This window comes from Parasteatoda tepidariorum, unplaced genomic scaffold (genome assembly GCF_982258835.1).
Source record: "Parasteatoda tepidariorum strain Cologne lab strain unplaced genomic scaffold, Ptep-v5.0 scaffold_18, whole genome shotgun sequence".
Classification (NCBI taxonomy): Eukaryota; Metazoa; Arthropoda; class Arachnida; order Araneae; family Theridiidae; genus Parasteatoda; species Parasteatoda tepidariorum.
In genome coordinates this window covers 774,984-919,162 of record NW_028257377.1, presented here as the reverse complement: position 1 = coordinate 919,162, position 144,179 = coordinate 774,984, and positions in this window count along the sequence as shown.

Here is a 144,179-nt window from a genome sequence, read left to right as displayed (position 1 = left end):
CAATATTAAGGTCAGATATTGCGCCTTGCGTTAGTTAACCATTGAAAGATGTCTTTGAATTTTTAAAGCATTTTAGAACGCTTATTTCTTCATTTTAAGCATCTCAGAACACTCTATTTCGCATAGGCATACATAGTAAAATTTAGGGTCACGCTGTGTACCCCCTAAATGACCTATAATTATTTCCTGTGGTAGGGTACACTATTACCCTGTAATATAATACGTGGTCCAATTTAAAAATTATAGGTCAATATTAAGGTCCGATACCGTGCCGTTAGTTAACATAGAAAAATGTCTTTGAATTTTTAAAGCATTTTAGAACGCTTATTTCCTCATTTTAAGCTTCTCAGAACACTTTATTTCGCATAGGCATACATAGTAAACTTTAGGGTCACTCTGTGTACCCCCTAATTGACCTATAATTATTTCCTGTGGTAGGGTACATTATTATCATGTAATATAATACGTGGTCCAATTTAAAAATTATAGGTCAATATTAAGGTCCGATACCGGGCCATTAGTTAACATAGAAAAGTGTCTTCGTATTTCCTTGTTTTAATGCACTATTTAAAATATACATAGTGTACCCCCTAATTGACCTATAATTATTTCCTGTGGTAGGGTACACTATTACCCCGTAATATAATACCTGGTCCAATTCAAATATTATGGGTCAATATTAAGGTCTGATATTGCGCCTTGCGTTAGTTAACCATTGAAAGATGTCTTTGAATTTTTAAAGCATTTTAGAACGCTAATTTCTTCATTTTAAGCTTCTCAGAACACTCTATTTCGCATAGGCATACATAGTAGACTTTAGGGTCACGCTGTGTACCCTCTAATTTACCTATAATTATTTCCTGTGGTAGGGTACACTATTACCCTATAATATAATACGTGGTCCAATTTAAAAATTATAGGTCAATATTAAGGTCCGATACCGTGCCGTTAGTTAACATAGAAAAGTGTCTTCGTATTTCCTTGTTTTAATGCACTATTTAAAATATACATAGTGTACCCCCTAATTGACCTATAATTATTTCCTGTGGTAGGGTACACTATTACCCTGTAATATAATACCTGGTCCAATTTAAATATTATGGGTCAATATTAAGGTCTGATATTGCGCCTTGCGCTAGTTAACAATTGAAAGATGTCTTTGAATTTTTAAAGCATTTTAGAGCGCTTATTTCTTCATTTTAAGCTTCTCAGAACACTCTATTTCGCATAAGCATACATAGTAAAATTTAGGGTCACGCTGTGTACCCCCCAAATGACCTATAATTATTTCCTGTGGTAGGGTACACTATTACCCTGTAATATAATACGTGGTCCAATTTAATAATTATAGGTCAATATTAAGGTCCGATACCGTGCCGTTAGTTAACATTGAAAAATGTAATTGAATTTTTAAAGCATTTTAGAACGCTTATTTCCTCATTTTAAGCTTCTCAGAACACTTTATTTCGCATAGGCATACATAGTAAACTTTAGGGTCACGCTGTGTACCCCCTAATTGACCTATAATTATTTCCTGTGGTAGGGTACACTATAACCCTGTAATATAATACGTGGTCCAGTTTAAAAATTATAGGTCAATATTAAGGTCCGATACCGTGCCGTTAGTTAACATAGAAAAGTGTCTTCGTATTTCCTTGTTTTAATGCACTATTTAAAATATACATAGTGTACCCCCTAATTGACCTATAATTATTTCCTGTGGTAGGGTACACTATTACCCTGTAATATAATACCTGGTCCAATTTAAATATTATGGGTCAATATTAAGGTCTGATATTGCGCCTTGCGTTAGTTAACCATTGAAAGATGTCTTTGAAATTTTAAAGTATTTTAGAACGCTTATTTCTTTATTTTAAGCATCTCAGAACACTCTATTTCGCATAGGCATACATAGTAAAATTTAGGGTCACGCTGTGTACCCCCTAAATGACCTATAATTATTTCCGGTGGTAGGGTACACTATTACCCTGTAATATAATACGTGGTCCAATTTAAAAATTATAGGTCAATATTAAGTTCCGATACCGTGCCGTTAGTTAACATTGAAAAATGTCTTCGTATTTCCTTGTTTTAATGCACTATTTAAAATATACATAGTGTACCCCCTAATTGACCTATAATTATTTCCTGTGGTAGGGTACACTATTACCCTGTAATATAATACCTGGTCCAATTTAAATATTATGGGTCAATATTAAGGTCAGATATTGCGCCTTGCGTTAGTTAACCATTGAAAGATGTCTTTGAATTTTTAAAGCATTTTAGAACGCTTATTTCTTCATTTTAAGCATCTCAGAACACTCTATTTCGCATAGGCATACATAGTAAAATTTAGGGTCACGCTGTGTACCCCCTAAATGACCTATAATTATTTCCTGTGGTAGGGTACACTATTACCCTGTAATATAATACGTGGTCCAATTTAAAAATTATAGGTCAATATTAAGGTCCGATACCGTGCCGTTAGTTAACATAGAAAAATGTCTTTGAATTTTTAAAGCATTTTAGAACGCTTATTTCCTCATTTTAAGCTTCTCAGAACACTTTATTTCGCATAGGCATACATAGTAAACTTTAGGGTCACTCTGTGTACCCCCTAATTGACCTATAATTATTTCCTGTGGTAGGGTACATTATTATCATGTAATATAATACGTGGTCCAATTTAAAAATTATAGGTCAATATTAAGGTCCGATACCGGGCCGTTAGTTAACATAGAAAAGTGTCTTCGTATTTCCTTGTTTTAATGCACTATTTAAAATATACATAGTGTACCCCCTAATTGACCTATAATTATTTCCTGTGGTAGGGTACACTATTACCCCGTAATATAATACCTGGTCCAATTCAAATATTATGGGTCAATATTAAGGTCTGATATTGCGCCTTGCGTTAGTTAACCATTGAAAGATGTCTTTGAATTTTTAAAGCATTTTAGAACGCTAATTTCTTCATTTTAAGCTTCTCAGAACACTCTATTTCGCATAGGCATACATAGTAGACTTTAGGGTCACGCTGTGTACCCTCTAATTTACCTATAATTATTTCCTGTGGTAGGGTACACTATTACCCTATAATATAATACGTGGTCCAATTTAAAAATTATAGGTCAATATTAAGGTCCGATACCGTGCCGTTAGTTAACATAGAAAAGTGTCTTCGTATTTCCTTGTTTTAATGCACTATTTAAAATATACATAGTGTACCCCCTAATTGACCTATAATTATTTCCTGTGGTAGGGTACACTATTACCCTGTAATATAATACCTGGTCCAATTTAAATATTATGGGTCAATATTAAGGTCTGATATTGCGCCTTGCGCTAGTTAACAATTGAAAGATGTCTTTGAATTTTTAAAGCATTTTAGAACGCTTATTTCTTCATTTTAAGCTTCTCAGAACACTCTATTTCGCATAAGCATACATAGTAAAATTTAGGGTCACGCTGTGTACCCCCCAAATGACCTATAATTATTTCCTGTGGTAGGGTACACTATTACCCTGTAATATAATACGTGGTCCAATTTAATAATTATAGGTCAATATTAAGGTCCGATACCGTGCCGTTAGTTAACATTGAAAAATGTAATTGAATTTTTAAAGCATTTTAGAACGCTTATTTCCTCATTTTAAGCTTCTCAGAACACTTTATTTCGCATAGGCATACATAGTAAACTTTAGGGTCACGCTGTGTACCCCCCAATTGACCTATAATTATTTCCTGTGGTAGGGTACACTATAACCCTGTAATATAATACGTGGTCCAGTTTAAAAATTATAGGTCAATATTAAGGTCCGATACCGTGCCGTTAGTTAACATAGAAAAGTGTCTTCGTATTTCCTTGTTTTAATGCACTATTTAAAATATACATAGTGTACCCCCTAATTGACCTATAATTATTTCCTGTGGTAGGGTACACTATTACCCTGTAATATAATACCTGGTCCAATTTAAATATTATGGGTCAATATTAAGGTCTGATATTGCGCCTTGCGTTAGTTAACCATTGAAAGATGTCTTTGAAATTTTAAAGTATTTTAGAACGCTTATTTCTTTATTTTAAGCATCTCAGAACACTCTATTTCGCATAGGCATACATAGTAAAATTTAGGGTCACGCTGTGAACCCCCTAAATGACCTATAATTATATCCTGTGGTAGGGTACACTATTACCCTGTAATATAATACGTGGTCCAATTTAAAAATTATAGGTCAATATTAAGTTCCGATACCGTGGCGTTAGTTAACATTGAAAAATGTCTTCGTATTTCCTTGTTTTAATGCACTATTTAAAATATACATAGTGTACCCCCTAATTGACCTATAATTATTTCCTGTGGTAGGGTACACTATTACCCTGTAATATAATACCTGGTCCAATTTAAATATTATGGGTCAATATTAAGGTCAGATATTGCGCCTTGCGTTAGTTAACCATTGAAAGATGTCTTTGAATTTTTAAAGCATTTTAGAACGCTTATTTCTTCATTTTAAGCATCTCAGAACACTCTATTTCGCATAGGCATACATAGTAAAATTTAGGGTCACGCTGTGTACCCCCTAAATGACCTATAATTATTTCCTGTGGTAGGGTACACTATTACCCTGTAATATAATACGTGGTCCAATTTAAAAATTATAGGTCAATATTAAGGTCCGATACCGTGCCGTTAGTTAACATAGAAAAATGTCTTCGTATTTCCTTGTTTTAATGCACTATTTAAAATATACATAGTGTACCCCCTAATTGACCTATAATTATTTCCTGTGCTAGGGTACACTATTACCCTGTAATATAATACCTGGTCCAATTTAAATATTATGGGTCAATATTAAGGTCTGATATTGCGCCTAGCGTTAGTTAACCATTGAAAGATGTCTTTGAATTTTTAAAGCATTTTAGAACGCTTATTTCTTCATTTTAAGCTTCTCAGAACACTTTATTTTGCATAGGCATACACAGTAAACTTTAGGGTCACACTGTGTACCCCCTAATTGACCTATAATTATTTCCTGTGGTAGGGTACATTATTATCATGTAATATAATACGTGGTCCAATTTAAAAAGTATAGGTCAATATTAAGGTCCGATACCGGGCCGTTAGTTAACATAGAAAAGTGTCTTCGTATTTCCTTGTTTTAATGCACTATTTAAAATATACATAGTGTACCCCCTAATTGACCTATAATTATTTCCCGTGGTAGGGTACACTATTACCCCGTAATATAATACCTGGTCCAATTCAAATATTATGGGTCAATATTAAGGTCTGATATTGCGCCTTGCGTTAGTTAACCATTGAAAGATGTCTTTGAATTTTTAAAGCATTTTAGAACGCTAATTTCTTCATTTTAAGCTTCTCAGAACACTCTATTTCGCATAGGCATACATAGTAGACTTTAGGGTCACGCTGTGTACCCTCTAATTTACCTATAATTATTTCCTGTGGTAGGGTACACTATTACCCTATAATATAATACGTGGTCCAATTTAAAAATTATAGGTCAATATTAAGGTCCGATACCGTGCCGTTAGTTAACATAGAAAAGTGTCTTCGTATTTCCTTGTTTTAATGCACTATTTAAAATATACATAGTGTACCCCCTAATTGACCTATAATTATTTCCTGTGGTAGGGTGCACTATTACCCTGTAATATAATACCTGGTCCAATTTAAATATTATGGGTCAATATTAAGGTCTGATATTGCGCCTTGCGCTAGTTAACAATTGAAAGATGTCTTTGAATTTTTAAAGCATTTTAGAACGCTTATTTCTTCATTTTAAGCTTCTCAGAACACTCTATTTCGCATAAGCATACATAGTAAAATTTAGGGTCACGCTGTGTACCCCCCAAATGACCTATAATTATTTCCTGTGGTAGGGTACACTATTACCCTGTAATATAATACGTGGTCCAATTTAATAATTATAGGTCAATATTAAGGTCCGATACCGTGCCGTTAGTTAACATTGAAAAATGTAATTGAATTTTTAAAGCATTTTAGAACGCTTATTTCCTCATTTTAAGCTTCTCAGAACACTTTATTTCGCATAGGCATACATAGTAAACTTTAGGGTCACGCTGTGTACCCCCTAATTGACCTATAATTATTTCCTGTGGTAGGGTACACTATAACCCTGTAATATAATACGTGGTCCAGTTTAAAAATTATAGGTCAATATTAAGGTCCGATACCGTGCCGTTAGTTAACATAGAAAAGTGTCTTCGTATTTCCTTGTTTTAATGCACTATTTAAAATATACATAGTGTACCCCCTAATTGACCTATAATTATTTCCTGTGGTAGGGTACACTATTACCCTGTAATATAATACCTGGTCCAATTTAAATATTATGGGTCAATATTAAGGTCTGATATTGCGCCTTGCGTTAGTTAACCATTGAAAGATGTCTTTGAAATTTTAAAGTATTTTAGAACGCTTATTTCTTTATTTTAAGCATCTCAGAACACTCTATTTCGCATAGGCATACATAGTAAAATTTAGGGTCACGCTGTGAACCCCCTAAATGACCTATAATTATATCCTGTGGTAGGGTACACTATTACCCTGTAATATAATACGTGGTCCAATTTAAAAATTATAGGTCAATATTAAGTTCCGATACCGTGGCGTTAGTTAACATTGAAAAATGTCTTCGTATTTCCTTGTTTTAATGCACTATTTAAAATATACATAGTGTACCCCCTAATTGACCTATAATTATTTCCTGTGGTAGGGTACACTATTACCCTGTAATACAATACCTGGTTCAATTTAAATATTATGGGTCAATATTAAGGTTTGATATTGCGCCTTGCGTTAGTTAACCATTGAAAGATGTCTTTGAATTTTTAAAGCATTTTAGAACGCTTATTTCTTCATTTTAAGCTTCTCAGAACACTTTATTTCGCATAGGCATACATAGTAAACTTTAGGGTCACGCTGTGTACCCCCTAATTGACCTATAATTATTTCCTGCGGTAGGGTACACTATTACCCTGTAATATAATAGGTGGTCCAATTTAAAAATTATAGGTCAATATTAAGGTCCGATACCGTGCCGTTAGTTAGCATAGAAAAATGTCTTTGAATTTTTAAAGCATTTTAGAACGCTTATTTCCTCATTTTAAGCTTCTCAGAACACTTTATTTCGCATAGGCATACATAGTAAACTTTAGGGTCACTCTGCGTACCCCCTAATTGACCTATAATTATTTCCTGTGGTAGGGTACACTATTACCCTGTAATATAATACATGGTCCAATTTAAAAATTATAGGTCAATATTAAGGTCCGATACCGTGCCGTTAGTTAACATAGAAGAGTGTCTTCGTATTTCCTTGTTTTAATGCACTATTTAAAATATACATAGTGTACCCCCTAACTGACCTATAATTATTTCCTGTGGTAGGGTACACTATTACCCTGTAATATAATACCTGGTCCAATTTAAATATTAAGGGTCAATATTAAGGTCTGATATTGCGCCTTGCGTTAGTTAACCATTGAAAGATGTCTTTGAATTTTTAAAGCATTTTTGAACGCTTATTTTTTCATTTTAAGCATCTCAGAACACTCTATTTCGCACAGGCATACATAGTAAAATTTAGGGTCACGCTGTGTACCCCCTAAATGACCTATAATTATTTCCTGTGGTAGGGTACACTATTACCCTGTAATATAATACGTGGTCCAATTTAAAAATTATAGGTCAATATTAAGGTCCGATACCGTGCCGTTAGTTAACATAGAAAAATGTCTTTGAATTTTTAAAGCATTTTAGAACGCTTATTTCCTCATTTTAAGCTTCTCAGAACACTTTATTTCGCATAGGCATACATAGTAAAATTTAGGGTCACGCTGTGTACCCCCTAAATGACCTATAATTATTTCCGGTGGTAGGGTACACTATTACCCTGTAATATAATACGTGGTCCAATTTAAAAATTATAGGTCAATATTAAGTTCCGATACCGTGCCGTTAGTTAACATTGAAAAATGTCTTCGTATTTCCTTGTTTTAATGCACTATTTAAAATATACATAGTGTACCCCCTAATTGACCTATAATTATTTCCTGTGGTAGGGTACACTATTACCCTGTAATATAATACCTGGTCCAATTTAAATATTATGGGTCAATATTAAGGTCAGATATTGCGCCTTGCGTTAGTTAACCATTGAAAGATGTCTTTGAATTTTTAAAGCATTTTAGAACGCTTATTTCCTCATTTTAAGCTTCTCAGAACACTTTATTTCGCATAGGCATACATAGTAAAATTTAGGGTCACGCTGTGTACCCCCTAAATGACCTATAATTATTTCCGGTGGTAGGGTACACTATTACCCTGTAATATAATACGTGGTCCAATTTAAAAATTATAGGTCAATATTAAGTTCCGATACCGTGCCGTTAGTTAACATTGAAAAATGTCTTCGTATTTCCTTGTTTTAATGCACTATTTAAAATATACATAGTGTACCCCCTAATTGACCTATAATTATTTCCTGTGGTAGGGTACACTATTACCCTGTAATATAATACCTGGTCCAATTTAAATATTATGGGTCAATATTAAGGTCAGATATTGCGCCTTGCGTTAGTTAACCATTGAAAGATGTCTTTGAATTTTTAAAGCATTTTAGAACGCTTATTTCTTCATTTTAAGCATCTCAGAACACTCTATTTCGCATAGGCATACATAGTAAAATTTAGGGTCACGCTGTGTACCCCCTAAATGACCTATAATTATTTCCTGTGGTAGGGTACACTATTACCCTGTAATATAATACGTGGTCCAATTTAAAAATTATAGGTCAATATTAAGGTCCGATACCGTGCCGTTAGTTAACATAGAAAAATGTCTTTGAATTTTTAAAGCATTTTAGAACGCTTATTTCCTCATTTTAAGCTTCTCAGAACACTTTATTTCGCATAGGCATACATAGTAAACTTTAGGGTCACTCTGTGTACCCCCTAATTGACCTATAATTATTTCCTGTGGTAGGGTACACTATTACCCTGTAATATAATAGGTGGTCCAATTTAAAAATTATAGGTCAATATTAAGGTCCGATACCGTGCCGTTAGTTAGCATAGAACAATGTCTTAGAATTTTTAAAGCATTTTAGAACGCTTATTTCCTCATTTTAAGCTTCTCAGAACACTTTAATTCGCATAGGCATACATAGTAAACTTTAGGGTCACTCTGCGTACCCCCTAATTGACCTATAATTATTTCCTGTGGTAGGGTACACTATAACCCTGTAATATAATACGTGGTCCAATTTACAAATTATAGGTCAATATTAAGGTCCGATACCGTGCCGTTAGTTAACATAGAAAAGTGTCTTCGTATTTCCTTGTTTTAATGCACTATTTAAAATATACATAGTGTACCCCCAAATTGACCTATAATTATTTCCTGTGGTAGGGTACACTATTACCCTGTAATATAATACCTGGTCCAATTTAAATATTAAGGGTCAATATTAAGGTCTGATATTGCGTCTTGCGTTAGTTAACCATTGAAAGATGTCTTTGAATTTTTAAAGCATTTTTGAACGCTTATTTCTTCATTTTAAGCATCTCAGAACACTCTATTTCGCACAGGCATACATAGTAAAATTTAGGGTCACGCTGTGTACCCCCTAAATGACCTATAATTATTTCCTGTGGTAGGGTACACTATTACCCTGTAATATAATACGTGGTCCAATTTAAAAATTATAGGTCAATATTAAGGTCCGATACCGTGCCGTTAGTTAACATAGAAAAATGTCTTTGAATTTTTAAAGCATTTTAGAACGCTTATTTCCTCATTTTAAGCTTCTCAGAACACTTTATTTCGCATAGGCATACATAGTAAAATTTAGGGTTACGCTGTGTGCCCCCTAAATGACCTATAATTATTTCCGATGGTAGGGTACACTATTACCCTATAATATAATACGTGGTCCAATTTAAAAATTATAGGTCAATATTAAGTTCCGATACCGTGCCGTTAGTTAACATTGAAAAATGTCTTCGTATTTCCTTGTTTTAATGCACTATTTAAAATATACATAGTGTACCCCCTAATTGACCTATAATTATTTCCTGTGGTAGGGTACACTATTACCCTGTAATATAATACCTGGTCCAATTTAAATATTATGGGTCAATATTAAGGTCAGATATTGCGCCTTGCGTTAGTTAACCATTGAAAGATGTCTTTGAATTTTTAAAGCATTTTAGAACGCTTATTTCTTCATTTTAAGCATCTCAGAACACTCTATTTCGCATAGGCATACATAGTAAAATTTAGGGTCACGCTGTGTACCCCCTAAATGACCTATAATTATTTCCTGTGGTAGGGTACACTATTACCCTGTAATATAATACGTGGTCCAATTTAAAAATTATAGGTCAATATTAAGGTCCGATACCGTGCCGTTAGTTAACATAGAAAAATGTCTTTGAATTTTTAAAGCATTTTAGAACGCATATTTCCTCATTTTAAGCTTCTCAGAACACTTTATTTCGCATAGGCATACATAGTAAACTTTAGGGTCACTCTGTGTACCCCCTAATTGACCTATAATTATTTCCTGTGGTAGGGTACACTATAACCCTGTAATATATTACGTGGTCCAATTTAAAAATTATAGGTCAATATTAAGGTCCGATACCGTGCCGTTAGTTAACATAGAAAAGTGTCTTCGTATTTTCTTGTTTTAATGCACTATTTAAAACATACATAGTGTACCCCCTAATTGACCTATAATTATTTCCTGTTGTAGGGTACACTATTACCCTGTAATATAATACCTGGTCCAATTGAAATATTATGGTTCCATATTAAGGTCTGATATCGCGCCTTGCGTTAGCTAACCATTGAAAGATGTCTTTGAATTTTTAAAGCATTTTAGAACGCTTATTTCTTCATTTTAAGCTTCTCAGAACACTCTATTTCGCATAGGCATACATAGTAAATTTTAGGGTCACGCTGTGTACCACCTAATTTACCTATAATTATTTCCTGTGGTGAGGTACACTAATACCCTGTAATATAATACGTGGTACAATTTAAAAATTATAGGTCAATATTAATGTCCGATACCGTGCCGTTAGTTAACATAGAAAAGTGTCTTCGTATTTCCTTGTTTTAATGCACTATTTAAAATATACATAGTGTACCCCCTAATTGACCTATAATTATTTCCTGTGGAAGGGTACACTATTACCCTGTAATATAATACCTGGTCCAATTTAAATATTATGGGTCAATATTAAGGTCTTATATTGCGCCTTGCGCTAGTTAATCATTGAAAGATGTCTTTGAATTTTTAAAGCATTTTAGAACGCTTATTTCCTCATTTTAAGCTTCTCAGAACACTTTATTTCGCATAGGCATACATAGTAAACTTTAGGGTCACGCTGTGTACCCCCTAATTGACCTATAAATATTTCCTGTGGTAGGATACACTATAACCCTGTAATATAATACGTGGTCCAATTTAAAAATTATAGGTCAACATTAAGGTCCGATACCGTGCCGTTAGTTAACATAGAAAAGTGTCTTCGAATTTCCTTGCTTTAATGCACTATTTAAAATATACATAGTGTACCCCCTAATTGACCTATAATTATTTCCTGTGGTAGGGTACACTGTTACCCTCTGATATAATACCTGGTTCAAGTTAAATATTATGGGTCAGTATTTAGGTCTGATATTGCGCCTTGCGTTAGTTAACCATTGAAAGATGTCTTTGAATTTTTAAAGCATTTTAGAACGCTTATTTCTTCATTTTAAGCATCTCAGAACACTCTATTTCGCATAGGCATACATAGTAAACTTTAGGGTCACTCTGCGTACCCCCTAATTGACCTATAATTATTTCCTGTGGTTGGGTACACTATAACCCTGTAATATAATACATGGTCCAATTTAAAAATTATAGGTCAATATTAAGGTCCGATACCGTGCCGTTAGTTAACATAGAAGAGTGTCTTCGTATTTCCTTGTTTTAATGCACTATTTAAAATATACATAGTGTACCCCCTAATTGACCTATAATTATTTCCTGTGGTAGGGTACACTATTACCCTGTAATATAATACCTGGTCCAATTTAAATATTATGGGTCAATATTAAGGTCTGATATTGCGCCTTGCGTTAGTTAACCATTGAAAGATGTCTTTGAATTTTTAAAGCATTTTAGAACGCTTATTTCTTCATTTTAAGCATCTCAGAACACTCTATTTCGCTTAGGCATACATAGTAAAATTTAGGGTCACGCTGTGTACCCCCTAAATGACCTATAATTATTTCCTGTGGTAGGGTACACTATTACCCTGTAATATAATACGTGGTCCAATTTAAAAATTATAGGTCAATATTAAGGTCCGATACCGTGCCGTTAGTTAACATAGAAAAATGTCTTTGAATTTTTAAAGCATTTTAGAACGCATATTTCCTCATTTTAAGCTTCTCAGAACACTTTATTTCGCATAGGCATACATAGTAAACTTTAGGGTCACTCTGTGTACCCCCTAATTGACCTATAATTATTTCCTGTGGTAGGGTACACTATAACCCTGTAATATATTACGTGGTCCAATTTAAAAATTATAGGTCAATATTAAGGTCCGATACCGTGCCGTTAGTTAACATAGAAAAGTGTCTTCGTATTTTCTTGTTTTAATGCACTATTTAAAACATACATAGTGTACCCCCTAATTGACCTATAATTATTTCCTGTTGTAGGGTACACTATTACCCTGTAATATAATACCTGATCCAATTGAAATATTATGGTTCCATATTAAGGTCTGATATCGCGCCTTGCGTTAGCTAACCATTGAAAGATGTCTTTGAATTTTTAAAGCATTTTAGAACGCTTATTTCTTCATTTTAAGCTTCTCAGAACACTCTATTTCGCATAGGCATACATAGTAAATTTTAGGGTCACGCTGTGTACCACCTAATTGACCTATAATTATTTCCTGTGGTAAGGTACACTAATACCCTGTAATATAATACGTGGTACAATTTAAAAATTATAGGTCAATATTAAGGTCCGATACCGTGCCGTTAGTTAACATAGAAAAGTGTCTTCGTATTTCCTTGTTTTAATGCACTATTTAAAATATACATAGTGTACCCCCTAATTGACCTATAATTATTTCCTGTGGAAGGGTACACTATTACCCTGTAATATAATACCTGGTCCAATTTAAATATTATGGGTCAATATTAAGGTCTGATATTGCGCCTTGCGCTAGTTAACCATTGAAAGATGTCTTTGAATTTTTAAAGCATTTTAGAACGCTTATTTCTTCATTTTAAGCTTCTCAGAACACTCTATTTCGCATAAGCATACATAGTAAAATTTAGGGTCACGCTGTGTACCCCCTAAATGACCTATAATTATTTCCTGTGGTAGGGTACACTATTACCCTGTAATATAATACGTGGTCCAATTTAAAAATTATAGGTCAATATTAAGGTCCGATACCGTGCCGTTAGTTAACATTGAAAAATGTCTTTGAATTTTTAAAGCATTTTAGAACGCTTATTTCCTCATTTTAAGCTTCTCAGAACACTTTATTTCGCATAGGCATACATAGTAAACTTTAGGGTCACGCTGTGTACCCCCTAATTGACCTATAAATATTTCCTGTGGTAGGATACACTATAACCCTGTAATATAATACGTGGTCCAATTTAAAAATTATAGGTCAACATTAAGGTCCGATACCGTGCCGTTAGTTAACATAGAAAAGTGTCTTTGAATTTCCTTGCTTTAATGCACTATTTAAAATATACATAGTGTACCCCCTAATTGACCTATAATTATTTCCTGTGGTAGGGTACACTGTTACCCTCTGATATAATACCTGGTTCAAGTTAAATATTATGGGTCAGTATTTAGGTCTGATATTGCGCCTTGCGTTAGTTAACCATTGAAAGATGTCTTTGAATTTTTAAAGCATTTTAGAACGCTTATTTCTTCATTTTAAGCATCTCAGAACACTCTATTTCGCTTAGGCATACATAGTAAAATTTAGGGTCACGCTGTGTACCCCCTAAATGACCTATAATTATTTCCTGTGGTAGGGTACACTATTACCCTGTAATATAATACGTGGTCCAATTTAAAAATTATAGGTCAATATTAAGGTCCGATACCGTGCCGTTAGTTAACATAGAAAAATGTCTTTGAATTTTTAAAGCATTTTAGAACGCATATTTCCTCATTTTAAGCTTCTCAGAACACTTTATTTCGCATAGGCATACATAGTAAACTTTAGGGTCACTCTGTGTACCCCCTAATTGACCTATAATTATTTCCTGTGGTAGGGTACACTATAACCCTGTAATATATTACGTGGTCCAATTTAAAAATTATAGGTCAATATTAAGGTCCGATACCGTGCCGTTAGTTAACATAGAAAAGTGTCTTCGTATTTTCTTGTTTTAATGCACTATTTAAAACATACATAGTGTACCCCCTAATTGACCTATAATTATTTCCTGTTGTAGGGTACACTATTACCCTGTAATATAATACCTGATCCAATTGAAATATTATGGTTCCATATTAAGGTCTGATATCGCGCCTTGCGTTAGCTAACCATTGAAAGATGTCTTTGAATTTTTAAAGCATTTTAGAACGCTTATTTCTTCATTTTAAGCTTCTCAGAACACTCTATTTCGCATAGGCATACATAGTAAATTTTAGGGTCACGCTGTGTACCACCTAATTGACCTATAATTATTTCCTGTGGTAAGGTACACTAATACCCTGTAATATAATACGTGGTACAATTTAAAAATTATAGGTCAATATTAAGGTCCGATACCGTGCCGTTAGTTAACATAGAAAAGTGTCTTCGTATTTCCTTGTTTTAATGCACTATTTAAAATATACATAGTGTACCCCCTAATTGACCTATAATTATTTCCTGTGGAAGGGTACACTATTACCCTGTAATATAATACCTGGTCCAATTTAAATATTATGGGTCAATATTAAGGTCTGATATTGCGCCTTGCGCTAGTTAACCATTGAAAGATGTCTTTGAATTTTTAAAGCATTTTAGAACGCTTATTTCTTCATTTTAAGCTTCTCAGAACACTCTATTTCGCATAAGCATACATAGTAAAATTTAGGGTCACGCTGTGTACCCCCTAAATGACCTATAATTATTTCCTGTGGTAGGGTACACTATTACCCTGTAATATAATACGTGGTCCAATTTAAAAATTATAGGTCAATATTAAGGTCCGATACCGTGCCGTTAGTTAACATTGAAAAATGTCTTTGAATTTTTAAAGCATTTTAGAACGCTTATTTCCTCATTTTAAGCTTCTCAGAACACTTTATTTCGCATAGGCATACATAGTAAACTTTAGGGTCACGCTGTGTACCCCCTAATTGACCTATAAATATTTCCTGTGGTAGGATACACTATAACCCTGTAATATAATACGTGGTCCAATTTAAAAATTATAGGTCAACATTAAGGTCCGATACCGTGCCGTTAGTTAACATAGAAAAGTGTCTTTGAATTTCCTTGCTTTAATGCACTATTTAAAATATACATAGTGTACCCCCTAATTGACCTATAATTATTTCCTGTGGTAGGGTACACTGTTACCCTCTGATATAATACCTGGTTCAAGTTAAATATTATGGGTCAGTATTTAGGTCTGATATTGCGCCTTGCGTTAGTTAACCATTGAAAGATGTCTTTGAATTTTTAAAGCATTTTAGAACGCTTATTTCTTCATTTTAAGCATCTCAGAACACTCTATTTCGCATAGGCATACATAGTAAAATTTAGGGTCACGCTGTGTACCCCCTAAATGACCTATAATTATTTCCTGTGGTAGGGTACACTATTACCCTGTAATATAATACGTGGTCCAATTTAAAAATTATAGGTCAATATTAAGGTCCGATACCGTGCCGTTAGTTAACATAGAAAAATGTCTTTGAATTTTTAAAGCATTTTAGAACGCTTATTTCCTCATTTTAAGCTTCTCAGAACACTTTATTTCGCATAGGCATACATAGTAAACTTTAGGGTCTCTCTGTGTACCCCCTAATTGACCTATAATTATTTCCTGTGGTAGGGTACACTATAACCCTGTAATATAATACGTGGTCCAATTTAAAAATTATAGGTCAATATTAAGGTCCGATACCGTGCCGTTAGTTAACATAGAAAAGTGTCTTCGTATCTCCTTGTTTTAATGCACTATTTAAAATATACATAGTGTACCCCCTAATTGACCTATAATTATTTCCTGTGGTAGGGTACACTATTACCCTGTAATATAATACCTATTCCAATTTAAATATTATGGTTCAATATTAAGGTCTGATATTGCGCCTTGCGTTAGTTAACCATTGAAAGATGTCTTTGAAATTTTAAAGCATTTTAGAACGCTTATTTCTTCATTTTAAGCATCTCAGAACACTCTATATCGCATAGGCATACATAGTAAAATTTAGGGTCACGCTGTGTACCCCCTAAATGACCTATAATTATTTCCTGTGGTAGGGTACACTATTACCCTGTAATATAATACGTGGTACAATTTAAAAATTATAGGTCAATATTAAGGTCCGATACCGTGCCGTTAGTTAACATAGAAAAGTGTCTTCGTATTTCCTTGTTTTAATGCACTATTTAAAATATACATAGTGTACCCCCTAAATGACCTATAATTATTTCCTGTGGTAGGGTACACTATTACCCTGTAATATAATAGGTGGTCCAATTTAAAAATTATAGGTCAATATTAAGGTCCGATACCGTGCCGTTAGTTAACATAGAAAAATGTCTTTGAATTTTTAAAGCATTTTAGAACGCTTATTTCCTCATTTTAAGCTTCTCAGAACACTTTATTTCGCATAGGCATACATAGTAAACTTTAGGGTCACTCTGTGTACCCCCTAATTGACCTATAATTATTTCCTGCGGTAGGGTACACTATAACCCTGTAATATAATACGTGGTCCAGTTTAAAAATTATAGGTCAATATTAAGGTCCGATACCGTGCCGTTAGTTAACATAGAAAAGTGTCTTCGTATTTCCTTGTTTTAATGCACTATTTAAAATATACATAGTGTACCCCCTAATTGACCTATAATTATTTCCTGTGGTAGGGTACACTATTACCCTGTAATATAATACCTGGTCCAATTTAAATATTATGGGTCAATATTAAGGTCTCATATTGCGCCTAGCGTTAGTTAACCATTGAAAGATGTCTTTGAATTTTTAAAGCATTTTAGAACGCTTATTTCTTCATTTAAAGCTTCTCAGAACACTTTATTTCGCATAGGCATACACAGTAAACTTTAGGGTCACACTGTGTACCCCCTAATTGACCTATAATTATTTCCTGTGGTAGGGTACATTATTATCATGTAATATAATACGTGGTCCAATTTAAAAATTATAGGTCAATATTAAGGTCCGATACCGGGCCGTTAGTTAACATAGAAAAGTGTCTTCGTATTTCCTTGTTTTAATGCACTATTTAAAATATACATAGTGTACCCCCTAATTGACCTATAATTATTTCCTGTGGTAGGGTACACTATTACCCCGTAATATAATACCTGGTCCAATTCAAATATTATGGGTCAATATTAAGGTCTGATATTGCGCCTTGCGTTAGTTAACCATTGAAAGATGTCTTTGAATTTTTAAAGCATTTTAGAACGCTAATTTCTTCATTTTAAGCTTCTCAGAACACTCTATTTCGCATAGGCATACATAGTAAACTTTAGGGTCACGCTGTGTACCCTCTAATTGACCTATAATTATTTCCTGTGGTAGGGTACACTATTACCCTATAATATAATACGTGGTCCAATTTAAAAATTATAGGTCAATATTAAGGTCCGATACCGTGCCGTTAGTTAACATAGAAAAGTGTCTTCGTATTTCCTTGTTTTAATGCACTATTTAAAATATACATAGTGTACCCCCTAATTGACCTATAATTATTTCCTGTGGTAGGGTACACTATTACCCTGTAATATAATACCTGGTCCAATTTAAATATTATGGGTCAATATTAAGGTCTGATATTGCGCCTTGCGCTAGTTAACAATTGAAAGATGTCTTTGAATTTTTAAAGCATTTTAGAACGCTTATTTCTTCATTTTAAGCATCTCAGAACACTCTATTTCGCATAGGCATACATAGTAAAATTTAGGGTCACGCTGTGTACCCCCTAAATGACCTATAATTATTTCCTGTGGTAGGGTACACTATTACCCTGTAATATAATACGTGGTCCAATTTAAAAATTATAGGTCAATATTAAGGTCCGATACCGTGCCGTTAGTTAACATAGAAAAATGTCTTTGAATTTTTAAAGCATTTTAGAACGCATATTTCCTCATTTTAAGCTTCTCAGAACACTTTATTTCGCATAGGCATACATAGTAAACTTTAGGGTCACTCTGTGTACCCCCTAATTGACCTATAATTATTTCCTGTGGTAGGGTACACTATAACCCTGTAATATATTACGTGGTCCAATTTAAAAATTATAGGTCAATATTAAGGTCCGAAACCGTGCCGTTAGTTAACATAGAAAAGTGTCTTCGTATTTTCTTGTTTTAATGCACTATTTAAAACATACATAGTGTACCCCCTAATTGACCTATAATTATTTCCTGTTGTAGGGTACACTATTACCCTGTAATATAATACCTGGTCCAATTGAAATATTATGGTTCCATATTAAGGTCTGATATCGCGCCTTGCGTTAGCTAACCATTGAAAGATGTCTTTGAATTTTTAAAGCATTTTAGAACGCTTATTTCTTCATTTTAAGCTTCTCAGAACACTCTATTTCGCATAGGCATACATAGTAAATTTTTAGGGTCACGCTGTGTACCACCTAATTGACCTATAATTATTTCCTGTGGTAAGGTACACTAATACCCTGTAATATAATACGTGGTACAATTTAAAAATTATAGGTCAATATTAAGGTCCGATATCGTGCCGTTAGTTAACATAGAAAAGTGTCTTCGTATTTCCTTGTTTTAATGCACTATTTAAAATATACATAGTGTACCCCCTAATTGACCTATAATTATTTCCTGTGGAAGGGTACACTATTACCCTGTAATATAATACCTGGTCCAATTTAAATATTATGGGTCAATATTAAGGTCTGATATTGCGCATTGCGCTAGTTAACCATTGAAAGATGTCTTTGAATTTTTAAAGCATTTTAGAACGCTTATTTCTTCATTTTAAGCTTCTCAGAACACTCTATTTCGCATAAGCATACATAGTAAAATTTAGGGTCACGCTGTGTACCCCCTAAATGACCTATAATTATTTCCTGTGGTAGGGTACACTATTACCCTGTAATATAATACGTGGTCCAATTTAAAAATTATAGGTCAATATTAAGGTCCGATACCGTGCCGTTAGTTAACATTGAAAAATGTCTTTGAATTTTTAAAGCATTTTAGAACGCTTATTTCCTCATTTTAAACTTCTCAGAACACTTTATTTCGCATAGGCATACATACTAAACTTTAGGGTCACGCTGTGTACCCCCTAATTGACCTATAAATATTTCCTGTGGTAGGATACACTATAACCCTGTAATATAATACGTGGTCCAATTTAAAAATTATAGGTCAACATTAAGGTCCGATACCGTGCCGTTAGTTAACATAGAAAAGTGTCTTCGAATTTCCTTGCTTTAATGCACTATTTAAAATATACATAGTGTACCCCCTAATTGACCTATAATTATTTCCTGTGGTAGGGTACACTGTTACCCTCTGATATAATACCTGGTTCAAGTTAAATATTATGGGTCAGTATTTAGGTCTGATATTGCGCCTTGCGTTAGTTAACCATTGAAAGATGTCTTTGAATTTTTAAAGCATTTTAGAACGCTTATTTCTTCATTTTAAGCATCTCAGAACACTCTATTTCGCATAGGCATACATAGTAAAATTTAGGGTCACGCTGTGTACCCCCTAAATGACCTATAATTATTTCCTGTGGTAGGGTACACTATTACCCTGTAATATAATACGTGGTCCAATTTAAAAATTATAGGTCAATATTAAGGTCCGATACCGTGCCGTTAGTTAACATAGAAAAATGTCTTTGAATTTTTAAAGCATTTTAGAACGCTTATTTCCTCATTTTAAGCTTCTCAGAACACTTTATTTCGCATAGGCATACATAGTAAACTTTAGGGTCTCTCTGTGTACCCCCTAATTGACCTATAATTATTTCCTGTGGTAGGGTACACTATAACCCTGTAATATAATACGTGGTCCAATTTAAAAATTATAGGTCAATATTAAGGTCCGATACCGTGCCGTTAGTTAACATAGAAAAGTGTCTTCGTATCTCCTTGTTTTAATGCACTATTTAAAATATACATAGTGTACCCCCTAATTGACCTATAATTATTTCCTGTGGTAGGGTACACTATTACCCTGTAATATAATACCTATTCCAATTTAAATATTATGGTTCAATATTAAGGTCTGATATTGCGCCTTGCGTTAGTTAACCATTGAAAGATGTCTTTGAATTTTTAAAGCATTTTAGAACGCTTATTTCTTCATTTTCAGCATCTCAGAACACTCTATATCGCATAGGCATACATAGTAAAATTTAGGGTCACGCTATGTACCCCCTAAATGACCTATAATTATTTCCTGTGGTAGGGTACACTATTACCCTGTAATATAATACGTGGTACAATTTAAAAATTATAGGTCAATATTAAGGTCCGATACCGTGCCGTTAGTTAACATAGAAAAGTGTCTTCGTATTTCCTTGTTTTAATGCACTATTTAAAATATACATAGTGTACCCCCTAAATGACCTATAATTATTTCCTGTGGTAGGGTACACTATTACCCTGTAATATAATAGGTGGTCCAATTTAAAAATTATAGGTCAATATTAAGGTCCGATACCGTGCCGTTAGTTAACATAGAAAAATGTCTTTGAATTTTTAAAGCATTTTAAAACGCTTATTTCCTCATTTTAAGCTTCTCAGAACACTTTATTTCGCATAGGCATACATAGTAAACTTTAGGGTCACTCTGTGTACCCCCTAATTGGCCTATAATTATTTCCTGTGGTAGGGTACACTATAACCCTGTAATATAATACGTGGTCCAGTTTAAAAATTATAGGTCAATATTAAGGTCCGATACCGTGCCGTTAGTTAACATAGAAAAGTGTCTTCGTATTTCCTTGTTTTAATGCACTATTTAAAATATACATAGTGTACCCCCTAATTGACCTATAATTATTTCCTGTGGTAGGGTACACTATTACCCTGTAATATAATACCTGGTCCAATTTAAATATTATGGGTCAATATTAAGGTCTGATATTGCGCCTAGCGTTAGTTAACCATTGAAAGATGTCTTTGAATTTTTAAAGCATTTTAGAACGCTTATTTCTTCATTTTAAGCTTCTCAGAACACTCTATTTCGCATAAGCATACATAGTAAAATTTAGGGTCACGCTGTGTACTCCCTAAATGACCTATAATTATTTCCTGTGGTAGGGTACACTATTACCCTGTAATATAATACGTGGTCCAATTTAAAAATTATAGGTCAATATTAAGGTCCGATACCGTGCCGTTAGTTAACATTGAAAAATGTCTTTGAATTTTTAAAGCATTTTAGAACGCTTATTTCCTCATTTTAAGCTTCTCAGAACACTTTATTTCGCATAGGCATACATACTAAACTTTAGGGTCACGCTGTGTACCCCCTAATTGACCTATAAATATTTCCTGTGGTAGGATACACTATAACCCTGTAATATAATACGTGGTCCAATTTAAAAATTATAGGTCAACATTAAGGTCCGATACCGTGCCGTTAGTTAACATAGAAAAGTGTCTTCGAATTTCCTTGCTTTAATGCACTATTTAAAATATACATAGTGTACCCCCTAATTGACCTATAATTATTTCCTGTGGTAGGGTACACTGTTACCCTCTGATATAATACCTGGTTCAAGTTAAATATTATGGGTCAGTATTTAGGTCTGATATTGCGCCTTGCGTTAGTTAACCATTGAAAGATGTCTTTGAATTTTTAAAGCATTTTAGAACGCTTATTTCTTCATTTTAAGCATCTCAGAACACTCTATTTCGCATAGGCATACATAGTAAAATTTAGGGTCACGCTGTGTACCCCCTAAATGACCTATAATTATTTCCTGTGGTAGGGTACACTATTACCCTGTAATATAATACGTGGTCCAATTTAAAAATTATAGGTCAATATTAAGGTCCGATACCGTGCCGTTAGTTAACATAGAAAAATGTCTTTGAATTTTTAAAGCATTTTTGAACGCTTATTTCCTCATTTTAAGCTTCTCAGAACACTTTATTTCGCATAGGCATACATAGTAAACTTTAGGGTCTCTCTGTGTACCCCCTAATTGACCTATAATTATTTCCTGTGGTAGGGTACACTATAACCCTGTAATATAATACGTGGTCCAATTTAAAAATTATAGGTCAATATTAAGGTCCGATACCGTGCCGTTAGTTAACATAGAAAAGTGTCTTCGTATCTCCTTGTTTTAATGCACTATTTAAAATATACATAGTGTACCCCCTAATTGACCTATAATTATTTCCTGTGGTAGGGTACACTATTACCCTGTAATATAATACCTATTCCAATTTAAATATTATGGTTCAATATTAAGGTCTGATATTGCGCCTTGCGTTAGTTAACCATTGAAAGATGTCTTTGAATTTTTAAAGCATTTTAGAACGCTTATTTCTTCATTTTAAGCATCTCAGAACACTCTATATCGCATAGGCATACATAGTAAAATTTAGGGTCACGCTGTGTACCCCCTAAATGACCTATAATTATTTCCTGTGGTAGGGTACACTATTACCCTGTAATATAATACGTGGTACAATTTAAAAATTATAGGTCAATATTAAGGTCCGATACCGTGCCGTTAGTTAACATAGAAAAGTGTCTTCGTATTTCCTTGTTTTAATGCACTATTTAAAATATACATAGTGTACCCCCTAAATGACCTATAATTATTTCCTGTGGTAGGGTACACTATTACCCTGTAATATAATAGGTGGTCCAATTTAAAAATTATAGGTCAATATTAAGGTCCGATACCGTGCCGTTAGTTAACATAGAAAAATGTCTTTGAATTTTTAAAGCATTTTAAAACGCTTATTTCCTCATTTTAAGCTTCTCAGAACACTTTATTTCGCATAGGCATACATAGTAAACTTTAGGGTCACTCTGTGTACCCCCTAATTGGCCTATAATTATTTCCTGTGGTAGGGTACACTATAACCCTGTAATATAATACGTGGTCCAGTTTAAAAATTATAGGTCAATATTAAGGTCCGATACCGTGCCGTTAGTTAACATAGAAAAGTGTCTTCGTATTTCCTTGTTTTAATACACTATTTAAAATATACATAGTGTACCCCCTAATTGACCTATAATTAGTTCCTGTGGTAGGGTACACTATTAACCTGTAATATAATACCTGGTCCAATTTAAATATTATGGGTCAATATTAAGGTCTGATATTGCGCCTAGCGTTAGTTAACCATTGAAAGATGTCTTTGAATTTTTAAAGCATTTTAGAACGCTTATTTCTTCATTTTAAGCTTCTCAGAACACTTTATTTCGCATAGGCATACACAGTAAACTTTAGGGTCACACTGTGTACCCCCTAATTGACCTATAATTATTTCCTGTGGTAGGGTACATTATTATCATGTAATATAATACGTGATCCAATTTAAACATTATAGGTCAATATTAAGGTCCGATACCGGGCCGTTAGTTAACATAGAAAAGTGTCTTCGTATTTCCTTGTTTTAATGCACTATTTAAAATATACATAGTGTACCCCCTAATTGACCTATAATTATTTCCTGTGGTAGGGTACACTATTACCCCGTAATATAATACCTGGTCCAATTCAAATATTATGGGTCAATATTAAGGTCTGATATTGCGCCTTGCGTTAGTTAACCATTGAAAGATGTCTTTGAATTTTTAAAGCATTTTAGAACGCTAATTTCTTCATTTTAAGCTTCTCAGAACACTCTATTTCGCATAGGCATACATAGTAAACTTTAGGGTCACGCTGTGTACCCTCTAATTGACCTATAATTATTTCCTGTGGTAGGGTACACTATTACCCTGTAATATAATACGTGATACAATTTAAAAATTATAGGTCAATATTAAGGTCCGATACCGTGCCGTTAGTTAACATAGAAAAGTGTCTTCGTATTTCCTTGTTTTAATGCACTATTTAAAATATACATAGTGTACCCCCTAAATGACCTATAATTATTTCCTGTGGTAGGGTACACTATTACCCTGTAATATAATAGGTGGTCCAATTTAAAAATTATAGGTCAATATTAAGGTCCGATACCGTGCCGTTAGTTAACATAGAAAAATGTCTTTGAATTTTTAAAGCATTTTAAAACGCTTATTTCCTCATTTTAAGCTTCTCAGAACACTTTATTTCGCATAGGCATACATAGTAAACTTTAGGGTCACTCTGTGTACCCCCTAATTGGCCTATAATTATTTCCTGTGGTAGGGTACACTATAACCCTGTAATATAATACGTGGTCCAGTTTAAAAATTATAGGTCAATATTAAGGTCCGATACCGTGCCGTTAGTTAACATAGAAAAGTGTCTTCGTATTTCCTTGTTTTAATGCACTATTTAAAATATACATAGTGTACCCCCTAATTGACCTATAATTATTTCCTGTGGTAGGGTACACTATTACCCTGTAATATAATACCTGGTCCAATTTAAATATTATGGGTCAATATTAAGGTCTGATATTGCGCCTAGCGTTAGTTAACCATTGAAAGATGTCTTTGAATTTTTAAAGCATTTTAGAACGCTTATTTCTTCATTTTAAGCTTCTCAGAACACTCTATTTCGCATAAGCATACATAGTAAAATTTAGGGTCACGCTGTGTACCCCCTAAATGACCTATAATTATTTCCTGTGGTAGGGTACACTATTACCCTGTAATATAATACGTGGTCCAATTTAAAAATTATAGGTCAATATTAAGGTCCGATACCGTGCCGTTAGTTAACATAGAAAAATGTCTTTGAATTTTTAAAGCATTTTTGAACGCTTATTTCCTCATTTTAAGCTTCTCAGAACACTTTATTTCGCATAGGCATACATAGTAAACTTTAGGGTCTCTCTGTGTACCCCCTAATTGACCTATAATTATTTCCTGTGGTAGGGTACACTATAACCCTGTAATATAATACGTGGTCCAATTTAAAAATTATAGGTCAATATTAAGGTCCGATACCGTGCCGTTAGTTAACATAGAAAAGTGTCTTCGTATCTCCTTGTTTTAATGCACTATTTAAAATATACATAGTGTACCCCCTAATTGACCTATAATTATTTCCTGTGGTAGGGTACACTATTACCCTGTAATATAATACCTATTCCAATTTAAATATTATGGTTCAATATTAAGGTCTGATATTGCGCCTTGCGTTAGTTAACCATTGAAAGATGTCTTTGAATTTTTAAAGCATTTTAGAACGCTTATTTCTTCATTTTAAGCATCTCAGAACACTCTATATCGCATAGGCATACATAGTAAAATTTAGGGTCACGCTGTGTACCCCCTAAATGACCTATAATTATTTCCTGTGGTAGGGTACACTATTACCCTGTAATATAATACGTGGTACAATTTAAAAATTATAGGTCAATATTAAGGTCCGATACCGTGCCGTTAGTTAACATAGAAAAGTGTCTTCGTATTTCCTTGTTTTAATGCACTATTTAAAATATACATAGTGTACCCCCTAAATGACCTATAATTAATTCCTGTGGTAGGGTACACTATTACCCTGTAATATAATAGGTGGTCCAATTTAAAAATTATAGGTCAATATTAAGGTCCGATACCGTGCCGTTAGTTAACATAGAAAAATGTCTTTGAATTTTTAAAGCATTTTAAAACGCTTATTTCCTCATTTTAAGCTTCTCAGAACACTTTATTTCACATAGGCATACATAGTAAACTTTAGGGTCACTCTGTGTATCCCCTAATTGGCCTATAATTATTTCCTGTGGTAGGGTACACTATAACCCTGTAATATAATACGTGGTCCAGTTTAAAAATTATAGGTCAATATTAAGGTCCGATACCGTGCCGTTAGTTAACATAGAAAAGTGTCTTCGTATTTCCTTATTTTAATGCACTATTTAAAATATACATAGTGTACCCCCTAATTGACCTATAATTATTTCCTGTGGTAGGGTACACTATTACCCTGTAATATAATACCTGGTCCAATTTAAATATTATGGGTCAATATTAAGGTCTGATATTGCGCCTTGCGCTAGTTAACAATTGAAAGATGTCTTTGAATTTTTAAAGCATTTTAGAACGCTTATTTCTTCATTTTAAGCTTCTCAGAACACTCTATTTCGCATAAGCATACATAGTAAAATTTAGGGTCACGCTGTGTACCCCCCAAATGACCTATAATTATTTCCTGTGGTAGGGTACACTATTACCCTGTAATATAATACGTGGTCCAATTTAATAATTATAGGTCAATATTAAGGTCCGATACCGTGCCGTTAGTTAACATTGAAAAATGTAATTGAATTTTTAAAGCATTTTAGAACGCTTATTTCCTCATTTTCCTCATTTTAAGCTTCTCAGAACACTTTATTTCGCATAGGCATACATAGTAAACTTTAGGGTCACGCTGTGTACCCCCTAATTGACCTATAATTATTTCCTGTGGTAGGGTACACTATAACCCTGTAATATAATACGTGGTCCAGTTTAAAAATTATAGGTCAATATTAAGGTCCGATACCGTGCCGTTAGTTAACATAGAAAAGTGTCTTCGTATTTCCTTGTTTTAATGCACTATTTAAAATATACATAGCGTACCCCCTAATTGACCTATAATTATTTCCTGTGGTAGGGTACACTATTACCCTGTAATATAATACCTGGTCCAATTTAAATATTATGGGTCAATATTAAGGTCTGATATTGCGCCTTGCGTTAGTTAACCATTGAAAGATGTCTTTGAAATTTTAAAGTATTTTAGAACGCTTATTTCTTCATTTTAAGCATCTCAGAACACTCTATTTCGCATAGGCATACATAGTAAAATTTAGGGTCACGCTGTGAACCCCCTAAATGACCTATAATTATATCCTGTGGTAGGGTACACTATTACCCTGTAATATAATACGTGGTCCAATTTAAAAATTATAGGTCAATATTAAGTTCCGATACCGTGCCGTTAGTTAACATTGAAAAATGTCTTCGTATTTCCTTGTTTTAATGCACTATTTAAAATATACATAGTGTACCCCCTAATTGACCTATAATTATTTCCTGTGGTAGGGTACACTATTACCCTGTAATACAATACCTGGTTCAATTTAAATATTATGGGTCAATATTAAGGTTTGATATTGCGCCTTGCGTTAGTTAACCATTGAAAGATGTCTTTGAATTTTTAAAGCATTTTAGAACGCTTATTTCTTCATTTTAAGCTTCTCAGAACACTTTATTTCGCATAGGCATACATAGTAAACTTTAGGGTCACGCTGTGTACCCCCTAATTGACCTATAATTATTTCCTGCGGTAGGGTACACTATTACCCTGTAATATAATAGGTGGTCCAATTTAAAAATTATAGGTCAATATTAAGGTCCGATACCGTGCCGTTAGTTAGCATAGAAAAATGTCTTTGAATTTTTAAAGCATTTTAGAACGCTTATTTCTTCATTTTAAGCTTCTCAGAACACTTTATTTCGCATAGGCATACACAGTAAACTTTAGGGTCACACTGTGTACCCCCTAATTGACCTATAATTATTTCCTGTAGTAGGGTACATTATTATCATGTAATATAATACGTGATCCAATTTAAAAATTATAGGTCAATATTAAGGTCCGATACCGGGCCGTTAGTTAACATAGAAAAGTGTCTTCGTATTTCCTTGTTTTAATGCACTTTTTAAAATATACATAGTGTACCCCCTAATTGACCTATAATTATTTCCTGTGGTAGGGTACACTATTACCCCGTAATAAAATACCTGGTCCAATTCAAATATTATGGGTCAATATTAAGGTCTGATATTGCGCCTTGCGTTAGTTAACCATTGAAAGATGTCTTTGAATTTTTAAAGCATTTTAGAACGCTAATTTCTTCATTTTAAGCTTCTCAGAACACTCTATTTCGCATAGGCATACATAGTAAACTTTAGGGTCACGCTGTGTACCCTCTAATTGACCTATAATTATTTCCTGTGGTAGGGTACACTATTACCCTATAATATAATACGTGGTCCAATTTAAAAATTATAGGTCAATATTAAGGTCCGATACCGTGCCGTTAGTTAACATAGAAAAGTGTCTTCGTATTTCCTTGTTTTAATGCACTATTTAAAATATACATAGTGTACCCCCTAATTGACCTATAATTATTTCCTGTGGTAGGGTACACTATTACCCTGTAATATAATACCTGGTCCAATTTAAATATTATGGGTCAATATTAAGGTCTGATATTGCGCCTTGCGCTAGTTAACAATTGAAAGATGTCTTTGAATTTTTAAAGCATTTTAGAACGCTTATTTCTTCATTTTAAGCTTCTCAGAACACTCTATTTCGCATAAGCATACATAGTAAAATTTAGGGTCACGCTGTGCACCCCCCAAATGACCTATAATTATTTTCTGTGGTAGGGTACACTATTACCCTGTAATATAATACGTGGTCCAATTTAATAATTATAGGTCAATATTAAGGTCCGATACCGTGCCGTTAGTTAACATTGAAAAATGTAATTGAATTTTTAAAGCATTTTAGAACGCTTATTTCCTCATTTTCCTCATTTTAAGCTTCTCAGAACACTTTATTTCGCATAGGCATACATAGTAAACTTTAGGGTCACGCTGTGTACCCCCTAATTGACCTATAATTATTTCCTGTGGTAGGGTACACTATAACCCTGTAATATAATACGTGGTCCAGTTTAAAAATTATAGGTCAATATTAAGGTCCGATACCGTGCCGTTAGTTAACATAGAAAAGTGTCTTCGTATTTCCTTGTTTTAATGCACTATTTAAAATATACATAGCGTACCCCCTAATTGACCTATAATTATTTCCTGTGGTAGGGTACACTATTACCCTGTAATATAATACCTGGTCCAATTTAAATATTATGGGTCAATATTAAGGTCTGATATTGCGCCTTGCGTTAGTTAACCATTGAAAGATGTCTTTGAAATTTTAAAGTATTTTAGAACGCTTATTTCTTCATTTTAAGCATCTCAGAACACTCTATTTCGCATAGGCATACATAGTAAAATTTAGGGTCACGCTGTGAACCCCCTAAATGACCTATAATTATATCCTGTGGTAGGGTACACTATTACCCTGTAATATAATACGTGGTCCAATTTAAAAATTATAGGTCAATATTAAGTTCCGATACCGTGCCGTTAGTTAACATTGAAAAATGTCTTCGTATTTCCTTGTTTTAATGCACTATTTAAAATATACATAGTGTACCCCCTAATTGACCTATAATTATTTCCTGTGGTAGGGTACACTATTACCCTGTAATACAATACCTGGTTCAATTTAAATATTATGGGTCAATATTAAGGTTTGATATTGCGCCTTGCGTTAGTTAACCATTGAAAGATGTCTTTGAATTTTTAAAGCATTTTAGAACGCTTATTTCTTCATTTTAAGCTTCTCAGAACACTTTATTTCGCATAGGCATACATAGTAAACTTTAGGGTCACGCTGTGTACCCCCTAATTGACCTATAATTATTTCCTGCGGTAGGGTACACTATTACCCTGTAATATAATAGGTGGTCCAATTTAAAAATTATAGGTCAATATTAAGGTCCGATACCGTGCCGTTAGTTAGCATAGAAAAATGTCTTTGAATTTTTAAAGCATTTTAGAACGCTTATTTCCTCATTTTAAGCTTCTCAGAACACTTTATTTCGCATAGGCATACATAGTAAACTTTAGGGTCACTCTGCGTACCCCCTAATTGACCTATAATTATTTCCAGTGGTAGGGTACACTATAACCCTGTAATATAATACATGGTCCAATTTAAAAATTATAGGTCAATATTAAGGTCCGATAGCGTGCCGTTAGTTAACATAGAAGAGTGTCTTCGTATTTCCTTGTTTTAATGCACTATTTAAAATATACATAGTGTACCCCCTAACTGACCTATAATTATTTCCTGTGGTAGGGTACACTATTACCCTGTAATATAATACCTGGTCCAATTTAAATATTATGGGTCAATATTAAGGTCTGATATTGCGCCTTGCGTTAGTTAACCATTGAAAGATGTCTTTGAATTTTTAAAGCATTTTAGAACGCTTATTTCTTCATTTTAAGCATCTCAGAACACTCTATTTCGCTTAGGCATACATAGTAAACTTTAGGGTCACGCTGTGTACCCCCTAATTGACCTATAATTATTTCCTGTGGTAGGGTACACTATAACCCTGTAATATAATACGTGGTCCAGTTTAAAAATTATAGGTCAATATTAAGGTCCGATACCGTGCCGTTAGTTAACATAGAAAAGTGTCTTCGTATTTCCTTGTTTTAATGCACTATTTAAAATATACATAGCGTACCCCCTAATTGACCTATAATTATTTCCTGTGGTAGGGTACACTATTACCCTGTAATATAATACCTGGTCCAATTTAAATATTATGGGTCAATATTAAGGTCTGATATTGCGCCTTGCGTTAGTTAACCATTGAAAGATGTCTTTGAAATTTTAAAGTATTTTAGAACGCTTATTTCTTCATTTTAAGCATCTCAGAACACTCTATTTCGCATAGGCATACATAGTAAAATTTAGGGTCACGCTGTGAACCCCCTAAATGACCTATAATTATATCCTGTGGTAGGGTACACTATTACCCTGTAATATAATACGTGGTCCAATTTAAAAATTATAGGTCAATATTAAGTTCCGATACCGTGCCGTTAGTTAACATTGAAAAATGTCTTCGTATTTCCTTGTTTTAATGCACTATTTAAAATATACATAGTGTACCCCCTAATTGACCTATAATTATTTCCTGTGGTAGGGTACACTATTACCCTGTAATACAATACCTGGTTCAATTTAAATATTATGGGTCAATATTAAGGTTTGATATTGCGCCTTGCGTTAGTTAACCATTGAAAGATGTCTTTGAATTTTTAAAGCATTTTAGAACGCTTATTTCTTCATTTTAAGCTTCTCAGAACACTTTATTTCGCATAGGCATACATAGTAAACTTTAGGGTCACGCTGTGTACCCCCTAATTGACCTATAATTATTTCCTGCGGTAGGGTACACTATTACCCTGTAATATAATAGGTGGTCCAATTTAAAAATTATAGGTCAATATTAAGGTCCGATACCGTGCCGTTAGTTAGCATAGAAAAATGTCTTTGAATTTTTAAAGCATTTTAGAACGCTTATTTCTTCATTTTAAGCTTCTCAGAACACTTTATTTCGCATAGGCATACACAGTAAACTTTAGGGTCACACTGTGTACCCCCTAATTGACCTATAATTATTTCCTGTGGTAGGGTACATTATTATCATGTAATATAATACGTGATCCAATTTAAAAATTATAGGTCAATATTAAGGTCCGATACCGGGCCGTTAGTTAACATAGAAAAGTGTCTTCGTATTTCCTTGTTTTAATGCACTTTTTAAAATATACATAGTGTACCCCCTAATTGACCTATAATTATTTCCTGTGGTAGGGTACACTATTACCCCGTAATAAAATACCTGGTCCAATTCAAATATTATGGGTCAATATTAAGGTCTGATATTGCGCCTTGCGTTAGTTAACCATTGAAAGATGTCTTTGAATTTTTAAAGCATTTTAGAACGCTAATTTCTTCATTTTAAGCTTCTCAGAACACTCTATTTCGCATAGGCATACATAGTAAACTTTAGGGTCACGCTGTGTACCCTCTAATTGACCTATAATTATTTCCTGTGGTAGGGTACACTATTACCCTATAATATAATACGTGGTCCAATTTAAAAATTATAGGTCAATATTAAGGTCCGATACCGTGCCGTTAGTTAACATAGAAAAGTGTCTTCGTATTTCCTTGTTTTAATGCACTATTTAAAATATACATAGTGTACCCCCTAATTGACCTATAATTATTTCCTGTGGTAGGGTACACTATTACCCTGTAATATAATACCTGGTCCAATTTAAATATTATGGGTCAATATTAAGGTCTGATATTGCGCCTTGCGCTAGTTAACAATTGAAAGATGTCTTTGAATTTTTAAAGCATTTTAGAACGCTTATTTCTTCATTTTAAGCTTCTCAGAACACTCTATTTCGCATAAGCATACATAGTAAAATTTAGGGTCACGCTGTGCACCCCCCAAATGACCTATAATTATTTTCTGTGGTAGGGTACACTATTACCCTGTAATATAATACGTGGTCCAATTTAATAATTATAGGTCAATATTAAGGTCCGATACCGTGCCGTTAGTTAACATTGAAAAATGTAATTGAATTTTTAAAGCATTTTAGAACGCTTATTTCCTCATTTTCCTCATTTTAAGCTTCTCAGAACACTTTATTTCGCATAGGCATACATAGTAAACTTTAGGGTCACGCTGTGTACCCCCTAATTGACCTATAATTATTTCCTGTGGTAGGGTACACTATAACCCTGTAATATAATACGTGGTCCAGTTTAAAAATTATAGGTCAATATTAAGGTCCGATACCGTGCCGTTAGTTAACATAGAAAAGTGTCTTCGTATTTCCTTGTTTTAATGCACTATTTAAAATATACATAGCGTACCCCCTAATTGACCTATAATTATTTCCTGTGGTAGGGTACACTATTACCCTGTAATATAATACCTGGTCCAATTTAAATATTATGGGTCAATATTAAGGTCTGATATTGCGCCTTGCGTTAGTTAACCATTGAAAGATGTCTTTGAAATTTTAAAGTATTTTAGAACGCTTATTTCTTCATTTTAAGCATCTCAGAACACTCTATTTCGCATAGGCATACATAGTAAAATTTAGGGTCACGCTGTGAACCCCCTAAATGACCTATAATTATATCCTGTGGTAGGGTACACTATTACCCTGTAATATAATACGTGGTCCAATTTAAAAATTATAGGTCAATATTAAGTTCCGATACCGTGCCGTTAGTTAACATTGAAAAATGTCTTCGTATTTCCTTGTTTTAATGCACTATTTAAAATATACATAGTGTACCCCCTAATTGACCTATAATTATTTCCTGTGGTAGGGTACACTATTACCCTGTAATACAATACCTGGTTCAATTTAAATATTATGGGTCAATATTAAGGTTTGATATTGCGCCTTGCGTTAGTTAACCATTGAAAGATGTCTTTGAATTTTTAAAGCATTTTAGAACGCTTATTTCTTCATTTTAAGCTTCTCAGAACACTTTATTTCGCATAGGCATACATAGTAAACTTTAGGGTCACGCTGTGTACCCCCTAATTGACCTATAATTATTTCCTGCGGTAGGGTACACTATTACCCTGTAATATAATAGGTGGTCCAATTTAAAAATTATAGGTCAATATTAAGGTCCGATACCGTGCCGTTAGTTAGCATAGAAAAATGTCTTTGAATTTTTAAAGCATTTTAGAACGCTTATTTCCTCATTTTAAGCTTCTCAGAACACTTTATTTCGCATAGGCATACATAGTAAACTTTAGGGTCACTCTGCGTACCCCCTAATTGACCTATAATTATTTCCAGTGGTAGGGTACACTATAACCCTGTAATATAATACATGGTCCAATTTAAAAATTATAGGTCAATATTAAGGTCCGATAGCGTGCCGTTAGTTAACATAGAAGAGTGTCTTCGTATTTCCTTGTTTTAATGCACTATTTAAAATATACATAGTGTACCCCCTAACTGACCTATAATTATTTCCTGTGGTAGGGTACACTATTACCCTGTAATATAATACCTGGTCCAATTTAAATATTATGGGTCAATATTAAGGTCTGATATTGCGCCTTGCGTTAGTTAACCATTGAAAGATGTCTTTGAATTTTTAAAGCATTTTAGAACGCTTATTTCTTCATTTTAAGCATCTCAGAACACTCTATTTCGCTTAGGCATACATAGTAAAATTTAGGGTCACGCTGTGTACCCCCTAAATGACCTATAATTATTTCCTGTGGTAGGGTACACTATTACCCTGTAATATAATACGTGGTCCAATTTAAAAATTATAGGTCAATATTAAGGTCCGATACCGTGCCGTTAGTTAACATAGAAAAATGTCTTTGAATTTTTAAAGCATTTTAGAACGCTTATTTCCTCATTTTAAGCTTCTCAGAACACTTTATTTCGCATAGGCATACATAGTAAACTTTAGGGTCACTCTGTGTACCCCCTAATTGACCTATAATTATTTCCTGTGGTAGGGTACACTATTACCCTGTAATATAATAGGTGGTCCAATTTAAAAATTATAGGTCAATATTAAGGTCCGATACCGTGCCGTTAGTTAACATTGAAAAATGTAATTGAATTTTTAAAGCATTTTAGAACGCTTATTTCCTCATTTTCCTCATTTTAAGCTTCTCAGAACACTTTATTTCGCATAGGCATACATAGTAAACTTTAGGGTCACGCTGTGTACCCCCTAATTGACCTATAATTATTTCCTGTGGTAGGGTACACTATAACCCTGTAATATAATACGTGGTTCAGTTTAAAAATTATAGGTCAATATTAAGGTCCGATACCGTGCCGTTAGTTAACATAGAAAAGTGTCTTCGTATTTCCTTGTTTTAATGCACTATTTAAAATATACATAGCGTACCCCCTAATTGACCTATAATTATTTCCTGTGGTAGGGTACACTATTACCCTGTAATATAATACCTGGTCCAATTTAAATATTATGGGTCAATATTAAGGTCTGATATTGCGCCTTGCGTTAGTTAACCATTGAAAGATGTCTTTGAAATTTTAAAGTATTTTAGAACGCTTATTTCTTCATTTTAAGCATCTCAGAACACTCTATTTCGCATAGGCATACATAGTAAAATTTAGGGTCACGCTGTGAACCCCCTAAATGACCTATAATTATATCCTGTGGTAGGGTACACTATTACCCTGTAATATAATACGTGGTCCAATTTAAAAATTATAGGTCAATATTAAGTTCCGATACCGTGCCGTTAGTTAACATTGAAAAATGTCTTCGTATTTCCTTGTTTTAATGCACTATTTAAAATATACATAGTGTACCCCCTAATTGACCTATAATTATTTCCTGTGGTAGGGTACACTATTACCCTGTAATACAATACCTGGTTCAATTTAAATATTATGGGTCAATATTAAGGTTTGATATTGCGCCTTGCGTTAGTTAACCATTGAAAGATGTCTTTGAATTTTTAAAGCATTTTAGAACGCTTATTTCTTCATTTTAAGCTTCTCAGAACACTTTATTTCGCATAGGCATACATAGTAAACTTTAGGGTCACGCTGTGTACCCCCTAATTGACCTATAATTATTTCCTGCGGTAGGGTACACTATTACCCTGTAATATAATAGGTGGTCCAATTTAAAAATTATAGGTCAATATTAAGGTCCGATACCGTGCCGTTAGTTAGCATAGAAAAATGTCTTTGAATTTTTAAAGCATTTTAGAACGCTTATTTCCTCATTTTAAGCTTCTCAGAACACTTTATTTCGCATAGGCATACATAGTAAACTTTAGGGTCACTCTGCGTACCCCCTAATTGACCTATAATTATTTCCAGTGGTAGGGTACACTATAACCCTGTAATATAATACATGGTCCAATTTAAAAATTATAGGTCAATATTAAGGTCCGATACCGTGCCGTTAGTTAACATAGAAGAGTGTCTTCGTATTTCCTTGTTTTAATGCACTATTTAAAATATACATAGTGTACCCCCTAACTGACCTATAATTATTTCCTGTGGTAGGGTACACTATTACCCTGTAATATAATACCTGGTCCAATTTAAATATTATGGGTCAATATTAAGGTCCGATACCGTGCCGTTAGTTAGCATAGAACAATGTCTTTGAATTTTTAAAGCATTTTAGAACGCTTATTTCCTCATTTTAAGCTTCTCAGAACACTTTATTTCGCATAGGCATACATAGTAAACTTTAGGGTCACTCTGCGTACCCCCTAATTGACCTATAATTATTTCCTGTGGTAGGGTACACTATAACCCTGTAATATAATACGTGGTCCAATTTACAAATTATAGGTCAATATTAAGGTCCGATACCGTGCCGTTAGTTAACATAGAAAAGTGTCTTCGTATTTCCTTGTTTTAATGCACTATTTAAAATATACATAGTGTACCCCTAATTGACCTATAATTATTTCCTGTGGTAGGGTACACTATTACCCTGTAATATAATACCTGGTCCAATTTAAATATTAAGGGTCAATATTAAGGTCTGATATTGCGCCTTGCGTTAGTTAACCATTGAAAGATGTCTTTGAATTTTTAAAGCATTTTTGAACGCTTATTTCTTCATTTTAAGCATCTCAGAACACTCTATTTCGCACAGGCATACATAGTAAAATTTAGGGTCACGCTGTGTACCCCCCAAATGACCTATAATTATTTCCTGTGGTAGGGTACACTATTACCCTGTAATATAATACGTGGTCCAATTTAAAAATTATAGGTCAATATTAAGGTCCGATACCGTGCCGTTAGTTAACATAGAAAAATGTCTTTGAATTTTTAAAGCATTTTAGAACGCTTATTTCCTCATTTTAAGCTTCTCAGAACACTTTATTTCGCATAGGCATACATAGTAAACTTTAGGGTCACTCTGTGTACCCCCTAATTGACCTATAATTATTTCCTGTGGTAGGGTACACTATAACCCTGTAATATAATACGTGGTCCAATTTAAAAATTATAGGTCAATATTAAGGTCCGATACCGTGCCGTTAGTTAACATAGAAAAGTGTCTTCGTATTTCCTTGTTTTAATGCACTATTTAAAATATACATAGTGTACCCCCTAATTGACCTATAATTATTTCCTGTGGTAGGGTACACTATTACCCTGTAATATAATACCTGGTCCAATTTAAATATTATGGGTCAATATTAAGGTCTGATATTGCGCCTTGCGCTAGTTAACCATTGAAAGATGTCTTTGAATTTTTAAAGCATTTTAGAACGCTTATTTCTTCATTTAAGCTTCTCAGAACACTCTATTTCGCATAAGCATACATAGTAAAATTTAGGGTCACGCTGTGTACCCCCTAAATGACCTATAATTATTTCCTGTGGTAGGAAACACTATTACCCTGTAATATAATACGTGGTCCAATTTAAAAATTATAGGTCAATATTAAGGTCCGATACCGTGCCGTTAGTTAGCATAGAAGAGTGTCTTCGTATTTCCTTGTTTTAATGCACTATTTAAAATATACATAGTGTACCCCCTAACTGACCTATAATTATTTCCTGTGGTAGGGTACACTATTACCCTGTAATATAATACCTGGTCCAATTTAAATATTATGGGTCAATATTAAGGTCTGATATTGCGCCTTGCGTTAGTTAACCATTGAAAGATGTCTTTGAATTTTTAAAGCATTTTAGAACGCTTATTTCTTCATTTTAAGCATCTCAGAACACTCTATTTCGCTTAGGCATACATAGTAAAATTTAGGGTCACGCTGTGTACCCCCTAAATGACCTATACTTATTTCCTGTGGTAGGGTACACTATTACCCTGTAATATAATACGTGGTCCAATTTAAAAATTATAGGTCAATATTAAGGTCCGATACCGTGCCGTTAGTTAACATAGAAAAATGTCTTTGAATTTTTAAAGCATTTTAGAACGCTTATTTCCTCATTTTAAGCTTCTCAGAACACTTTATTTCGCATAGGCATACATAGTAAACTTTAGGGTCACTCTGCGTACCCCCTAATTGACCTATAATTATTTCCTGTGGTAGGGTACACTATAACCCTGTAATATAATACGTGGTCCAATTTACAAATTATAGGTCAATATTAAGGTCCGATACCGTGCCGTTAGTTAACATAGAAAAGTGTCTTCGTATTTCCTTGTTTTAATGCACTATTTAAAATATACATAGTGTAGCCCCTAATTGACCTATAATTATTTCCTGTGGTAGGGTACACTATTACCCTGTAATATAATACCTGGTCCAATTTAAATATTAAGGGTCAATATTAAGGTCTGATATTGCGCCTTGCGTTAGTTAACCATTGAAAGATGTCTTTGAATTTTTAAAGCATTTTTGAACGCTTATTTCTTCATTTTAAGCATCTCAGAACACTCTATTTCGCACAGGCATACATAGTAAAATTTAGGGTCACGCTGTGTACCCCCTAAATGACCTATAATTATTTCCTGTGGTAGGGTACACTATTACCCTGTAATATAATACGTGGTCCAATTTAAAAATTATAGGTCAATATTAAGGTCCGATACCGTGCCGTTAGTTAACATAGAAAAATGTCTTTGAATTTTTAAAGCATTTTAGAACGCTTATTTCCTCATTTTAAGCTTCTCAGAACACTTTATTTCGCATAGGCATACATAGTAAACTTTAGGGTCACTCTGTGTACCCCCTAATTGACCTATAATTATTTCCTGTGGTAGGGTACACTATAACCCTGTAATATAATACGTGGTCCAATTTAAAAATTATAGGTCAATATTAAGGTCCGATACCGTGCCGTTAGTTAACATAGAAAAGTGTCTTCGTATTTCCTTGTTTTAATGCACTATTTAAAATATACATAGTGTACCCCCTAATTGACCTATAATTATTTCCTGTGGTAGGGTACACTATTACCCTGTAATATAATACCTGGTCCAATTTAAATATTATGGGTCAATATTAAGGTCTGATATTGCGCCTTGCGCTAGTTAACCATTGAAAGATGTCTTTGAATTTTTAAAGCATTTTAGAACGCTTATTTCTTCATTTAAGCTTCTCAGAACACTCTATTTCGCATAAGCATACATAGTAAAATTTAGGGTCACGCTGTGTACCCCCTAAATGACCTATAATTATTTCCTGTGGTAGGAAACACTATTACCCTGTAATATAATACGTGGTCCAATTTAAAAATTATAGGTCAATATTAAGGTCCGATACCGTGCCGTTAGTTAACATTGAAAAATGTCTTTGAATTTTTAAAGCATTTTAGAACGCTTATTTCCTCATTTTAAGCTTCTCAGAACACTTTATTTCGCATAGGCATACATAGTAAACTTTAGGGTCACGCTGTGTACCCCCTAATTGACCTATAATTATTTCCTGTGGTAGGATACACTATAACCCTGTAATATAATACGTGGTCCAATTTAAAAATTATAGGTCAATATTAAGGTCCGATACCGTGCCGTTAGTTAACATAGAAAAGTGTCTTCGTATTTCCTTGTTTTAATGCACTATTTAAAATATACATAGAGTACCCCCTAATTGACCTATAATTATTTCCTGTGGTAGGGTACACTATTACCCTGTAATATAATACCTATTCCAATTTAAATATTATGGGTCAATATTAAGGTCTGATATTGCGCCTTGCGTTAGTTAACCATTAAAAGATGTCTTTGAATTTTTAAAGCATTTCAGAATGCTTATTTCTTCATTTTAAGCATCTCAGAACATTCTATTTCGCATAGGCATACATAGTAAAATTTTGGGTCACGCTGTGTACTCCCTAAATTACCTATAATTATATCCTGTGGTAGGGTACACTATTACCCTGTAATATAATACGTGGTCCAATTTAAAAATTATAGGTCAATATTAAGGTCCGATACCGTGCCGTTAGTTAACATAGAAAAATGTCTTTGAATTTTTAAAGCATTTTAGAACGCTTATTTCCTCATTTTAAGCTTCTCAGAACACTTTATTTCGCATAGGCATACATAGTAAACTTTAGGGTCACTCTGCGTACCCCCTAATTGACCTATAATTATTTCCTGTGGTAGGGTACACTATAACCCTGTAATATAATACGTGGTCCAATTTAAAAATTATAGGTCAATATTAAGGTCCGATACCGTGCCGTTAGTTAACATAGAAAAGTGTCTTCGTATTTCCTTGTTTTAATGCACTATTTAAAATATACATAGTGTACCCCCTAATTGACCTATAATTATTTCCTGTGGTAGGGTACACTATTACCCTGTAATATAATACCTGGTCCAATTTAAATATTATGGGTCAATATTAAGGTCTGATATTGCACCTTGCGTTAGTTAACCATTGAAAGATGTCTTTGAATTTTTAAAGCATTTTAGAACGCTTATTTCTTCATTTTAAGCATCTCAGAACACTCTATTTCGCATAGGCATACACAGTAAACTTTAGGGTCACTCTGTGTACCCCCTAATTGACCTATAATTATTTCCTGTGGTAGGGTACACTATAACCCTGTAATATAATACGTGGTCCAGTTTAAAAATTATAGGTCAATATTAAGGTCCGATACCGTGCCGTTAGTTAACATAGAAAAGTGTCTTCGTATTTCCTTGTTTTAATGCACTATTTAAAATATACATAGTGTACCCCCTAATTGACCTATAATTATTTCCTGTGGTAGGGTACACTATTACCCTGTAATATAATACCTGGTCCAATTTAAATATTATGGGTCAATATTAAGGTCTGATATTGCGCCTTGCGTTAGTTAACCATTGAAAGATGTCTTTGAATTTTTAAAGCATTTTAGAACGCTTATTTCTTCATTTTAAGCATCTCAGAACACTCTATTTCGCTTAGGCATACATAGTAAAATTTAGGGTCACGCTGTGTACCCCCTGAATGACCTATAATTATTTCCTGTGGTAGGGTACACTATTACCCTGTAATATAATACGTGGTCCAATTTAAAAATTATAGGTCAATATTAAGGTCCGATACCGTGCCGTTAGTTAACATAGAAAAATGTCTTTGAATTTTTAAAGCATTTTAGAACGCTTATTTCCTCATTTTAAGCTTCTCAGAACACTTTATTTCGCATAGGCATACATAGTAAACTTTAGGGTCACTCTGCGTACCCCCTAATTGACCTATAATTATTTCCTGTGGTAGGGTACACTATAACCCTGTAATATAATACGTGGTCCAATTTACAAATTATAGGTCAATATTAAGGTCCGATACCGTGCCGTTAGTTAACATAGAAAAGTGTCTTCGTATTTCCTTGTTTTAATGCACTATTTAAAATATACATAGTGTACCCCCTAATTGACCTATAATTATTTCCTGTGGTAGGGTACACTATTACCCTGTAATATAATACCTGTTCCAATTTAAATATTAATTGTCAATATTAAGGTCTGATATTTCGCCTTGCGTTAGTTAACCATTGAAAGATGTCTTTCAATTTTTAAAGCATTTTTGAACGCTTATTTCTTCATTTTAAGCATCTCAGAACACTCTATTTCGCACAGGCATACATAGTAAAATTTAGGGTCACGCTGTGTACCCCCTAAATGACCTATAATTATTTCCTGTGGTAGGGTACACTATTACCCTGTAATATAATACGTGGTCCAATTTAAAAATTATAGGTCAATATTAAGGTCCGATACCGTGCCGTTAGTTAACATAGAAAAATGTCTTTGAATTTTTAAAGCATTTTAGAACGCTTATTTCCTCATTTTAAGCTTCTCAGAACACTTTATTTCGCATAGGCATACATAGTAAACTTTAGGGTCACTCTGTGTACCCCCTAATTGACCTATAATTATTTCCTGTGGTAGGGTACACTATAACCCTGTAATATAATACGTGGTCCAATTTAAAAATTATAGGTCAATATTAAGGTCCGATACCGTGCCGTTAGTTAACATAGATGAGTGTCTTCGTATTTCCTTGATTTAATGCACTATTTAAAATATACATAGTGTACCCCCTAATTGACCTATAATTATTTCCTGTGGTAGGGTACACTATTACCCTGTAATACAATACCTGGTTCAATTTAAATATTATGGGTCAATATTAAGGTTTGATATTGCGCCTTGCGTTAGTTAACCATTGAAAGATGTCTTTGAATTTTTAAAGCATTTTAGAACGCTTATTTCTTCATTTTAAGCATCTCAGAACACTCTATTTAGCTTAGGCATACATAGTAAAATTTAGGGTCACGCTGTGTACCCCCTAAATGACCTATAATTATTTCCTGTGGTAGGGTACACTATAACCCTGTAATATAATACGTGGTCCAATTTACAAATTATAGGTCAATATTAAGGTCCGATACCGTGCCGTTAGTTAACATAGAAAAGTGTCTTCGTATTTCCTTGTTTTAATGCACTATTTAAAATATACATAGTGTACCCCCTAATTGACCTATAATTATTTCCTGTGGTAGGGTACACTATTACCCTGTAATATAATACCTGTTCCAATTTAAATATTAAGGGTCAATATTAAGGTCTGATATTTCGCCTTGCGTTAGTTAACCATTGAAAGATGTCTTTGAATTTTTAAAGCATTTTTGAACGCTTATTTCTTCATTTTAAGCATCTCAGAACACTCTATTTCGCACAGGCATACATAGTAAAATTTAGGGTCACGCTGTGTACCCCCTAAATGACCTATAATTATTTCCTGTGGTAGGGTACACTATTACCCTGTAATATAATACGTGGTCCAATTTAAAAATTATAGGTCAATATTAAGGTCCGATACCGTGCCGTTAGTTAACATAGAAAAATGTCTTTGAATTTTTAAAGCATTTTAGAACGCTTATTTCCTCATTTTAAGCTTCTCAGAACACTTTATTTCGCATAGGCATACATAGTAAACTTTAGGGTCACTCTGTGTACCCCCTAATTGACCTATAATTATTTCCTGTGGTAGGGTACACTATAACCCTGTAATATAATACGTGGTCCAATTTAAAAATTATAGGTCAATATTAAGTTCCGATACCGTGCCGTTAGTTAACATTGAAAAATGTCTTCGTATTTCCTTGTTTTAATGCACTATTGAAAATATACATAGTGTACCCCCTAATTGACCTATAATTATTTCCTGTGGTAGGGTACACTATTACCCTGTAATACAATACCTGGTTCAATTTAAATATTATGGGTCAATATTAAGGTTTGATATTGCGCCTTGCGTTAGTTAACCATTGAAAGATGTCTTTGAATTTTTAAAGCATTTTAGAACGCTTCTTTCTTCATTTTAAGCTTCTCAGAACACTTTATTTCGCATAGGCATACATAGTAAACTTTAGGGTCACGCTGTGTACCCCCTAATTGACCTATAATTATTTCCTGTGGTAGGGTACACTATTACCCTGTAATATAATAGGTGGTCCAATTTAAAAATTATAGGTCAATATTAAGGTCCGATACCGTGCCGTTAGTTAACATAGAAAAGTGTCTTCGTATCTCCTTGTTTTAATGCACTATTTAAAATATACATAGTGTACCCCCTAATTGACCTATAATTATTTCCTGTGGTAGGGTACACTATTACCCTGTAATATAATACGTGGTCCAATTTAAAAATTATAGGTCAATATTAAGGTCCGATACCGTGCCGTTAGTTAACATAGAAAAATGTCTTTGAATTTTTAAAGCATTTTAGAACGCTTATTTCCTCATTTTAAGCTTCTCAGAACACTTTATTTCGCATAGGCATACATAGTAAACTTTAGGGTCACTCTGTGTACCCCCTAATTGACCTATAATTATTTCCTGTGGTAGTTTACACTATAACCCTGTAATATAATACGTGGTCCAATTTAAAAATTATAGGTCAATATTAAGGTCCGATACCGTGCCGTTAGTTAACATAGAAAAGTGTCTTCGTATTTTCTTGTTTTAATGCACTATTTAAAACATACATAGTGTACCCCCTAATTGACCTATAATTATTTCCTGTTGTAGGGTACACTATTACCCTGTAATATAATACCTGGTCCAATTGAAATATTATGGTTCCATATTAAGGTCTGATATCGCGCCTTGCGTTAGTTAACCATTGAAAGATGTCTTTGAATTTTTAAAGCATTTTAGAACGCTTCTTTCTTCATTTTAAGCTTCTCAGAACACTCTATTTCGCATAGGCATACATAGTAAATCTTAGGGTCACGCTGTGTACCACCTAATTGACCTATAATTATTTCCTGTGGTAAGGTACACTATTACCCTGTAATATAATACGTGGTACAATTTAAAAATTATAGGTCAATATTAAGGTCCGATACCGTGCCGTTAGTTAACATAGAAAAGTGTCTTCGTATCTCCTTGTTTTAATGCACTATTTAAAATATACATAGTGTACCCCCTAATTGACCTATAATTATTTCCTGTGGTAGGGTACACTATTACCCTGTAATATAATACTTATTCCAATTTAAATATTATGGGTCAATATTAAGGTCTGATATTGCGCCTTGCGTTAGTTAACCATTGAAAGATGTCTTTGAATTTTTAAAGCATTTTAGAACGCTTATTTCTTCAATTTAAGCATCTCAGAACACTCTATTTCGCATAGGCATACATAGTAAAATTTAGGGTCACGCTGTGTACCCCCTAAATGACCTATAATTATATCCTGTGGTAGGGTACACTATTGCATTGTAATATAATACGTGGTCCAATTTAAAAATTATAGGTCAATATTAAGGTCCGATACCGTGCCGTTAGTTAACATAGAAAAATGTCTTTGAATTTTTAAAGCATTTTAGAACGCTTATTTTCTCATTTTAAGCTTCTCAGAACACTTTATTTCGCATAGGCATACATAGTAAAATTTAGGGTCACGCTGTGTACCCCCTAAATGACCTATAATTATTTCCTGTGGTAGGGCACACTATTACCCTGTAATATAATACGTGGTCCAATTTAAAAATTATAGGTCAATATTAAGTTCCGATACCGTGCCGTTAGATAACATTGAAAAATGTCTTCGTATTTCCTTGTTTTAATGCACTATTTAAAATATACATAGTGTACCCCCTAATTGACCTATAATTATTTCCTATGGTAGGGTACACTATTACCCTGTAATACAATACCTGGTTCAATTTAAATATTATGGGACAATATTAAGGTTTGATATTGCGCCTTGCGTTAGTTAACCATTGAAAGATGTCTTTGAATTTTTAAAGCATTTTAGAACGCTTATTTCTTCATTTTAAGCTTCTCAGAACACTTTATTTCGCATAGGCATACATAGTAAACTTTAGGGTCAAGCTGTGTACCCCCTAATTGACCTATAATTATTTCCTGTGGTAGGGTACACTATTACCCTGTAATATAATAGGTGGTCCAATTTAAAAATTATAGGTCAATATTAAGGTCCGATACCGTGCCGTTAGTTAACATAGAAAAGTGTCTTCGTATTTCCTTGTTTTAATGCACTATTTAAAATATACATAGTGTACCCCCTAAATGACCTATAATTATTTCCTGTGGTAGGGTACACTATTACCCTGTAATATAATAGGTGGTCCAATTTAAAAATTATAGGTCAATATTAAGGTCCGATACCGTGCCGTTAGTTAACATAGAAAAATGTCTTTGAATTTTTAAAGCGTTTTAGAACGCTTATTTCCTCATTTTAAGCTTCTCAGAACACTTTATTTCGCATAGGCATACATAGTAAACTTTAGGGTCACTCTGTGTACCCCCTAATTGACCTATAATTATTTCCTGTGGTAGGGTACACTATAACCCTGTAATATAATACGTGGTCCAGTTTAAAAATTATAGGTCAATATTAAGGTCCGATACCGTGCCGTTAGTTAACATAGAAAAGTGTCTTCGTATTTCCTTGTTTTAATGCACTATTTAAAATATACATAGTGTACCCCCTAATTGACCTATAATTATTTCCTGTGGTAGGGTACACTATTACCCTGTAATATAATACCTGGTCCAATTTAAATATTATGGGTCAATATTAAGGTCTGATATTGCGCCTAGCGTTAGTTAACCATTGAAAGATGTCTTTGAATTTTTAAAGCATTTTAGAACGCTTATTTCTTCATTTTAAGCTTCTCAGAACACTTTATTTCGCATAGGCATACACAGTAAACTTTAGGGTCACACTGTGTACCCCCTAATTGACCTATAATTATTTCCTGTGGTAGGGTACATTATTATCATGTAATATAATACGTGGTCCAATTTAAAAATTATAGGTCAATATTAAGGTCTGATACCGGGCCGTTAGTTAACATAGAAAAGTGTCTTCGTATTTCCTTGTTTTAATGCACTATTTAAAATATACATAGTGTACCCCCTAATTGACCTATAATTATTTCCTGTGGTAGGGTACACTATTACCCTGTAATATAATACCTGGTCCAATTTAAATATTATGGGTCAATATTAAGGTCTGATATTGCGCCTTGCGCTAGTTAACCATTGAAAGATGTCTTTGAATTTTTAAAGCATTTTTGAACGCTTATTTCTTCATTTTAAGCATCTCAGAACACTCTATTTCGCATAGGCATACATAGTAAAATTTAGGGTCACGCTGTGTACCCCCTAAATGACCTATAATTATTTCCTGTGGTAGGGTACACTATTACCCTGTAATATAATACGTGGTCCAATTTAAAAATTATAGGTCAATATTAAGGTCCGATACCGTGCCGTTAGTTAACATAGAAAAGTTTCTTCGTATCTCCTTGTTTTAATGCACTATTTAAAATATACATAGTGTACCCCCTAATTGACCTATAATTATTTCCTGTGGTAGGGTACACTATTACCCTGTAATATAATACTTATTCCAATTTAAATATTATGGGTCAATATTAAGGTCTGATATTGCGCCTTGCGTTAGTTAACCATTGAAAGATGTCTTTGAATTTTTAAAGCATTTTAGAACGCTTATTTCTTCATTTTAAGCATCTCAGAACACTCTATTTCGCATAGGCATACATAGTAAAATTTAGGGTCACGCTGTGTACCACCTAAGTGACCTATAATTATATCCTGTGGTAGGGTACACTATTACATTGTAATATAATACGTGGTCCAATTTAAAAATTATAGGTCAATATTAAGGTCCGATACCGTGCCGTTAGTTAACATAGAAAAATGTCTTTGAATTTTTAAAGCATTTTAGAACGCTTATTTTCTCATTTTAAGCTTCTCAGAACACTTTATTTCGCATAGGCATACATAGTAAAATTTAGGGTCACGCTGTGTACCCCCTAAATGACCTATAATTATTTCCTGTGGTAGGGCACACTATTACCCTGTAATATAATACGTGGTCCAATTTAAAAATTATAGGTCAATATTAAGTTCCGATACCGTGCCGTTAGTTAACATTGAAAAATGTCTTCGTATTTCCTTGTTTTAATGCACTATTTAAAATATACATAGTGTACCCCCTAATTGACCTATAATTATTTCCTATGGTAGGGTACACTATTACCCTGTAATACAATACCTGGTTCAATTTAAATATTATGGGACAATATTAAGGTTTGATATTGCGCCTTGCGTTAGTTAACCATTGAAAGATGTCTTTGAATTTTTAAAGCATTTTAGAACGCTTATTTCTTCATTTTAAGCTTCTCAGAACACTTTATTTCGCATAGGCATACATAGTAAACTTTAGGGTCAAGCTGTGTACCCCCTAATTGACCTATAATTATTTCCTGTGGTAGGGTACACTATTACCCTGTAATATAATAGGTGGTCCAATTTAAAAATTATAGGTCAATATTAAGGTCCGATACCGTGCCGTTAGTTAACATAGAAAAGTGTCTTCGTATTTCCTTGTTTTAATGCACTATTTAAAATATACATAGTGTACCCCCTAAATGACCTATAATTATTTCCTGTGGTAGGGTACACTATTACCCTGTAATATAATAGGTGGTCCAATTTAAATATTATGGGTCAATATTAAGGTCTGATATTGCGCCTAGCGTTAGTTAACCATTGAAAGATGTCTTTGAATTTTTAAAGCATTTTTGAACGCTTATTTCTTCATTTTAAGCATCTCAGAACACTCTATTTCGCATAGGCATACATAGTAAAATTTAGGGTCACGCTGTGTACCCCCTAAATGACCTATAATTATTTCCTGAGGTAGGGTACACTATTACCCTGTAATATAATACGTGGTCCAATTTAAAAATTATAGGTCAATATTAAGGTCCGATACCGTGCCGTTAGTTAACATAGAAAAATGTCTTTGAATTTTTAAAGCATTTTAGAACGCTTATTTCCTCATTTTAAGCTTCTCAGAACACTTTATTTCGCATAGGCATACATAGTAAACTTTAGGGTCTCTCTGTGTACCCCCTAATTGACCTATAATTATTTCCTGTGGTAGGGTACACTATAACCCTGTAATATAATACGTGGTCCAATTTAAAAATTATAGGTCAATATTAAGGTCCGATACCGTGCCGTTAGTTAATATAGAAAAATGTCTTTGAATTTTTAAAGCATTTTAGAACGCTTATTTCCTCATTTTAAGCTTCTCAGAACACTTTATTTCGCATAGGCATACATAGTAAAATTTAGGGTCACGCTGTGTACCCCCTAAATGACCTATAATTATTTCCTGTGGTAGGGTACACTATTACCCTGTAATATAATACGTGGTCCAATTTAAAAATTATAGGTCAATATTAAGTTCCGATACCGTGCCGTTAGTTAACATTGAAAAATGTCTTCGTATTTCCTTGTTTTAATGCACTATTTAAAATATACATAGTGTACCCCCTAATTGACCTATAATTATTTCCTGTGGTAGGGTACACTATTACCCTGTAATATAATACCTGGTCCAATTTAAATATTATGCGTCAATATTAAGGTCTGATATTGCGCCTTGCGTTAGTTAACCATTGAAAGATGTCTTTGAATTTTTAAAGCATTTTTGAACGCTTATTTCTTCATTTTAAGCATCTCAGAACACTCTATTTCGCATAGGCATACATAGTAAAATTTAGGGTCACGCTGTGTACCCCCTAAATGACCTATAATTATTTCCTGTGGTAGGGTACACTATTACCCTGTAATATAATACGTGGTCCAATTTAAAAATTATAGGTCAATATTAAGGTCCGATACCGTGCCGTTAGTTAACATAGAAAAATGTCTTTGAATTTTTAAAGCATTTTAGAACCCTTATTTCCTCATTTTAAGCTTCTCAGAACACTTTATTTCGCATAGGCATACATAGTAAACTTTAGGGTCACTCTGTGTACCTCCTAATTGACCTATAATTATTTCCTGTGGTAGGGTACACTATTACCCTGTAATATAATAGGTGGTCCAATTTAAAAATTATAGGTCAATATTAAGGTCCGATACCGTGCCGTTAGTTAACATTGAAAAATGTCTTTGAATTTTTAAAGCATTTTAGAACGCTTATTTCCTCATTTTAAGCTTCTCAGAACACTTCATTTCGCATAGGCATACATAGTAAACTTTAGGGTCACGCTGTGTACCCCCTAATTGACCTATAATTATTTCCTGTGGTAGGATACACTATAACCCTGTAATATAATACGTGGTCCAATTTAAAAATTATAAGTCAATATTAAGGTCCGATACCGTGCCGTTACTTAACATAGAAAAGTGTCTTCGAATTTCCTTGTTTTAATGCACTATTTAAAATATACATAGTGTACCCCCTAATTGACCTATAATTATTTCCTGTGGTAGGGTACACTATTACCCTCTGATATAATACCTGGTTCAAGTTAAATATTATGGGTCAGTATTAAGGTCTGATATTGCGCCTTGCGTTAGTTAACCATTGAAAGATGTCTTTGAATTTTTAAAGCATTTTAGAATGCTTATTTCTTCATTTTAAGCATCTCAGAACACTCTATTTCGCATAGGCATACATAGTAAAATTTAGGGTCACGCTGTGTACCCCCTAAATGACGTATAATTATTTCCTGTGGTAGGGTACACTATTACCCTGTAATATAATACGTGGTCCAATATAAAAATTATAGGTCAATATTAAGGTCCGATACCGTGCCGTTAGTTAACATAGAAAAATGTCTTTGAATTTTTAAAGCATTTTAGAACGCTTATTTCCTCATTTTAAGCTTCTCAGAACACTTTATTTCGCATAGGCATACATAGTAAACTTTAGGGTCTCTCTGTGTACCCCCTAATTGACCTATAATTATTTCCTGTGGTAGGGTACACTATAACCCTGTAATATAATACGTGGTCCAATTTAAAAATTATAGGTCAATATTAAGGTCCGATACCGTGACGTTAGTTAACATTGAAAAATGTCTTCGTATTTCCTTGTTTTAATGCACTATTTAAAATATACATAGTGTACCCCTTAATTGACCTATAATTATTTCCTGTGGTAGGGTACACTATTACCCTGTAATACAATACCTGGTTCAATTTAAATATTATGGGTCAATATTAAGGTTTGATATTGCGCCTTGCGTTAGTTAACCATTAAAAGATGTCTTTGAATTTTTAAAGCATATTAGAACGCTTATTTCTTCATTTTAAGCTTCTCAGAACACTTTATTTCGCATAGGCATACATAGTAAACTTTAGGGTCACGCTGTGTACCCCCTAATTGACCTATAATTATTTCCTGTGGTAGGGTACACTATTACCCTGTAATATAATAGGTGGTCCAATTTAAAAATTATAGGTCAATATTAAGGTCCGATACCGTGCCGTTAGTTAGCATAGAAAAATGTCTTTGAATTTTTAAAGCATTTTAGAACGCTTATTTCCTCATTTTAAGCTTCTCAGAACACTTTATTTCGCATAGGCATACATAGTAAACTTTAGGGTCACTCTGCGTACCCCCTAATTGACCTATAATTATTTCCTGTGGTAGGGTACACTATAACCCTGTAATATAATACGTGGTCCAATTTACAAATTATAGGTCAATATTAAGGTCCGATACCGTGCCGTTAGTTAACATAGAAAAGTGTCTTCGTATTTCCTTGTTTTAATGCACTATTTAAAATATACATAGTGTACCCCCTAATTGACCTATAATTATTTCCTGTGGTAGGGTACACTATTACCCTGTAATATAATACCTGGTCCAATTTAAATATTATGGGTCAATATTAAGGTCTGATATTGCGCCTTGCGTTAGTTAACCATTGAAAGATGTCTTTGAATTTTTAAAGCATTTTTGAACGCTTATTTCTTCATTTTAAGCATCTCAGAACACTCTATTTCGCATAGGCATACATAGTAAAATTTAGGGTCACGCTGTGTACCCCCTAAATGACCTATAATTATTTCCTGTGGTAGGGTACACTATTACCCTGTAATATAATACGTGGTCCAATTTAAAAATTATAGGTCAATATTAAGGTCCGATACCGTGCCGTTAGTTAACATAGAAAAATGTCTTTGAATTTTTAAAGCATTTTAGAACGCTTATTTCCTCATTTTAAGCTTCTCAGAACACTTTATTTCGCATAGGCATACATAGTAAACTTTAGGGTCACTCTGTGTACCCCCTAATTGACCTATAATTATTTCCTGTGGTAGGGTACACTATTACCCTGTAATATAATACGTGGTCCAATTTAAAAATTATAGGTCAATATTAAGGTCCGATACCGTGCCGTTAGTTAACATAGAAAAATGTCTTTGAATTTTTAAAGCATTTTAGAACGCTTATTTCCTCATTTTAAGCTTCTCAGAACACTTTATTTCGCATAGGCATACATAGTAAACTTTAGGGTCACTCTGTGTACCCCCTAATTGACCTATAATTATTTCCTGTGGTAGGTTACACTATAACCCTGTATTATAATACGTGGTCCAATTTAAAAATTATAGGTCAATATTAAGGTCCGATACCGTGCCGTTAGTTAACATAGAAAAGTGTCTTCGTATTTTCTTGTTTTAATGCACTATTTAAAACATACATAGTGTACCCCCTAATTGACCTATAATTATTTCCTGTTGTAGGGTACACTATTACCCTGTAATATAATACCTGGTCCAATTGAAATATTATGGTTCCATATTAAGGTCTGATATCGCGCCTTGCGTTAGTTAACCATTGAAAGATGTCTTTGAATTTTTAAAGCATTTTAGAACGCTTCTTTCTTCATTTTAAGCTTCTCAGAACACTCTATTTCGCATAGGCATACATAGTAAATCTTAGGGTCACGCTGTGTACCACCTAATTGACCTATAATTATTTCCTGTGGTAAGGTACACTATTACCCTGTAATATAATACGTGGTACAATTTAAAAATTATAGGTCAATATTAAGGTCCGATACCGTGCCGTTAGTTAACATAGAAAAGTGTCTTCGTATTTCCTTGTTTTTATGCACTATTTAAAATATACATAGCGTACCCCCTAATTGACCTATAATTATTTCCCGTGGAAGGGTACACTATTTCCCTGTAATATAATACCTGGTCCAATTTAAATATTATGGGTCAATATTAAGGTCTGATATTGCGCCTTGCGCTAGTTAACCATTGAAAGATGTCTTTGAATTTTTAAAGCATTTTAGAACGCTTATTTCTTCATTTTAAGCTTCTCAGAACACTCTATTTCGCATAAGCATACATAGTAAAATTTAGGGTCACGCTGTGTACCCCCTAAATGACCTATAATTATTTCCTGTGGTAGGGTACACTATTACCCTGTAATATAATACGTGGTCCAATTTAAAAATTATAGGTCAATATTAAGTTCCGATACCGTGCCGTTAGTTAACATTGAAAAATGTCTTCGTATTTCCTTGTTTTAATGCACTATTTAAAATATACATAGTGTACCCCCTAATTGACCTATAATTATTTCCTGTGGTAGGGTACACTATTACCCTGTAATACAATACCTGGTTCAATTTAAATATTATGGGTCAATATTAAGGTCTGATATTGCGCCTTGCGTTAGTTAACCATTGAAAGATGTCTTTGAATTTTTAAAGCATTTTAGAACGCTTATTTCTTCATTTTAAGCATCTCAGAACACTCTATTTCGCATAGGCATACATAGTAAAATTTAGGGTCACGCTGTGTACCCCCTAAATGACCTATAATTATATCCTGTGGTGGGGTACACTATTACATTGTAATATAATACGTGGTCCAATTTAAAAATTATAGGTCAATATTAAGGTCCGATACCGTGCCGTTAGTTAACATAGAAAAATGTCTTTGAATTTTTAAAGCATTTTAGAACGCTTATTTTCTCATTTTAAGCTTCTCAGAACACTTTATTTCGCATAGGCATACATAGTAAAATTTAGGGTCACGCTGTGTACCCCCTAAATGACCTATAATTATTTCCTGTGGTAGGGCACACTATTACCCTGTAATATAATACGTGGTCCAATTTAAAAATTATAGGTCAATATTAAGTTCCGATACCGTGCCGTTAGTTAACATTGAAAAATGTCTTCGTATTTCCTTGTTTTAATGCACTATTTAAAATATACATAGTGTACCCCCTAATTGACCTATAATTATTTCCTATGGTAGGGTACACTATTACCCTGTAATACAATACCTGGTTCAATTTAAATATTATGGGACAATATTAAGGTTTGATATTGCGCCTTGCGTTAGTTAACCATTGAAAGATGTCTTTGAATTTTTAAAGCATTTTAGAACGCTTATTTCTTCATTTTAAGCTTCTCAGAACACTTTATTTCGCATAGGCATACATAGTAAACTTTAGGGTCAAGCTGTGTACCCCCTAATTGACCTATAATTATTTCCTGTGGTAGGGTACACTATTACCCTGTAATATAATAGGTGGTCCAATTTAAAAATTATAGGTCAATATTAAGGTCCGATACCGTGCCGTTAGTTAACATAGAAAAGTGTCTTCGTATTTCCTTGTTTTAATGCACTATTTAAAATATACATAGTGTACCCCCTAAATGACCTATAATTATTTCCTGTGGTAGGGTACACTATTACCCTGTAATATAATAGGTGGTCCAATTTAAAAATTATAGGTCAATATTAAGGTCCGATACCGTGCCGTTAGTTAACATAGAAAAATGTCTTTGAATTTTTAAAGCATTTTAGAACGCTTATTTCCTCATTTTAAGCTTCTCAGAACACTTTATTTCGCATAGGCATACATAGTAAACTTTAGGGTCACTCTGTGTACCCCCTAATTGACCTATAATTATTTCCTGTGGTAGGGTACACTATTACCCTCTGATATAATACCTGGTTCAAGTTAAATATTATGGGTCAGTATTAAGGTCTGATATTGCGCCTTGCGTTAGTTAACCATTGAAAGATGTCTTTGAATTTTTAAAGCATTTTAGAATGCTTATTTCTTCATTTTAAGCATCTCAGAACACTCTATTTCGCATAGGCATACATAGTAAAATTTAGGGTCACGCTGTGTACCCCCTAAATGACGTATAATTATTTCCTGTGGTAGGGTACACTATTACCCTGTAATATAATACTTGGTCCAATATAAAAATTATAGGTCAATATTAAGGTCCGATACCGTGCCGTTAGTTAACATAGAAAAATGTCTTTGAATTTTTAAAGCATTTTAGAACGCTTATTTCCTCATTTTAAGCTTCTCAGAACACTTTATTTCGCATAGGCATACATAGTAAACTTTAGGGTCTCTCTGTGTACCCCCTAATTGACCTATAATTATTTCCTGTGGTAGGGTACACTATAACCCTGTAATATAATACGTGGTCCAATTTAAAAATTATAGGTCAATATTAAGGTCCGATACCGTGCCGTTAGTTAATATAGAAAAATGTCTTTGAATTTTTAAAGCATTTTAGAACGCTTATTTCCTCATTTTAAGCTTCTCAGAACACTTTATTTCGCATAGGCATACATAGTAAAATTTAGGGTCACGCTGTGTACCCCCTAAATGACCTATAATTATTTCCTGTGGTAGGGTACACTATTACCCTGTAATATAATACGTGGTCCAATTTAAAAATTATAGGTCAATATTTAGTTCCGATACCGTGCCGTTAGTTAACATTGAAAAATGTCTTCGTATTTCCTTGTTTTAATGCACTATTTAAAATATACATAGTGTACCCCCTAATTGACCTATAATTATTTCCTGTGGTAGGGTACACTATTACCCTGTAATATAATACCTGGTCCAATTTAAATATTATGGGTCAATATTAAGGTCTGATATTGCGCCTTGCGTTAGTTAACCATTGAAAGATGTCTTTGAATTTTTAAAGCATTTTTGAACGCTTATTTCTTCATTTTAAGCATCTCAGAACACTCTATTTCGCATAGGCATACATAGTAAAATTTAGGGTCACGCTGTGTACCCCCTAAATGACCTATAATTATTTCCTGTGGTAGGGTACACTATTACCCTGTAATATAATACGTGGTCCAATTTAAAAATTATAGGTCAATATTAAGGTCCGATACCGTGCCGTTAGTTAACATAGAAAAATGTCTTTGAATTTTTAAAGCATTTTAGAACGCTTATTTCCTCATTTTAAGCTTCTCAGAACACTTTATTTCGCATAGGCATACATAGTAAACTTTAGGGTCACTCTGTGTACCCCCTAATTGACCTATAATTATTTCCTGTGGTAGGGTACACTATTACCCTGTAATATAATAGGTGGTCCAATTTAAAAATTATAGGTCAATATTAAGGTCCGATACCGTGCCGTTAGTTAACATTGAAAAATGTCTTTGAATTTTTAAAGCATTTTAGAACGCTTATTTCCTCATTTTAAGCTTCTCAGAACACTTTATTTCGCATAGGCATACATAGTAAACTTTAGGGTCACGCTGTGTACCCCCTAATTGACCTATAATTATTTCCTGTGGTAGGATACACTATAACCCTGTAATATAATACGTGGTCCAATTTAAAAATTATAAGTCAATATTAAGGTCCGATACCGTGCCTTTAGTTAACATAGAAAAGTGTCTTCGAATTTCCTTGTTTTAATGCACTATTTAAAATATACATAGTGTACCCCCTAATTGACCTATAATTATTTCCTGTGGTAGGGTACACTATTACCCTCTGATATAATACCTGGTTCAAGTTAAATATTATGGGTCAGTATTAAGGTCTGATATTGCGCCTTGCGTTAGTTAACCATTGAAAGATGTCTTTGAATTTTTAAAGCATTTTAGAATGCTTATTTCTTCATTTTAAGCATCTCAGAACACTCTATTTCGCATAGGCATACATAGTAAAATTTAGGGTCACGCTGTGTACCCCCTAAATGACCTATAATTATTTCCTGTGGTAGGGTACACTATTACCCTGTAATATAATACGTGGTCCAATTTAAAAATTATAGGTCAATATTAAGGTCCGATACCGTGCCGTTAGTTAACATAGAAAAATGTCTTTGAATTTTTAAAGCATTTTAGAACGCTTATTTCCTCATTTTAAGCTTCTCAGAACACTTTATTTCGCATAGGCATACATAGTAAACTTTAGGGTCACTCTGTGTACCCCCTAATTGACCTATAATTATTTCCTGTGGTAGGGTACACTATTACCCTCTGATATAATACCTGGTTCAAGTTAAATATTATGGGTCAGTATTAAGGTCTGATATTGCGCCTTGCGTTAGTTAACCATTGAAAGATGTCTTTGAATTTTTAAAGCATTTTAGAATGCTTATTTCTTCATTTTAAGCATCTCAGAACACTCTATTTCGCATAGGCATACATAGTAAAATTTAGGGTCACGCTGTGTACCCCCTAAATGACGTATAATTATTTCCTGTGGTAGGGTACACTATTACCCTGTAATATAATACTTGGTCCAATATAAAAATTATAGGTCAATATTAAGGTCCGATACCGTGCCGTTAGTTAACATAGAAAAATGTCTTTGAATTTTTAAAGCATTTTAGAACGCTTATTTCCTCATTTTAAGCTTCTCAGAACACTTTATTTCGCATAGGCATACATAGTAAACTTTAGGGTCTCTCTGTGTACCCCCTAATTGACCTATAATTATTTCCTGTGGTAGGGTACACTATAACCCTGTAATATAATACGTGGTCCAATTTAAAAATTATAGGTCAATATTAAGGTCCGATACCGTGCCGTTAGTTAATATAGAAAAATGTCTTTGAATTTTTAAAGCATTTTAGAACGCTTATTTCCTCATTTTAAGCTTCTCAGAACACTTTATTTCGCATAGGCATACATAGTAAAATTTAGGGTCACGCTGTGTACCCCCTAAATGACCTATAATTATTTCCTGTGGTAGGGTACACTATTTCCCTGTAATATAATACGTGGTCCAATTTAAAAATTATAGGTCAATATTAAGTTCCGATACCGTGCCGTTAGTTAACATTGAAAAATGTCTTCGTATTTCCTTGTTTTAATGCACTATTTAAAATATACATAGTGTACCCCCTAATTGACCTATAATTATTTCCTGTGGTAGGGTACACTATTACCCTGTAATATAATACCTGGTCCAATTTAAATATTATGGGTCAATATTAAGGTCTGATATTGCGCCTTGCGTTAGTTAACCATTGAAAGATGTCTTTGAATTTTTAAAGCATTTTTGAACGCTTATTTCTTCATTTTAGGCATCTCAGAACACTCTATTTCGCATAGGCATACATAGTAAAATTTAGGGTCACGCTGTGTACCCCCTAAATGACCTATAATTATTTCCTGTGGTAGGGTACACTATTACCCTGTAATATAATACGTGGTCCAATTTAAAAATTATAGGTCAATATTAAGGTCCGATACCGTGCCGTTAGTTAACATAGAAAAATGTCTTTGAATTTTTAAAGCATTTTAGAACGCTTATTTCCTCATTTTAAGCTTCTCAGAACACTTTATTTCGCATAGGCATACATAGTAAACTTTAGGGTCACTCTGTGTACCCCCTAATTGACCTATAATTATTTCCTGTGGTAGGGTACACTATTACCCTGTAATATAATAGGTGGTCCAATTTAAAAATTATAGGTCAATATTAAGGTCCGATACCGTGCCGTTAGTTAACATTGAAAAATGTCTTTGAATTTTTAAAGCATTTTAGAACGCTTATTTCCTCATTTTAAGCTTCTCAGAACACTTTATTTCGCATAGGCATACATAGTAAACTTTAGGGTCACGCTGTGTACCCCCTAATTGACCTATAATTATTTCCTGTGGTAGGATACACTATAACCCTGTAATATAATACGTGGTCCAATTTAAAAATTATAAGTCAATATTAAGGTCCGATACCGTGCCTTTAGTTAACATAGAAAAGTGTCTTCGAATTTCCTTGTTTTAATGCACTATTTAAAATATACATAGTGTACCCCCTAATTGACCTATAATTATTTCCTGTGGTAGGGTACACTATTACCCTCTGATATAATACCTGGTTCAAGTTAAATATTATGGGTCAGTATTAAGGTCTGATATTGCGCCTTGCGTTAGTTAACCATTGAAAGATGTCTTTGAATTTTTAAAGCATTTTAGAATGCTTATTTCTTCATTTTAAGCATCTCAGAACACTCTATTTCGCATAGGCATACATAGTAAAATTTAGGGTCACGCTGTGTACCCCCTAAATGACGTATAATTATTTCCTGTGGTAGGGTACACTATTACCCTGTAATATAATACGTGGTCCAATATAAAAATTATAGGTCAATATTAAGGTCCGATACCGTGCCGTTAGTTAACATAGAAAAATGTCTTTGAATTTTTAAAGCATTTTAGAACGCTTATTTCCTCATTTTAAGCTTCTCAGAACACTTTATTTCGCATAGGCATACATAGTAAACTTTAGGGTCTCTCTGTGTACCCCCTAATTGACCTATAATTATTTCCTGTGGTAGGGTACACTATAACCCTGTAATATAATACGTGGTCCAATTTAAAAATTATAGGTCAATATTAAGGTCCGATACCGTGACGTTAGTTAACATTGAAAAATGTCTTCGTATTTCCTTGTTTTAATGCACTATTTAAAATATACATAGTGTACCCCTTAATTGACCTATAATTATTTCCTGTGGTAGGGTACACTATTACCCTGTAATACAATACCTGGTTCAATTTAAATATTATGGGTCAATATTAAGGTTTGATATTGCGCCTTGCGTTAGTTAACCATTAAAAGATGTCTTTGAATTTTTAAAGCATTTTAGAACGCTTATTTCTTCATTTTAAGCTTCTCAGAACACTTTATTTCGCATAGGCATACATAGTAAACTTTAGGGTCACGCTGTGTACCCCCTAATTGACCTATAATTATTTCCTGTGGTAGGGTACACTATTACCCTGTAATATAATAGGTGGTCCAATTTAAAAATTATAGGTCAATATTAAGGTCCGATACCGTGCCGTTAGTTAGCATAGAAAAATGTCTTTGAATTTTTAAAGCATTTTAGAACGCTTATTTCCTCATTTTAAGCTTCTCAGAACACTTTATTTCGCATAGGCATACATAGTAAACTTTAGGGTCACTCTGCGTACCCCCTAATTGACCTATAATTATTTCCTGTGGTAGGGTACACTATAACCCTGTAATATAATACGTGGTCCAATTTACAAATTATAGGTCAATATTAAGGTCCGATACCGTGCCGTTAGTTAACATAGAAAAGTGTCTTCGTATTTCCGTGTTTTAATGCACTATTTAAAATATACATAGTGTACCCCCTAATTGACCTATAATTATTTCCTGTGGTAGGGTACACTATTACCCTGTAATATAATACCTGGTCCAATTTAAATATTATGGGTCAATATTAAGGTCTGATATTGCGCCTTGCGTTAGTTAACCATTGAAAGATGTCTTTGAATTTTTAAAGCATTTTTGAACGCTTATTTCTTCATTTTAAGCATCTCAGAACACTCTATTTCGCATAGGCATACATAGTAAAATTTAGGGTCACGCTGTGTACCCCCTAAATGACCTATAATTATTTCCTGTGGTAGGGTACACTATTACCCTGTAATATAATACGCGGTCCAATTTAAAAATTATAGGTCAATATTAAGGTCCGATACCGTGCCGTTAGTTAACATAGAAAAATGTCTTTGAATTTTTAAAGCATTTTAGAACGCTTATTTCCTCATTTTAAGCTTCTCAGAACACTTTATTTCGCATAGGCATACATAGTAAACTTTAGGGTCACTCTGTGTACCCCCTAATTGACCTATAATTATTTCCTGTGGTAGGGTACACTATTACCCTGTAATATAATAGGTGGTCCAATTTAAAAATTATAGGTCAATATTAAGGTCCGATACCGTGCCGTTAGTTAACATTGAAAAATGTCTTTGAATTTTTAAAGCATTTTAGAACGCTTATTTCCTCATTTTAAGCTTCTCAGAACACTTTATTTCGCATAGGCATACATAGTAAACTTTAGGGTCACGCTGTGTACCCCCTAATTGACCTATAATTATTTCCTGTGGTAGGATACACTATAACCCTGTAATATAATACGTGGTCCAATTTAAAAATTATAAGTCAATATTAAGGTCCGATACCGTGCCGTTAGTTAACATAGAAAAGTGTCTTCGAATTTCCTTGTTTTAATGCACTATTTAAAATATACATAGTGTACCCCCTAATTGACCTATAATTATTTCCTGTGGTAGGGTACACTATTACCCTCTGATATAATACCTGGTTCAAGTTAAATATTATGGGTCAGTATTAAGGTCTGATATTGCGCCTTGCGTTAGTTAACCATTGAAAGATGTCTTTGAATTTTTAAAGCATTTTTGAACGCTTATTTCTTCATTTTAAGCATCTCAGAACACTCTATTTCGCATAGGCATACATAGTAAAATTTAGGGTCACGCTGTGTACCCCCTAAATGACCTATAATTATTTCCTGTGGTAGGGTACACTATTACCCTGTAATATAATACGTGGTCCAATTTAAAAATTATAGGTCAATATTAAGGTCCGATACCGTGCCGTTAGTTAACATAGAAAAATGTCTTTGAATTTTTAAAGCATTTTAGAACGCTTATTTCCTCATTTTAAGCTTCTCAGAACACTTTATTTCGCATAGGCATACATAGTAAACTTTAGGGTCACTCTGTGTACCCCCTAATTGACCTATAATTATTTCCTGTGGTAGGGTACACTATTACCCTGTAATATAATAGGTGGTCCAATTTAAAAATTATAGGTCAATATTAAGGTCCGATACCGTGCCGTTAGTTAACATTGAAAAATGTCTTTGAATTTTTAAAGCATTTTAGAACGCTTATTTCCTCATTTTAAGCTTCTCAGAACACTTTATTTCGCATAGGCATACATAGTAAACTTTAGGGTCACGCTGTGTACCCCCTAATTGACCTATAATTATTTCCTGTGGTAGGATACACTATAACCCTGTAATATAATACGTGGTCCAATTTAAAAATTATAAGTCAATATTAAGGTCCGATACCGTGCCGTTAGTTAACATAGAAAAGTGTCTTCGAATTTCCTTGTTTTAATGCACTATTTAAAATATACATAGTGTACCCCCTAATTGACCTATAATTATTTCCTGTGGTAGGGTACACTATTACCCTCTGATATAATACCTGGTTCAAGTTAAATATTATGGGTCAGTATTAAGGTCTGATATTGCGCCTTGCGTTAGTTAACCATTGAAAGATGTCTTTGAATTTTTAAAGCATTTTAGAATGCTTATTTCTTCATTTTAAGCATTTCAGAACACTCTATTTCGCATAGGCATACATAGTAAAATTTAGGGTCACGCTGTGTACCCTCTAAATGACGTATAATTACTTCCTGTGGTAGGGTACACTATTACCCTGTAATATAATACGTGGTCCAATATAAAAATTATAGGTCAATATTAAGGTCCGATACCGTGCCGTTAGTTAGCATAGAAAAATGTCTTTGAATTTTTAAAGCATTTTAGAACGCTTATTTCCTCATTTTAAGCTTCTCAGAACACTTTATTTCGCATAGGCATACATAGTAAACTTTAGGGTCACTCTGCGTACCCCCTAATTGACCTATAATTATTTCCTGTGGTAGGGTACACTATAACCCTGTAATATAATACGTGGTCCAATTTACAAATTATAGGTCAATATTAAGGTCCGATACCGTGCCGTTAGTTAACATAGAAAAGTGTCTTCGTATTTCCTTGTTTTAATGCACTATTTAAAATATACATAGTGTACCCCCTAATTGACCTATAATTATTTCCTGTGGTAGGGTACACTATTACCCTGTAATATAATACCTGGTCCAATTTAAATATTATGGGTCAATATTAAGGTCTGATATTGCGCCTTGCGTTAGTTAACCATTGAAAGATGTCTTTGAATTTTTAAAGCATTTTTGAACGCTTATTTCTTCATTTTAAGCATCTCAGAACACTCTATTTCGCATAGGCATACATAGTAAAATTTAGGGTCACGCTGTGTACCCCCTAAATGACCTATAATTATTTCCTGTGGTAGGGTACACTATTACCCTGTAATATAATACGTGGTCCAATTTAAAAATTATAGGTCAATATTAAGGTCCGATACCGTGCCGTTAGTTAACATAGAAAAATGTCTTTGAATTTTTAAAGCATTTTAGAACGCTTATTTCCTCATTTTAAGCTTCTCAGAACACTTTATTTCGCATAGGCATACATAGTAAACTTTAGGGTCACTCTGTGTACCCCCTAATTGACCTATAATTATTTCCTGTGGTAGGGTACACTATTACCCTGTAATATAATAGGTGGTCCAATTTAAAAATTATAGGTCAATATTAAGGTCCGATACCGTGCCGTTAGTTAACATTGAAAAATGTCTTTGAATTTTTAAAGCATTTTAAAACGCTTATTTCCTCATTTTAAGCTTCTCAGAACACTTTATTTCGCATAGGCATACATAGTAAACTTTAGGGTCACGCTGTGTACCCCCTAATTGACCTATAATTATTTCCTGTGGTAGGATACACTATAACCCTGTAATATAATACGCGGTCCAATTTAAAAATTATAAGTCAATATTAAGGTCCGATACCGTGCCGTTAGTTAACATAGAAAAGTGTCTTCGAATTTCCTTGTTTTAATGCACTATTTAAAATATACATAGTGTACCCCCTAATTGACCTATAATTATTTCCTGTGGTAGGGTACACTATTACCCTCTGATATAATACCTGGTTCAAGTTAAATATTATGGGTCAGTATTAAGGTCTGATATTGCGCCTTGCGTTAGTTAACCATTGAAAGATGTCTTTGAATTTTTAAAGCATTTTAGAATGCTTATTTCTTCATTTTAAGCATCTCAGAACACTCTATTTCGCATAGGCATACATAGTAAAATTTAGGGTCACGCTGTGTACCCCCTAAATGACCTATAATTATTTCCTGTGGTAGGGTACACTATTACCCTGTAATATAATACGTGGTCCAATTTAAAAATTATAGGTCAATATTAAGGTCCGATACCGTGCCGTTAGTTAACATAGAAAAATGTCTTTGAATTTTTAAAGCATTTTAGAACGCTTATTTCCTCATTTTAAGCTTCTCAGAACACTTTATTTCGCATAGGCATACATAGTAAACTTTAGGGTCACTCTGTGTACCCCCTAATTGACCTATAATTATTTCCTGTGGTAGGGTACACTATTACCCTGTAATATAATAGGTGGTCCAATTTAAAAATTATAGGTCAATATTAAGGTCCGATACCGTGCCGTTAGTTAACATTGAAAAATGTCTTTGAATTTTTAAAGCATTTTAGAACGCTTATTTCCTCATTTTAAGCTTCTCAGAACACTTTATTTCGCATAGGCATACATAGTAAACTTTAGGGTCACGCTGTGTACCCCCTAATTGACCTATAATTATTTCCTGTGGTAGGATACACTATAACCCTGTAATATAATACGTGGTCCAATTTAAAAATTATAAGTCAATATTAAGGTCCGATACCGTGCCGTTAGTTAACATAGAAAAGTGTCTTCGAATTTCCTTGTTTTAATGCACTATTTAAAATATACATAGTGTACCCCCTAATTGACCTATAATTATTTCCTGTGGTAGGGTACACTATTACCCTGTAATACAATACCTGGTTCAATTTAAATATTATGGGTCAATATTAAGGTTTGATATTGCGCCTTGCGTTAGTTAACCATTAAAAGATGTCTTTGAATTTTTAAAGCATTTTAGAACGCTTATTTCTTCATTTTAAGCTTCTCAGAACACTTTATTTCGCATAGGCATACATAGTAAACTTTAGGGTCACGCTGTGTACCCCCTAATTGACCTATAATTATTTCCTGTGGTAGGGTACACTATTACCCTGTAATATAATAGGTGGTCCAATTTAAAAATTATAGGTCAATATTAAGGTCCGATACCGTGCCGTTAGTTAGCATAGAAAAATGTCTTCGTATTTCCTTGTTTTAATGCACTATTTAAAATATACATAGTGTACCCCCTAATTGACCTATAATTATTTCCTGTGGTAGGGTACACTATTACCCTGTAATATAATACCTGGTCCAATTTAAATATTATGGGTCAATATTAAGGTCTGATATTGCGCCTTGCGTTAGTTAACCATTGAAAGATGTCTTTGAATTTTTAAAGCATTTTTGAACGCTTATTTCTTCATTTTAAGCATCTCAGAACACTCTATTTCGCATAGGCATACATAGTAAAATTTAGGGTCACGCTGTGTACCCCCTAAATGACCTATAATTATTTCCTGTGGTAGGGTACACTATTACCCTGTAATATAATACGTGGTCCAATTTAAAAATTATAGGTCAATATTAAGGTCCGATACCGTGCCGTTAGTTAACATAGAAAAATGTCTTTGAATTTTTAAAGCATTTTAGAACGCTTATTTCCTCATTTTAAGCTTCTCAGAACACTTTATTTCGCATAGGCATACATAGTAAACTTTAGGGTCACTCTGTGTACCCCCTAATTGACCTATAATTATTTCCTGTGGTAGGGTACACTATAACCCTGTAATATAATACGTGGTCCAATTTAAAAATTATAGGTCAATATTAAGGTCCGATACCGTGCCGTTAGTTAACATTGAAAAATGTCTTTGAATTTTTAAAGCATTTTAAAACGCTTATTTCCTCATTTTAAGCTTCTCAGAACACTTTATTTCGCATAGGCATACATAGTAAACTTTAGGGTCACGCTGTGTACCCCCTAATTGACCTATAATTATTTCCTGTGGTAGGATACACTATAACCCTGTAATATAATACGCGGTCCAATTTAAAAATTATAAGTCAATATTAAGGTCCGATACCGTGCCGTTAGTTAACATAGAAAAGTGTCTTCGAATTTCCTTGTTTTAATGCACTATTTAAAATATACATAGTGTACCCCCTAATTGACCTATAATTATTTCCTGTGGTAGGGTACACTATTACCCTCTGATATAATACCTGGTTCAAGTTAAATATTATGGGTCAGTATTAAGGTCTGATATTGCGCCTTGCGTTAGTTAACCATTGAAAGATGTCTTTGAATTTTTAAAGCATTTTAGAATGCTTATTTCTTCATTTTAAGCATCTCAGAACACTCTATTTCGCATAGGCATACATAGTAAAATTTAGGGTCACGCTGTGTACCCCCTAAATGACCTATAATTATTTCCTGTGGTAGGGTACACTATTACCCTGTAATATAATACGTGGTCCAATTTAAAAATTATAGGTCAATATTAAGGTCCGATACCGTGCCGTTAGTTAACATAGAAAAATGTCTTTGAATTTTTAAAGCATTTTAGAACGCTTATTTCCTCATTTTAAGCTTCTCAGAACACTTTATTTCGCATAGGCATACATAGTAAACTTTAGGGTCACTCTGTGTACCCCCTAATTGACCTATAATTATTTCCTGTGGTAGGGTACACTATTACCCTGTAATATAATAGGTGGTCCAATTTAAAAATTATAGGTCAATATTAAGGTCCGATACCGTGCCGTTAGTTAACATTGAAAAATGTCTTTGAATTTTTAAAGCATTTTAGAACGCTTATTTCCTCATTTTAAGCTTCTCAGAACACTTTATTTCGCATAGGCATACATAGTAAACTTTAGGGTCACGCTGTGTACCCCCTAATTGACCTATAATTATTTCCTGTGGTAGGATACACTATAACCCTGTAATATAATACGTGGTCCAATTTAAAAATTATAAGTCAATATTAAGGTCCGATACCGTGCCGTTAGTTAACATAGAAAAGTGTCTTCGAATTTCCTTGTTTTAATGCACTATTTAAAATATACATAGTGTACCCCCTAATTGACCTATAATTATTTCCTGTGGTAGGGTACACTATTACCCTGTAATACAATACCTGGTTCAATTTAAATATTATGGGTCAATATTAAGGTTTGATATTGCGCCTTGCGTTAGTTAACCATTAAAAGATGTCTTTGAATTTTTAAAGCATTTTAGAACGCTTATTTCTTCATTTTAAGCTTCTCAGAACACTTTATTTCGCATAGGCATACATAGTAAACTTTAGGGTCACGCTGTGTACCCCCTAATTGACCTATAATTATTTCCTGTGGTAGGGTACACTATTACCCTGTAATATAATAGGTGGTCCAATTTAAAAATTATAGGTCAATATTAAGGTCCGATACCGTGCCGTTAGTTAGCATAGAAAAATGTCTTCGTATTTCCTTGTTTTAATGCACTATTTAAAATATACATAGTGTACCCCCTAATTGACCTATAATTATTTCCTGTGGTAGGGTACACTATTACCCTGTAATATAATACCTGGTCCAATTTAAATATTATGGGTCAATATTAAGGTCTGATATTGCGCCTTGCGTTAGTTAACCATTGAAAGATGTCTTTGAATTTTTAAAGCATTTTTGAACGCTTATTTCTTCATTTTAAGCATCTCAGAACACTCTATTTCGCATAGGCATACATAGTAAAATTTAGGGTCACGCTGTGTACCCCCTAAATGACCTATAATTATTTCCTGTGGTAGGGTACACTATTACCCTGTAATATAATACGTGGTCCAATTTAAAAATTATAGGTCAATATTAAGGTCCGATACCGTGCCGTTAGTTAACATAGAAAAATGTCTTTGAATTTTTAAAGCATTTTAGAACGCTTATTTCCTCATTTTAAGCTTCTCAGAACACTTTATTTCGCATAGGCATACATAGTAAACTTTAGGGTCACTCTGTGTACCCCCTAATTGACCTATAATTATTTCCTGTGGTAGGGTACACTATTACCCTGTAATATAATAGGTGGTCCAATTTAAAAATTATAGGTCAATATTAAGGTCCGTTACCGTGCCGTTAGTTAACATTGAAAAATGTCTTTGAATTTTTAAAGCATTTTAGAACGCTTATTTCCTCATTTTAAGCTTCTCAGAACACTTTATTTCGCATAGGCATACATAGTAAACTTTAGGGTCACGCTGTGTACCCCCTAATTGACCTATAATTATTTCCTGTGGTAGGATACACTATAACCCTGTAATATAATACGTGGTCCAATTTAAAAATTATAAGTCAATATTAAGGTCCGATACCGTGCCGTTAGTTAACATAGAAAAGTGTCTTCGAATTTCCTTGTTTTAATGCACTATTTAAAATATACATAGTGTACCCCCTAATTGACCTATAATTATTTCCTGTGGTAGGGTACACTATTACCCTCTGATATAATACCTGGTTCAAGTTAAATATTATGGGTCAGTATTAAGGTCTGATATTGCGCCTTGCGTTAGTTAACCATTGAAAGATGTCTTTGAATTTTTAAAGCATTTTAGAATGCTTATTTCTTCATTTTAAGCATCTCAGAACACTCTATTTCGCATAGGCATACATAGTAAAATTTAGGGTCACGCTGTGTACCCCCTAAATGACGTATAATTATTTCCTGTGGTAGGGTACACTATTACCCTGTAATATAATACGTGGTCCAATATAAAAATTATAGGTCAATATTAAGGTCCGATACCGTGCCGTTAGTTAACATAGAAAAATGTCTTTGAATTTTTAAAGCATTTTAGAACGCTTATTTCCTCATTTTAAGCTTCTCAGAACACTTTATTTCGCATAGGCATACATAGTAAACTTTAGGGTCTCTCTGTGTACCCCCTAATTGACCTATAATTATTTCCTGTGGTAGGGTACACTATAACCCTGTAATATAATACGTGGTCCAATTTAAAAATTATAGGTCAATATTAAGGTCCGATACCGTGCCGTTAGTTAACATAGAAAAGTGTCTTCGTATTTCCTTGTTTTAATGCACTATTTAAAATATACATAGTGTACCCCCTAATTGACCTATAATTATTTCCTGTGGTAGGGTACACTATTACCCTGTAATATAATACCTATTCCAATTTAAATATTATGGGTCAATATTAAGGTCTGATATTGCGCCTTGCGTTAGTTAACCATTAAAAGATGTCTTTGAATTTTTAAAGCATTTTAGAATGCTTATTTCTTCATTTTAAGCATCTCAGAACATTCTATTTCGCATAGGCATACATAGTAAAATTTAGGGTCACGCTGTGTACCCCCTAAATGACCTATAATTATATCCTGTGGTAGGGTACACTATTACCCTGTAATATAATACGTGGTCCAATTTAAAAATTATAGGTCAATATTAAGGTCCGATACCGTGCCGTTAGTTAATATAGAAAAATGTCTTTGAATTTTTAAAGCATTTTAGAACGCTTATTTCCTCATTTTAAGCTTCTCAGAACACTTTATTTCGCATAGGCATACATAGTAAAATTTAGGGTCACGCTGTGTACCCCCTAAATGACCTATAATTATTTCCTGTGGTAGGGTACACTATTACCCTGTAATATAATACGTGGTCCAATTTAAAAATTATAGGTCAATATTAAGTTCCGATACCGTGCCGTTAGTTAACATTGAAAAATGTCTTCGTATTTCCTTGTTTTAATGCACTATTTAAAATATACATAGTGTACCCCCTAATTGACCTATAATTATTTCCTGTGGTAGGGTACACTATTACCCTGTAATACAATACCTGGTTCAATTTAAATATTATGGGTCAATATTAAGGTTTGATATTGCGCCTTGCGTTAGTTAACCATTGAAAGATGTCTTTGAATTTTTAAAGCATTTTAGAACGCTTATTTCTTCATTTTAAGCTTCTCAGAACACTTTATTTCGCATAGGCATACATAGTAAACTTTAGGGTCACGCTGTGTACCCCCTAATTGACCTATAATTATTTCCTGTGGTAGGGTACACTATTACCCTGTAATATAATAGGTGGTCCAATTTAAAAATTATAGGTCAATATTAAGGTCCGATACCGTGCCGTTAGTTAGCATAGAAAAATGTCTTTGAATTTTTAAAGTATTTTAGAACTTTTATTTCCTCATTTTAAGCTTCTCAGAACACTTTATTTCGCATAGGCATACATAGTAAACTTTAGGGTCACTCTGCGTACCCCCTAATTGACCTATAATTATTTCCTGTGGTAGGGTACACTATAACCCTGTAATATAATACGTGGTCCAATTTACAAATTATAGGTCAATATTAAGGTCCGATACCGTGCCGTTAGTTAACATAGAAAAGTGTCTTCGTATTTCCTTGTTTTAATGCACTATTTAAAATATACATAGTGTACCCCCTAATTGACCTATAATTATTTCCTGTGGTAGGGTACACTATTACCCTGTAATATAATACCTGGTCCAATTTAAATATTATGGGTCAATATTAAGGTCTGATATTGCGCCTTGCGTTAGTTAACATAGAAAAATGTCTTTGAATTTTTAAATCATTTTAGAACGCTTATTTCCTCATTTTAAGCTTCTCAGAACACTTTATTTCGCATAGGCATACATAGTAAACTTTAGGGTCACTCTGTGTACCCCCTAATTGACCTATAATTATTTCCTGTGGTAGGGTACACTATTACCCTGTAATATAATAGGTGGTCCAATTTAAAAATTATAGGTCAATATTAAGGTCCGATACCGTGCCGTTAGTTAACATTGAAAAATGTCTTTGAATTTTTAAAGCATTTTAGAACGCTTATTTCCTCATTTTAAGCTTCTCAGAACACTTTATTTCGCATAGGCATACATAGTAAACTTTAGGGTCACGCTGTGTACCCCCTAAATGACCTATAATTATTTCCTGTGGTAGGATACACTATAACCCTGTAATATAATACGTGGTCCAATTTAAAAATTATAAGTCAATATTAAGGTCCGATACCGTGCCGTTAGTTAACATAGAAAAGTGTCTTCGAATTTCCTTGTTTTAATGCACTATTTAAAATATACATAGTGTACCCCCTAATTGACCTATAATTATTTCCTGTGGTAGGGTACACTATTACCCTCTGATATAATACCTGGTTCAAGTTAAATATTATGGGTCAGTATTAAGGTCTGATATTGCGCCTTGCGTCAGTTAATCATTGAAAGATTTCTTTGAATTTTTAAAGCATTTTAGAATGCTTATTTCTTCATTTTAAGCATCTCAGAACACTCTATTTCGCATAGGCATACATAGTAAAATTTAGGGTCACGCTGTGTACCCCCTAAATGACGTATAATTATTTCCTGTGGTAGGGTACACTATTACCCTGTAATATAATAGGTGGTCCAATTTAAAAATTATAGGTCAATATTAAGGTCCGATACCGTGCCGTTAGTTAGCATAGAAAAATGTCATTGAATTTTTAAAGCATTTTAGAACGCTTATTTCCTCATTTTAAGCTTCTCAGAACACTTTATTTCGCATAGGCATACATAGTAAACTTTAGGGTCACTCTGCATACCCCCTAATTGACCTATAATTATTTCCTGTGGTAGGGTACACTATAACCCTGTAATATAATACGTGGTCCAATTTAAAAATTATAGGTCAATATTAAGGTCCGATACCGTGCCGTTAGTTAACATAGAAAAGTGTCTTCGTATTTCCTTGTTTTAATGCACTATTTAAAATATACATAGTGTACCCCCTAATTGACCTATAATTATTTCCTGTGGTAGGGTACACTATTACCATGTAATATAATACCTGGTCCAATTTAAATATTATGGGTCAATATTAAGGTCTGATATTGCGCCTTGCGTTAGTTAACCATTGAAAGATGTCTTTGAATTTTTAAAGCATTTTAGAACGCTTATTTCTTCATTTTAAGCTTCTCAGAACACTCCATTTCGCATAGGCATACATAGTAAAATTTAGGGTCACGCTGTGTACCCCCTAAATGACCTATAATTATTTCCTGAGGTTAGGTACACTATTACCCTGTAATATAATACGTGGTCCAATTTAAAAATTATAGGTCAATATTAAGGTCCGTTACCGTGCCGTTAGTTAACATAGAAAAGTGTTTTCGTATTTCCTTGTTTTAATGCACTATTTAAAATATACATAGTGTACCCCCTAATAGACCTATAATTATTTCCTGTGGTAGGGTACACTATTACCCTGTAATATAATACCTGGTCCAATTTAAATAATATGGGTCAATATTAAGGTCTGATATTGCGCCTAGCGTTAGTTAACCATTGAAAGATGTCTTTGAATTTTTAAAGCATTTTAGAACGCTTATTTCTTCATTTTAAGCTTCTCAGAACACTCTATTTCGCATAGGCATCCATAGTAAACTTTAGGGTCACGCTGTGTTCCCCCTAATTGACCTATAATTATTTCCGGTTTAATGGTACACTATTAAACTGTAATATAATACGTGGTCCAATTTAAAAATTATAGGTCAATATTAAGGTCCGATACCGTGCCGTTAGTTAACATAGAAAAGTGTTTTCGTATTTCCTTGTTTTAATGCACTATTTAAAATATACATAGTGTACCCCCTAATAGACCTATAATTATTTCCTGTGGTAGGGTACACTATTACCCTGTAATATAATACCTGGTCCAATTTAAATAATATGGGTCAATATTAAGGTCTGATATTGCGCCTAGCGTTAGTTAACCATTGAAAGATGTCTTTGAATTTTTAAAGCATTTTAGAACGCTTATTTCTTCATTTTAAGCTTCTCAGAACACTTTATTTCGCATAGGCATACATAGTAAACTTTAGGGTCACGCTGTGTACCCCCTAATTGACCTATAATTATTTCCTGTGGTAGGGTACACTATTACCCTGTAATATAATACGTGGTCCAATTTAAAAATTATTGGTCAATATTAAGGTCTGATATTGCGCCTTGCGTTAGTTAACCATTGAAAGATGTCTTTGAATTTTTAAAGCATTTTAGAACGCTTATTTCTTCATTTTAAGCTTCTCAGAACACTCTATTTCGCATAGGCATGCATAGTAAAATTTAGGGTCACGCTGTGTACCCCCTAATTGACCTATAATTATTTCCTGTGGTAGGGTACACTATTACCCTGTAATATAATACGTGGTCCAATTTAAAAATTATAGGTCAATATTAAGGTCCGATACCGTGCCGTTAGTTAACATAGAAAAATGTCTTTGAATTTTTAAAGCATTTTAGAACGCTTATTTCCTCATTTTAAGCTTCTCAGAACACTTTATTTCGCATAGGCATACATAGTAAAATTTAGGGTCACGCTGTGTACCCCCTTAATGACCTATAATTATTTCCTGTGGTAGGGCACACTATTACCCTGTAATATAATACGTGGTCCAATTTAAAAATTATAGGTCAATATTAAGTTCCGATACCGTGCCGTTAGTTAACATTGAAAAATGTCTTCGTATTTCCTTGTTTTAATGCACTATTTAAAATATACATAGTGTACCCCCTAATTGACCTATAATTATTTCCTATGGTAGGGTACACTATTACCCTGTAATACAATACCTGGTTCAATTTAAATATTATGGGACAATATTAAGGTTTGATATTGCGCCTTGCGTTAGTTAACCATTGAAAGATGTCTTTGAATTTTTAAAGCATTTTAGAACGCTTATTTCTTCATTTTAAGCTTCTCAGAACACTTTATTTCGCATAGGCATACATAGTAAACTTTAGGGTCAAGCTGTGTACCCCCTAATTGACCTATAATTATTTCCTGTGGTAGGGTACACTATTACCCTGTAATATAATAGGTGGTCCAATTTAAAAATTATAGGTCAATATTAAGGTCCGATACCGTGCCGTTAGTTAGCATAGAAAAATGTCATTGAATTTTTAAAGCATTTTAGAACGCTTATTTCCTCATTTTAAGCTTCTCAGAACACTTTATTTCGCATAGGCATACATAGTAAACTTTAGGGTCACTCTGCGTACCCCCTAATTGACCTATAATTATTTCCTGTGGTAGGGTACACTATAACCCTGTAATATAATACGTGGTCCAATTTAAAAATTATAGGTCAATATTAAGGTCCGATACCGTGCCGTTAGTTAACATAGAAAAGTGTCTTCGTATTTCCTTGTTTTAATGCACTATTTAAAATATACATAGTGTACCCCCTAAATGACCTATAATTATTTCCTGTGGTAGGGTACACTATTACCCTGTAATATAATAAGTGGTCCAATTTAAAAATTATAGGTCATTATTAAGGTCCGATACCGTGCCGTTAGTTAACATAGAAAAATGTCTTTGAATTTTTAAAGCGTTTTAGAACGCTTATTTCCTCATTTTAAGCTTCTCAGAACACTTTATTTCGCATAGGCATACATAGTAAACTTTAGGGTCACTCTGTGTACCCCCTAATTGACCTATAATTATTTCCTGTGGTAGGGTACACTATAACCCTGTAATATAATACGTGGTCCAGTTTAAAAATTATAGGTCAATATTAAGGTCCGATACCGTGCCGTTAGTTAACATAGAAAAGTGTCTTCGTATTTCCTTGTTTTAATGCACTATTTAAAATATACATAGTGTACCCCCTAATTGACCTATAATTATTTCCTGTGGTAGGGTACACTATTACCCTGTAATATAATACCTGGTCGAATTTAAATATTATGGGTCAATATTAAGGTCTGATATTGCGCCTAGCGTTAGTTAACCATTGAAAGATGTCTTTGAATTTTTAAAGCATTTTAGAACGCTTATTTCTTCATTTTAAGCTTCTCAGAACACTTTATTTCGCATAGGCATACACAGTAAACTTTAGGGTCACACTGTGTACCCCCTAATTGACCTATAATTATTTCCTGTGGTAGGGTACATTATTATCATGTAATATAATACGTGGTCCAATTTAAAAATTATAGGTCAATATTAAGGTCTGATACCGGGCCGTTAGTTAACATAGAAAAGTGTCTTCGTATTTCCTTGTTTTAATGCACTATTTAAAATATACATAGTGTACTCCCTAATTGACCTATAATTATTTCCTGTGGTAGGGTACACTATTACCCCGTAATATAATACCTGGTCCAATTCAAATATTATGGGTCAATATTAAGGTCTGATATTGCGCCTTGCGTTAGTTAACCATTGAAAGATGTCTTTGAATTTTTAAAGCATTTTAGAACGCTAATTTCTTCATTTTAAGCTTCTCAGAACACTCTATTTCGCATAGGCATACATAGTAAACTTTAGGGTCACGCTGTGTACCCTCTAATTGACCTATAATTATTTCCTGTGGTAGGGTACACTATTACCCTATAATATAATACGTGGTCCAATTTAAAAATTATAGGTCAATATTAAGGTCCGATACCGAGCCGTTAGTTAACATAGAAAAGTGTCTTCGTATTTCCTTGTTTTAATGCACTATTTAAAATATACATAGTGTACCCCCTAATTGACCTATAATTATTTCCTGTGGTAGGGTACACTATTACCCTGTAATATAATACCTGGTCCAATTTAAATATTATGGGTCAATATTAAGGTCTGATATTGCGCCTTGCGCTAGTTAACCATTGAAAGATGTCTTTGAATTTTTAAAGCATTTTAGAACGATTATTTCTTCATTTTAAGCTTCTCAGATCACTCTATTTCGCATAGGCATGCATAGTAAAATTTAGGGTCACGCTGTGTACCCCCTAATTGACCTATAATTATTTCCTGTGGTAGGGTACACTATTACCCTGTAATATAATACCTGGTCCAATTTAAATATTATGGGTCAATATTAAGGTCTGATATTGCGCCTTGCGTTATTTAACCATTGAAAGATGTCTTTGAATTTTTAAAGCATTTTAGAACGCTTATTTCTTCATTTTAAGCTTCTCAGAACACTCTATTTTCCATAGGCATACATAGTAAAATTTAGGGTCACGCTGTGTACCCCCTAAATGACCTATAATTATTTCCTGTGGTAGGGCACACTATTACCCTGTAATATAATACGTGGTCCAATTTAAAAATTATAGGTCAATATTAAGTTCCGATACCGTGCCGTTAGTTAACATTGAAAAATGTCTTCGTATTTCCTTGTTTTAATGCACTATTTAAAATATACATAGTGTACCCCCTAATTGACCTATAATTATTTCCTATGGTAGGGTACACTATTACCCTGTAATACAATACCTGGTTCAATTTAAATATTATGGGACAATATTAAGGTTTGATATTGCGCCTTGCGTTAGTTAACCATTGAAAGATGTCTTTGAATTTTTAAAGCATTTTAGAACGCTTATTTCTTCATTTTAAGCTTCTCAGAACACTTTATTTCGCATAGGCATACATAGTAAACTTTAGGGTCAAGCTGTGTACCCCCTAATTGACCTATAATTATTTCCTGTGGTAGGGTACACTATTACCCTGTAATATAATAGGTGGTCCAATTTAAAAATTATAGGTCAATATTAAGGTCCGATACCGTGCCGTTAGTTAGCATAGAAAAATGTCATTGAATTTTTAAAGCATTTTAGAACGCTTATTTCCTCATTTTAAGCTTCTCAGAACACTTTATTTCGCATAGGCATACATAGTAAACTTTAGGGTCACTCTGCGTACCCCCTAATTGACCTATAATTATTTCCTGTGGTAGGGTACACTATAACCCTGTAATATAATACGTGGTCCAATTTAAAAATTATAGGTCAATATTAAGGTCCGATACCGTGCCGTTAGTTAACATAGAAAAGTGTCTTCGTATTTCCTTGTTTTAATGCACTATTTAAAATATACATAGTGTACCCCCTAAATGACCTATAATTATTTCCTGTGGTAGGGTACACTATTACCCTGTAATATAATAAGTGGTCCAATTTAAAAATTATAGGTCAATATTAAGGTCCGATACCGTGCCGTTAGTTAACATAGAAAAATGTCTTTGAATTTTTAAAGCGTTTTAGAACGCTTATTTCCTCATTTTAAGCTTCTCAGAACACTTTATTTCGCATAGGCATACATAGTAAACTTTAGGGTCACTCTGTGTACCCCCTAATTGACCTATAATTATTTCCTGTGGTAGGGTACACTATAACCCTGTAATATAATACGTGGTCCAGTTTAAAAATTATAGGTCAATATTAAGGTCCGATACCGTGCCGTTAGTTAACATAGAAAAGTGTCTTCGTATTTCCTTGTTTTAATGCACTAATTAAAATATACATAGTGTACCCCCTATTTGACCTATAATTATTTCCTGTGGTAGGGTACACTATTACCCTGTAATATAATACCTGGTCGAATTTAAATATTATGGGTCAATATTAAGGTCTGATATTGCGCCTAGCGTTAGTTAACCATTGAAAGATGTCTTTGAATTTTTAAAGCATTTTAGAACGCTTATTTCTTCATTTTAAGCTTCTCAGAACACTTTATTTCGCATAGGCATACACAGTAAACTTTAGGGTCACACTGTGTACCCCCTAATTGACCTATAATTATTTCCTGTGGTAGGGTACATTATTATCATGTAATATAATACGTGGTCCAATTTAAAAATTATAGGTCAATATTAAGGTCTGATACCGGGCCGTTAGTTAACATAGAAAAGTGTCTTCGTATTTCCTTGTTTTAATGCACTATTTAAAATATACATAGTGTACCCCCTAATTGACCTATAATTATTTCCTGTGGTAGGGTACACTATTACCCCGTAATATAATACCTGGTCCAATTCAAATATTATGGGTCAATATTAAGGTCTGATATTGCGCCTTGCGTTAGTTAACCATTGAAAGATGTCTTTGAATTTTTAAAGCATTTTAGAACGCTAATTTCTTCATTTTAAGCTTCTCAGAACACTCTATTTCGCATAGGCATACATAGTAAACTTTAGGGTCACGCTGTGTACCCTCTAATTGACCTATAATTATTTCCTGTGGTAGGGTACACTATTACCCTATAATATAATACGTGGTCCAATTTAAAAATTATAGGTCAATATTAAGGTCCGATACCGAGCCGTTAGTTAACATAGAAAAGTGTCTTCGTATTTCCTTGTTTTAATGCACTATTTAAAATATACATAGTGTACCCCCTAATTGACCTATAATTATTTCCTGTGGTAGGGTACACTATTACCCTGTAATATAATACCTGGTCCAATTTAAATATTATGGGTCAATATTAAGGTCTGATATTGCGCCTTGCGCTAGTTAACCATTGAAAGATGTCTTTGAATTTTTAAAGCATTTTAGAACGATTATTTCTTCATTTTAAGCTTCTCAGATCACTCTATTTCGCATAGGCATGCATAGTAAAATTTAGGGTCACGCTGTGTACCCCCTAATTGACCTATAATTATTTCCTGTGGTAGGGTACACTATTACCCTGTAATATAATACCTGGTCCAATTTAAATATTATGGGTCAATATTAAGGTCTGATATTGCGCCTTGCGTTATTTAACCATTGAAAGATGTCTTTGAATTTTTAAAGCATTTTAGAACGCTTATTTCTTCATTTTAAGCTTCTCAGAACACTCTATTTTCCATAGGCATACATAGTAAAATTTAGGGTCACGCTGTGTACCCCCTAAATGACCTATAATTATTTCCTGTGGTAGGGCACACTATTACCCTGTAATATAATACGTGGTCCAATTTAAAAATTATAGGTCAATATTAAGTTCCGATACCGTGCCGTTAGTTAACATTGAAAAATGTCTTCGTATTTCCTTGTTTTAATGCACTATTTAAAATATACATAGTGTACCCCCTAATTGACCTATAATTATTTCCTATGGTAGGGTACACTATTACCCTGTAATACAATACCTGGTTCAATTTAAATATTATGGGACAATATTAAGGTTTGATATTGCGCCTTGCGTTAGTTAACCATTGAAAGATGTCTTTGAATTTTTAAAGCATTTTAGAACGCTTATTTCTTCATTTTAAGCTTCTCAGAACACTTTATTTCGCATAGGCATACATAGTAAACTTTAGGGTCAAGCTGTGTACCCCCTAATTGACCTATAATTATTTCCTGTGGTAGGGTACACTATTACCCTGTAATATAATAGGTGGTCCAATTTAAAAATTATAGGTCAATATTAAGGTCCGATACCGTGCCGTTAGTTAGCATAGAAAAATGTCATTGAATTTTTAAAGCATTTTAGAACGCTTATTTCCTCATTTTAAGCTTCTCAGAACACTTTATTTCGCATAGGCATACATAGTAAACTTTAGGGTCACTCTGCGTACCCCCTAATTGACCTATAATTATTTCCTGTGGTAGGGTACACTATAACCCTGTAATATAATACGTGGTCCAATTTAAAAATTATAGGTCAATATTAAGGTCCGATACCGTGCCGTTAGTTAACATAGAAAAGTGTCTTCGTATTTCCTTGTTTTAATGCACTATTTAAAATATACATAGTGTACCCCCTAAATGACCTATAATTATTTCCTGTGGTAGGGTACACTATTACCCTGTAATATAATAAGTGGTCCAATTTAAAAATTATAGGTCAATATTAAGGTCCGATACCGTGCCGTTAGTTAACATAGAAAAATGTCTTTGAATTTTTAAAGCGTTTTAGAACGCTTATTTCCTCATTTTAAGCTTCTCAGAACACTTTATTTCGCATAGGCATACATAGTAAACTTTAGGGTCACTCTGTGTACCCCCTAATTGACCTATAATTATTTCCTGTGGTAGGGTACACTATAACCCTGTAATATAATACGTGGTCCAGTTTAAAAATTATAGGTCAATATTAAGGTCCGATACCGTGCCGTTAGTTAACATAGAAAAGTGTCTTCGTATTTCCTTGTTTTAATGCACTATTTAAAATATACATAGTGTACCCCCTATTTGACCTATAATTATTTCCTGTGGTAGGGTACACTATTACCCTGTAATATAATACCTGGTCGAATTTAAATATTATGGGTCAATATTAAGGTCTGATATTGCGCCTAGCGTTAGTTAACCATTGAAAGATGTCTTTGAATTTTTAAAGCATTTTAGAACGCTTATTTCTTCATTTTAAGCTTCTCAGAACACTTTATTTCGCATAGGCATACACAGTAAACTTTAGGGTCACACTGTGTACCCCCTAATTGACCTATAATTATTTCCTGTGGTAGGGTACATTATTATCATGTAATATAATACGTGGTCCAATTTAAAAATTATAGGTCAATATTAAGGTCTGATACCGGGCCGTTAGTTAACATAGAAAAGTGTCTTCGTATTTCCTTGTTTTAATGCACTATTTAAAATATACATAGTGTACCCCCTAATTGACCTATAATTATTTCCTGTGGTAGGGTACACTATTACCCCGTAATATAATACCTGGTCCAATTCAAATATTATGGGTCAATATTAAGGTCTGATATTGCGCCTTGCGTTAGTTAACCATTGAAAGATGTCTTTGAATTTTTAAAGCATTTTAGAACGCTAATTTCTTCATTTTAAGCTTCTCAGAACACTCTATTTCGCATAGGCATACATAGTAAACTTTAGGGTCACGCTGTGTACCCTCTAATTGACCTATAATTATTTCCTGTGGTAGGGTACACTATTACCCTATAATATAATACGTGGTCCAATTTAAAAATTATAGGTCAATATTAAGGTCCGATACCGAGCCGTTAGTTAACATAGAAAAGTGTCTTTGTATTTCCTTGTTTTAATGCACTATTTAAAATATACATAGTGTACCCCCTAATTGACCTATAATTATTTCCTGTGGTAGGGTACACTATTACCCTGTAATATAATACCTGGTCCAATTTAAATATTATGGGTCAATATTAAGGTCTGATATTGCGCCTTGCGCTAGTTAACCATTGAAAGATGTCTTTGAATTTTTAAAGCATTTTAGAACGATTATTTCTTCATTTTAAGCTTCTCAGATCACTCTATTTCGCATAGGCATGCATAGTAAAATTTAGGGTCACGCTGTGTACCCCCTAATTGACCTATAATTATTTCCTGTGGTAGGGTACACTATTACCCTGTAATATAATACCTGGTCCAATTTAAATATTATGGGTCAATATTAAGGTCTGATATTGCGCCTTGCGTTATTTAACCATTGAAAGATGTCTTTGAATTTTTAAAGCATTTTAGAACGCTTATTTCTTCATTTTAAGCTTCTCAGAACACTCTATTTTCCATAGGCATACATAGTAAAATTTAGGGTCACGCTGTGTACCCCCTAAATGACCTATAATTATTTCCTGTGGTAGGGTACACTATTACCCTGTAATATAATACGTGGTCCAATTTAAAAATTATAGGTCAATATTAAGTTCCGATACCGTGCCGTTAGTTAACATTGAAAAATGTCTTCGTATTTCCTTGTTTTAATGCACTATTTAAAATACACATAGTGTACCCCCTAATTGACCTATAATTATTTCCTGTGGTAGGGTACACTATTACCCCGTAATATAATACCTGGTCCAATTCAAATATTATGGGTCAATATTAAGGTCTGATATTGCGCCTTGCGTTAGTTAACCATTGAAAGATGTCTTTGAATTTTTAAAGCATTTTAGAACGCTAATTTCTTCATTTTAAGCTTCTCAGAACACTCTATTTCGCATAGGCATACATAGTAAACTTTAGGGTCACGCTGTGTACCCTCTAATTGACCTATAATTATTTCCTGTGGTAGGGTACACTATTACCCTATAATATAATACGTGGTCCAATTTAAAAATTATAGGTCAATATTAAGGTCCGATACCGAGCCGTTAGTTAACATAGAAAAGTGTCTTCGTATTTCCTTGTTTTAATGCACTATTTAAAATATACATAGTGTACCCCCTAATTGACCTATAATTATTTCCTGTGGTAGGGTACACTATTACCCTGTAATATAATACCTGGTCCAATTTAAATATTATGGGTCAATATTAAGGTCTGATATTGCGCCTTGCGCTAGTTAACCATTGAAAGATGTCTTTGAATTTTTAAAGCATTTTAGAACGATTATTTCTTCATTTTAAGCTTCTCAGATCACTCTATTTCGCATAGGCATGCATAGTAAAATTTAGGGTCACGCTGTGTACCCCCTAATTGACCTATAATTATTTCCTGTGGTAGGGTACACTATTACCCCGTAATATAATACCTGGTCCAATTTAAATATTATGGGTCAATATTAAGGTCTGATATTGCGCCTTGCGTTATTTAACCATTGAAAGATGTCTTTGAATTTTTAAAGCATTTTAGAACGCTTATTTCTTCATTTTAAGCTTCTCAGAACACTCTATTTCCCATAGGCATACATAGTAAAATTTAGGGTCACGCTGTGTACCCCCTAAATGACCTATAATTATTTCCTGTGGTAGGGTACACTATTACCCTGTAATATAATACGTGGTCCAATTTAAAAATTATAGGTCAATATTAAGTTCCGATACCGTGCCGTTAGTTAACATTGAAAAATGTCTTCGTATTTCCTTGTTTTAATGCACTATTTAAAATACACATAGTGTACCCCCTAATTGACCTATAATTATTTCCTGTGGTAGGGTACACTATTACCCTGTAATACAATACCTGGTTCAATTTAAATATTATGGGTCAATATTAAGGTTTGATATTGCGCCTTGCGTTAGTTAACCATTGAAAGATGTCTTTGAATTTTTAAAGCATTTTAGAACGCTTATTTCTTCATTTTAAGCTTCTCAGAACACTTTATTTCGCATAGGCATACATAGTAAACTTTAGGGTCACGCTGTGTACCCCTTAATTGACCTATAATTATTTCCTGTGGTAGGGTATACTATTACCCTGTAATATAATAGGTGGTCCAATTTAAAAATTATAGGTCAATATTAATTTCCGATACCGTGCCGTTAGTTAACATAGAAAAGTGTCTTCGTATTTCCTTGTTTTAATGCACTATTTAAAATATACATAGTGTACCCCCTAATTGACCTATAATTATTTCCTGTGGTAGGGTACACTATTACCCTGTAATATAATACCTGGTCCAATTTAAATATTATGGGTCAATATTAAGGTCTGATATTGCGCCTTGCGTTAGTTAACCATTGAAAGATGTCTTTGAATTTTTAAAGCATTTTTGAACGCTTATTTCTTCATTTTAAGCATCTCAGAACACTCTATTTCGCATAGGCATACATAGTAAAATTTAGGGTCACGCTGTGTACCCCCTAAATGACCTATAATTATTTCCTGTGGTAGGGTACATTATTACCCTGTAATATAATACGTGGTCCAATTTAAAAATTATAGGTCAATATTAAGGTCCGATACCGTGCCGTTAGTTAACATAGAAAAATGTCTTTGAATTTTTAAAGCATTTTAGAACGCTTATTTCCTCATTTTAAGCTTCTCAGAACACTTTATTTCGCATAGGCATACATAGTAAAATTTAGGGTCACGCTGTGTACCCCCTAAATGACCTATAATTAATTCCTGTGGTAGGGTACACTATTACCCTGTAATATAATACGTGGTCCAATGTAAAAATTATAGGTCAATATTAAGTTCCGATACCGTGCCGTTAGTTAACATTGAAAAATGTCTTCGTATTTCCTTGTTTTAATGCACTATTTAAAATATACATAGTGTACCCCCTAATTGACCTATAATTATTTCCTGTGGTAGGGTACACTATTACCCTGTAATACAATACCTTGTTCAATTTAAATATTATGGGTCAATATTAAGGTTTGATATTGCGCCTTGCGTTAGTTAACCATTGAAAGATGTCTTTGAATTTTTAAAGCATTTTAGAACGCTTATTTCTTCATTTTAAGCTTCTCAGAACACTTTATTTCGCATAGGCATACATAGTAAACTTTAGGGTCACGCTGTGTACCCCCTAATTGACCTATAATTATTTCCTGTGGTAGGGTATACTATTACCCTGTAATATAATAGGTGGTCCAATTTAAAAATTATAGGTCAATATTAATTTCCGATACCGTGCCGTTAGTTAACATAGAAAAGTGTCTTCGTATTTCCTTGTTTTAATGCACTATTTAAAATATACATAGTGTACCCCCTAATTGACCTATAATTATTTCCTGTGGTAGGGTACACTATTACCCTGTAATATAATACCTGGTCCAATTTAAATATTATGGGTCAATATTAAGGTCTGATATTGCGCCTTGCGCTAGTTAACCATTGAAAGATGTCTTTGAATTTTTAAAGCATTTTAGAACGATTATTTCTTCATTTTAAGCTTCTCAGATCACTCTATTTCGCATAGGCATGCATAGTAAAATTTAGGGTCACGCTGTGTACCCCCTAATTGACCTATAATTATTTCCTGTGGTAGGGTACACTATTACCCTGTAATATAATACCTATTCCAATTTAAATATTATGGGTCAATATTAAGGTCTGATATTGCGCCTTGCGTTATTTAACCATTGAAAGATGTCTTTGAATTTTTAAAGCATTTTAGAACGCTTATTTCTTCATTTTAAGCTTCTCAGAACACTCTATTTCCCATAGGCATACATAGTAAAATTTAGGGTCACGCTGTGTACCCCCTAAATGACCTATAATTATTTCCTGTGGTAGGGTACACTATTACCCTGTAATATAATACGTGGTCCAATTTAAAAATTATAGGTCAATATTAAGTTCCGATACCGTGCCGTTAGTTAACATTGAAAAATGTCTTCGTATTTCCTTGTTTTAATGCACTATTTAAAATACACATAGTGTACCCCCTAATTGACCTATAATTATTTCCTGTGGTAGGGTGCACTATTACCCTGTAATACAATACCTGGTTCAATTTAAATATTATGGGTCAATATTAAGGTTTGATATTGCGCCTTGCGTTAGTTAACCATTGAAAGATGTCTTTGAATTTTTAAAGCATTTTAGAACGCTTATTTCTTCATTTTAAGCTTCTCAGAACACTTTATTTCGCATAGGCATACATAGTAAACTTTAGGGTCACGCTGTGTACCCCCTAATTGACCTATAATTATTTCCTGTTTTAGAGTATACTATTACCCTGTAATATAATAGGTGGTCCAATTTAAAAATTATAGGTCAATATTAATTTCCGATACCGTGCCGTTAGTTAACATAGAAAAGTGTCTTCGTATTTCCTTGTTTTAATGCACTATTTAAAATATACATAGTGTACCCCCTAATTGACCTATAATTATTTCCTGAGGTAGGGTACACTATTACCCTGTAATATAATACCTGGTCCAATTTAAATATTATGGGTCAATATTAAGGTCTGATATTGCGCCTTGCGTTAGTTAACCATTGAAAGATGTCTTTGAATTTTTAAAGCATTTTTGAACGCTTATTTCTTCATTTTAAGCATCTCAGAACACTCTATTTCGCATAGGCATACATAGTAAAATTTAGGGTCACGCTGTGTACCCCCTAAATGACCTATAATTATTTCCTGTGGTAGGGTACATTATTACCCTGTAATATAATACGTGGTCCAATTTAAAAATTATAGGTCAATATTAAGGTCCGATACCGTGCCGTTAGTTAACATAGAAAAATGTCTTTGAATTTTTAAAGCATTTTAGAACGCTTATTTCCTCATTTTAAGCTTCTCAGAACACTTTATTTCGCATAGGCATACATAGTAAAATTTAGGGTCACGCTGTGTACCCCCTAAATGACCTATAATTAATTCCTGTGGTAGGGTACACTATTACCCTGTAATATAATACGTGGTCCAATGTAAAAATTATAGGTCAATATTAAGTTCCGATACCGTGCCGTTAGTTAACATTGAAAAATGTCTTCGTATTTCCTTGTTTTAATGCACTATTTAAAATATACATAGTGTACCCCCTAATTGACCTATAATTATTTCCTGTGGTAGGGTACACTATTACCCTGTAATACAATACCTTGTTCAATTTAAATATTATGGGTCAATATTAAGGTTTGATATTGCGCCTTGCGTTAGTTAACCATTGAAAGATGTCTTTGAATTTTTAAAGCATTTTAGAACGATTATTTCTTCATTTTAAGCTTCTCAGATCACTCTATTTCGCATAGGCATGCATAGTAAAATTTAGGGTCACGCTGTGTACCCCCTAATTGACCTATAATTATTTCCTGTGGTAGGGTACACTATTACCCTGTAATACAATACCTGGTCGAATTTAAATATTATGGGTCAATATTAAGGTCTGATATTGCGCCTAGCGTTAGTTAACCATTGAAAGATGTCTTTGAATTTTTAAAGCATTTTAGAACGCTTATTTCTTCATTTTAAGCTTCTCAGAACACTTTATTTCGCATAGGCATACACAGTAAACTTTAGGGTCACACTGTGTACCCCCTAATTGACCTATAATTATTTCCTGTGGTAGGGTACATTATTATCATGTAATATAATACGTGGTCCAATTTAAAAATTATAGGTCAATATTAAGGTCTGATACCGGGCCGTTAGTTAACATAGAAAAGTGTCTTCGTATTTCCTTGTTTTAATGCACTATTTAAAATATACATAGTGTACCCCCTAATTGACCTATAATTATTTCCTGTGGTAGGGTACACTATTACCCCGTAATATAATACCTGGTCCAATTCAAATATTATGGGTCAATATTAAGGTCTGATATTGCGCCTTGCGTTAGTTAACCATTGAAAGATGTCTTTGAATTTTTAAAGCATTTTAGAACGCTAATTTCTTCATTTTAAGCTTCTCAGAACACTCTATTTCGCATAGGCATACATAGTAAACTTTAGGGTCACGCTGTGTACCCTCTAATTGACCTATAATTATTTCCTGTGGTAGGGTACACTATTACCCTATAATATAATACGTGGTCCAATTTAAAAATTATAGGTCAATATTAAGGTCCGATACCGAGCCGTTAGTTAACATAGAAAAGTGTCTTCGTATTTCCTTGTTTTAATGCACTATTTAAAATATACATAGTGTACCCCCTAATTGACCTATAATTATTTCCTGTGGTAGGGTACACTATTACCCTGTAATATAATACCTGGTCCAATTTAAATATTATGGGTCAATATTAAGGTCTGATATTGCGCCTTGCGCTAGTTAACCATTGAAAGATGTCTTTGAATTTTTAAAGCATTTTAGAACGATTATTTCTTCATTTTAAGCTTCTCAGATCACTCTATTTCGCATAGGCATGCATAGTAAAATTTAGGGTCACGCTGTGTACCCCCTAATTGACCTATAATTATTTCCTGTGGTAGGGTACACTATTACCCTGTAATATAATACCTGGTCCAATTTAAATATTATGGGTCAATATTAAGGTCTGATATTGCGCCTTGCGTTATTTAACCATTGAAAGATGTCTTTGAATTTTTAAAGCATTTTAGAACGCTTATTTCTTCATTTTAAGCTTCTCAGAACACTCTATTTTCCATAGGCATACATAGTAAAATTTAGGGTCACGCTGTGTACCCCCTAAATGACCTATAATTATTTCCTGTGGTAGGGTACACTATTACCCTGTAATATAATACGTGGTCCAATTTAAAAATTATAGGTCAATATTAAGTTCCGATACCGTGCCGTTAGTTAACATTGAAAAATGTCTTCGTATTTCCTTGTTTTAATGCACTATTTAAAATACACATAGTGTACCCCCTAATTGACCTATAATTATTTCCTGTGGTAGGGTACACTATTACCCCGTAATATAATACCTGGTCCAATTCAAATATTATGGGTCAATATTAAGGTCTGATATTGCGCCTTGCGTTAGTTAACCATTGAAAGATGTCTTTGAATTTTTAAAGCATTTTAGAACGCTAATTTCTTCATTTTAAGCTTCTCAGAACACTCTATTTCGCATAGGCATACATAGTAAACTTTAGGGTCACGCTGTGTACCCTCTAATTGACCTATAATTATTTCCTGTGGTAGGGTACACTATTACCCTATAATATAATACGTGGTCCAATTTAAAAATTATAGGTCAATATTAAGGTCCGATACCGAGCCGTTAGTTAACATAGAAAAGTGTCTTCGTATTTCCTTGTTTTAATGCACTATTTAAAATATACATAGTGTACCCCCTAATTGACCTATAATTATTTCCTGTGGTAGGGTACACTATTACCCTGTAATATAATACCTGGTCCAATTTAAATATTATGGGTCAATATTAAGGTCTGATATTGCGCCTTGCGCTAGTTAACCATTGAAAGATGTCTTTGAATTTTTAAAGCATTTTAGAACGATTATTTCTTCATTTTAAGCTTCTCAGATCACTCTATTTCGCATAGGCATGCATAGTAAAATTTAGGGTCACGCTGTGTACCCCCTAATTGACCTATAATTATTTCCTGTGGTAGGGTACACTATTACCCCGTAATATAATACCTGGTCCAATTTAAATATTATGGGTCAATATTAAGGTCTGATATTGCGCCTTGCGTTATTTAACCATTGAAAGATGTCTTTGAATTTTTAAAGCATTTTAGAACGCTTATTTCTTCATTTTAAGCTTCTCAGAACACTCTATTTCCCATAGGCATACATAGTAAAATTTAGGGTCACGCTGTGTACCCCCTAAATGACCTATAATTATTTCCTGTGGTAGGGTACACTATTACCCTGTAATATAATACGTGGTCCAATTTAAAAATTATAGGTCAATATTAAGTTCCGATACCGTGCCGTTAGTTAACATTGAAAAATGTCTTCGTATTTCCTTGTTTTAATGCACTATTTAAAATACACATAGTGTACCCCCTAATTGACCTATAATTATTTCCTGTGGTAGGGTACACTATTACCCTGTAATACAATACCTGGTTCAATTTAAATATTATGGGTCAATATTAAGGTTTGATATTGCGCCTTGCGTTAGTTAACCATTGAAAGATGTCTTTGAATTTTTAAAGCATTTTAGAACGCTTATTTCTTCATTTTAAGCTTCTCAGAACACTTTATTTCGCATAGGCATACATAGTAAACTTTAGGGTCACGCTGTGTACCCCTTAATTGACCTATAATTATTTCCTGTGGTAGGGTATACTATTACCCTGTAATATAATAGGTGGTCCAATTTAAAAATTATAGGTCAATATTAATTTCCGATACCGTGCCGTTAGTTAACATAGAAAAGTGTCTTCGTATTTCCTTGTTTTAATGCACTATTTAAAATATACATAGTGTACCCCCTAATTGACCTATAATTATTTCCTGTGGTAGGGTACACTATTACCCTGTAATATAATACCTGGTCCAATTTAAATATTATGGGTCAATATTAAGGTCTGATATTGCGCCTTGCGTTAGTTAACCATTGAAAGATGTCTTTGAATTTTTAAAGCATTTTTGAACGCTTATTTCTTCATTTTAAGCATCTCAGAACACTCTATTTCGCATAGGCATACATAGTAAAATTTAGGGTCACGCTGTGTACCCCCTAAATGACCTATAATTATTTCCTGTGGTAGGGTACATTATTACCCTGTAATATAATACGTGGTCCAATTTAAAAATTATAGGTCAATATTAAGGTCCGATACCGTGCCGTTAGTTAACATAGAAAAATGTCTTTGAATTTTTAAAGCATTTTAGAACGCTTATTTCCTCATTTTAAGCTTCTCAGAACACTTTATTTCGCATAGGCATACATAGTAAAATTTAGGGTCACGCTGTGTACCCCCTAAATGACCTATAATTAATTCCTGTGGTAGGGTACACTATTACCCTGTAATATAATACGTGGTCCAATGTAAAAATTATAGGTCAATATTAAGTTCCGATACCGTGCCGTTAGTTAACATTGAAAAATGTCTTCGTATTTCCTTGTTTTAATGCACTATTTAAAATATACATAGTGTACCCCCTAATTGACCTATAATTATTTCCTGTGGTAGGGTACACTATTACCCTGTAATACAATACCTTGTTCAATTTAAATATTATGGGTCAATATTAAGGTTTGATATTGCGCCTTGCGTTAGTTAACCATTGAAAGATGTCTTTGAATTTTTAAAGCATTTTAGAACGCTTATTTCTTCATTTTAAGCTTCTCAGAACACTTTATTTCGCATAGGCATACATAGTAAACTTTAGGGTCACGCTGTGTACCCCCTAATTGACCTATAATTATTTCCTGTGGTAGGGTATACTATTACCCTGTAATATAATAGGTGGTCCAATTTAAAAATTATAGGTCAATATTAATTTCCGATACCGTGCCGTTAGTTAACATAGAAAAGTGTCTTCGTATTTCCTTGTTTTAATGCACTATTTAAAATATACATAGTGTACCCCCTAATTGACCTATAATTATTTCCTGTGGTAGGGTACACTATTACCCTGTAATATAATACCTGGTCCAATTTAAATATTATGGGTCAATATTAAGGTCTGATATTGCGCCTTGCGCTAGTTAACCATTGAAAGATGTCTTTGAATTTTTAAAGCATTTTAGAACGATTATTTCTTCATTTTAAGCTTCTCAGATCACTCTATTTCGCATAGGCATGCATAGTAAAATTTAGGGTCACGCTGTGTACCCCCTAATTGACCTATAATTATTTCCTGTGGTAGGGTACACTATTACCCTGTAATATAATACCTATTCCAATTTAAATATTATGGGTCAATATTAAGGTCTGATATTGCGCCTTGCGTTATTTAACCATTGAAAGATGTCTTTGAATTTTTAAAGCATTTTAGAACGCTTATTTCTTCATTTTAAGCTTCTCAGAACACTCTATTTCCCATAGGCATACATAGTAAAATTTAGGGTCACGCTGTGTACCCCCTAAATGACCTATAATTATTTCCTGTGGTAGGGTACACTATTACCCTGTAATATAATACGTGGTCCAATTTAAAAATTATAGGTCAATATTAAGTTCCGATACCGTGCCGTTAGTTAACATTGAAAAATGTCTTCGTATTTCCTTGTTTTAATGCACTATTTAAAATACACATAGTGTACCCCCTAATTGACCTATAATTATTTCCTGTGGTAGGGTGCACTATTACCCTGTAATACAATACCTGGTTCAATTTAAATATTATGGGTCAATATTAAGGTTTGATATTGCGCCTTGCGTTAGTTAACCATTGAAAGATGTCTTTGAATTTTTAAAGCATTTTAGAACGCTTATTTCTTCATTTTAAGCTTCTCAGAACACTTTATTTCGCATAGGCATACATAGTAAACTTTAGGGTCACGCTGTGTACCCCCTAATTGACCTATAATTATTTCCTGTTTTAGAGTATACTATTACCCTGTAATATAATAGGTGGTCCAATTTAAAAATTATAGGTCAATATTAATTTCCGATACCGTGCCGTTAGTTAACATAGAAAAGTGTCTTCGTATTTCCTTGTTTTAATGCACTATTTAAAATATACATAGTGTACCCCCTAATTGACCTATAATTATTTCCTGAGGTAGGGTACACTATTACCCTGTAATATAATACCTGGTCCAATTTAAATATTATGGGTCAATATTAAGGTCTGATATTGCGCCTTGCGTTAGTTAACCATTGAAAGATGTCTTTGAATTTTTAAAGCATTTTTGAACGCTTATTTCTTCATTTTAAGCATCTCAGAACACTCTATTTCGCATAGGCATACATAGTAAAATTTAGGGTCACGCTGTGTACCCCCTAAATGACCTATAATTATTTCCTGTGGTAGGGTACATTATTACCCTGTAATATAATACGTGGTCCAATTTAAAAATTATAGGTCAATATTAAGGTCCGATACCGTGCCGTTAGTTAACATAGAAAAATGTCTTTGAATTTTTAAAGCATTTTAGAACGCTTATTTCCTCATTTTAAGCTTCTCAGAACACTTTATTTCGCATAGGCATACATAGTAAAATTTAGGGTCACGCTGTGTACCCCCTAAATGACCTATAATTAATTCCTGTGGTAGGGTACACTATTACCCTGTAATATAATACGTGGTCCAATGTAAAAATTATAGGTCAATATTAAGTTCCGATACCGTGCCGTTAGTTAACATTGAAAAATGTCTTCGTATTTCCTTGTTTTAATGCACTATTTAAAATATACATAGTGTACCCCCTAATTGACCTATAATTATTTCCTGTGGTAGGGTACACTATTACCCTGTAATACAATACCTTGTTCAATTTAAATATTATGGGTCAATATTAAGGTTTGATATTGCGCCTTGCGTTAGTTAACCATTGAAAGATGTCTTTGAATTTTTAAAGCATTTTAGAACGCTTATTTCTTCATTTTAAGCTTCTCAGAACACTTTATTTCGCATAGGCATACATAGTAAACTTTAGGGTCACGCTGTGTACCCCCTAATTGACCTATAATTATTTCCTGTGGTAGGGTATACTATTACCCTGTAATATAATAGGTGGTCCAATTTAAAAATTATAGGTCAATATTAATTTCCGATACCGTGCCGTTAGTTAACATAGAAAAGTGTCTTCGTATTTCCTTGTTTTAATGCACTATTTAAAATATACATAGTGTACCCCCTAATTGACCTATAATTATTTCCTGTGGTAGGGTACACTATTACCCTGTAATATAATACCTGGTCCAATTTAAATATTATGGGTCAATATTAAGGTCTGATATTGCGCCTTGCGCTAGTTAACCATTGAAAGATGTCTTTGAATTTTTAAAGCATTTTAGAACGATTATTTCTTCATTTTAAGCTTCTCAGATCACTCTATTTCGCATAGGCATGCATAGTAAAATTTAGGGTCACGCTGTGTACCCCCTAATTGACCTATAATTATTTCCTGTGGTAGGGTACACTATTACCCTGTAATATAATACCTATTCCAATTTAAATATTATGGGTCAATATTAAGGTCTGATATTGCGCCTTGCGTTATTTAACCATTGAAAGATGTCTTTGAATTTTTAAAGCATTTTAGAACGCTTATTTCTTCATTTTAAGCTTCTCAGAACACTCTATTTCCCATAGGCATACATAGTAAAATTTAGGGTCACGCTGTGTACCCCCTAAATGACCTATAATTATTTCCTGTGGTAGGGTACACTATTACCCTGTAATATAATACGTGGTCCAATTTAAAAATTATAGGTCAATATTAAGTTCCGATACCGTGCCGTTAGTTAACATTGAAAAATGTCTTCGTATTTCCTTGTTTTAATGCACTATTTAAAATACACATAGTGTACCCCCTAATTGACCTATAATTATTTCCTGTGGTAGGGTGCACTATTACCCTGTAATACAATACCTGGTTCAATTTAAATATTATGGGTCAATATTAAGGTTTGATATTGCGCCTTGCGTTAGTTAACCATTGAAAGATGTCTTTGAATTTTTAAAGCATTTTAGAACGCTTATTTCTTCATTTTAAGCTTCTCAGAACACTTTATTTCGCATAGGCATACATAGTAAACTTTAGGGTCACGCTGTGTACCCCCTAATTGACCTATAATTATTTCCTGTTTTAGAGTATACTATTACCCTGTAATATAATAGGTGGTCCAATTTAAAAATTATAGGTCAATATTAATTTCCGATACCGTGCCGTTAGTTAACATAGAAAAGTGTCTTCGTATTTCCTTGTTTTAATGCACTATTTAAAATATACATAGTGTACCCCCTAATTGACCTATAATTATTTCCTGAGGTAGGGTACACTATTACCCTGTAATATAATACCTGGTCCAATTTAAATATTATGGGTCAATATTAAGGTCTGATATTGCGCCTTGCGTTAGTTAACCATTGAAAGATGTCTTTGAATTTTTAAAGCATTTTTGAACGCTTATTTCTTCATTTTAAGCATCTCAGAACACTCTATTTCGCATAGGCATACATAGTAAAATTTAGGGTCACGCTGTGTACCCCCTAAATGACCTATAATTATTTCCTGTGGTAGGGTACATTATTATCATGTAATATAATACGTGGTCCAATTTAAAAATTATAGGTCAATATTAAGGTCTGATACCGGGCCGTTAGTTAACATAGAAAAGTGTCTTCGTATTTCCTTGTTTTAATGCACTATTTAAAATATACATAGTGTACCCCCTAATTGACCTATAATTATTTCCTGTGGTAGGGTACACTATTACCCCGTAATATAATACCTGGTCCAATTCAAATATTATGGGTCAATATTAAGGTCTGATATTGCGCCTTGCGTTAGTTAACCATTGAAAGATGTCTTTGAATTTTTAAAGCATTTTAGAACGCTAATTTCTTCATTTTAAGCTTCTCAGAACACTCTATTTCGCATAGGCATACATAGTAAACTTTAGGGTCACGCTGTGTACCCTCTAATTGACCTATAATTATTTCCTGTGGTAGGGTACACTATTACCCTATAATATAATACGTGGTCCAATTTAAAAATTATAGGTCAATATTAAGGTCCGATACCGAGCCGTTAGTTAACATAGAAAAGTGTCTTCGTATTTCCTTGTTTTAATGCACTATTTAAAATATACATAGTGTACCCCCTAATTGACCTATAATTATTTCCTGTGGTAGGGTACACTATTACCCTGTAATATAATACCTGGTCCAATTTAAATATTATGGGTCAATATTAAGGTCTGATATTGCGCCTTGCGCTAGTTAACCATTGAAAGATGTCTTTGAATTTTTAAAGCATTTTAGAACGATTATTTCTTCATTTTAAGCTTCTCAGATCACTCTATTTCGCATAGGCATGCATAGTAAAATTTAGGGTCACGCTGTGTACCCCCTAATTGACCTATAATTATTTCCTGTGGTAGGGTACACTATTACCCTGTAATATAATACCTGGTCCAATTTAAATATTATGGGTCAATATTAAGGTCTGATATTGCGCCTTGCGTTATTTAACCATTGAAAGATGTCTTTGAATTTTTAAAGCATTTTAGAACGCTTATTTCTTCATTTTAAGCTTCTCAGAACACTCTATTTTCCATAGGCATACATAGTAAAATTTAGGGTCACGCTGTGTACCCCCTAAATGACCTATAATTATTTCCTGTGGTAGGGCACACTATTACCCTGTAATATAATACGTGGTCCAATTTAAAAATTATAGGTCAATATTAAGTTCCGATACCGTGCCGTTAGTTAACATTGAAAAATGTCTTCGTATTTCCTTGTTTTAATGCACTATTTAAAATATACATAGTGTACCCCCTAATTGACCTATAATTATTTCCTATGGTAGGGTACACTATTACCCTGTAATACAATACCTGGTTCAATTTAAATATTATGGGACAATATTAAGGTTTGATATTGCGCCTTGCGTTAGTTAACCATTGAAAGATGTCTTTGAATTTTTAAAGCATTTTAGAACGCTTATTTCTTCATTTTAAGCTTCTCAGAACACTTTATTTCGCATAGGCATACATAGTAAACTTTAGGGTCAAGCTGTGTACCCCCTAATTGACCTATAATTATTTCCTGTGGTAGGGTACACTATTACCCTGTAATATAATAGGTGGTCCAATTTAAAAATTATAGGTCAATATTAAGGTCCGATACCGTGCCGTTAGTTAGCATAGAAAAATGTCATTGAATTTTTAAAGCATTTTAGAACGCTTATTTCCTCATTTTAAGCTTCTCAGAACACTTTATTTCGCATAGGCATACATAGTAAACTTTAGGGTCACTCTGCGTACCCCCTAATTGACCTATAATTATTTCCTGTGGTAGGGTACACTATAACCCTGTAATATAATACGTGGTCCAATTTAAAAATTATAGGTCAATATTAAGGTCCGATACCGTGCCGTTAGTTAACATAGAAAAGTGTCTTCGTATTTCCTTGTTTTAATGCACTATTTAAAATATACATAGTGTACCCCCTAAATGACCTATAATTATTTCCTGTGGTAGGGTACACTATTACCCTGTAATATAATAAGTGGTCCAATTTAAAAATTATAGGTCAATATTAAGGTCCGATACCGTGCCGTTAGTTAACATAGAAAAATGTCTTTGAATTTTTAAAGCGTTTTAGAACGCTTATTTCCTCATTTTAAGCTTCTCAGAACACTTTATTTCGCATAGGCATACATAGTAAACTTTAGGGTCACTCTGTGTACCCCCTAATTGACCTATAATTATTTCCTGTGGTAGGGTACACTATAACCCTGTAATATAATACGTGGTCCAGTTTAAAAATTATAGGTCAATATTAAGGTCCGATACCGTGCCGTTAGTTAACATAGAAAAGTGTCTTCGTATTTCCTTGTTTTAATGCACTATTTAAAATATACATAGTGTACCCCCTAATTGACCTATAATTATTTCCTGTGGTAGGGTACACTATTACCCTGTAATATAATACCTGGTCGAATTTAAATATTATGGGTCAATATTAAGGTCTGATATTGCGCCTAGCGTTAGTTAACCATTGAAAGATGTCTTTGAATTTTTAAAGCATTTTAGAACGCTTATTTCTTCATTTTAAGCTTCTCAGAACACTTTATTTCGCATAGGCATACACAGTAAACTTTAGGGTCACACTGTGTACCCCCTAATTGACCTATAATTATTTCCTGTGGTAGGGTACATTATTATCATGTAATATAATACGTGGTCCAATTTAAAAATTATAGGTCAATATTAAGGTCTGATACCGGGCCGTTAGTTAACATAGAAAAGTGTCTTCGTATTTCCTTGTTTTAATGCACTATTTAAAATATACATAGTGTACCCCCTAATTGACCTATAATTATTTCCTGTGGTAGGGTACACTATTACCCCGTAATATAATACCTGGTCCAATTCAAATATTATGGGTCAATATTAAGGTCTGATATTGCGCCTTGCGTTAGTTAACCATTGAAAGATGTCTTTGAATTTTTAAAGCATTTTAGAACGCTAATTTCTTCATTTTAAGCTTCTCAGAACACTCTATTTCGCATAGGCATACATAGTAAACTTTAGGGTCACGCTGTGTACCCTCTAATTGACCTATAATTATTTCCTGTGGTAGGGTACACTATTACCCTATAATATAATACGTGGTCCAATTTAAAAATTATAGGTCAATATTAAGGTCCGATACCGAGCCGTTAGTTAACATAGAAAAGTGTCTTCGTATTTCCTTGTTTTAATGCACTATTTAAAATATACATAGTGTACCCCCTAATTGACCTATAATTATTTCCTGTGGTAGGGTACACTATTACCCTGTAATATAATACCTGGTCCAATTTAAATATTATGGGTCAATATTAAGGTCTGATATTGCGCCTTGCGCTAGTTAACCATTGAAAGATGTCTTTGAATTTTTAAAGCATTTTAGAACGATTATTTCTTCATTTTAAGCTTCTCAGATCACTCTATTTCGCATAGGCATGCATAGTAAAATTTAGGGTCACGCTGTGTACCCCCTAATTGACCTATAATTATTTCCTGTGGTAGGGTACACTATTACCCTGTAATATAATACCTGGTCCAATTTAAATATTATGGGTCAATATTAAGGTCTGATATTGCGCCTTGCGTTATTTAACCATTGAAAGATGTCTTTGAATTTTTAAAGCATTTTAGAACGCTTATTTCTTCATTTTAAGCTTCTCAGAACACTCTATTTTCCATAGGCATACATAGTAAAATTTAGGGTCACGCTGTGTACCCCCTAAATGACCTATAATTATTTCCTGTGGTAGGGTACACTATTACCCTGTAATATAATACGTGGTCCAATTTAAAAATTATAGGTCAATATTAAGTTCCGATACCGTGCCGTTAGTTAACATTGAAAAATGTCTTCGTATTTCCTTGTTTTAATGCACTATTTAAAATATACATAGTGTACCCCCTAATTGACCTATAATTATTTCCTGTGGTAGGGTACACTATTACCCTGTAATATAATACCTGGTCCAATTTAAATATTATGGGTCAATATTAAGGTCTGATATTGCGCCTTGCGCTAGTTAACCATTGAAAGATGTCTTTGAATTTTTAAAGCATTTTAGAACGATTATTTCTTCATTTTAAGCTTCTCAGATCACTCTATTTCGCATAGGCATGCATAGTAAAATTTAGGGTCACGCTGTGTACCCCCTAATTGACCTATAATTATTTCCTGTGGTAGGGTACACTATTACCCTGTAATATAATACCTGGTCCAATTTAAATATTATGGGTCAATATTAAGGTCTGATATTGCGCCTTGCGTTATTTAACCATTGAAAGATGTCTTTGAATTTTTAAAGCATTTTAGAACGCTTATTTCTTCATTTTAAGCTTCTCAGAACACTCTATTTTCCATAGGCATACATAGTAAAATTTAGGGTCACGCTGTGTACCCCCTAAATGACCTATAATTATTTCCTGTGGTAGGGTACACTATTACCCTGTAATATAATACGTGGTCCAATTTAAAAATTATAGGTCAATATTAAGTTCCGATACCGTGCCGTTAGTTAACATTGAAAAATGTCTTCGTATTTCCTTGTTTTAATGCACTATTTAAAATACACATAGTGTACCCCCTAATTGACCTATAATTATTTCCTGTGGTAGGGTACACTATTACCCCGTAATATAATACCTGGTCCAATTCAAATATTATGGGTCAATATTAAGGTCTGATATTGCGCCTTGCGTTAGTTAACCATTGAAAGATGTCTTTGAATTTTTAAAGCATTTTAGAACGCTAATTTCTTCATTTTAAGCTTCTCAGAACACTCTATTTCGCATAGGCATACATAGTAAACTTTAGGGTCACGCTGTGTACCCTCTAATTGACCTATAATTATTTCCTGTGGTAGGGTACACTATTACCCTATAATATAATACGTGGTCCAATTTAAAAATTATAGGTCAATATTAAGGTCCGATACCGAGCCGTTAGTTAACATAGAAAAGTGTCTTCGTATTTCCTTGTTTTAATGCACTATTTAAAATATACATAGTGTACCCCCTAATTGACCTATAATTATTTCCTGTGGTAGGGTACACTATTACCCTGTAATATAATACCTGGTCCAATTTAAATATTATGGGTCAATATTAAGGTCTGATATTGCGCCTTGCGCTAGTTAACCATTGAAAGATGTCTTTGAATTTTTAAAGCATTTTAGAACGATTATTTCTTCATTTTAAGCTTCTCAGATCACTCTATTTCGCATAGGCATGCATAGTAAAATTTAGGGTCACGCTGTGTACCCCCTAATTGACCTATAATTATTTCCTGTGGTAGGGTACACTATTACCCTGTAATATAATACCTGGTCCAATTTAAATATTATGGGTCAATATTAAGGTCTGATATTGCGCCTTGCGTTATTTAACCATTGAAAGATGTCTTTGAATTTTTAAAGCATTTTAGAACGCTTATTTCTTCATTTTAAGCTTCTCAGAACACTCTATTTCCCATAGGCATACATAGTAAAATTTAGGGTCACGCTGTGTACCCCCTAAATGACCTATAATTATTTCCTGTGGTAGGGTACACTATTACCCTGTAATATAATACGTGGTCCAATTTAAAAATTATAGGTCAATATTAAGTTCCGATACCGTGCCGTTAGTTAACATTGAAAAATGTCTTCGTATTTCCTTGTTTTAATGCACTATTTAAAATACACATAGTGTACCCCCTAATTGACCTATAATTATTTCCTGTGGTAGGGTACACTATTACCCTGTAATACAATACCTGGTTCAATTTAAATATTATGGGTCAATATTAAGGTTTGATATTGCGCCTTGCGTTAGTTAACCATTGAAAGATGTCTTTGAATTTTTAAAGCATTTTAGAACGCTTATTTCTTCATTTTAAGCTTCTCAGAACACTTTATTTCGCATAGGCATACATAGTAAACTTTAGGGTCACGCTGTGTACCCCCTAATTGACCTATAATTATTTCCTGTGGTAGGGTATACTATTACCCTGTAATATAATAGGTGGTCCAATTTAAAAATTATAGGTCAATATTAATTTCCGATACCGTGCCGTTAGTTAACATAGAAAAGTGTCTTCGTATTTCCTTGTTTTAATGCACTATTTAAAATATACATAGTGTACCCCCTAATTGACCTATAATTATTTCCTGTGGTAGGGTACACTATTACCCTGTAATATAATACCTGGTCCAATTTAAATATTATGGGTCAATATTAAGGTCTGATATTGCGCCTTGCGTTAGTTAACCATTGAAAGATGTCTTTGAATTTTTAAAGCATTTTTGAACGCTTATTTCTTCATTTTAAGCATCTCAGAACACTCTATTTCGCATAGGCATACATAGTAAAATTTAGGGTCACGCTGTGTACCCCCTAAATGACCTATAATTATTTCCTGTGGTAGGGTACATTATTACCCTGTAATATAATACGTGGTCCAATTTAAAAATTATAGGTCAATATTAAGGTCCGATACCGTGCCGTTAGTTAACATAGAAAAATGTCTTTGAATTTTTAAAGCATTTTAGAACGCTTATTTCCTCATTTTAAGCTTCTCAGAACACTTTATTTCGCATAGGCATACATAGTAAAATTTAGGGTCACGCTGTGTACCCCCTAAATGACCTATAATTAATTCCTGTGGTAGGGTACACTATTACCCTGTAATATAATACGTGGTCCAATGTAAAAATTATAGGTCAATATTAAGTTCCGATACCGTGCCGTTAGTTAACATTTAAAAATGTCTTCGTATTTCCTTGTTTTAATGCACTATTTAAAATATACATAGTGTACCCCCTAATTGACCTATAATTATTTCCTGTGGTAGGGTACACTATTACCCTGTAATACAATACCTTGTTCAATTTAAATATTATGGGTCAATATTAAGGTTTGATATTGCGCCTTGCGTTAGTTAACCATTGAAAGATGTCTTTGAATTTTTAAAGCATTTTAGAACGCTTATTTCTTCATTTTAAGCTTCTCAGAACACTTTATTTCGCATAGGCATACATAGTAAACTTTAGGGTCACGCTGTGTACCCCCTAATTGACCTATAATTATTTCCTGTGGTAGGGTACACTATTACCCTGTAATATAATACCTATTCCAATTTAAATATTATGGGTCAATATTAAGGTCTGATATTGCGCCTTGCGTTATTTAACCATTGAAAGATGTCTTTGAATTTTTAAAGCATTTTAGAACGCTTATTTCTTCATTTTAAGCTTCTCAGAACACTCTATTTCCCATAGGCATACATAGTAAAATTTAGGGTCACGCTGTGTACCCCCTAAATGACCTATAATTATTTCCTGTGGTAGGGTACACTATTACCCTGTAATATAATACGTGGTCCAATTTAAAAATTATAGGTCAATATTAAGTTCCGATACCGTGCCGTTAGTTAACATTGAAAAATGTCTTCGTATTTCCTTGTTTTAATGCACTATTTAAAATACACATAGTGTACCCCCTAATTGACCTATAATTATTTCCTGTGGTAGGGTGCACTATTACCCTGTAATACAATACCTGGTTCAATTTAAATATTATGGGTCAATATTAAGGTTTGATATTGCGCCTTGCGTTAGTTAACCATTGAAAGATGTCTTTGAATTTTTAAAGCATTTTAGAACGCTTATTTCTTCATTTTAAGCTTCTCAGAACACTTTATTTCGCATAGGCATACATAGTAAACTTTAGGGTCACGCTGTGTACCCCCTAATTGACCTATAATTATTTCCTGTGGTAGGGTACACTATAACCCTGTAATATAATACGTGGTCCAATTTAAATATTATGGGTCAATATTAAGGTCTGATATTGCGCCTTGCGTTATTTAACCATTGAAAGATGTCTTTGAATTTTTAAAGCATTTTAGAACGCTTATTTCTTCATTTTAAGCTTCTCAGAACACTCTATTTCCCATAGGCATACATAGTAAAATTTAGGGTCACGCTGTGTACCCCCTAAATGACCTATAATTATTTCCTGTGGTAGGGTACACTATTACCCTGTAATATAATACGTGGTCCAATTTAAAAATTATAGGTCAATATTAAGTTCCGATACCGTGCCGTTAGTTAACATTGAAAAATGTCTTCGTATTTCCTTGTTTTAATGCACTATTTAAAATACACATAGTGTACCCCCTAATTGACCTATAATTATTTCCTGTGGTAGGGTACACTATTACCCTGTAATACAATACCTGGTTCAATTTAAATATTATGGGTCAATATTAAGGTTTGATATTGCGCCTTGCGTTAGTTAACCATTGAAAGATGTCTTTGAATTTTTAAAGCATTTTAGAACGCTTATTTCTTCATTTTAAGCTTCTCAGAACACTTTATTTCGCATAGGTATACATAGTAAACTTTAGGGTCACGCTGTGTACCCCCTAATTGACCTATAATTATTTCCTGTGGTAGGGTACACTATTACCCTGTAATATTATAGGTGGTCCAATTTAAAAATTATAGGTCAATATTAAGGTCCGATACCGTGCCGTTAGTTAGCATAGAAAAATGTCTTTGAATTTTTAAAGCATTTTAGAACGCTTATTTCCTCATTTTAAGCTTCTCAGAACACTTTATTTCGCATAGGCATACATAGTAAAATTTAGGGTCACGCTGTGTACCCCCTAAATGACCTATAATTAATTCCTGTGGTAGGGTACACTATTACCCTGTAATATAATACGTGGTCCAATGTAAAAATTATAGGTCAATATTAAGTTCCGATACCGTGCCGTTAGTTAACATTGAAAAATGTCTTCGTATTTCCTTGTTTTAATGCACTATTTAAAATATACATAGTGTACCCCCTAATTGACCTATAATTATTTCCTGTGGTAGGGTACACTATTACCCTGTAATACAATACCTTGTTCAATTTAAATATTATGGGTCAATATTAAGGTTTGATATTGCGCCTTGCGTTAGTTAACCATTGAAAGATGTCTTTGAATTTTTAAAGCATTTTAGAACGCTTATTTCTTCATTTTAAGCTTCTCAGAACACTTTATTTCGCATAGGCATACATAGTAAACTTTAGGGTCACGCTGTGTACCCCCTAATTGACCTATAATTATTTCCTGTGGTAGGGTATACTATTACCCTGTAATATAATAGGTGGTCCAATTTAAAAATTATAGGTCAATATTAATTTCCGATACCGTGCCGTTAGTTAACATAGAAAAGTGTCTTCGTATTTCCTTGTTTTAATGCACTATTTAAAATATACATAGTGTACCCCCTAATTGACCTATAATTATTTCCTGTGGTAGGGTACACTATTACCCTGTAATATAATACCTGGTCCAATTTAAATATTATGGGTCAATATTAAGGTCTGATATTGCGCCTTGCGTTAGTTAACCATTGAAAGATGTCTTTGAATTTTTAAAGCATTTTTGAACGCTTATTTCTTCATTTTAAGCATCTCAGAACACTCTATTTCGCATAGGCATACATAGTAAAATTTAGGGTCACGCTGTGTACCCCCTAAATGACCTATAATTATTTCCTGTGGTAGGGTACATTATTACCCTGTAATATAATACGTGGTCCAATTTAAAAATTATAGGTCAATATTAAGGTCCGATACCGTGCCGTTAGTTAACATAGAAAAATGTCTTTGAATTTTTAAAGCATTTTAGAACGCTTATTTCCTCATTTTAAGCTTCTCAGAACACTTTATTTCGCATAGGCATACATAGTAAAATTTGGGGTCACGCTGTGTACCCCCTAAATGACCTATAATTAATTCCTGTGGTAGGGTACACTATTACCCTGTAATATAATACGTGGTCCAATGTAAAAATTATAGGTCAATATTAAGTTCCGATACCATGCCGTTAGTTAACATTGAAAAATGTCTTCGTATTTCCTTGTTTTAATGCACTATTTAAAATATACATAGTGTACCCCCTAATTGACCTATAATTATTTCCTGTGGTAGGGTACACTATTACCCTGTAATACAATACCTTGTTCAATTTAAATATTATGGGTCAATATTAAGGATTGATATTGCGCCTTGCGTTAGTTAACCATTGAAAGATGTCTTTGAATTTTTAAAGCATTTTAGAACGCTTATTTCTTCATTTTAAGCTTCTCAGAACACTTTATTTCGCATAGGCATACATAGTAAACTTTAGGGTCACGCTGTGTACCCCCTAATTGACCTATAATTATTTCCTGTGGTAGGGTACACTATTACCCTGTAATATAATAGGTGGTCCAATTTAAAAATTATAGGTCAATATTAAGGTCCGATACCGTGCCGTTAGTTAGCATAGAAAAATGTCTTTGAATTTTTAAAGCATTTTAGAACGCTTATTTCCTCATTTTAAGCTTCTCAGAACACTTTATTTCGCATAGGCATACATAGTAAACTTTAGGGTCACTCTGCGTACCCCCTAATTGACCTATAATTATTTCCTGTGGTAGGGTACACTATAACCCTGTAATATAATACGTGGTCCAATTTAAATATTATGGGTCAATATTAAGGTCTGATATTGCGCCTTGCGTTATTTAACCATTGAAAGATGTCTTTGAATTTTTAAAGCATTTTAGAACGCTTATTTCTTCATTTTAAGCTTCTCAGAACACTCTATTTCCCATAGGCATACATAGTAAAATTTGGGGTCACGCTGTGTACCCCCTAAATGACCTATAATTATTTCCTGTGGTAGGGTACACTATTACCCTGTAATATAATACGTGGTCCAATTTAAAAATTATAGGTCAATATTAAGTTCCGATACCGTGCCGTTAGTTAACATTGAAAAATGTCTTCGTATTTCCTTGTTTTAATGCACTATTTAAAATACACATAGTGTACCCCCTAATTGACCTATAATTATTTCCTGTGGTAGGGTACACTATTACCCTGTAATACAATACCTGGTTCAATTTAAATATTATGGGTCAATATTAAGGTTTGATATTGCGCCTTGCGTTAGTTAACCATTGAAAGATGTCTTTGAATTTTTAAAGCATTTTAGAACGCTTATTTCTTCATTTTAAGCTTCTCAGAACACTTTATTTCGCATAGGCATACATAGTAAACTTTAGGGTCACGCTGTGTACCCCCTAATTGACCTATAATTATTTCCTGTGGTAGGGTACACTATTACCCTGTAATATTATAGGTGGTCCAATTTAAAAATTATAGGTCAATATTAAGGTCCGATACCGTGCCGTTAGTTAGCATAGAAAAATGTCTTTGAATTTTTAAAGCATTTTAGAACGCTTATTTCCTCATTTTAAGCTTCTCAGAACACTTTATTTCGCATAGGCATACATAGTAAACTTTAGGGTCACTCTGCGTACCCCCTAATTGACCTATAATTATTTCCTGTGGTAGGGTACACTATAACCCTGTAATATAATACGTGGTCCAATTTAAAAATTATAGGTCAATATTAATTTCCGATACCGTGCCGTTAGTTAACATAGAAAAGTGTCTTCGTATTTCCTTGTTTTAATGCACTATTTAAAATATACATAGTGTACCCCCTAATTGACCTATAATTATTTCCTGTGGTAGGGTACACTATTACCCTGTAATATAATACCTGGTCCAATTTAAATATTATGGGTCAATATTAAGGTCTGATATTGCGCCTTGCGTTAGTTAACCATTGAAAGATGTCTTTGAATTTTTAAAGCATTTTTGAACGCTTATTTCTTCATTTTAAGCATCTCAGAACACTCTATTTCGCATAGGCATACATAGTAAAATTTAGGGTCACGCTGTGTACCCCCTAAATGACCTATAATTATTTCCTGTGGTAGGGTACATTATTACCCTGTAATATAATACGTGGTCCAATTTAAAAATTATAGGTCTATATTAAGGTCCGATACCGTGCCGTTAGTTAGCATAGAAAAATGTCTTTGAATTTTAAAAGCATTTTAGAACGCTTATTTCCTTATTTTAAGCTTCTCAGAACACTTTATTTCGCATAGGCATACATAGTAAACTTTAGGGTCACACTGTGTACCCCCTAATTGACCTATAATTATTTCCTGTGGTAGGGTACACTATTACCCTGTAATATAATACGTGGTCCAATTTAAAAATTATGGGTCAATATTAAGGTCCGATACCGTGCCGTTAGTTAACATAGAAAAGTGTCTTCGTATTTCCTTGTTTTAATGCACAATTTAAAATATACATAGTGTACCCCCTAATTGACCTATAATTATTTCCTGTGGTAGGGTACACTATTACCCTGTAATATAATACCTGGTCCAATTTAAATATTATGGGTCAATATTAAGGTCTGATATTGCGCCTTGCGCTAGTTAACCATTGAAAGATGTCTTTGAATTTTTAAAGCATTTTAGAACGCTTATTTCTTCATTTTAAGCTTCTCAGAACACTCTATTTCGCATAAGCATACATAGTAAAATTTAGGGTCACGCTGTGTACCCCCTAAATGACCTATAAATATTTCCTGTGGTAGGGTACACTATTACCCTGTAATATAATACGTGGTCCAATTTAAAAATTATAGGTCAATATTAAGGTCCGATACCGTGCCGTTAGTTAACATTGAAAAATGTCTTTGAATTTTTAAAGCATTTTAGAACGCTTATTTCCTCATTTTAAGCTTCTCAGAACACTTTATTTCGCATAGGCATACATAGTAAACTTTAGGGTCACGCTGTGTACCCCTAAATTGACCTATAATTATTTCCTGTGGTAGGATACACTATAACCCTGTAATATAATACGTGGTCCAATTTAAAAATTATAGGTCAATATTAAGGTCCGATACCGTGCCGTTAGTTAACATTGAAAAATGTCTTCGTATTTCCTTGTTTTAATGCACTATTTAAAATATACATAGTGTACCCCCTAATTGACCTATAATTATTTCCTGTGGAAGGGTACACTATTACCCTGTAATATAATACCTTTTCCAATTTAAATATTATGGGTCAATATTAAGGTCTGATATTGCGCCTTGCGTTAGTTAACCATTGAAAGATGTCTTTGAATTTTTAAAGCATTTTACAACGCTTATTTCTTCATTTTAAGCTTCTCAGAACACTCTATTTCGCATAGGCATACATAGTAAATTTTAGGGTCATGCTGTGTACCACCTAATTGACCTATAATTATTTCCTGTGGTAAGGTACACTATTACCCTGTAATATAATACGTGGTACAATTTAAAAATTATAGGTCAATATTAAGGTCCGATACCGTGCCGTTAGTTAACATAGAAAAGTGTCTTCGTATTTCCTTGTTTTAATGCACTATTTAAAATATACATAGTGTACCCCCTAATTGACCTATAATTATTTCCTGTGGTAGGGTGCACTATTACCCTGTAATATAATACCTGGTCCAATTTAAATATTATGGGTCAATATTAAGGTCTGATATTGCGCCTTGCGCTAGTTAACCATTGAAAGATGTCTTTGAATTTTTAAAGCATTTTAGAACGCTTATTTCTTCATTTTAAGCTTCTCAGAACACTTTATTTCGCATAGGCATACATAGTAAAATTTAGGGTCACGCTGTGTACCCCCTAAATGACCTATAATTATTTCCTGTGGTAGGGCACACTATTACCCTGTAATATAATATGTGGTCCAATTTAAAAATTATAGGTCAATATTAAGGTCCGATACCGTGCCGTTAGTTAACATAGAAAAATGTCTTTGAATTTTTAAAGCATTTTAGAACGCTTATTTCCTCATTTTAAGTTTCTCAGAACACTTTATTTCGCATAGGCATACATAGTAAACTTTAGGGTCACTCTGTGTACCCCCTAATTGACCTATAATTATTTCCTGTGGTAGGGTACACTATAACCCTGTAATATAATACGTGGTCCAGTTTAAAAATTATAGGTCAATATTAAGGTCCGATACCGTGCCGTTAGTTAACATAGAAAAGTGTCTTCGTATTTCCTTGTTTTAATGCACTATTTAAAATATACATAGTGTACCCCCTAATTGACCTATAATTATTTCCTGTGGTAGGGTACACTATTACCCTGTAATATAATACCTGGTCCAATTTAAATATTATGGGTCAATATTAAGGTCTGATATTGCGCCTAGCGTTAGTTAACCATTTAAAGATGTCTTTGAATTTTTAAAGCATTTTAGAACGCTTATTTCTTCATTTTAAGCTTCTCAGAACACTTTATTTCGCATAGGCATACATAGTAAACTTTAGGGTCACGCTGTGTACCCCCTAATTGACCTATAATTATTTCCTGTGGTAGGATACACTATAACCCTGTAATATAATACGTGGTCCAATTTAAAAATTATAGGTCAATATTAAGGTCCGATACCGTGCCGTTAGTTAACATAGAAAAGTGTCTTCGTATTTCCTTGTTTTAATGCACTATTTAAAATATACATAGTGTACCCCCTAATTGACCTATAATTATTTCCTGTGGAAGGGTACACTATTACCCTGTAATATAATACCTGGTCCAATTTAAATATTATGGGTCAATATTAAGGTCTGATATTGCGCCTTAAGTTAGTTAACCATTGAAAGATGTCTTTGAATTTTTAAAGCATTTTTGAACGCTTATTTCTTCATTTTAAGCATCTCAGAACACTCTATTTCGCATAGGCATACATAGTAAAATTTAGGGTCACGCTGTGTACCCCCTAAATGACCTATAATTATTTCCTGTGGTAGGGTACACTATTTCCCTGTAATATAATACGTGGTCCAATTTAAAAATTATAGGTCAATATTAAGGTCCGATACCGTGCCGTTAGTTAACATAGAAAAATGTCTTTGAATTTTTAAAGCATTTTAGAACGCTTATTTCCTCATTTTAAGCTTCTCAGAACACTTTATTTCGCATAGGCATACATAGTAAATTTTAGGGTCACTCTGTGTACCCCCTAATTGACCTATAATTATTTCCTGTGGTAGGGTACACTATAACCCTGTAATATAATACGTGGTCCAATTTAAAAATTATAGGTCAATATTAAGGTCCGATACCGTGCCGTTAGTTAACATAGAAAAGTGTCTTCGTATTTTCTTGTTTTAATGCACTATTTAAAACATACATAGTGTACCCCCTAATTGACCTATAATTATTTCCTGTTGTAGAGTACACTATTACCCTGTAATATAATACCTGGTCCAATTGAAATATTATGGTTCCATATTAAGGTCTGATATCGCGCCTTGCGTTAGTTAACCATTGAAAGATGTCTTTGAATTTTTAAAGCATTTTAGAACGCTTATTTCTTCATTTTAAGCTTCTCAGAACACTCTATTTCACATAGGCATACATAGTAAATTTTAGGGTCATGCTGTGTACCACATAATTGACCTATAATTATTTCCTGTGGTAAGGTACACTATTACCCTGTAATATAATACGTGGTACAATTTAAAAATTATAGGTCAATATTAAGGTCCGATACCGTGCCGTTAGTTAACATAGAAAAGTGTCTTCGTATTTCCTTGTTTTAATGCACTATTTAAAATATACATAGTGTACCCCCTAATTGACCTATAATTATTTCCTGTGGTAGGGTGCACTATTACCCTGTAATATAATACCTGGTCCAATTTAAATATTATGGGTCAATATTAAGGTCTGATATTGCGCCTTGCGCTAGTTAACCATTGAAAGATGTCTTTGAATTTTTAAAGCATTTTAGAACGCTTATTTCTTCATTTTAAGCTTCTCAGAACACTTTATTTCGCATAGGCATACATAGTAAAATTTAGGGTCACGCTGTGTACCCCCTAAATGACCTATAATTATTTCCTGTGGTAGGGCACACTATTACCCTGTAATATAATATGTGGTCCAATTTAAAAATTATAGGTCAATATTAAGGTCCGATACCGTGCCGTTAGTTAACATAGAAAAATGTCTTTGAATTTTTAAAGCATTTTAGAACGCTTATTTCCTCATTTTAAGTTTCTCAGAACACTTTATTTCGCATAGGCATACATAGTAAACTTTAGGGTCACTCTGTGTACCCCCTAATTGACCTATAATTATTTCCTGTGGTAGGGTACACTATAACCCTGTAATATAATACGTGGTCCAGTTTAAAAATTATAGGTCAATATTAAGGTCCGATACCGTGCCGTTAGTTAACATAGAAAAGTGTCTTCGTATTTCCTTGTTTTAATGCACTATTTAAAATATACATAGTGTACCCCCTAATTGACCTATAATTATTTCCTGTGGTAGGGTACACTATTACCCTGTAATATAATACCTGGTCCAATTTAAATATTATGGGTCAATATTAAGGTCTGATATTGCGCCTAGCGTTAGTTAACCATTTAAAGATGTCTTTGAATTTTTAAAGCATTTTAGAACGCTTATTTCTTCATTTTAAGCTTCTCAGAACACTTTATTTCGCATAGGCATACATAGTAAACTTTAGGGTCACGCTGTGTACCCCCTAATTGACCTATAATTATTTCCTGTGGTAGGATACACTATAACCCTGTAATATAATACGTGGTCCAATTTAAAAATTATAGGTCAATATTAAGGTCCGATACCGTGCCGTTAGTTAACATAGAAAAGTGTCTTCGTATTTCCTTGTTTTAATGCACTATTTAAAATATACATAGTGTACCCCCTAATTGACCTATAATTATTTCCTGTGGAAGGGTACACTATTACCCTGTAATATAATACCTGGTCCAATTTAAATATTATGGGTCAATATTAAGGTCTGATATTGCGCCTTAAGTTAGTTAACCATTGAAAGATGTCTTTGAATTTTTAAAGCATTTTTGAACGCTTATTTCTTCATTTTAAGCATCTCAGAACACTCTATTTCGCATAGGCATACATAGTAAAATTTAGGGTCACGCTGTGTACCCCCTAAATGACCTATAATTATTTCCTGTGGTAGGGTACACTATTTCCCTGTAATATAATACGTGGTCCAATTTAAAAATTATAGGTCAATATTAAGGTCCGATACCGTGCCGTTAGTTAACATAGAAAAATGTCTTTGAATTTTTAAAGCATTTTAGAACGCTTATTTCCTCATTTTAAGCTTCTCAGAACACTTTATTTCGCATAGGCATACATAGTAAATTTTAGGGTCACTCTGTGTACCCCCTAATTGACCTATAATTATTTCCTGTGGTAGGGTACACTATAACCCTGTAATATAATACGTGGTCCAATTTAAAAATTATAGGTCAATATTAAGGTCCGATACCGTGCCGTTAGTTAACATAGAAAAGTGTCTTCGTATTTTCTTGTTTTAATGCACTATTTAAAACATACATAGTGTACCCCCTAATTGACCTATAATTATTTCCTGTTGTAGAGTACACTATTACCCTGTAATATAATACCTGGTCCAATTGAAATATTATGGTTCCATATTAAGGTCTGATATCGCGCCTTGCGTTAGTTAACCATTGAAAGATGTCTTTGAATTTTTAAAGCATTTTAGAACGCTTATTTCTTCATTTTAAGCTTCTCAGAACACTCTATTTCACATAGGCATACATAGTAAATTTTAGGGTCATGCTGTGTACCACATAATTGACCTATAATTATTTCCTGTGGTAAGGTACACTATTACCCTGTAATATAATACGTGGTACAATTTAAAAATTATAGGTCAATATTAAGGTCCGATACCGTGCCGTTAGTTAACATAGAAAAGTGTCTTCGTATTTCCTTGTTTTAATGCACTATTTAAAATATACATAGTGTACCCCCTAATTGACCTATAATTATTTCCTGTGGTAGGGTGCACTATTACCCTGTAATATAATACCTGGCCCAAATTAAATATTATGGGTCAATATTAAGGTCTGATATTGCGCCTTGCGCTAGTTAACCATTGAAAGATGTCTTTGAATTTTTAAAGCATTTTAGAACGCTTATTTCTTCATTTTAAGCTTCTCAGAACACTTTATTTCGCATAGGCATACATAGTAAAATTTAGGGTCACGCTGTGTACCCCCTAAATGACCTATAATTATTTCCTGTGGTAGGGCACACTATTACCCTGTAATATAATACGTGGTCCAATTTAAAAATTATAGGTCAATATTAAGGTCCGATACCGTGCCGTTAGTTAACATAGAAAAATGTCTTTGAATTTTTAAAGCATTTTAGAACGCTTATTTCCTCATTTTAAGCTTCTCAGAACACTTTATTTCGCATAGGCATACATAGTAAACTTTAGGGTCACTCTGTGTACCCCCTAATTGACCTATAATTATTTCCTGTGGTAGGGTACACTATAACCCTGTAATATAATACGTGGTCCAGTTTAAAAATTATAGGTCAATATTAAGGTCCGATACCGTGCCGTTAGTTAACATAGAAAAGTGTCTTCGTATTTCCTTGTTTTAATGCACTATTTAAAATATACATAGTGTATCCCCTAATTGACCTATAATTATTTCCTGTGGTAGGGTACACTATTACCCTGTAATATAATACCTGGTCCAATTGAAATATTATGGTTCCATATTAAGGTCTGATATCGCGCCTTGCGTTAGTTAACCATTGAAAGATGTCTTTGAATTTTTAAAGCATTTTAGAACGCTTATTTCTTCATTTTAAGCTTCTCAGAACACTCTATTTCGCATAGGCATAAATAGTAAATTTTAGGGTCATGCTGTGTACCACCTAATTGACCTATAATTATTTCCTGTGGTAAGGTACACTATTACCCTGTAATATAATACGTGGTACAATTTAAAAATTATAGGTCAATATTAAGGTCCGATACCGTGCCGTTAGTTAACATAGAAAAGTGTCTTCGTATTTCCTTGTTTTAATGCACTATTTAAAATATACATAGTGTACCCCCTAATTGACCTATAATTATTTCCTGTGGTAGGGTGCACTATTACCCTGTAATATAATACCTGGTCCAATTTAAATATTATGGGTCAATATTAAGGTCTGATATTGCGCCTTGCGCTAGTTAACCATTGAAAGATGTCTTTGAATTTTTAAAGCATTTTAGAACGCTTATTTCTTCATTTTAAGCTTCTCAGAACACTTTATTTCGCATAGGCATACATAGTAAAATTTAGGGTCACGCTGTGTACAACCTAAATGACCTAAAATTAGTTCCTGTGGTAAGGCACACTATTACCCTGTAATATAATACGTGGTCCAATTTAAAAATTATAGGTCAATATTAAGGTCCGATACCGTGCCGTTAGTTAACATAGAAAAATGTCTTTGAATTTTTAAAGCATTTTAGAACGCTTATTTCCTCATTTTAAGCTTCTCAGAACACTTTATTTCGCATAGGCATACATAGTAAACTTTAGGGTCACTCTGTGTACCCCCTAATTGACCTATAATTATTTCCTGTGGTAGGGTACACTATAACCCTGTAATATAATACGTGGTCCAGTTTAAAAATTATAGGTCAATATTAAGGTCCGATACCGTGCCGTTAGTTAACATAGAAAAGTGTCTTCGTATTTCCTTGTTTTAATGCACTATTTAAAATATACATAGTGTATCCCCTAATTGACCTATAATTATTTCCTGTGGTAGGGTACACTATTACCCTGTAATATAATACCTGGTCCAATTTAAATATTATGGGTCAATATTAAGGTCTGATATTGCGCCTTGCGCTAGTTAACCATTGAAAGATGTCTTTGAATTTTTAAAGCATTTTAGAACGCTTATTTCTTCATTTTAAGCTTCTCAGAACACTCTATTTCGCATAAGCATACATAGTAAAATTTAGGGTCACGCTGTGTACCCCCTAAATGACCTATAATTATTTCCTGTGGTAGGGTACACTATTACCCTGTAATATAATACGTGGTCCAATTTAAAAATTATAGGCCAATATTAAGGTCCGATACCGTGCCGTTAGTTAACATTGAAAAATGTCTTTGAATTTTTAAAGCATTTTAGAACGCTTATTTCCTCATTTTAAGCTTCTCAGAACACTTTATTTCGCATAGGCATACATAGTAAACTTTAGGGTCACGCTGTGTACCCCCTAATTGACCTATAATTATTTCCTGTGGTAGGATACACTATAACCCTGTAATATAATACGTGGTCCAATTTAAAAATTATAGGTCAATATTAAGGTCAGATACCGTGCCGTTAGTTAACATAGAAAAGTGTCTTCGAATTTCCTTGTTTTAATGCACTATTTAAAATATACATAGTGTACCCCCTAATTGACCTATAATTATTTCCTGTGGTAGGGTACACTATTACCCTCAGATATAATACCTGGTTCAATCTAAATATTATGGGTCAATATTAAGGTCTGATATTGCGCCTTGCGTTAGTTAACCATTGAAAGATGTCTTTGAATTTTTAAAGCATTTTAGAACGCTTATTTCTTCATTTTAAGCATCTCAGAACACTCTATTTCGCATAGGCATACATAGTAAACTTTAGGGTCACGCTGTGTACCCCCTAATTGACCTATAACTATTTCCTGTTGTAGGGTACACTATTACCCTGTAATATAATAGGTGGTCCAATTTAAAAATTATAGGTCAATATTAAGGTCCGATACCGTGCCGTTAGTTAGCATAGAAAAATGTCTTTGAATTTTTAAAGCATTTTAGAACGCTTATTTCCTCATTTTAAGCTTCTCAGAACACTTCATTTCGCATAGGCATACATAGAAAACTTTAGGGTCACTCTGCGTACCCCCTAATTGACCTATAATTATTTCCTGTGGTAGGGTACACTATAACCCAGTAATATAATACGTGGTCCAATTTAAAAATTATAGGTCAATATTAAGGTCCGATACCGTGCCGTTAGTTAACATAGAAAAGTGTCTTCGTATTTCCTTGTTTTAATGCACTATTTAAAATATACATAGTGTACCCCCTAATTGACCTATAATTATTTCCTGTGGTAGGGTACACTATTACCCTGTAATATAATACCTGGTCCAATTTAAATATTATGGGTCAATATTAAGGTCTGATATTGCGCCTAGCGTTAGTTAACCATTGAAAGATGTCTTTGAATTTTTAAAGCATTTTAGAACGCTTATTTCTTCATTTTAAGCTTCTCAGAACACTTTATTTCGCATAGGCATACATAGTAAACTTTAGGGTCACGCTGTGTACCCCCTAATTGACCTATAATTATTTCCTGTGGTAGGATACACTATAACCCTGTAATATAATACGTGGTCCAATTTAAAAATTATAGGTCAATATTAAGGTCCGATACCGTGCCGTTAGTTAACATAGAAAAGTGTCTTCGTATTTCCTTGTTTTAATGCACTATTTAAAATATACATAGTGTACCCCCTAATTGACCTATAATTATTTCCTGTGGAAGGGTACACTATTACCCTGTAATATAATACCTGGTCCAATTTAAATATTATGGGTCAATATTGAGGTCTGATATTGCGCCTTAAGTTAGTTAACCATTGAAAGATGTCTTTGAATTTTTAAAGCATTTTTGAACGCTTATTTCTTCATTTTAAGCATCTCAGAACACTCTATTTCGCATAGGCATACATAGTAAAATTTAGGGTCACGCTGTGTACCCCCTAAATGACCTATAATTATTTCCTGTGGTAGGGTACACTATTTCCCTGTAATATAATACGTGGTCCAATTTAAAAATTATAGGTCAATATTAAGGTCCGATACCGTGCCGTTAGTTAACATAGAAAAATGTCTTTGAATTTTTAAAGCATTTTAGAACGCTTATTTCCTCATTTTAAGCTTCTCAGAACACTTTATTTCGCATAGGCATACATAGTAAATTTTAGGGTCACTCTGTGTACCCCCTAATTGACCTATAATTATTTCCTGTGGTAGGGTACACTATAACCCTGTAATATAATACGTGGTCCAATTTAAAAATTATAGGTCAATATTAAGGTCCGATACCGTGCCGTTAGTTAACATAGAAAAGTGTCTTCGTATTTTCTTGTTTTAATGCACTATTTAAAACATACATAGTGTACCCCCTAATTGACCTATAATTATTTCCTGTTGTAGGGTACACTATTACCCTGTAATATAATACCTGGTCCAATTGAAATATTATGGTTCCATATTAAGGTCTGATATCGCGCCTTGCGTTAGTTAACCATTGAAAGATGTCTTTGAATTTTTAAAGCATTTTAGAACGCTTATTTCTTCATTTTAAGCTTCTCAGAACACTCTATTTCACATAGGCATACATAGTAAATTTTAGGGTCATGCTGTGTACCACCTAATTGACCTATAATTATTTCCTGTGGTAAGGTACACTATTACCCTGTAATATAATACGTGGTACAATTTAAAAATTATAGGTCAATATTAAGGTCCGATACCGTGCCGTTAGTTAACATAGAAAAGTGTCTTCGTATTTCCTTGTTTTAATGCACTATTTAAAATATACATAGTGTACCCCCTAATTGACCTATAATTATTTCCTGTGGTAGGGTGCACTATTACCCTGTAATATAATACCTGGCCCAATTTAAATATTATGGGTCAATATTAAGGTCTGATATTGCGCCTTGCGCTAGTTAACCATTGAAAGATGTCTTTGAATTTTTAAAGCATTTTAGAACGCTTATTTCTTCATTTTAAGCTTCTCAGAACACTTTATTTCGCATAGGCATACATAGTAAAATTTAGGGTCACGCTGTGTACCCCCTAAATGACCTATAATTATTTCCTGTGGTAGGGCACACTATTACCCTGTAATATAATACGTGGTCCAATTTAAAAATTATAGGTCAATATTAAGGTCCGATACCGTGCCGTTAGTTAACATAGAAAAATGTCTTTGAATTTTTAAAGCATTTTAGAACGCTTATTTCCTCATTTTAAGCTTCTCAGAACACTTTATTTCGCATAGGCATACATAGTAAACTTTAGGGTCACTCTGTGTACCCCCTAATTGACCTATAATTATTTCCTGTGGTAGGGTACACTATAACCCTGTAATATAATACGTGGTCCAGTTTAAAAATTATAGGTCAATATTAAGGTCCGATACCGTGCCGTTAGTTAACATAGAAAAGTGTCTTCGTATTTCCTTGTTTTAATGCACTATTTAAAATATACATAGTGTATCCCCTAATTGACCTATAATTATTTCCTGTGGTAGGGTACACTATTACCCTGTAATATAATACCTGGTCCAATTGAAATATTATGGTTCCATATTAAGGTCTAATATCGCGCCTTGCGTTAGTTAACCATTGAAAGATGTCTTTGAATTTTTAAAGCATTTTAGAACGCTTATTTCTTCATTTTAAGCTTCTCAGAACACTCTATTTCGCATAGGCATAAATAGTAAATTTTAGGGTCATGCTGTGTACCACCTAATTGACCTATAATTATTTCCTGTGGTAAGGTACACTATTACCCTGTAATATAATACGTGGTACAATTTAAAAATTATAGGTCAATATTAAGGTCCGATACCGTGCCGTTAGTTAACATAGAAAAGTGTCTTCGTATTTCCTTGTTTTAATGCACTATTTAAAATATACATAGTGTACCCCCTAATTGACCTATAATTATTTCCTGTGGTAGGGTGCACTATTACCCTGTAATATAATACCTGGTCCAATTTAAATATTATGGGTCAATATTAAGGTCTGATATTGCGCCTTGCGCTAGTTAACCATTGAAAGATGTCTTTGAATTTTTAAAGCATTTTAGAACGCTTATTTCTTCATTTTAAGCTTCTCAGAACACTTTATTTCGCATAGGCATACATAGTAAAATTTAGGGTCACGCTGTGTACAACCTAAATGACCTAAAATTAGTTCCTGTGGTAAGGCACACTATTACCCTGTAATATAATACGTGGTCCAATTTAAAAATTATAGGTCAATATTAAGGTCCGATACCGTGCCGTTAGTTAACATAGAAAAATGTCTTTGAATTTTTAAAGCATTTTAGAACGCTTATTTCCTCATTTTAAGCTTCTCAGAACACTTTATTTCGCATAGGCATACATAGTAAACTTTAGGGTCACTCTGTGTACCCCCTAATTGACCTATAATTATTTCCTGTGGTAGGGTACACTATAACCCTGTAATATAATACGTGGTCCAGTTTAAAAATTATAGGTCAATATTAAGGTCCGATACCGTGCCGTTAGTTAACATAGAAAAGTGTCTTCGTATTTCCTTGTTTTAATGCACTATTTAAAATATACATAGTGTATCCCCTAATTGACCTATAATTATTTCCTGTGGTAGGGTACACTATTACCCTGTAATATAATACCTGGTCCAATTTAAATATTATGGGTCAATATTAAGGTCTGATATTGCGCCTTGCGCTAGTTAACCATTGAAAGATGTCTTTGAATTTTTAAAGCATTTTAGAACGCTTATTTCTTCATTTTAAGCTTCTCAGAACACTCTATTTCGCATAAGCATACATAGTAAAATTTAGGGTAACGCTGTGTACCCCCTAAATGACCTATAATTATTTCCTGTGGTAGGGTACACTATTACCCTGTAATATAATACGTGGTCCAATTTAAAAATTATAGGCCAATATTAAGGTCCGATACCGTGCCGTTAGTTAACATTGAAAAATGTCTTTGAATTTTTAAAGCATTTTAGAACGCTTATTTCCTCATTTTAAGCTTCTCAGAACACTTTATTTCGCATAGGCATACATAGTAAACTTTAGGGTCACGCTTTGTACCCCCTAATTGACCTATAATTATTTCCTGTGGTAGGATACACTATAACCCTGTAATATAATACGTGGTCCAATTTAAAAATTATAGGTCAATATTAAGGTCAGATACCGTGCCGTTAGTTAACATAGAAAAGTGTCTTCGAATTTCCTTGTTTTAATGCACTATTTAAAATATACATAGTGTACCCCCTAATTGACCTATAATTATTTCCTGTGGTAGGGTACACTATTACCCTCAGATATAATACCTGGTTCAAGTTAAATATTATGGGTCAATATTAAGGTCTGATATTGCGCCTTGCGTTAGTTAACCATTGAAAGATGTCTTTGAATTTTTAAAGCATTTTAGAACGCTTATTTCTTCATTTTAAGCATCTCAGAACACTCTATTTCGCATAGGCATACATAGTAAACTTTAGGGTCACGCTGTGTACCCCCTAATTGACCTATAACTATTTCCTGTTGTAGGGTACACTATTACCCTGTAATATAATAGGTGGTCCAATTTAAAAATTATAGGTCAATATTAAGGTCCGATACCGTGCCGTTAGTTAGCATAGAAAAATGTCTTTGAATTTTTAAAGCATTTTAGAACGCTTATTTCCTCATTTTAAGCTTCTCAGAACACTTCATTTCGCATAGGCATACATAGAAAACTTTAGGGTCACTCTGCGTACCCCCTAATTGACCTATAATTATTTCCTGTGGTAGGGTACACTATAACCCAGTAATATAATACGTGGTCCAATTTAAAAATTATAGGTCAATATTAAGGTCCGATACCGTGCCGTTAGTTAACATAGAAAAGTGTCTTCGTATTTCCTTGTTTTAATGCACTATTTAAAATATACATAGTGTACCCCCTAATTGACCTATAATTATTTCCTGTGGTAGGGTACACTATTACCCTGTAATATAATACCTGGTCCAATTTAAATATTATGGGTCAATATTGAGGTCTGATATTGCGCCTTGCGTTAGATAACCATTGAAAGATGTCTTTGAATTTTTAAAGCATTTTAGAACGCTTATTTCTTCATTTTAAGCTTCTCAGAACACTTTATTTCGCATAGGCATACATAGTAAAATTTAGGGTCACGCTGTGTACCCCCTAAATGACCTATAATTATTTCCTGTGGTAGGGTACACTATTACCCTGTAATATAATACGTGGTCCAATTTAAAAATTATAGGTCAATATTAAGTTCCGATACCGTGCCGTTATTTAACATTGAAAAATGTCTTCGTATTTCCTTGTTTTAATGCACTATTTAAAATATTCATAGTGTACCCCCTAATTGACCTATAATTATTTCCTGTGGTAGGTTACACTATTACCCTGTAATACAATACCTGGTTCAATTTAAATATTATGGGTCAATATTAAGGTTTGATATTGCGCCTTGCGTTAGTTAACCATTGAAAAATGTCTTTGAATTTTTAAAGCATTTTAGAACGCTTATTTCCTCATTTTAAGCTTCTCAGAACACTTTATTTCGCATAGGCATACATAGTAAATTTTAGGGTCACTCTGTGTACCCCCTAATTGACCTATAATTATTTCCTGTGGTAGGGTACACTATAACCCTGTAATATAATACGTGGTCCAATTTAAAAATTATAGGTCAATATTAAGGTGCAATACCGTGCCGTTAGTTAACATAGAAAAGTGTCTTCGTATTTTCTTGTTTTAATGCACTATTTAAAACATACATAGTGTACCCCTAATTGACCTATAATTATTTCCTGTTGTAGGGTACACTATTACCCTGTAATATAATACCTGGTCCAATTGAAATATTATGGTTCCATATTAAGGTCTGATATCGCGCCTTGCGTTAGTTAATAATTGAAAGATGTCTTTGAATTTTTAAAGCATTTTAGAACGCTTATTTCTTCATTTTAAGCTTCTCAGAACACTCTATTTCGCATAGACATACATAGTAAATTTTAGGGTCACGCTGTGTACCACCTAATTGACCTATAATTATTTCCTGTGGTAAGGTACACTATTACCCTGTAATATAATACGTGGTACAATTAATAAATTATAGGTCAATATTAAGGTCCGATACCGTGCCGTTAGTTAACATAGAAAAGTGTCTTCGTATTTCCTTGTTTTAATGCACTATTTAAAATATACATAGTGTACCCCCTAATTGACCTATAATTATTTCCTGTGGTAGGGTACACTATTACCCTGTAATATAATACCTGGTCCAATTTAAATATTATGGGTCAATATTAAGGTCTGATATTGCGCCTTGCGCTAGTTAACCATTGAAAGATGTCTTTGAATTTTTAAAGCATTTTAGAACGCTTATTTCTTCATTTTAAGCTTCTCAGAACACTCTATTTCGCATAAGCATACATAGTAAAATTTAGGGTCACGCTGTGTACCCCCTAAATGACCTATAATTATTTCCTGTGGTAGGGTACACTATTACCCTGTAATATAATACGTGGTCCAATTTAAAAATTATAGGTCAATATTAAGGACCGATACCGTGCCGTTAGTTAACATTGAAAAATGTCTTTGAATTTTTAAAGCATTTTAGAACGCTTATTTCCTCATTTTAAGCTTCTCAGAACACTTTATTTCGCATAGGCATACATAGTAAATTTTAGGGTCACTCTGTGTACCCCCTAATTGACCTATAATTATTTCCTGTGGTATGGTACACTATAACCCTGTAATATAATACGTGGTCCAATTTAAAAATTATAGGTCAATATTAAGGTGCAATACCGTGCCGTTAGTTAACATAGAAAAGTGTCTTCGTATTTTCTTGTTTTAATGCACTATTTAAAACATACATAGTGTACCCCCTAATTGACCTATAATTATTTCCTGTTGTAGGGTACACTATTACCCTGTAATATAATACCTGGTCCAATTGAAATATTATGGTTCCATATTAAGGTCTGATATCGCGCCTTGCGTTAGTTAATAATTGAAAGATGTCTTTGAATTTTTAAAGCATTTTAGAACGCTTATTTCTTCATTTTAAGCTTCTCAGAACACTCTATTTCGCATAGACATACATAGTAAATTTTAGGGTCACGCTGTGTACCACCTAATTGACCTATAATTATTTCCTGTGGTAAGGTACACTATTACCCTGTAATATAATACGTGGTACAATTAATAAATTATAGGTCAATATTAAGGTCCGATACCGTGCCGTTAGTTAACATAGAAAAGTGTCTTCGTATTTCCTTGTTTTAATGCACTATTTAAAATATACATAGTGTACCCCCTAATTGACCTATAATTATTTCCTGTGGCAGGGTACACTATTACCCTGTAATATAATACCTATTCCAATTTAAATATTATGGGTCAATATTAAGGTCTGATATTGCGCCTTGCGTTAGTTAACCATTGAAAGATGTCTTTGAATTTTTAAAGCATTTTAGAACGCTTATTTCTTCATTTTAAGCATCTCAGAACACTCTATTTCGCATAGGCATACATAGTAAAATTTAGGGTCACGCTGTGTACCCCCTAAATGACCTATAATTATATCCTGTGGTAGGGTACACTATTACCCTGTAATATAATACGTGGTCCAATTTAAAAATTATAGGTCAATATTAAGGTCCGATACCGTGCCGTTAGTTAACATAAAAAAATGTCTTTGAATTTTTAAAGCATTTTAGAACGCTTATTTCCTCATTTTAAGCTTCTCAGAACACTTTATTTCGCATAGGCATACATAGTAAACTTTAGGGTCACGCTGTGAACCCCCTAATTGACCTATAATTATTTCCTGTGGTAGGGTACACTATTACCCTGTAATACAATACCTGGTTCAATTTAAATATTATGGGTCAATATTAAGGTTTGATATTGCGCCTTGCGTTAGTTAACCATTGAAAGATGTCTTTGAATTTTTAAAGCATTTTAGAACGCTTATTTCTTCATTTTAAGCTTCTCAGAACACTTTATTTCGCATAGGCATACATAGTAAACTTTAGGGTCACGCTGTGTACCCCCTAATTGACCTATAATTATTTCCTGTGGTAAGGTACACTATTACCCTGTAATATATTAGGTGATCCAATTTAAAAAATATAGGTCAATATTAAGGTCCGATACCGTGCCGTTAGTTAGCATAGAAAAATGTCATTGAATTTTTAAAGCATTTTAGAACGCTTATTTCCTCATTTTAAGCTTCTCAGAACACTTTATTTCGCATAGGCATACATAGTAAACTTTAGGGTCACTCTTCGTACCCCCTAATTTACATATAATTATTTCCTGTGGTAGGGTACACTATAACCCTGTAATATAATACGTTGTCCAATTTAAAAATTATAGGTCAATATTTAGGTCCGATACCGTGCCGTTAGTTAACATAGAAAAGTGTCTTCGTATTTCCTTGTTTTAATGCACTATTTAAAATATACATAGTGTACCCCCTAATTGACCTATAATTATTTCCTGTGGTAGGGTACACTATTACCCTGTAATATAATACCTGGTCCAATTTAAATATTATGGGTCAATATTAAGGTCTGATATTGCGCCTTGCGTTAGTTAACCATTGAAAGATGTCTTTGAATTTTTAAAGCATTTTAGAACGCTTATTTCTTCATTTTAAGCATCTCAGAACACTCTATTTCGCATAGGCATACATAGTAAAATTTAGGGTCACGCTGTGTACCCCCTAAATGACCTATAATTATTTCCTTTGGTAGGGTACACTATTACCCTGTAATATAATACGTGGTCCAATTTAAAAATTATATTTCAATAATAAGGTCCGATACCGTGCTGTTAGTTAACATAGAAAAATGTCTTTGAATTTTTAAAGCATTTTAGAACGCTTATTTCTTCATTTTAAGCTTCTCAGAACACTCTATTTCGCATAGGCATACATAGTAAATTTTAGGGTCACGCTGTGTACCACCTAATTGACCTATAATTATTTCCTGTGGTAAGGTACACTATTACCCTGTAATATAATACGTGGTACAATTTAAAAATTATAGGTCAATATTAAGGTCCGATACCTTGCCGGTAGTTAACATAGAAAAGTGTCTTCGTATTTCCTTGTTTTAATGCACTATTTAAAATATACATAGTGTACCCCCTAAATGACCTATAATTATTTCCTGTGGTAGGGTACACTATTACCCTGTAATATAATAGGTGGTCCAATTTAAAAATTATAGGTCAATATTAAGGTCCGATACCGTGAAGTTAGTTAACAAAGAAAAATGTCTTTGAATTTTTATAGCATTTTAGAACGCTTATTTCCTCATTTTAAGCTTCTCAGAACACTTTATTTCGCATAGGCATACATAGTAAACTTTAGGGTCACTCTGTGTACCCCCTAATTGTCCTATAATTATTTCCTGTTTTAGGGTACACTATAACCCTGTAATATAATACGTGATCCAGTTTAAAAATTATAGGTCAATATTAAGGTCCGATACCGTGCCGTTAGTTAACATAGAAAAGTGTCTTCGTATTTCCTTGTTTTAATGCACTATTTAAAATATACATAGTGTACCCCCTAATTGACCTATAATTATTTCCTGTGGTAGGGTACACTATTACCCTGTAATATAATACCTGGTCCAATTTAAATATTATGGGTCAATATTAAGGTCTGATATTGCGAATTGCGTTAGTTAACCATTGAAAGATGTTTTTGAATTTTTAAAGCATTTTAGAACGCTTATTTCTTCATTTTAAGCATCTCAGAACACTCTATTTCGCATAGGCATATATATAGTAAACTTTAGGGTCACTCTGTGTACCCCCTAATTGACCTATAATTATTTCCTGTGGTAGGGTACACTATAACCCTGTAATATAATACGTGGTCCAATTTAAAAATTATAGGTCTATATTAAGGTCCGATACCGTGCCGTTAGTTAACATAGAAAAGTGTCTTCGTATATCCTTGTTTTAATGCACTATTTAAAATATACATAGTGTACCCCCTAATTGACCTATAATAATTTCCTGTGGTAGGGTTCACTATTACCCTGTAATATAATACCTGGTCCAATTTAAATATTATGGGTCAATATTAAGGTCTGATATTGCGCCTTGCGTTAGTTAACCATTGGAAGATGTCTTTGAATTTTTAAAGCATTTTAGAACGCTTATTTCTTCATTTTAAGCATCTCAGAACACTCTATTTCGCATAGGCATACATAGTAAAATTTAGGGTCACGCTGTGTACCCCCAAAATGACCTATAATTATTTCCTGTGGTAGGGTGCACTATTACCCTGTAATATAATACGTGGTCCAATTTAAAAATTATAGGTCAATATTAAGGTCCGATACCGTGCCGTTAGTTAACATAGAAAAATGTCTTTGAATTTTTAAAGCATTTTAGAACGCTTATTTCCTCATTTTAAGCTTCTCAGAACACTTTATTTTGCATAGGCATACATAGTAAACTTTAGGGTCACGCTGTGTACCCCCTAATTGACCTATAATTATTTCCTTTGGTAGGGTACACTATTACCCTGTAATATAATACCTGGTCCAATTTAAATTTTATGGGTCAATATTAAGGTCTGATATTGCGCCTTGCGTTAGTTAACCATTGAAAGATGTCTTTGAATTTTTAAAGCATTTTAGAACGCTTCTTTCTTCATTTTAAGCTTCTCAGAACACTCTATTTCGCATAGGAATACATAGTAAAATTTAGGGTCACGCTGTGTACCCCCTAAATGACCTATAATTATTTCCTGTGGTAGGGTACACTATTACCCTGTAATATAATACGTGGTCCAATTTAAAAATTATAGGTCAATATTAAGTTCCGATACCGTGCCGTTAGTTAACATTGAAAAATGTCTTCGTATTTCCTTGTTTTAATGCACTATTTAAAATATACATAGTGTACCCCCTAATTGACCTATAATTATTTCCTGTGGTAGGGTACACTATTACCCTGTAATATAATACCTGGTCCAATTTAAATATTATGGGTCAATATTAAGGTTTGATATTGCGCCTTGCGTTAGTTAACCATTGAAAGATGTCTTTGAATTTTTAAAGCATTTTAGAACGCTTATTTCTTCATTTTAAGCTTCTCAGAACACTTTATTTCGCATAGGCATACATAGTAAACTTTAGGGTCACGCTGTGTACCCCCTAATTGACCTATAATTATTTCCTGTGGTAGGGTACACTATTACCCTGTAATATAATACGTGGTACAATTTAAAAATTATAGGTCAATATTAAGGTCCGATACCGTGCCGTTAGTTAGCATAGAAAAATGTCTTTGAATTTTTAAAGCATTTTAGAACGCTTATTTCCTCATTTTAAGCTTCTCAGAACACTTCATTTCGCATAGGCATACATAGAAAACTTTAGGGTCACTCTGCGTACCCCCTAATTGACCTATAATTATTTCCTGTGGTAGGGTACACTATAACCCAGTAATATAATACGTGGTCCAATTTAAAAATTATAGGTCAATATTAAGGTCCGATACCGTGCCGTTAGTTAACATAGAAAAGTGTCTTCGTATTTCCTTGTTTTAATGCACTATTTAAAATATACATAGTGTACCCCCTAATTGACCTATAATTATTTCCTGTGGTAGGGTACACTATTACCCTGTAATATAATACCTGGTCCAATTTAAATATTATGGGTCAATATTAAGGTCTGATATTGCGCCTTGCGTTAGTTAACCATTGAAAGATGTCTTTGAATTTTTAAAGCATTTTAGAACGCTTATTTCTTCATTTTAAGCTTCTCAGAACACTCTATTTCGCATAGGCATACATAGTAAATTTTAGGGTCACGCTGTGTACCACCTAATTGACCTATAATTATTTCCTGTGGTAAGGTACACTATTACCCTGTAATATAATACGTGGTACAATTTAAAAATTATAGGTCAATATTAAGGTCCGATACCGTGCCGTTAGTTAACATAGAAAAGTGTCTTCGTATTTCCTTGTTTTAATGCACTATTTAAAATATACATAGTGTACCCCCTAATTGACCTATAATTATTTCCTGTGGTAGGGTACACTATTACCCTGTAATATAATACCTATTCCAATTTAAATATTATGGGTCAATATTAAGGTCTGATATTGCGCCTTGCGTTAGTTAACCATTGAAAGATGTCTTTGAATTTTTAAAGCATTTTAGAACGCTTATTTCTTCATTTTAAGCATCTCAGAACACTCTATTTCGCATAGGCATACATAGTAAAATTTAGGGTCACGCTGTGTACCCCCTAAATGACCTATAATTATATCCTGTGGTAGGGCACACTATTACCCTTAAATATAATACGTGGTCCAATTTAAAAATTATAGGTCAATATTAAGGTCCGATACCGCGCCGTTAGTTAACATAGAAAAATGTCTTTGAATTTTTAAAGCATTTTAGAACGCTTATTTCCTCATTTTAAGCTTCTCAGAACACTTTATTTCGCATAGGCATACATAGTAAACTTTAGGGTCACGCTGTGTACCCCTTAATTGACCTATAATTATTTCCTTTGGTGGGGTAAACTATTACCCTGTAATATAATACCTGGTCCAATTTAAAAATTATAGGTCAATAATAAGGTCCGATACCGTGCCGTTAGTTAACATAGAAAAATATCTTTTAATTTTTAAAGCATTTTAGAACGCTTATTTCTTCATTTTAAGCTTCTCAGAGCACTCTATTTCGCATAGGCATATATAGTAAAATTTAGGGTCACGCTGTGTACCCCCTAAATGACCTATAATTATTTCCTGTGGTAGGGCACACTATTACCCTGTAATATAATACGTGGTCCAATTTAAAAATTATAGGTCAATATTAAGTTCCGATACCGTGCCGTTAGTTAACATTGAAAAATGTCTTCGTATTTCCTTGTTTTAATGCACTATTTAAAATATACATAGTGTACCCCCTAATTGACCTATAATTATTTCCTGTGGTAGGGTACACTATTACCCTGTAATACAATACCTGGTTCAATTTAAATATTATGGGTCAATATTAAGGTTTGATATTGCGCCTTGCGTTAGTTAACCATTGAAAGATGTCTTTGAATTTTTAAAGCATTTTAGAACGCTTATTTCCTCATTTTAAGCTTCTCAGAACACTTCATTTCGCATAGGCATACATAGAAAACTTTAGGGTCACTCTGCGTACCCCCTAATTGACCTATAATTATTTCCTGTGGTAGGGTACACTATAACCCTGTAATATAATACGTGGTCAAATTTAAAAATTATAGGTCAATATTAAGGTCCGATACCGTGCCGTTAGTTAACATAGAAAAGTGTCTTTGTATTTCCTTGTTTTAATGCACTATTTAAAATATACATAGTGTACCCCCTAATTGACCTATAATTATTTCCTGTGGTAGGGTACACTATTACCCTGTAATATAATACCTGGTCCAATTTAAATATTATGGGTCAATATTAAGGTCTGATATTGCGCCTTGCGTTAGTTAACCATTGAAAGATGTCTTTGAATTTTTAAAGCATTTTCGAACGCTTATTTCTTCATTTTAAGCTTCTCAGAACACTCTATTTCGCATAGGCATACATAGTAAATTTTAGGGTCACGCTGTGTACCACCTAATTGACCTATAATTATTTCCTGTGGTAAGGTACACTATTACCCTGTAATATAATACGTGGTACAATTTAAAAATTATAGGTCAATATTAAGGTCCGATACCGTGCCGTTAGTTAACATAGAAAAGTGTCTTCGTATTTCCTTGTTTTAATGCACTATTTAAAATATACATAGTGTACCCCCTAATTGACCTATAATTATTTCCTGTGGTAGGGTACACTATTACCCTGTAATATAATACCTGGTCCAATTTAAATATTATGGGTCAATATTAAGGTCTGATATTGCGCCTGGCGCTAGTTAACCATTGAAAGATGTCTTTGAATTTTTAAAGCATTTTAGAACGCTTATTTCTTCATTTTAAGCTTCTCAGAACACTCTATTTCGCATAAGCATACATAGTAAAATTTAGGGTCACGCTGTGTACCACCTAATTGACCTATAATTATTTCCTGTGGTAAGGTACACTATTACCCTGTAATATAATACGTGGTACAATTTAAAAATTATAGGTCAATATTAAGGTCCGATACCGTGCCGTTAGTTAACATAGAAAAGTGTCTTCGTATTTCCTTGTTTTAATGCACTATTTAAAATATACATAGTGTACCCCCTAATTGACCTATAATTATTTCCTGTGGTAGGGTACACTATTACCCTGTAATATAATACCTATTCCAATTTAAATATTATGGGTCAATATTAAGGTCTGATATTGCGCCTTGCGTTAGTTAACCATTGAAAGATGTCTTTGAATTTTTAAAGCATTTTAGAACGCTTATTTCTTCATTTTAAGCATCTCAGAACACTCTATTTCGCATAGGCATACATAGTAAAATTTAGGGTCACGCTGTGTACCCCCTAAATGACCTATAATTATATCCTGTGGTAGGGCACACTATTACCCTTAAATATAATACGTGGTCCAATTTAAAAATTATAGGTCAATATTAAGGTCCGATACCGCGCCGTTAGTTAACATAGAAAAATGTCTTTGAATTTTTAAAGCATTTTAGAACGCTTATTTCCTCATTTTAAGCTTCTCAGAACACTTTATTTCGCATAGGCATACATAGTAAACTTTAGGGTCACGCTGTGTACCCCCTAATTGACCTATAATTATTTCCTTTGGTGGGGTAAACTATTACCCTGTAATATAATACCTGGTCCAATTTAAAAATTATAGGTCAATAATAAGGTCCGATACCGTGCCGTTAGTTAACATAGAAAAATATCTTTTAATTTTTAAAGCATTTTAGAACGCTTATTTCTTCATTTTAAGCTTCTCAGAGCACTCTATTTCGCATAGGCATATATAGTAAAATTTAGGGTCACGCTGTGTACCCCCTAAATGACCTATAATTATTTCCTGTGGTAGGGCACACTATTACCCTGTAATATAATACGTGGTCCAATTTAAAAATTATAGGTCAATATTAAGTTCCGATACCGTGCCGTTAGTTAACATTGAAAAATGTCTTCGTATTTCCTTGTTTTAATGCACTATTTAAAATATACATAGTGTACCCCCTAATTGACCTATAATTATTTCCTGTGGTAGGGTACACTATTACCCTGTAATACAATACCTGGTTCAATTTAAATATTATGGGTCAATATTAAGGTTTGATATTGCGCCTTGCGTTAGTTAACCATTGAAAGATGTCTTTGAATTTTTAAAGCATTTTAGAACGCTTATTTCCTCATTTTAAGCTTCTCAGAACACTTCATTTCGCATAGGCATACATAGAAAACTTTAGGGTCACTCTGCGTACCCCCTAATTGACCTATAATTATTTCCTGTGGTAGGGTACACTATAACCCTGTAATATAATACGTGGTCAAATTTAAAAATTATAGGTCAATATTAAGGTCCGATACCGTGCCGTTAGTTAACATAGAAAAGTGTCTTTTTATTTCCTTGTTTTAATGCACTATTTAAAATATACATAGTGTACCCCCTAATTGACCTATAATTATTTCCTGTGGTAGGGTACACTATTACCCTGTAATATAATACCTGGTCCAATTTAAATATTATGGGTCAATATTAAGGTCTGATATTGCGCCTTGCGTTAGTTAACCATTGAAAGATGTCTTTGAATTTTTAAAGCATTTTCGAACGCTTATTTCTTCATTTTAAGCTTCTCAGAACACTCTATTTCGCATAGGCATACATAGTAAATTTTAGGGTCACGCTGTGTACCACCTAATTGACCTATAATTATTTCCTGTGGTAAGGTACACTATTACCCTGTAATATAATACGTGGTACAATTTAAAAATTATAGGTCAATATTAAGGTCCGATACCGTGCCGTTAGTTAACATAGAAAAGTGTCTTCGTATTTCCTTGTTTTAATGCACTATTTAAAATATACATAGTGTACCCCCTAATTGACCTATAATTATTTCCTGTGGTAGGGTACACTATTACCCTGTAATATAATACCTGGTCCAATTTAAATATTATGGGTCAATATTAAGGTCTGATATTGCGCCTTGCGCTAGTTAACCATTGAAAGATGTCTTTGAATTTTTAAAGCATTTTAGAACGCTTATTTCTTCATTTTAAGCTTCTCAGAACACTCTATTTCGCATAAGCATACATAGTAAAATTTAGGGTCACGCTGTGTACCCCCTAAATGACCTATAATTATTTCCTGTGGTAGGGTACACTATTACCCTGTAATATAATACGTGGTCCAATTTAAAAATTATAGGTCAATATTAAGGACCGATACCGTGCCGTTAGTTAACATTGAAAAATGTCTTTGAATTTTTAAAGCATTTTAGAACGCTTATTTCCTCATTTTAAGCTTCTCAGAACACTTTATTTCGCATAGGCATACATAGTAAACTTTAGGGTCTCTCTGTGTACCCCCTAATTGACCTATAATTATTTCCTGTTGTAGGCTACACTATAACCCTGTAATATAATACGTGGTCCAATTTAAAAATTATAGGTCAATATTAAGGTCCGATACCGTGCCGTTAGTTAACATAGAAAAGTGTATTCGTATTTCCTTGTTTTAATGCACTATTTAAAATATACATAGTATACCCCCTAATTGACCTATAATTATTTCCTGTGGTAGGGTACACTATTACCCTGTAATATAATACCTATTCCAATTTAAATATTATGGGTCAATATTAAGGTCTGATATTGCGCCTTGCGTTAGTTAACCATTGAAAGATGTCTTTGAATTTTTAAAGCATTTTAGAACGCTTATTTCTTCATTTTAAGCATCTCAGAACACTCTATTTCGCATAGGCATACATAGTAAAATTTAGGGTCACGCTGTGTACCCCCTAAATGACCTATAATTATATCCTGTGGTAGGGTACACTATTACCCTGTAATATAATACGTGGTCCAATTTAAAAATTATAGGTCAATATTAAGGTCCGATACCGGGCCGTTAGTTAACATAAAAAAATGTCTTTGAATTTTTAAAGCATTTTAGAACGCTTATTTCCTCATTTTAAGCTTCTCAGAACACTTTATTTCGCATAGGCATACATAGTAAACTTTAGGGTCACGCTGTGAACCCCCTAATTGACCTATAATTATTTCCTGTGGTAGGGTACACTATTACCCTGTAATACAATACCTGGTTCAATTTAAATATTATGGGTCAATATTAAGGTTTGATATTGCGCCTTGCGTTAGTTAACCATTGAAAGATGTCTTTGAATTTTTAAAGCATTTTAGAACGCTTATTTCTTCATTTTAAGCTTCTCAGAACACTTTATTTCGCATAGGCATACATAGTAAACTTTAGGGTCACGCTGTGTACCCCCTAATTGACCTATAATTATTTCCTGTGGTAAGGTACACTATTACCCTGTAATATATTAGGTGATCCAATTTAAAAAATATAGGTCAATATTAAGGTCCGATACCGTGCCGTTAGTTAGCATAGAAAAATGTCATTGAATTTTTAAAGCATTTTAGAACGCTTATTTCCTCATTTTAAGCTTCTCAGAACACTTTATTTCGCATAGGCATACATACTAAACTTTAGGGTCACTCTTCGTACCCCCTAATTTACATATAATTATTTCCTGTGGTAGGGTACACTATAACCCTGTAATATAATACGTTGTCCAATTTAAAAATTATAGGTCAATATTAAGGTCCGATACCGTGCCGTTAGTTAACATAGAAAAGTGTCTTCGTATTTCCTTGTTTTAATGCACTATTTAAAATATACATAGTGTACCCCCTAATTGACCTATAATTATTTCCTGTGGTAGGGTACACTATTACCCTGTAATATAATACCTGGTCCAATTTAAATATTATGGGTCAATATTAAGGTCTGATATTGCGCCTTGTGTTAGTTAACCATTGAAAGATGTCTTTGAATTTTTAAAGCATTTTAGAACGCTTATTTCTTCATTTTAAGCATCTCAGAACACTCTATTTCGCATAGGCATACATAGTAAAATTTAGGGTCACGCTGTGTACCCTCTAAATGACCTATAATTATTTCCTTTGGTAGGGTACACTATTACCCTGTAATATAATTCGTGGTCCAATTTAATAATTATAGGTCAATAATAAGGTCCGATACCGTGCTGTTAGTTAACATAGAAAAATGTCTTTGAATTTTTAAAGCATTTTAGAACGCTTATTTCTTCATTTTAAGCTTCTCAGAACACTCTATTTCGCATAGGCATACATAGTAAATTTTAGGGTCACGCTGTGTACCACCTAATTGACCTATAATTATTTCCTGTGGTAAGGTACACTATTACCCTGTAATATAATACGTGGTAAAATTTAAAAATTATAGGTCAATATTAAGGTCCGATACCTTGCCGTTAGTTAACATAGAAAAGTGTCTTCGTATTTCCTTGTTTTAATGCACTATTTAAAATATACATAGTGTACCCCCTAAATGACCTATAATTATTTCCTGTGGTAGGGTACACTATTACCCTGTAATATAATAGGTGGTCCAATTTAAAAATTATAGGTCAATATTAAGGTCCGATACCGTGAAGTTAGTTAACATAGAAAAATGTCTTTGAATTTTTATAGCATTTTAGAACGCTTATTTCCTCATTTTAAGCTTCTCAGAACACTTTATTTCGCATAGGCATACATAGTAAACTTTAGGGTCACTCTGTGTACCCCCTAATTGTCCTATAATTATTTCCTGTGGTAGGGTACACTATAACCCTGTAATATAATACGTGGTCCAGTTTAAAAATTATAGGTCAATATTAAGGTCCGATACCGTGCCGTTAGTTAACATAGAAAAGTGTCTTCGTATTTCCTTGTTTTAATGCACTATTTAAAATATACATAGTGTACCCCCTAATTGACCTATAATTATTTCCTGTGGTAGGGTATACTATTACCCTGTAATATAATACCTGGTCCAATTTAAATATTATGGGTCAATATTAAGGTCTGATATTGCGAATTGCGTTAGTTAACCATTGAAAGATGTTTTTGAATTTTTAAAGCATTTTAGAACGCTTATTTCTTCATTTTAAGCATCTCAGAACACTCTATTTCGCATAGGCAAATATATAGTAAACTTTAGGGTCACTCTGTGTACCCCCTAATTGACCTATAATTATTTCCTGTGGTAGGGTACACTATAACCCTGTAATATAATACGTGGTCCAATTTAAAAATTATAGGTCTATATTAAGGTCCGATACCGTGCCGTTAGTTAACATAGAAAAGTGTCTTCGTATATCCTTGATTTAATGCACTATTTAAAATATACATAGTGTACCCCCTAATTGACCTATAATAATTTCCTGTGGTAGGGTACACTATTACCCTGTAATATAATACCTGGTCCAATTTAAATATTATGGGTCAATATTAAGGTCTGATATTGCGCCTTGCGTTAGTTAACCATTGGAAGATGTCTTTGAATTTTTAAAGCATTTTAGAACGCTTATTTCTTCATTTTAAGCATCTCAGAACACTCTATTTCGCATAGGCATACATAGTAAAATTTAGGGTCACGCTGTGTACCCCCAAAATGACCTATAATTATTTCCTGTGGTAGGGTGCACTATTACCCTGTAATATAATACGTGGTCCAATTTAAAAATTATAGGTCAATATTAAGGTCCGATACCGTGCCGTTAGTTAACATAGAAAAATGTCTTTGAATTTTTAAAGCATTTTAGAACGCTTATTTCCTCATTTTAAGCTTCTCAGAACACTTTATTTTGCATAGGCATACATAGTAAACTTTAGGGTCACGCTGTGTACCCCCTAATTGACCTATAATTATTTCCTTTGGTAGGGTACACTATTACCCTGTAATATAATACCTGGTCCAATTTAAATTTTATGGGTCAATATTAAGGTCTGATATTGCGCCTTGCGTTAGTTAACCATTGAAAGATGTCTTTGAATTTTTAAAGCATTTTAGAACGCTTCTTTCTTCATTTTAAGCTTCTCAGAACACTCTATTTCGCATAGGCATACATAGTAAAATTTAGGGTCACGCTGTGTACCCCCTAAATGACCTATAATTATTTCCTGTGGTAGGGTACACTATTACCCTGTAATATAATACGTGGTCCAATTTAAAAATTATAGGTCAATATTAAGTTCCGATACCGTGCCGTTAGTTAACATTGAAAAATGTCTTCATATTTCCTTGTTTTAATGCACTATTTAAAATATACATAGTGTACCCCCTAATTGACCTATAATTATTTCCTGTTTTAGGGTACACTATTACCCTGTAATATAATACCTGGTCCAATTTAAATATTATGGGTCAATATTAAGGTCTGATATTGCGCCTTGCGTTAGTTAACCATTGAAAGATGTCTTTGAATTTTTAAAGCATTTTAGAACGCTTATTTCTTCATTTTAAGCTTCTCAGAACACTTTATTTCGCATAGGCATACATAGTAAACTTTAGGGTCACGCTGTGTACCCCCTAATTGACCTATAATTATTTCCTGTGGTAGGGTACACTATTACCCTGTAATATAATACGTGGTACAATTTAAAAATTATAGGTCAATATTAAGGTCCGATACCGTGCCGTTAGTTAGCATAGAAAAATGTCTTTGAATTTTTAAAGCATTTTAGAACGCTTATTTCCTCATTTTAAGCTTCTCAGAACACTTCATTTCGCATAGGCATACATAGAAAACTTTAGGGTCACTCTGCGTACCCCCTAATTGACCTATAATTATTTCCTGTGGTAGGGTACACTATAACCCTGTAATATAATACGTGGTCCAATTTAAAAATTATAGGTCAATATTAAGGTCCGATACCGTGCCGTTAGTTAACATAGAAAAGTGTCTTCGTGTTTCCTTGTTTTAATGCACTATTTAAAATATACATAGTGTACCCCCTAATTGACCTATAATTATTTCCTGTGGTAGGGTACACTATTACCCTGTAATATAATACTTGGTCCAATTTAAATATTATGGGTCAATATTAAGGTCTGATATTGCGCCTTGCGTTAGTTAACCATTGAAAGATGTCTTTGAATTTTTAAAGCATTTTAGAACGCTTATTTCTTCATTTTAAGCTTCTCAGAACACTCTATTTCGCATAGGCATACATAGTAAATTTTAGGGTCACGCTGTGTACCACCTAATTGACCTATAATTATTTCCTGTGGTAAGGTACACTATTACCCTGTAATATAATACGTGGTACAATTTAAAAATTATAGGTCAATATTAAGGTCCGATACCGTGCCGTTAGTTAACATAGAAAAGTGTCTTCGTATTTCCTTGTTTTAATGCACTATTTAAAATATACATAGTGTACCCCCTAATTGACCTATAATTATTTCCTGTGGTAGGGTACACTATTACCCTGTAATATAATACCTATTCCAATTTAAATATTATGGGTCAATATTAAGGTCTGATATTGCGCCTTGCGTTAGTTAACCATTGAAAGATGTCTTTGAATTTTTAAAGCATTTTAGAACGCTTATTTCTTCATTTTAAGCATCTCAGAACACTCTATTTCGCATAGGCATACATAGTAAAATTTAGGGTCACGCTGTGTACCCCCTAAATGACCTATAATTATATCCTGTGGTAGGGCACACTATTACCCTGTAATATAATACGTGGTCCAATTTAAAAATTATAGGTCAATATTAAGGTCCGATACCGCGCCGTTAGTTAACATAGAAAAATGTCTTTGAATTTTTAAAGCATTTTAGAACGCTTATTTCCTCATTTTAAGCTTCTCAGAACACTTTATTTCGCATAGGCATACATAGTAAACTTTAGGGTCACGCTGTGTACCCCCTAATTGACCTATAATTATTTCCTTTGGTGGGGTAAACTATTACCCTGTAATATAATACCTGGTCCAATTTAAAAATTATAGGTCAATAATAAGGTCCGATACCGTGCCGTTAGTTAACATAGAAAAATATCTTTTAATTTTTAAAGCATTTTAGAACGCTTATTTCTTCATTTTAAGCTTCTCAGAGCACTCTATTTCGCATAGGCATACATAGTAAAATTTAGGGTCACGCTGTGTACCCCCTAAATGACCTATAATTATTTCCTGTGGTAGGGCACACTATTACCCTGTAATATAATACGTGGTCCAATTTAAAAATTATAGGTCAATATTAAGTTCCGATACCGTGCCGTTAGTTAACATTGAAAAATGTCTTCGTATTTCCTTGTTTTAATGCACTATTTAAAATATACATAGTGTACCCCCTAATTGACCTATAATTATTTCCTGTGGTAGGGTACACTATTACCCTGTAATACAATACCTGGTTCAATTTAAATATTATGGGTCAATATTAAGGTTTGATATTGCGCCTTGCGTTAGTTAACCATTGAAAGATGTCTTTGAATTTTTAAAGCATTTTAGAACGCTTATTTCCTCATTTTAAGCTTCTCAGAACACTTCATTTCGCATAGGCATACATAGAAAACTTTAGGGTCACTCTGCGTACCCCCTAATTGACCTATAATTATTTCCTGTGGTAGGGTACACTATAACCCTGTAATATAATACGTGGTCCAATTTAAAAATTATAGGTCAATATTAAGGTCCGATACCGTGCCGTTAGTTAACATAGAAAAGTGTCTTTGTATTTCCTTGTTTTAATGCACTATTTAAAATATACATAGTGTACCCCCTAATTGACCTATAATTATTTCCTGTGGTAGGGTACACTATTACCCTGTAATATAATACCTGGTCCAATTTAAATATTATGGGTCAATATTAAGGTCTGATATTGCGCCTTGCGTTAGTTAACCATTGAAAGATGTCTTTGAATTTTTAAAGCATTTTCGAACGCTTATTTCTTCATTTTAAGCTTCTCAGAACACTCTATTTCGCATAGGCATACATAGTAAATTTTAGGGTCACGCTGTGTACCACCTAATTGACCTATAATTATTTCCTGTGGTAAGGTACACTATTACCCTGTAATATAATACGTGGTACAATTTAAAAATTATAGGTCAATATTAAGGTCCGATACCGTGCCGTTAGTTAACATAGAAAAGTGTCTTCGTATTTCCTTGTTTTAATGCACTATTTAAAATATACATAGTGTACCCCCTAATTGACCTATAATTATTTCCTGTGGTAGGGTACACTATTACCCTGTAATATAATACCTATTCCAATTTAAATATTATGGGTCAATATTAAGGTCTGATATTGCGCCTTGCGTTAGTTAACCATTGAAAGATGTCTTTGAATTTTTAAAGCATTTTAGAACGCTTATTTCTTCATTTTAAGCATCTCAGAACACTCTATTTCGCATAGGCATACATAGTACAATTTAGGGTCACGCTGTGTACCCCCTAAATGACCTATAATTATTTCCTGTGGTAGGGTACACTATTACCCTGTAATATAATACGTGGTCCAATTTAAAAATTATAGGTCAATATTAAGGTCCGATACCGTGCCGTTAGTTAACATTGAAAAATTTCTTTGAATTTTTAAAGCATTTTAGAACGCTTATTTCCTCATTTTAAGCTTCTCAGAACACTTTATTTCGCATAGGCATACATAGTAAACTTTAGGGTCTCTCTGTGTACCCCCTAATTGACCTATAATTATTTTCTGTGGTAGGGTACACTATAACCCTGTAATATAATACGTGGTCCAATTTAAAAATTATAGGTCAATATTAAGTTCCGATACCGTGACGTTAGTTAACATAGAAAAGTGTCTTCGTATTTCCTTGTTTTAATGCACTATTTAAAATATACATAGTGTACCCCCTAATTGACCTATAATTATTTCCTGTGGTAGGGTACACTATTACCCTGTAATATAATACCTATTCCAATTTAAATATTATGGGTCAATATTAAGGTCTGATATTGCGCCTTGCGTTAGTTAACCATTGAAAGATGGCTTTGAATTTTTAAAGCATTTTAGAACGCTTATTTCTTCATTTTAAGCATCTCAGAACACTCTATTTCGCATAGGCATACATAGTAAAATTTAGGGTCACGCTGTGTACCCCCTAAATGACCTATAATTATATCCTGTGGTAGGGTACACTATTACCCTGTAATATAATACGTGGTCCAATTTAAAAATTATAGGTCAATATTAAGGTCCGATACCGTGCCGTTAGTTAACATAGAAAAATGTCTTTGAATTTTTAAAGCATTTTAGAACGCTTATTTCCTCATTTTAAGCTTCTCAGAACACTTTATTTCGCATAGGCATACATAGTAAACTTTAGGGTCACGCTGTCTACCCCCTAATTGACCTATAATTATTTCCTTTGGTGGGGTACACTATTACCCTGTAATATAATGCCTGGTCCAATTTAAATATTATGGGTCAATATTAAGGTCTGATATTGCGCCTTGCGTTAGTTAACCATTGAAAGATGTCTTTGAATTTTTAAAGCATTTTAGAACGCTTATTTCTTCATTTTAAGCTTCTCAGAGCACTCTATTTCGCATAGGCATACATAGTAAAATTTAGGGTCACGCTGTGTACCCCCTAAATGACCTATAATTATTTCCTGTGGTAGGGTACACTATAACCCTGTAATATAATACGTGGTCCAATTTAAAAATTATAGGTCAATATTAAGGTCCGATACCGTGCCGTTAGTTAACATAGAAAGTGTCTTCGTATTTCCTTGTTTTAATGCACTATTTAAAATATACATAGTGTACCCCCTAATTGACCTATAATTATTTCCTGTGGTAGGGTACACTATTACCCTGTAATATAATACCTGGTCCAATTTAAATATTATGGGTCAATATTAAGGTCTGATATTGCGCCTTGCGTTAGTTAACCATTGAAAGATGTCTTTGAATTTTTAAAGCATTTTAGAACGCTTATTTCTTCATTTTAAGCATCTCAGAACACTCTATTTCGCATAGGCATACATAGTAAAGTTTAGGGTCACGCTGTGTACCCCCTAAATGAAATATAATTATTTCCTGTGGTAGGGTACACTATTTCCCTGTAATATAATACGTGGTCCAATTTAAAAATTATAGGTCAATAATAAGGTCCGATACCGTGCCGCTAGTTAACATAGAAAAATGTCTTTGAATTTTTAAAGCATTTTAGAACGCTTATTTCCTCATTTTAAGCTTCTCAGAACACTTTATTTCGCAACGGCATACATAGTAAACTTTAGGGTCACTCTGTGTACCCCCTAATTGACCTATAATTATTTCCTGTGGTAGGGTACACTATAACCCTGTAATATAATACGTGGTCCAATTTAAAAATTATAGATCAATATTAAGGTCCGATACCGTGCCGTTAGTTAACATAGAAAAGTGTCTTCGTATTTTCTTGTTTTAATGCACTATTTAAAACATACATAGTGTACCCCCTAATTGACCTATAATTATTTCCTGTTGTAGGATACACAATTACCCTGTAATATAATACCTGGTCCAATTGAAATATTATGGTTCCATATTAAGGTCTGATATCGCGCTTTGCGTTAGTTAACCATTGAAAGATGTCTTTGAATTTTTAAAGCATTTTAGAACGCTTATTTCTTCATTTTAAGCTTCTCAGAACACTCTATTTCGCATAGGCATACATAGTAAATTTTAGGGTCACGCTGTGTACCACCTAATTGACCTATAATTATTTCCTGTGGTAAGGTACACTATTACCCTGTAATATAATACGTGGTACAATTTAAAAATTATAGGTCAATATTAAGGTCCGATACCGTGCCGTTAGTTAACATAGAAAAGTGTTTTCGTATTTCCTTGTTTTAATGCACTATTTAAAATATACATAGTGTACCCCCTAAATGACCTATAATTATTTCCTGTGGTAGGGTACACTATTACCCTGTAATATAATAGGTGGTCCAATTTAAAAATTATTGGTCAATATTAAGGTCCGATACCGTGAAGTTAGTTAACATAGAAAAATGTCCTTGAATTTTTAAAGCATTTTAGAACGCTTATTTCCTCATTTTAAGCTTCTCAGAACACTTTATTTCGCATAGGCATACATAGTAAACTTTAGGGTCACTCTGTGTACCCCCTAATTGACCTATAATTATTTCCTGTGGTAGGGTACACTATAACCCTGTAATATAATACGTGGTCCAGTTTAAAAATTATAGGTCAATATTAAGGTCCGATACCGTGCCGTTAGTTAACATAGAAAAGTGTCTTCGTATTTCCTTGTTTTAATGCACTATTTAAAATATACATAGTGTACCCCCTAATTGACCTATAATTATTTCCTGTGGTAGGGTACACTATTACCCTGTAATATAATACCTGGTCCAATTTAAATATTATGGGTCAATATTAAGGTCTGATATTGCGAATTGCGTTAGTTAACCATTGAAAGATGTTTTTGAATTTTTAAAGCATTTTAGAACGCTTATTTCTTCATTTTAAGCATCTCAGAACACTCTATTTCGCATAGGCATACATAGTAAAATTTAGGGTCACGCTGTGTACCCCCTAAATGACCTATAATTATTTCCTGTGGTAGGGTGCACTATTACCCTGTAATATAATACGTGGTCCAATTTAAAAATTATAGGTCAATATTAAGGTCCGATACCGTGCCGTTAGTTAACATAGAAAAATGTCTTTGAATTTTTAAAGCATTTTAGAACGCTTATTTCCTCATTTTAAGCTTCTCAGAACACTTTATTTTGCATAGGCATACATAGTAAACTTTAGGGTCACGCTGTGTACCCCCTAATTGACCTATAATTATTTCCTTTGGTAGGGTACACTATTACCCTGTAATATAATACCTGGTCCAATTTAAATTTTATGGGTCAATATTAAGGTCTGATATTGCGCCTTGCGTTAGTTAACCATTGAAAGATGTCTTTGAATTTTTAAAGCATTTTAGAACGCTTATTTCTTCATTTTAAGCTTCTCAGAACACTCTATTTCGCATAGGCATACATAGTAAAATTTAGGGTCACGCTGTGTACCCCCTAAATGACCTATAATTATTTCCTGTGGTAGGGTACACTATTACCCTGTAATATAATACGTGGTTCAATTTAAAAATTATAGGTCAATATTAAGTTCCGATACCGTGCCGTTAGTTAACATTGAAAAATGTCTTCGTATTTCCTTGTTTTAATGCACTATTTAAAATATACATAGTGTACCCCCTAATTGACCTATAATTATTTCCTGTGGTAGGGTACACTATTACCCTGTAATATAATACCTGGTCCAATTTAAATATTATGGGTCAATATTAAGGTCTGATATTGCGCCTTGCGTTAGTTAACCATTGAAAGATGTCTTTGAATTTTTAAAGCATTTTAGAACGCTTATTTCTTCATTTTAAGCATCTCAGAACACTCTATTTCGCATAGGCATACATAGTAAAATTTAGGGTCACGCTGTGTACCCCCTAAATGACCTATAAGTATTTCCTGTGGTAGGGTACACTATTACCCTTTAATATAATACGTGGTCCAATTTAAAAATTATAGGTCAATATTAAGGTCCGATACCATGCCGTTAGTTAACATAGAAAAGTGTCTTCGTATTTTCTTGTTTTAATGCACTATTTAAAACATACATAGTGTACCCCCTAATTGACCTATAATTATTTCCTGTTGTAGGGTACACTATTACCCTGTAATATAATACCTGGGCCAATTGAAATATTCTGGTTCCATATTAAGGTCTGATATCGCGCCTTGCGTTAGTTAACCATTGAAAGATGTCTTTGAATTTTTAAAGCATTTTAGAACGCTTATTTCTTCATTTTAAGCTTCTCAGAACACTCTATTTCGCATAGGCATACATAGTAAATTTTAGGGTCACGCTGTGTACCACCTAATTGACCTATAATTATTTCCTGTGGTAAGGTACACTATTACCCTGTAATATAATACGTGGTACAATTTAAAAATTATAGGTCCATATTAAGGTCCGATACCGTGCCGTTAGTTAACATAGAAAAGTGTCTTCGTATTTCCTTGTTTTAATGCACTATTTAAAATATACATAGTGTACCCCCTAAATGACCTATAATTATTTCCTGTGGTAGGGTACACTATTACCCTGTAATATAATAGGTGGTCCAATTTAAAAATTATAGGTCAATATTAAGGTCCGATACCGTGCCGTTAGTTAACATAGAAAAATGTCTTTGAATTTTTAAAGCATTTTAGAACGCTTATTTCTTCATTTTAAGCATCTCAGAACACTCTATTTCGCATAGGCATATATAGTAAACTTTAGGGTCACTCTGTGTACCCCCTAATTGACCTATAATTATTTCCTGTGGTAGGGTACACTATAACCCTGTAATATAATACGTGGTCCAATTTAAAAATTATAGGTCAATATTAAGGTCCGATACCGTGCCGTTAGTTAACATAGAAAAGTGTCTTCGTATTTCCTTGTTTTAATGCACTATTTAAAATATACATAGTGTACCCCCTAATTGACCTATAATTATTTCCTGTGGTAGGGTACACTATTACCCTGTAATATAATACCTGGTCCAATTTAAATATTATGGGTCAATATTAAGGTCTGATATTGCGCCTTGCGTTAGTTAACCATTGGAAGATGTCTTTGAATTTTTAAGGCATTTTAGAACGCTTATTTCTTCATTTTAAGCATCTCAGAACACTCTATTTCGCATAGGCATACATAGTAAAATTTAGGGTCACGCTGTGTACCCCCTAAATGACCTATAATTATTTCCTGTGGTAGGGTACACTATTACCCTGTAATATAATACGTGGTCCAATTTAAAAATTATAGGTCAATATTAAGGTCCGATACCGTGCCGTTAGTTAACATAGAAAAATGTCTTTGAATTTTTAAAGCATTTTAGAACGCTTATTTCCTCATTTTAAGCTTCTCAGAACACTTTATTTCGCATAGGCATACATAGTAAACTTTAGGGTCACGCTGTGTACCCCCTAATTGACCTATAATTATTTCCTGTGGTAGGGTACACTATAACCCTGTAATATAATACGTGGTCCAATTTAAAAATTATAGGTCAATATTAAGGTCCGATACCGTGCCGTTAGTTAACATAGAAAAGTGTCTTCGTATTTCCTTGTTTTAATGCACTATTTAAAATATACATAGTGTACCCCCTAATTGACCTATAATTATTTCCTGTGGTAGGGTACACTATTACCCTGTAATATAATACCTGGTCCAATTTAAATATTATGGGTCAATATTAAGGTCTGATATTGCGCCTTGCGTTAGTTAACCATTGGAAGATGTCTTTGAATTTTTAAGGCATTTTAGAACGCTTATTTCTTCATTTTAAGCATCTCAGAACACTCTATTCCGCATAGGCATACATAGTAAAATTTAGGGTCACGCTGTGTACCCCCTAAATGACCTATAATTATTTCCTGTGGTAGGGTACACTATTACCCTGTAATATAATACGTGGTCCAATTTAAAAATTATAGGTCAATATTAAGGTCCGATACCGTGCCGTTAGTTAACATAGAAAAATGTCTTTGAATTTTTAAAGCATTTTAGAACGCTTATTTCCTCATTTTAAGCTTCTCAGAACACTTTATTTCGCATAGGCATACATAGTAAACTTTAGGGTCACGCTGTGTACCCCCTAATTGACCTATAATTATTTCCTTTGGTAGGGTACACTATTACCCTGTAATATAATACCTGGTCCAATTTAAATTTTATGGGTCAATATTAAGGTCTGATATTGCGCCTTGCGTTAGTTAACCATTGAAAGATGTCTTTGAATTTTTAAAGAATTTTAGAACGCTTATTTCTTCATTTTAAGCTTCTCAGAACACTCTATTTCGCATAGGCATACATAGTAAAATTTAGGGTCACGCTGTGTACCCCCTAAATGACCTATAATTATTTCCTGTGGTAGGGTACACTATTACCCTGTAATATAATACGTGGTCCAATTTAAAAATTATAGGTCAATATTAAGTTCCGATACCGTGCCGTTAGTTAACATTGAAAAATGTCTTCGTATTTCCTTGTTTTAATGCACTATTTCAAATATACATAGTGTACCCCCTAATTGACCTATAATTATTTCCTGTGGTAGGGTACACTATTACCCTGTAATATAATACCTGGTCCAATTTAAATATTA